The sequence below is a fragment of the Stegodyphus dumicola genome, chromosome 9 (genome assembly GCF_044657685.1).
Source record: "Stegodyphus dumicola isolate Sdum_Otavi_A_Nest chromosome 9, ASM4465768v1".
Classification (NCBI taxonomy): Eukaryota; Metazoa; Arthropoda; class Arachnida; order Araneae; family Eresidae; genus Stegodyphus; species Stegodyphus dumicola.
Genome location: NC_140776.1, coordinates 43,205,791 through 43,349,969, shown reverse-complemented (window position 1 = coordinate 43,349,969; position 144,179 = coordinate 43,205,791). Strand labels below are relative to the sequence as shown.

Sequence of the window (144,179 nt, the reverse complement as noted above, 5' to 3'; positions counted from 1 at the left end):
ATATGAGTGAGTAAAGCTGTAGAATCATTAGGGTTTTTTAAAAATGAGCAATGCCCTCGCCGGCACACGAATCTGTACCTCTCGAATACTCACCGAGTGTGCTACCGTTACACCACAAAGGCATGCTAGAAGGAGGGAGAAAATATCTTATGAAGCTAAATCCCACAGCCAGTCTTCACTCTTGAGTAGCAAGTTCTCACTGGGCAGTTAATTGTTTTCTGCCAGATGTTTTATATAACACTTCCTCAAATTCCAGAACCTCGCGAGTACATTTCCTTTGGAATCCAAAGTGCGCTAACTACAATAAAGGAGTAGCTCGTCATCCTTTTCAGTTTCTTCCGGAAAAAAAACTCATCGTCGATTTAGTGCTCGAGCTCGTATTTTATTAATATAGAGTCCTACAGGTTAAATAACAGAACACAGGTTTAAATCCTTGGCATAAAGAACTACTTGACGATACAATAATACTTAAAACTTTTCTTCCCAAATAATTTTGGAGAAATGTAACAGACCATTTTATCCAGCTGCCCATGCAAGGCGCTCCATCTGCACAAATACTACCTAATTTTGTCCATAACTTCAATTACATTTTAAAGTTCTTTAAAAATATCCTCACCTGTTGTTGAAACTAGTTGGCGAAAATCAAGTTCTTTCACAATATCCCAATTATCGTTCGTGTAACGCACAAAAATGCTTAACTGCGCACTGCCTGCGATATCATAGCTTTCATCCAAAGTTAATGAAAGTGTTTGCAATATTCTATTCCAGAGGCAACTTGTTTGCCAACATCCTGGCCCATGTCATCTATACGACATAAGATAGTATTTCTAAACAAAGCTATTTTATGAACATATTTTTGTTGTTAATATCACCGACATTTTGGGCTTATATTCAAAGGCTATTTTTTATAATCTCCTCTTCGTCAAAATAGGGTTTTTTTCTTGCGGGCTAACAAGAAGGAAAGTTCATAAGAAACTTTCACCACAGTTTTCACTTCGTCATTTCTTTTTGGGAACAAGAATTATTGGCCGGCTAAAGATTTCTTCTCTTTTTTTATTTTTATTGATAAATTATATTCGCAAATGCGACCCGACAGAATATTTGCTGTTGAAATCCCTATGCAGTTTTTTGAAATGTCGGTTCAAGTTAAATAGTTTACGCACTGGAACACAAATTTCCCATACCAAACAAAAGGGCTTGGAAGCATTTTGATGAGTAAACAAAAGTTTTTCTTCCCAAACAGTTTTAAAATCACGAATTGCAATATCCTCTTCATACTTTCTTTCTTTCCGATGTCGAAGGTTTACTCATGAACAAAATGAAAACAACGGCTCAAACAACGAAGTCAAAATTTAAAAGCAGTTTAAAAGAAGCTTACATCTTGCTCTACAGTTAAAAATTAATTGAGGAAGATAGCCAAAGTGTCGCACTCACTCTCACTCGAAAACAGACAACCATAGCAAGATAAAACGGCGCCAAAGAAAGCAACTCAAACCATTGTACTCGTCGCATGACCACGGTGTCTTAGCGCATCGTTGTAATGGTGTCATGCAGTGCCGCTTTCCAGGACTGCTGTATTCAGTAGCCTATGAGCAGGGTTTTTACGGATTTTGACAAAGTTCCTGAAAACGACATTATTATTTTTTCAAGATTTTTAATTTTTCAGTATGTCTTCGCATGCTTCTGTTTAAACTTCTCTGTACCACACTGTGGCATATGTATTGCGGGTCTGCCATCCATGATCTAACATTTTCGTTACATTACATCATTTGATGAGAGTGCCCTTCAGCATTTTTCTCCCATTGATACAACGGATTGCATTTTCATGTTACCTTCGTTGAAGTAATGGAACAGAAATTGAAAATTCACCTTATCACTCGATAATAAAAGGATAAGTGGTGTATTCAACGTGGTTAGAGGATCATTCCGATATAACAATTTCTATTTTTTTTTTTTTTTTTTTTTTTTTTTTTTTACTAATGACGGGCACTTACCTATAACGGCATTTGGCCACTACTAAGGCCAGAAACGGTGACCATTTTATTATGGAGGCCCCTAATAGGCGGCCACTGTTACGTCTTATGAAGGGAAAGACAATTTTACATCTATGCTTCTCCGATATTCGAACCCGGGCCCTTTTTGGTATCGCAGTCAGGCTTCCCTAACCAGTATACCGACTGGGCGGCTACAATTCTTCTTGTTGAACAGAAGACACAAGTTTCGTTGTTGTTTTCACGAGTACACTCGACCTGTCATCGGGTAAATAATTTATCTAATATGTTTCCATTTCCTGCTGTTGTTTTACGGGGTAAATCGGTCGTATACCAGTGGTGTTGTTATTGTATGGCTCACTTTTGTAGGTTGAAGATCGGTATATTTTCATCGGAAAGAATATTCATTGTCATCAACATCATCATCATAATAATATTTATCATTACAATACTGATATGAATAGAATTAGAATCCATCAAAGGATTTTCTACAGGGTAAGCCTGATCAAGTTTTATGGCACGTGGTGGTCCAGTCATTGTTTTTAATATAGTCGTTGTGGTGAAAGATGCATTCACATGATTTTTTTTCTACTTAACATGAAACGTTTTTCTTGCCGCAATGATTGATGAATAAAAGATTTATTGATATTGAGGAAGGTTCATCTGATACTTTAACCGTCGTCATCGTTGTTGTTGTTGGTGGTGGTGGTGGCTGAATGATGTGTAAGCTCTATCTTTTTTCTTTTCCAATTTTATAGTTTACTTCTTCAATTTCATCTTTATTCCTTACTTTACTAGGTGGGCATTGTCATCGTTTAAAAATATAAGAATTGTTGCTTATTGTGCTCATTCAACAACTTTCATATTTTGGTTTTAGATGAATTCTCCTATTCATGACTTTTCTTTTTCATGCTTTTTGTAAAAGATGACAAGAATTTACGGGTAGAAACCCACCATATCACCATATCGTCTAACAACATATCTTTACAGATAGATTGTACGGATCCTCTCTCTCTATATATTTTACGATAACCCTTCTTACATTCCATCACTGAATACATTGCATTTACAATCATTTCGTTTTAAATTTTAGCAGGCATGTAAATTAATTTAAATTTTCTTCCTGAGTTTGATCTTTATAAAATAACTACTTTGTTTAGTTTGAAAATGAGAGTGTCGGGGATACATCTTCTTAAGTAAGCATTCCGTTTAGTTGTGTTCTGAGTGAACAGCGTCACGTGCAAAGCAAGTAAAATGAGCATTTATATTATAAAAAGAATGCGTCAAAACGTTTTCGTTTTTCTCTTTGTCGGTATTGTCTTTATCTAGTTTTAGATACATAGTCTAAAAATATTTGGTAATTGTAAAATTATTATAATAAGTTAAAATATCAAAAATGCTAAAATTTCTGGAGATCCCCTGCTGCAGGTCCCTCGACCCCCATGCAGGTCGCAATCCGGAGTTTAAGAAACTCTTGCCTAGATAATACTAATTTAAATTACTAATAAAATGTTTTAATAATTCATGGTTTTAATTGAATTTTTGTTCCTTGGAGATGGTATATAAAAGTTTCTTATTTATAAATTATACATATATACCTGCAGAGAGGATATACATATATATATATATATATATATATATATATACACCTGCAGAGAGCATATTTATATATATATATATATAAATGATATAAATGTAAGATATAAGAAAATACGGTGACCTCATAATTGGTGATCTCAAAATTAACGATTCCAGATTTGGTGCTCTTGCCCTAAATTCATCTGTTCTCCCAAACTCGAGATCCTTCTATGATTAAATAACAAACTAAAATGAACCAATTATAGCTTAGAGTATTTTCTGTCTGTACTTAGTATACGAGTAAATACCACTCGCAAATAAACTACGTTATTCCTTTTCCTAGCTTCCGCCTTGGAAACATCGCTATGTTGCTATGCCCTCCTTTATTCTTATTCTAAGATAAAAAATATTGTTTGTTCTTTTGTTCTTATTCTAAGATAAAAAAAATACTGCAATTGGTTATGCTCTAGAAATATCTAATAAGAAATGATATGATATGCTTGAAAATAAAGATTAGTGATTTGTCGGAATCCAGTTTCGTCATCTTCGTCTCGTCTTGCCACTCTGCCATCACGACTACACATCAAAATTATTGCATACAAAGCTCTGCCAGGATCACAGTGTAGACCAAGGATGTCAAACTCGCGGCCCGCGGGCCGCATGCGGCTCACAACAAATATTTTTTCGGCCCGGCCAATATATCGGCAAATAATAATATATAATAATAAAATAACATATCGACGAAGAAAAAAATGAAATGTTTACTGCTAAGTAATTAACGATAATTTATTCAGTGTTGTTAGATTACTCACAGCGAGCTGACACACACACTACTTAAATTACAAATGCGTGTGAGTAGCTTGCGTTCAGCTACCTTCTGCTTTTGGGGGACACGTGCACTCAGAACTTGTACGCATCCCCCGATAGCCGAATGTGGCCGAACTCATGGTTTCAGTTTTCCAATCATAGTTTTGTACGATATATTGGTGCATGCATGTGCATGCACTTTGCTTTATTATTAATTATTACTTAATTCATATTGTTACGGATTTCATAGTTATTTATATAGTTAGTTTTTTTTTTATTTAGAATTGTAATTAGGTTTGCTTCATGTTGCCTTAGCAACGCAGACGATTTTTGAAAAGACAGCTGCGTTGGAAGGTTAAAAATAGAACAGCGCGTACATTTAATACCTAATAAATAAATATCTCGTAATTGCTTTTGCCATCCACAAAAATCCAGATATTTATAGATGTTTCCAGTATATTCGAGAAATTAATTATAAGACTTATAAAAGCCGAGAACAAACAACTCATCTCGGTAGTAGCTGTAGCTCTAGCGAACTGTTTGTTTACTTAATGCTGTGATTGATTTGTAGCGATTTCGTTGTGAGATAGAATTAGTTTCTCTGTTTTGAATTGATTTTTGCTAAACGTTTGACATTTTGTGATATTGTTAGAATATTTTTGAAGGAATATTTCAGCATTTTGATTTATCTCTTGTGGAAAGAATAAATTTTTGTTAACTTTTTAACGTTAACCGTGTTTATTCCAGCCCTTTGTATTCAGTATGTCTATATCAAAACCAAGTGGTAGTAAAATTAAACGAAAAATTGCTGACGAACATAGAATATTCCAAGTAAAATGGGAATTAGAATATTTTTGCTGTAATAAAAAGATAAAATAATCTGCTTGGTATGTAATAATACTATTAATGTATCAAAGTTATATAATATTAAGCGTCATTACGAACAACACAAATCGAAATATAACAATTACGAAGGATTAATGAGAGAAGAAAAGTTAAAAGAGCTCAAGTTAGGAGTGAAAAAGCAACAGTCCATGTTTAGTAAAGTATTGCAAGAAAGTGAAGCGGCGGTACATGCAAGCTACGTCTTGTCCGAGTTGATAGCTAAACATTCGAAGCCTTTTACTGACGGTGATTTCATCAAAGAATGCCTAATGAAAGCTGGAGAAATTGTTTGTCCTGGAAATGTGAAGGCTTTTCAATCAATTTCATTGTCTCGAAATACAGTTGCGGAAAGAGTTACTGATTTAGCCGCGAATTTAAGTGATCAGATCAAAGCAAAATCATCTAGTTTTGAAAGTTTCTCCATTGCCTGTGACGAGAGCACGGACATTAGTGGCAAAGCTCAATTAGCAGTGTTTCTTCGTTCTTGTGACAAGAATTAATTTCATTTTTGAGGAATTACTGGAACTAATACCGATGCCTGGTACTACCACAGGAGAAGATATATTTACTTGTGTTTTTGGACTTCTGCAGAAATACAATCTACCTTTGGAAAAATTAAATTCTGTAGCTACAGATGGCGCTCCATCAATGACCAGGAAAAACAAGGGCTTCGTAGCATTATTAAGAAAAAAACTTAGTGAAATTAACAGTTCAAACATTCATCATATGCATTGCATTATAGTACATCAAGAAGTTCTATGCACGAAAGTAATAAATATGGAGAATGTTTTGTCATATATAAAAAAAGTTATAAATTTTATAAGATCTCGAGGTTTAAATCAGCGTCAAATCTCTGCTTTCTTAAGTGAGTTAGATAGTGAATATTCGGGTTTGTCCTACTATACCGAGGTACGTTGGTTATCTTGCTCCAAGATTCTCAAACAATTCTGGGATTTGAAAGAAGAAATATGTCAGTTTTTAAAAATGAAAAATCAAGACGTAAGTTTGTTTTACGATACAATATGGATTTAATCGTTTTATCGTAAATTTATCGTTACAAGGAAAAGACCATATCATTACGAACGTGTTTGACATAATTAAAGCATTCAAATGTCAACTAGTTCTTTGGGAAAAACAACTTAAAAATGAAGATTTGACGCACTTCCCGACGTGCAGCATGAACAAATCAAGTTTAGATGATACTTGTTCGTATCAAAAATACGCAGAAAAAATTGCAAATTTAACAACTGAATTTGAAACGAGGTTTAATGATTTTAGTTCCCTCGAAGACAATTTTTTTTGTTTTCTTCGATTTTCTCAATAAGTATTGACTCAGTACCCAGCCATATGCAAATGGAGGTGATCGAAATTCAATGCAACTCAAATTTGAAAGCAAAATTCATTGAAGTGGGCGTGCCTGAATTTTACAAATATTTACCAACCAGGTTTGAAAATACTCGAAAACTCGCATATGAAATTATTTCCATGTTTGGTAGCACTTATCGGTGCGAGCAGTTATTTTCAGTCATGAAAGGTAATAAGTCTCCTATTAGAAACCGTATTAATGATGCTCACCTTGGGTCAGCGTTGAAAGTTATCACTGCAAACAAAATTTCTCCCGAAATAGGAAAGATAATAGCAGAGAAGAGATGTCAAGTATCAGGACGTAAACATTAAATTTTTCTTGTTCTTTTCTATATAAATATATATATATATATATGTAATGTTTTCAGTTATTCCAACACATCGTGGGCGAATGGTGAGGCTATTCCATTACACGTTCTGGCAGATGGTAAACGAAGCTGGGGTGATTGAAACACGGAGTAAAATGACGAACTCAGGACTTTTCACTTTTAACAGCAAGCATATCTTTATTTTAATTTATAGCAGATGACTTTTTCCAGATGAAGTTAATCAAATAACTTATTCAGTAATTGAACTATTAGATACGACTGACTTTAAACTTTAATACATCATAACGTTCTAACAAAGAAAGAGGAGCATAGCGGAAGCGTTAGCAGAACGAAGGCGAGAAGGCATCTATCTGTCTAGGAGAACTTATGACTCAGCATTTATATGAATGGTTATGTAACAGAGTAGCTTCTAGAAAAATGTAGAAAACTTATGACGCAGCATTTATATGAGGAGGTTATGTAATAGGCGTGAATGTTCTAGCAGGTACTGGGTTAGGGGACGATCCTGAATTGCAGAAAAGTAATTAAAGGTTGCTGGTTCGCAAAAAGCAAAGCCATCGTATTTTTTTTATATTTTACATCTTCCCCCCCGTCAAAAAGAGAGGCCGGGGTGAGAAAAGCATTAGTACAGGAGTGAAGCAAAAGTATGAGAAAAGACATGAAAACATCCAGAACATAGCGTACAAGCTTTAACTATGGCCTATCATAGTTCATGACTTTCTCATATACAATTTTGACTTTATAGCACATGAAATTTTGAACATTAAAACAATAAGTTATAAATAAATATATAGTATATGACTAATTTTAAGACTATAACATAATAAATATGGAATACTGATAAATAAATAAGTTATAATTACAAAAGTCCTCAATTTTGTTAAAAATGTCCATTTCATAAAAAGAGTTCGAATAGAATGAAACTATCTGGTAAAATCTCTAAATGCTAGATAGTCCACAAATATGATGCATGTTGATAGTTCACAAATATGATGCATTTTTTCCTCTCATCGTAAACATTGACATGTTTTACACTTCAATACAAAATATTATACTTATTCAAAAAACAATTCAATATAAATAATACAATTATACACTAGAAAATGAACACTTTGACTTTAAAACTATGGCATGTCCTCGCCAACAGATCAGCGTGATTACTTGCTGATGGTTGGGGGGTGCTAGGTACAAATATCGAAAAACCTCCGTTGCCTAATAGAAGGTAAGTGGTTTTTGGCATTGTGCATTACCTCAAAGTGGTGTTAGAAAAATAAAAGATCATATAAAACAAAATTATAAGACGGATAACTTGTATAATCAAGTTAAAGTCTTTTTTTATAATGTTGTAAATTAGAAACAAATATTATCCTACAATAAGAAGAAAATTTTTGCTACAAAATAATTCAAATTATGTGAAAGATATAAAAGGTCAAGATCGGGAGAATAATTTGTCATAGTCGGGAAAATAACTTGTCATAGTTAGGGTTTAAGTCTAAATCAGGTATTAAAGGTCATAATCAGGAAAATGTTTAAAAGAGAATTTAAAAAAAAATTAATTTTAATTTTGAACAGAGATAGGAATTCTACTATTTCGGACAGTTAACTTAAACTCACTTGCTGGATTAAAAGGTCTTAATCTAGTTGAATGAACAATTTCTGATTTCTTTTTAGTTAAAGGATTAGGTTTATCTATTTCATAAGTAACTTCAGAATATTGTTTTAAAATTTTATAAGGTCCTGAGAATGGAGGAGATAATTTACGTGTATTAGGGTATTGAAATTCTTCATACATTACTAAATCACCAATTTTAAAATTACTAGGTTTAAAATGAATATCATATCTTTCTTTATTTACATTATGATAATCATCAGATCTCTTTTGAGCTATTTTTCTGGCTTCTTCTACTGAGGGATACAATTCTTGATTTTGAATTAAGGAATCATAAGGTAATTTTTCCATACATTAAATATGATGGAGGGAATTTTGTTACAGAATGAGGGGTATTATTATACTCTTCAGTTACTTGGGGTAATAATTTTGTCCATGCTATATTACCGTGATAAGAATTTAGTTTGCATTTTAATCTAGTTATAATAGTTTGATTAACACGTTCAATTTTACCATTAGTTTGGGGTCTATTTGCAGTAGTTAGCAATTGTTTTACATTATGATTCCTTAAAAAGTGCTTAAATTTTGAAGATGTAAAAGCAGCGTTCCTATCACTTAAAATCTTTTTAGGGACCTGAATTTGGAAAATTTGTTTTAAGCAATTTATATAAGTATCTGTAGTTACACTTTTGGAAGCAAAAGTCCAGATATATCTAGTTGCATGATCAATAATTATGTGAATATACTTTTTGGTAGAATTATAATAATTTAAACCACCTACAGTATCAATAGATAATATTTCAAAAGGTTCACTAACTGATGGTAAATTTTGCATTAAACCAAATTTCTTTTGTTTACTTTTCTTATTAAACTGACATACTTCACAATGTTTACAATAATTTCTAACATCTTGAACAATTCCTGGCCAATAATATTGTGGAGATAACAAATTTAGCATAGATGATACACCAATATGACCAAATTGTATATGGGCCTTTTCAAGTAATTTCATACGTAGAGACATGGGTATCACAATTTTGTACAATCCCTGTTTTTTAATAGTTAAGACATCATTCATTTTCCTATACTTATTATTACAAACATTATCTAAATTTTGATAGTCTTTTATTTCTTCTAATGATAATAATTTAACTTGCAATCTTAAATGTTGACACATAGGATTTCTAGAGAGCATATCAGCTTCAACATTAGTAGATCCTTTTTTATATTTTATATCAAAATCATACATAGACAATTTTAAAGACCACCTAAATAGACGACCAGTAGGGTGTTTTATATTTTTAAGCCAAACTAAAGCAGCATGATCAGTATGTACAGTAAAATGGTTACCATGTAAATAATAATAAAATTTATCAATTGCATCAATAATAGATAAACATTCCAGTTCAGTAATGGCATAATTTTGTTCATAAGATCTTAATTTTCTAGAATGAAAAGCAATTGGATGTAAACTACCATCAGGATGTTCTTGTTTTAAAACAGCACCAACAGCTTCTTTGGACGCATCAACAAATACATGACAGGGATATTTAGGATTAAACAAAGTTAAAATAGGTCTAGAAATCAATGCATCTTTTAATTTTTGAAAAGCTTTTTGACATTCATCAGTCCAATTATAAGGAGTATCTTTCTTAAGTAAATTTGTTAATGGGGTTCTAATTTTAGCATAATTTTGAATAAATTTATGATAAACATTAATACTTCCTAATTACTGGGCTGGTATTTACCCGCTTGAATTTCATATCCTAGAAAATTTATTTTTTCTTTAGCAAAATTACATTTAGATTGTTTTAATTTGATATTCTCTTTCTCACATATATCAAATATTATTTTAAGATGATTTAAATGTTCATCAAAATTTGGAGAGAATACTATATCCTCATCAAAATAATTTAAAGCAAATTGAATCTGATATTTGTTTAAAATTTGTCTAAGAGCTCGTTGGAAAACAGCTGGGGAATTTTTCCAACCAAAAGGAAATCTAGTAAACTCATACAGTCCAAAATTTGTAGTGAATGCCAATTTTTCAGTATCCTTTTCATTTAATTTTATATGCCAATAGCCTGATGCCAAATCCAATGTAGAAAAGATTTTTGCATTTGTTAATTGATCTAATACAGCATCAATTCTAGGAATAGGTTCAGAATCACTTTTAGTAATTTGGTTAAGCTTCCTGAAATCAATACACAATCTGCTTCTGGATTGCTCGTCTCGCTTATAAGCTAAAGTTACAGGAGCAGCATAAGGACTATAAGAAGGTTTAATAATTCCAGCTTTTAACAATTCATCTATTTGTTTTTTAATTTCACTATTATCTTTAGGAGATGCTCTATATGGTCTATAGGCTATTGGTAATTCAGAAGTTAATATAACTCTGGGAGGTTCAACCCTTATACAACCAACATCATATTTACTTTTTGCAAATATATGGTTATAATCATTCAACAATTTCTGTAATTTACTATCAGAATTTTTACTATTTTCAAAATAATTACCACAATTTTTAGAACTAAGATCATTTTTACATACAAAATTTTCGTTATCAAAATATTTACTAGATTGTTCAGCACTGATATCATTTTTACATACATAATTATTTTGGAAAAACTTGTCTACTTTAACATTTTTACTTACCTGTTTTCCAAGCTGATACACTTCATAATTATGAAAATTCAATTGTAATTTAAATAATGAAACACATGGTGATGAAAGCAATAAATAATTCAAATTTGAATCTACTACATAAAATATCACATTATTTTCTATTTTACCTACTTTACACTTTACTTTGATTATTTTCTCTATATGAACTTGACTAGATATTGAAAATATTTTATCATGAGATTTCAATAAAATTTCTCTAAATTTATCACCAATTTTGTTAAAATATTTTAACGGTAAAACGTTAATTTGCGATCCCGTATCAATGATACTGGGAATTTTTTCCTGTCCAATTTGGACATTCACTTTAAAGTAATATCATTTTTTAACTTCTCTTTTAGGAACCGTGTTATAATTAATAGCAGGTAATTGTGGATATCGAATTGGCCGATACGCATACTGTAGAGGTCGGTATTGCACTTGTTGATAATTAAAAGGTCTCACACTACGAAAACTTTGATAAGGAGTGGCTTGCACTGGTCTGGGATAATAGCACTTCGGAACAGTTTGCCTTGGAGAAACAAATTGGTAATTACTATTTTCTAGACCATCTAACGGCATCTTAACTGGAAACAGTTTCCTAGCAAGAGTAATCCAGTCTTTCGGTGTGTCTATTTTTTGCACTGTTAACAGCATTCTTTGAGGCTCAGGAAGTCCTTCCGTAAGTGCTTCCACCATTGTGGAATCTGTTAGTTTCAAGCTGGCTCCTAATTTCAACTTATTACGAAAATAAACATCAATATTATTAAATTTCTCGTATTTTAAAGACACAAAATCACTAAAAGTAACAGATTCCGATGTTGTGAAGTATGTCTCGAAAATAACCTTTATGTTGTCCCAGTCTTTATTTAAACAATCACGTAAATAGAGGGCTAAAGCCTCTCCTCTAATACACTCTGAGAAAACAAATTTCTTTTCCTTTTCTGGAATGTTCGTTGCGGCACATTTCTCTTCAAACAATAGAAGATATTTGTCTATTGGAAAATTTGTACTTGTGCCATCAAAAATAGGAAATTGGAATTTTATTGTATCCACAATAGCTACGGATTCTTTCTTATCAGTTGACATTTTTGCCGTTTTTGAGCGTGTTAACATTCCAATCACAAAATCTTGAATTTAAGAGTTCGCATACACATCAATTTGAACACTAAAATCAATAACTTTAGAAGCACTTGATAAAACGCATAACTTTGGAGACGAGAGAAAGTACTTAAGAATCGCCGGAAAAGAAGCACAAGCATCAGACGATCACACACTGTCCTTGACCCACTGTTGAATTTAGAAGCGCGTTGTAAATAAATCCAGGAGCTTTTTTCCCAAGTAGAGGATAAATCCTGCCGGCTAATTAATAACTGTAATGTTTTCAGTTATTCCTACACATCGTGGGCGAATGGTGAGGCTATTCCATTACACGTTCTGGCAGATGGTAAACGAAGCTGGGGTGATTGAAGCACGGAGTAAAATGACGAACTCAGGACTTTTCACTTTTAACAGCAAGCATATCTTTATTTTAATTTATAGCAGATGACTTTTTCCAGATGAAGTTAATCAAATGACTTATTCAGTAATTGAACTATTAGATACGACTGACTTTAAACTTTAATACATCATAACGTTCTAACAAAGAAAGAGGAGCATAGCGGAAGCGTTAGCAGGACGAAGGCGAGAAGGCATCTGTCTAGGAGAACTTATGACTCAGCATTTATATGAATGGTTATGTAACAGAGTAGCTTCTAGAAAAATGTAGAAAACTTATGACGCAGCATTTATATGAGGAGGTTATGTAATAGGCGTGAATGTTCTAGCAGGTACTGGGTTAGGGGACGATCCTGAATTGCAGAAAAGTAATTAAAGGTTGCTGGTTCGCAAAAAGCAAAGCCATCGTATTTTTTTTATATTTTACATATATATGTTTATTATTGTATTATTCGAAATAAATCTACGTTTCTATAAATATTGATTTTTTTTTTTTTTTTTTCGGCCCGCCTAAAGTTAAACCTTGTTTGTTTGGCCCAAGTGTACCTATGAGTTTGACATCCCTGGTGTAGACATTTCTCCAATTGGATTTCAACAATTTCCAGTGACTGCGGAAGAAAAATTAGAAAAGTGATTTAATACCGTGTGAAGGTTGTTTTATGGGTGCCCCTTTAAGACCATAAGATCACTTCGTTATCAGGTGGGTGGGGAGCACTCCAGCAACCTTACTGTGTGAAGGTTATTGATGTCTGTTAGAGTCTTCTAGTGCTGTGTTTACGCTTTCGTCGGTTACGCGACGTGATGTTTGCAATGAAAATTTTAAGTGGTTAATTCTGCTGTATATCAACAGATTGGTGTTTTTCTTTTTCTGAAGGAGGTGTCTTCGCTAAAGTGTGCACTTCTTCTGAAAGATTCTAACGGTGTTTATAGTAAAAAAAGTCTCATCGAGTGTTAAAATATCAGTGCTTCCAAGAAATTTGCTATTCGATAGTGATTAATTTGCAAATTTTTCACTGTTTTCAATCTTCAAAATTGATGCTTCAAATTTGAGTTTTCCGTGTATCAAGTGCAAAATGACTATTCCGTGCTTCAAAATTTTTCCAAAGTGTTTTGTGTAATGTGAAATGCAAACACGATAGCAAACGAAAATGTCTACAGAGAAAAGTGATATCGCGACTGTTACTGTTTGAAATTAATCCATTTCTTAACTTATTTTAATAACTTCGGACAAATGGAAATATGTTTCGCAGAGAAAACCTTTTTAATCAAAAACGAACCTCTTTATTTAGCATTCTAAACATATCAAAAAAGGAACATTCCGTGCGTTATCACGCTCAACGCATATGTAAACAAAACATCACAGTTGCCACAAAAAATATATATTACCGACCCTAGTGATTATGGGTCTGCCTATTGTAGGGGACTCAGTCAGAGGCGAGGCTCAACTATTCTTGATGTATCAATCTGACCATCCAGAACTGTTGGTAGTGGGGACGATCTTCTATGATCTGCATCTTGATCTGTATTTAACGAGACTTGGCTCAAAGTGTTGAGGTAGCTATGAGGGACAAGCCACTTCTAAAGGATACAGGTTTTGGAAGGGTCTTATCACAAGTCTTCTTGAAATTTTACAGTAATTCAAGAACTGCAGTATTTTGAACCAAGCCTGAAATTCTCTTTCTATATCTTGTGCAAGATTTTTCATCCCAGGAAAATTTCATCTTCCCTGTTTTTTGCAGAATTAGTTTTGGAAAAAACGTAGTTGGACAAGTAAATCCGATGGGGGTTGAATATCCTTTGTGCAACTGTCAGCAGAGATCTTTTCGTGCGGACACTCTCAGAAAATGTCAAAGGGGTTAAATTGGAATAAATTTCATCATTCTCGATGTCCCATGAGAGTCCCAGAATTTGAATGATCTTCTGATAGGAAGTCATGCTTTTATCTTTGAATGGTGCAGCTGTCCACCCTCTAAGGTGAAAACCTCCTGAAAACATTAGAGTTTGGGACTCTTCTTTGAACTTGACTACTTCCTCGTCGGTTTCTAAACTAGCTATACAATTGTCGACATAAATGGATTTCTTCAATCCAAGTGCCGTTGCTCTTAAATCTTGTGGAGCATTATCCAAATGGTAGGAAATCGTTGCTCCCAACAGAACTGGATTCGAAGAAATGCCGAACATGACATGACAGTGTCTGTAGGTAACAATTTCGGTTTGATTTTAATCTTTACACCACAGGAATTTCAAAAAGTCTCTGTCTCTAGCATACAAATTGATTTGTAAGAAAGCTTTCTTTGTATCGGCAGTAACACCAATTGCATGCTGCCGGAATTGCATCAAAAGTTTTGGAAGCATTTCTATTAAACTCAGTCCCTTTTCGAGGCAAGCGTTCAAAGAATTCCCATTTTCATCCTTCAAGTATGCATCAAATACGAGTCGCACTTTCGTAGTCAGAATGGAATCCTTGATTTCTGTTTGATGAGATAAATAGTGACCAGTATCACTATTATTCGGGACTATTTCAATTATACCTTCCTCGTGCCAGCGTTTAATAATACGATCATACTCTTCGAAATATCCCCTCTTCTGCAGTCTTCGTGTATTGGCGAAAAGTCTTTTTTCAGCTTTATCTTTATTATCTTGAAGAAATCCATTTATCTTTATTATCTCCAAGATTCCGATGACTATCCTTCCAAGGCAAACAGACTTCATACCTATTGCCTTCGATTACTTTAATGTTTTCTAGGAAAAATTTGATCATTTCAGTGTCTAAATTCTCCTTGGTCTTCATTTCTGCTGGATCTTTTATGCCATTTGTCTCTAAATTCTACAGTTCTGTGAGATCCAAATAGCAAAGTCCGACAGTATGAAGCAAGGTATTATGATTTTGCATCGGGCCTTATAGGGTCTAACCCAATTTTGTCTCAATGCAATATGGTTTTTGTCAATTGGAATTATATTATTCGTCAGCAACTGTCCGGAATAGTCGGCTCCTATTAACAATCCGATATCTGGCGCATCTCTACCAGAATCACTGATTTTGATTTTATGTTCTCGAAGTGAGGAACATATATGTTTGAGTTTCATTCTAAGATTGTAACCACAAATTTTGCCTTTTTCTAAAACCGATAATTCGTATTTGAATTTATTTTCTATACCTTGTATTTCGATATCAAAAATAGCATGGACCTGAGATTCAGTTTCAACTCCAACAAACAGATTGTGGTTCAAAGTCTCTTGATATAATGGGACTAAATCTAGTCTCTTTAATATGTCTTTTCATAAGTAAGATCTTTGTGATTCACTCACGTCGTTCTCAAAATCGTTCTCACAAGTTCTGTTTTCATATTATGGACAATCTTCACCATAACAGTTTGGAGAAGAGTTGTTTGCAGGTTTTGGCTAGACAATAAAGTCTCACTCGTTTCGTTTGCTATTTTAGGTGCTTCCTTTTAGAAACTTCTAGAACCTTTTAGTTATCTGCACATCACCGTTACATGATGTTTGTTGAAAAATAGGCATTTCGCAGAACTTTTACACTTTTCGGCAGCAGGCCCAACTTTTAGGCAGTTAAAAACAAGCCATTTTCTTCCTTAGTAAATTTTTCTTATCTTCCAATGAAGGCCTGTGCAGCTTAAAGCACTCATAGAAATTATGTGTTTCTTTGTCACACCAAACACAAAAATTAAACTGTTTATTCCTTGAATCTCATGCATAAATACAAGCTGCTGTGGCTGGAACAGAGTCAACTTTGTCTGGAGCAGAAAAACTTGTAAGGGCCAAATGAAGACGCTCTTCACTTTCAACTTCAACTCGAAAAAAAAATGCAATAAATTTTCCAAATTTTCAGTGTGTGCAACACTTTTCCTAAGCTGGCGAGATCGCTCCCATGCCCTCAGAATTTCTTCAGATAGTGAAGTCTCTACAAGGATGCTGTATCTCTACAGGGATACAGCATAGCTGCATAAATCTTCCTTTTTGCTCCCAACGTTTTCAAAGCTCTGAGTTGCGTCCCTAACTTATCATATAAGTTGGGATAGAGTCATATTTCCTTTTTTGCCAGCTTGAGCCAAAACCAACTTTAATAATTCGTGAACATAAAGATTTCTACCAGTAATTTTTAGCGTGAAAAATTGAGATTTCAGCTGCTTGATAGCTTCTTTATAATTCGCATCTGAGGGAGGATAACTATCTATGAGCTCTCTCGCTGGGGATCCAACGACAGTTGCCTGCAATAGGTACTGAAATTTATCATCGTCATCTATATTTACATCTTAGTCGTGTAAGGATCTTAAGTTTTACTAACGTTTATTTTATTTTAAATCTTTACTATCACTTCTTATTTTCTACTTCCGGCCAGAATTATAAGCGTGAAGGAGTTTATGCAAAGTTGTCTGGCGAACGCCAAGTATTTAAGTGTGGCCTTTTTGCCAAGCAGAAGAGAGGAAGCCGTGAGTTCGAAGCAGGCCGCTTACCTTAGAAGTTACGCAGTTGCTACTTTGCCTTCCAGGCCAGAGGTTTTAATCCTCTTGATAAATTAAACGTATTGTAGTGTTCACAGTCTCTGTGCTACATACGCTTCCTGTTATTATAAGGCCAATCTTATTCTAAAGTTAAATTAGAGTTTAGTTTTATTTTGATATCTTTTAAGTTAGACCCCGAGTGGAGGGTCATTGTATTCCGAAGTACGGAAGTCATTGTATATAAAGAAAAAATAAAGGGTTTTGTATACCCTTCGTCTGTATCCTGTCTACTTACTACAATTAGTGAACATAGCTTTAGTAAGCTCTCTGTTCTAGTCAGGTCATTGTATGTTTCCGAAGAAGGTTAGAAGAAACATTGAACCTGATAGTGGCGCCCGACGAAGAATAACCATGGCCGAGTTTCAAGAAGAACCTGTGCTGCCTGCAGAAACGGCTCAGAATCCAGAAATGCCAGCTGCCGCCCTGGAAGGATTTGGGTACATCGTCCAGACCATGCGCGCTTCGATGAAACCAGAAGCAACGTTTAATGGAAACTCACAGGTAACCAGTTTTTTGGAAAAATTGGAGGACCACTTCATGCTCTACCCCGTGCACGAGTTTCAAAAAGTTACCTTAGCTACCAGCGCTTTGAGGGGCCAAGCGCTTAACTGGTTCAAATGTATCGGCAGAAGTCTCTTGGGTCAAGCAAGCAGTCCCACCTATACTTACGAAAATTTCAAGACTGCCCTACTAAAAGCCTTCCCTGTTGTAAGGGATTGTGCGAAATTAGAAACAGAACTTTTCAGTATATATCAACAAAGAATGGAACACCTCTCGAGCTTTATTTTAAGAAAAATTCACGTTTTCAAGCTCTTGTATGGAAACCGTCCGGATCCTGAAATAATTCAAGTGATTTTGCCGAGGTTACTACCCCAAGTGCAAGACTTTATTGAACTACGAAATCCGACTACACTGGAAAAGTTATTTGAGCTAGCAATCCAGTTTGAAAGTAGAAGAACGGCGGACGTCGAAAGAAGACGCCAATATCAACAGCGAAACCAATTTGGTACGCCAAGACTACAGCAAACTCAAGCACATGGCTACGGAGAAAAAGCGAATCAGTGGGCAAGGAAACCCGAGCATTCAAAAACAGCCGGCGAACGTCGACAGTTCAATAGCAACCCAGGAAAAAAGTCTCAAGGCCAGTGGAGAAAGAAGGAAAGCACCGAAAGGAAAAATAATTTAAACTAAAACGGATTTCTGCTGACGAGAGGGTGCGGAAATCCGAAGGCCACGAAAACCCCTCTTCCTACAAGTTAAATACAGTAATGGTGAAAAATTTAACTCTTCCGAAGATTGAAGTCTTGGTAAATAATATCCCGGCCACCGCACTCCTGGATACCGGCGCGCAGTGTTCCTGTGTGGCAGAAGTCTTTTTTAGAAAGTATTTTCGCAAATACCGCATATATAATGCGGATAATACAACAGTATTAGCGGCGCAAGGAGAAAAATGTAAGTGCGTAGGTAAAGTACCTTTGTACATCCGTATCAAGGACGAACAAGTAAAGGTGATGTTTTTTATAGTAAAGAATTTGCAAGCACACTTAATCCTAGGAATAGACTTTCTTTCAGACGCACAAGCTCCACTGGATTTTAATGAAGCGTCTCTTAAGCTGACGATGAAACCAGTGCGTGTAGAAAAGGTTGAACCGCCAAGGTTAAATCTTGACCACCTGCCTAATGACGAGCAAGATAGAATCCGACAAGTGGTAAGTGAATTTGCTTCCTTATTTAGTGATATTCCAGGATTTACCCAGGTTACTAACCATAGTATTGACACCGGAGATGCATTGCCGGTTCGTCAAAAACCATACCGGTATGATAAGAATAAGGAAAAAATTATAGAATGGCATATTACCGATATGCTACGTAAAAAGATCATAACGCCTATCTCAAGTAGTTATGCTAGTCCGGTGGTTTTATGTAAGAAAAATAATGATTATCCTTTGGAGCATCCAAAAAGGTGGAGATTCGCTATTGATTACCGTAAATTAAATTCCATAACGAAATATCCGGTATATCCGTTACCAATTATAGAAGAAATTTTAAGGAACATAAAATCAACCAAATTTATGACGACTTTAGACTTAACGAATGGTTATTTTCAAATAGGGATCAGGCCTGAGGACGTGCCTAAGACTGCTTTTATAACCAAGTCTGGCACTTATGCATTTTTGCGAATGCCGTTTGGCCTTTCAGGCGCCCCAGCAACATTTCAGCGATGCATGGACATTGTGTTAAGACCTGTTCTCGGAAAGTCCACATTTATCTATTTAGACGATATCATTATTACTAGTGATAATCTAGACCAACATGTACAGGATTTAAGACAGGTGTTTTCTTTATTAAATGAGGCCGGTCTAAAAGTTAATGTCGAAAAATGCAAATTTGCAGCCCCTGAATTAAAATATTTAGGCTACAAAATATCGCAAAAAGGGATCGAGACAGATGAATCAAAAATAATCGCTGTACAAAAGTATCCGACTCCAAACACGGCAAAGAAGCTCTCTTCTTTTCTAGGACTTTGTTCATATTATAGGTCCTTTATAAAAGACTTTGCGGCTATCGCTGAGCCATTGTTAAAATTAAAAAGGAAAAAGGCAAGATTCTCGTGGACGGCCGAAGCCAATAGTGCTTTCGAAAAATTAAAACAAGCATTAACGCAAGCCCCTGTGTTGAAATTTCCTGAAAAGGATGAAAATTTAGAAATTTCAGCGGATGCTTCGGATTATGCGGTAGGAGCGGTACTTTCGCAAAATCAGCAGCCAGTGGCATTTTTTAGCCGAACTTTAAATCAAACACAAAGAAACTATTCCGTGACCGAGAGAGAGGCACTTGCAGTTCTGTTAGCAGTGCAAAAGTTCCGAGTCTATTTTGGAAAGGCGCCGATAACAGTATATTCTGATCATGCGGCGGTAACTAGATTGTACTCTGGGAAAAATTTATCCCCAAGGTTAATAAGATGGGCACTCAAGCTGCAAGAATATAATCTGGTAATCAAGCATACCCCCGGAAAGGAAAATATCGTAGCAGATGCCCTGTCACGAATTAAATTAGACGAACAGGGTAATACCGTAAAAGTTGCAATGCTGACAGCGTGTACAATAAATTCCCGAGAAACTGTAATAACCGAACTGGGTAAGGATCCTGAGTTTGGAAGTATTTATGAGTATTTGAAGGATCCTGAAAATTTTAGCCACCAAGATATTGTGGCGATAAGAAATAGGGCGGCCCATTACGAACTAATAGATGGTCTATTATTTTATACAAAAACTACGAATTCCAACAACGAATTTCGACCTGTTATCCCAGCTAGTCTTAGATTAAATATCCTGCAAGAGCTCCATGACAGCCCTTTAGCTTCTCATGCTGGTATTCGAAAAACTACTCAACGCGTACGCGAGGCAGTCTACTTTCCTGAACTGCAAAAGTTAACAAGGGCGTATGTCCAGTCCTGCCCAACATGTCAAGCCGTTAATTATATTAATTTCCGCCCGGCCGGGTTTCTAAATAGTATTAAATCCGAATTTCCAAATGAAATAATCGGCATCGATTTATTGGGCCCTTTCCCAAAAAGTCAGTTAAACAAAAGTCGCTATCTCCTTGTTATAGTTGATCATTTTAGTAAATGGACCGAAATTGTTCCCTTAAAACGAGCCTCCGCGAAATTAGTTACCGATTCTATTTTAAATAAATATATTTTAAAATACGGGGCGCCCCTAAAAGTTATATCGGATAATGGTCCTCAATGTGTAAGTAATATATTTGAAGACATGTGCCAAAAACTGGGCATACGTCATTTAAAAATGGTCCCGTATCGGCCGCAATCAAATATAGCGGAGCGGGTCAACAGACATATAGTGAAAATTATCCGTAGTTATGTTAAAAATTTTCATAAAAGCTGGGATAACTATGTCAATGAATTTGCTTTCGCCCTTAGGACCGCAAAACATGATACAAAGGGCAAAACTCCTGCTGAGTTATTTCTAGGCAGAAAGGTTATAACACCGTTAGATAAACTATTTTATGTGCAACAAAGAGCCCCAGAATTTAAAATGGGTGATTTAGAAAAACTAATAAAAGAAGCAAAAAAGAATACGGAAGTAGCACAAAGAAAACAAAAATTGTATTATGACTTGAAACGACGGGGAGTAACTTATAAAGTAGGGGATGAAGTACTAAAAATTAAGCATTCACTTTCTTCAGCACCAGAAGATAAAACTGCCAAATTTTTTCCACGCTTTGAAGGACCATATGTTATAGAAAAAATAACTCACGCTGTTGTAGTGTTAAAGGCAAGAAATGGTGAAACCTGTTCCGCAAACATTGATCAAATCAAGCCCTACTTCGATCGTAATAAAATGCAAATCTTTTCAGATCTTTTGCAGGATCCGGTACGGCAGACACCGCAGGTACAAGTTCCAGAGGTGGGAAAACGACAAGTACAAGGGCAAGCCAATGAGAGACAGAAGCAAGTGAAAAGAAAATTGCCCCGCGGAAAAATTGAAGGTACAAAGAAAAAGAAGCCGTTCCACCGTCCAGAAAACAGAGTTCACGAACACCCCCAGAATGAAGAAGGGAGAAGGACGACGTATGTGGAAAAGACCGGGAGAAAGGACGGCAACTATAACCCGGCTGTGAAACGGAAGATTGACTCATCCGACAGAACTCTCCGCAGCAAAAGTCGCCGAACTGCGGAAGGGCCATCAGCGGCGGAGGAAAAAGTACAAGAAAAATTTGAACGGCCAACAACGAGGTCCAAGCAGGATCACGACAGAAGTTTCCCGGTTCCACCAAGACCAGCTGCCTTCAAACGGCCAAGACCACAAGCAGAGCACAAAAGGAAGATGTTCAAGGGTGGCCGTAATGGTGAAAAACGGAAGCTTCCAGAGGAAAGCACTGAAGGGCGAGCCCGTACAAGAAGGAGGATCAACCAAGCTACGGTCTGCAGCACCTTTAAAGACTGGGCCCAGAAAAGGATGTCTGAATATTACAAAGATAAGTAAAATTTTATGTTACTTTACAAACTTAAGTTAATCTTTCATTCTTACTGCAAGTGGCAGATTTCAAGAAGTTTTACCTCATGCGAGGTCTACCTTTATCGCCAAAAGGGCGAGAAATGAGTTGTGACCGATTTTCTTATTATGTTTTTCAATTACTCGCGCGTAAAACTAAAGTTGATGTATAATAGCGTTGTATAAAGACTTAAATATTGTAAAAAGTTATTGTATAAATTTTATTTAAAACATTCTAACAAGAAAGAAGTTTTAGTCTGAAAGACTTTTTGAAATGTAGTATTATTTCAATGTAGAAAGAATTGGCACTTGCTTTGAAAAGAATAGAAGTTAACAATGTACTACTAATGTATGTTTTCAAATGTGTAAAATTAACGGCATGTTGATATGTTCTTGTATACATGTGAACTGTTATTTTGAATGTTAAGAAATACCGTGATATGGTAAAAGTGAAAGTGATATGTTTTGATAGTAGGAGGAAGTGTGGCACACGTAGACAGAAACACATTCGTGGTTGGTGTTCTTTTACAACACATGTCAGAGAGCACGGGGAGAGATAATTAAAATAATAATTAATATGGTAAAAGTGAAAGTAATGTTAAAAATTTGTTATTCGTGTGACTGTAAAGATTAAATCATGGTGAATATGTGTTAAAGGTTGAATGATGTAGTTAGGCAGAATAGTACCTCAGGGTCTTGAGTTGAAATTAGGGTGTGTTAAGAGGTCTCGTATGTTGAATTTTAACACGTTAGTGTTTTGATTGTAGGAGGAAGTGTGGCACACGTAGACAGAAACACATTCGTGGTTGGTGTTCTTTTACAACACATGTCAGAGAGCACGGGGAGAGATAATTAAAATAATAATTAATATGGTAAAAGTGAAAGTAATGTTAAAAATTTGTTATTCGTGTGACTGTAAAGATTAAATCATGGTGAATATGTGTTAAAGGTTGAATGATGTAGTTAGGCTCTCTGACGCTACACTTTAGAGTTAGCCACTTTCAGAATAGTACCTCAGGGTCTAGAGTTGAAATTAGGGTGTGTTAAGAGGTCTCGTATGTTGAATTTTAACACGTTAGTGTTTTGATTGTAGGAGGAAGTGTGGCACACGTAGACAGAAACACATTCGTGGTTGGTGTTCTTTTACAACACATGTCAGAGAGCACGGGGAGAGATAATTAAAATAGTCATGAATGAAATAAGAATGTTAAGAAAAGTATATTCTATATGTTATTTGCAATGTCATTCTGTAACATTTCATTAAACTAGTTTTCCTTCCAGATCTCTGGAAGGAACCAGAATTGAATAAAGCTCCTGTTTAGATGCAGTACAGATGAAAAAGAAAAAAGATTGTTGTATATTCCGGGAGCTGCTATTGTAACAAATTTCTTTCTTTTAAAATTTTCTAGTTTCTAGCTAAGTTATGATTGTAAAAGGTTGGCCTCGCGTTAGTTTCTAGAGCTAAAAGTTTTCAACAAGGTCGTTTTAGACCTCAGTTTCAAACTAATTAACTCTGGCGGGAAGTATGTAAGGATCTTAAGTTTTACTAACGTTTATTTTATTTTAAATCTTTACTATCACTTCTTATTTTCTACTTCCGGCCAGAATTATAAGCGTGAAGGAGTTTATGCAAAGTTGTCTGGCGAACGCCAAGTATTTAAGTGTGGCCTTTTTGCCAAGCAGAAGAGAGGAAGCCGTGAGTTCGAAGCAGGCCGCTTACCTTAGAAGTTACTCAGTTGCTACTTTGCCTTCCAGGCCAGAGGTTTTAATCCTCTTGATAAATTAAACGTATTGTAGTGTTCACAGTCTCTGTGCTACATACGCTTCCTGTTATTATAAGGCCAATCTTATTCTAAAGTTAAATTAGAGTTTAGTTTTATTTTGATATCTTTTAAGTTAGACCCCGAGTGGAGGGTCATTGTATTCCGAAGTACGGAAGTCATTGTATATAAAGAAAAAATAAAGGGTTTTGTATACCCTTCGTCTGTATCCTGTCTACTTACTACAATTAGTGAACATAGCTTTAGTAAGCTCTCTGTTCTAGTCAGGTCATTGTATGTTTCCGAAGAAGGTTAGAAGAAACATTGAACCTGATAGTCGATCTTCTTAAACTGTTCCCCGAATCCTAACCAATTTCGGGTCTCCCCATTGAATTTTTGAAGCTCCAACTTTGATAATTTAAAGTTCCTCTTTGTGGAATTTTCTGAAGTTCCAGGTGTAATTACAGGAGTGAAATTCACCATTTTATTTTCTACTTTTGTTCTTAAACTGATATATTTATCACGATATGTTTCTTCGTGTCAAAATCAGCCAAATATTCACTTTCGTTTTCACTTTCCAACAAAAGTTCGGAAATTTGTGATTCAACTTCATCTAATCTGTTGAATTTACCTTCCAGTTACGAACTCAATACTTGGAGTTGATTAATCTTCATGTCAGGCTTTAGAATTTCAGCATCTAAAGCAGTGGCAGTAATCATAAACGATTGCCTTAGAACTTACGCTTTCGTAATAAAATTTCCATGATTTTAAATTCGATATGTCCAAGGACACAATCAGATAAATCATAAACTCACTTGATAAATTCCAATACGAACTCGTTGTTTCGTTTACAAACCATTGTTTCGTTTTCTTCAAATAGCCATTCTGTTCTGTCATCGGACGCCAGTTGTTTGAAATTAATGAATTTCTTAACATATTTTAATAACTTCGGCAGAATGGAAATACATTTCGCAGGAAAAACCTTTTTAATTAACAACGAACGTCTTTATTTAGCACTCTAAACATATAAAAAAAGGAACATTCCGTGCGTTATCATGCTTAAGGCATTTGTAAACAAAACATCACTGTTGCCACATAAAATATACATTATAATGAACATATTAAATTATTGTGTATTAATTGAGTTCGGGAAAGTTCCTTAACAGTTACCATTGATAAATTTCAGTGTGCAATATTTGATGGACAAAATTTGGATATACCAATCGCTCAATACATCTCATTATTTGAGAAAAAGTGCCAAATCAAAATTATTGGTCACAAGAACAGGTCACTAGTATTTTCCGAATGCCTTTATGGCGAAGCTTTGGCATTTTTTCTTTGCGAATGTATCAAACTAGACTGGCAAACCGTTAAAGATAAATTCCTCCACGCAGAAACCGTCATTTTTTGACGAACCTTTGGTAGATAATATATTATACATAGAAAGTGACTATGATGAGCATTGCTTGGGCGTTTTTAGTGGTTTTCCTCATGTTTAACATGTACACAAGCCAGTTTCTCTTAGAAAGGCCTTCACGAAAGCATCCCTCCCATTAGGCAGATAGCCCTCGAGTGCTGTGCCCTAATCAAATAAACCCAACGAAGCAAAACGTTTCGACTAAAGAAGAAAATCATATTACAAATTTAAAAAAATTTCTTCTCGTTAATTTATAAATGATTTGGTTTTGTTGTCGTTGTTGGGCACAGAAGATACGTAGATTATTATTGATTCTATTTGGATATAAATGCGTCGGTCTATGTCAAAAATCCATCATTGCCTTTATATTATTAAAAGGTAAAAATGCCTTAAAGTAAAAAATGAAGTCGAGTTTCATTGAGCTGACCAATAGGGTTTTCAGATATCATTTTGAAATCTTTTTCAGAAAAAGTACAATAATAATAATAATAATAATAATAAAATCTGAAAGACTTTAGATTTTAAATTGCGTCCAAAGGAGCGTTTTTTTAACGTTTTGTGGGTTACCTTTATTCTATATCATATTCTTCACATATTCTATATCATATTCATATATCATATTCATATTCTTCACACACTTTATTCTATATCATATTCTTTATTCTATATCATAATGAAACCATAAAATTCAGTTCAACAGCAATATCGCAAAATAATTTTAAAATGAGGGTATCTTTAGAATTTCCGATACACATTCTCGCGCGTTGGAGATAAAATGTTTTTACTGTACAACGTTGCCATTGCTCGCTTTGAAATTTTTGAACTTGTTAACAAAAAATTCGTTAAAGTTTTACAAAATAGGAAATCGACAATAAAACAAAATCCAAATTCCAAATTAGGGCTACCAGATGCCCATATTCGGTGAAAGATCACGTTATTCAAAATTTGATGGCTCTAGGTACCGTTGTTTTATCACAGTGCGAGAAACATACATACATTTATGCAGATTCTTCATTATTTAATTTCTTTAAATATAATACAGGGCGATAATATTTGGTGGCAACAATTTGAAAAGTGAAACAACGCTTGTAGTGAATCAACGAAAAATGCAAAACGAAATTAATAGCCCGTCTGGGCAAACTCCCCCTTTAAGACTAAAAAAAAAAAAAAAATATCTATGCAATATCAGATTCTTGTTAGCTTTGTTAAAATATAAAATACTATCTATTTTTTATGATCCGTTGTTCCGACTCCCCCCCCCATTTCTTGCCGATATATAGATATATCCTTTAACGGCTTATGGGCTGTAATACCGCTTTTTCTTCTTCAATAACTTCGATGATAACCAACCAATTCATTTTCTAATTGCCTGATGTAGGGAACCATTTTTCCGGAATGAGTGCGATTTATTTCTTACTCTCATTTTTACGTGGTCATTCATATTTAAAATAATTATATATTTTTCTTGTAGTTTCAGGTTTGATACTAACAACTATTTCGTAATATATAAACCATAAAAGAAAGCCCATGTAACCAGAAAATTTCGTCCTTAAGTGAGTTGTTCATTGGTTTTCAAAAAGTAGCAAATTTCATCTCTCGAGAACAGTGAAGCAGGATAATCAACACACTTCTATTTAATAGGGAAGTCAAGAATATTCACTTGCTAAATCTTCCAAGAAAGCAGTAAATTGTAGCTGGTTTAAGTCATGAGATCTTATTAAGCTTTTTTTTTTTTTTTTTTTAAATGTTTAAAATAGTCGTTTTTAAACAGAACATTCGCTGGTGTATAATGCAGTGGAGAAGGTCTTTCTCCTTCGCCGTTTCGCCGTAGCCGTTCGGCAGCCGCCGTTTTGCCGACAGGACAGTCCGCGGACAGCTGATTCGCCGTGGGTCATTTCGCCGTCAAGTAGAAATGAAATACGTAATAACGGTTGCTTATAATGTATATAATTGTTAAACAATTACACATATTTAGAAAATTATGTCACTATGAAATACAACAAAATTATGATATCTTATAATTATCGGCTAAATTCTTCTATATAAACTCTTTACCTGAAAAAAGTCATTAATTCTATGTAACATTTTAATTATTCTAGAAGATGTATTTAATTGTAAAAGCTTTTTCCTCTTAAAATTTAAAACAGCCAGTTGTGTACAATAGGTAAAAAAATATTAAACTAAACAAGCTTAATAATATAACATGGCAAGATATAATATACGCATGCAAAAGACTATATCTCTACCACAAATTCGGTAAAAAATTACTAAAATAAATAAACTTAATATGATACGGTAGATATAATATAAGCATTTAAAGAAAAATGTGTCTTGACCACGAATCGGTCCGACGGCGAAATAGCTTGACGGCGAAGTGGAATGATGTTGAAACGGTGGAGGCGAATAGTCCGATTTCGCATTGGACGTAAGGAGAATTAGGTCTTTTGCAATATTTACTTATCTTTCTGTATAGGTGTGCTATGAAGCCATTAATTTTCAGAGTCATTAAAGGAACTCCGTCCAAAACAATACAGGGTAGTTTGGATAGTAGCTTTCAGAAGTTTGCAAACAGCTCTGATGCTCTGAATGTATCTTCTTCTGTAGTAGTGTTATGTAACGGTATTATATTCAGTTAGTTCGTCAAAAGCATGGAATTTCGCACACCAAGCTCGAACAAGTATAGCTAACTGAGCTACGTTACCGATATTTGGATTCTTATATCACATCCATGGAATATGAAGTTGTAGAGACATTAGGACTTTTGGAAGCAGAAGAATAGACAAATGCACAATGCCTTCCCTGGGACTCGAACCTGGACCTCTCGAATACTCACCTAGTGTGCTAACCGTTAGACCACGAAGGCATGCTGGAAGGAGGAAGAAAATACTTTAAAGTAAAGTCTTGTCGAGCTATTAAGTTGTAATACAAGAATTCAGAAACGTGAGAAATCAGCTTGGCCGCTACCGGAATTTGAACTCGGGATTTTCCGATTGCTAGCCGGAAGTGCTTCAACTGTATCACAAGAATATGCAGTGAGGAAGGCGAAAACTCCATATGGGTTGATGCTTTTATTTTTGTTTGATGATTCAAGTTGGATAACAATTTAGTTGTCATTCCTTTCCTCACTTTCAACGACAGCGTTGTCGGACAGCGAGATGCTTTGAAATACACTCAGGACTAGCTAATTTTACTGCCACCCTAAATTTTCAACATTTTACCCCCTTTTAATTCTGTTGCCCTACTGCCTTTCCTAAATTCTAAAAGTTTTGTCATCCTTAAAAATTTTGTTACTCTTTGTTTCTCTGAATTCTGCACCGATTGCATCGACTTTGCCATTGGCTCTGGAAATGAGCATTTTTGTGCATTTTTATGAAAGGGGGGAAAAGGGTCATCGTCTTAGATTCGGGTTAAGGTGCACTGTTTACCAAACCAAGAGAAGATGGCTTACCCACTTTCAGGTTACAGTTTTTGTTTTGAGTTATCTAAAAGTAAACATAAAACGCACGCAAGTCTTCATTTAATGTCAACAAGAGGTTATAATTACTTACTGATTTTGATGTTTTAATAAGCTAAGGACTTCGAATAAAATAAGGTAAAATATTTTGTTTTAGTTTATCAGCTGAGCTTTAGGAACAGAAAAGGTAACTTGAATATAAGTTAAATTTAATGTACTGATTTAATGTACTGATTCGATGTACTGATTTAATCATTCAGCACTTATTTTAAAAACCGTGTTGCAATTTTCAAATAAGTGCTACATTTTGTACTGAGTATGATTATATTGATTGAAAAATTGCCCAGTTTCCGATGGCAAGCATTCCTCGCCATCTATAACTGGTTGTGAACAAGGCTTTGAACCCCTGCTGTTCTCTTCAACAATATAAAATCTACATTCTAAAATAATATAATCCAAACAACGTTAGTTATGGTTCCGAATATCACGTAAGCTTTAAATTTAAATTTTATTAATTAAAATATCATGAACATTATATTTAATTTCAGTTAAACATTTTTCCGACTAATAATATTAATTCAATTCGTAGCTAAGCTCTGTGCTAAAATAAGAAAAAATTATCCATTCGTTATTTAAAAAATAAATTAATAAAATAAAATTTGAAAGCTTTCAGATTTTACATTACGCCCAAAGGGGTGTTTTTTACGTTTTGAGTGTTACCTTTATTTATTAAATATCATGTTCTTCACACTTTAACCATAAAATTCAGTTCAACAGCAATTTGTGTAATTGAAATCTTAGCGTTCAGCAAAGTGTTTTCCACCTGCGTTTTGATTGCCCACTGCTTGATAAAGCAAGAAATCTTTTGAAATGTAGATTGAAATTCATTGGAATTCATTGGCCGCCGAAATGTTATGATTTTGTATCCTCGACTTCGGCCTACCGAGCTTTCAATGATTTTGTTGACTTTTATTTTAAACACTGTTAATGATTTCTTTATACATTTTTATACTTTTGTATTTACTTGTGTTTTTTTTTCCCTTGTTATGATTCATTGTATTGTTGAAAACTGATGATATTACTTACTATTTTGCTTTTTTACTTACGATTTGTAAGTCTCGTGTGATACTTTGTGGTGCACGAGCATAAAAAATTTTTTTAATAATAATAATAAAAAAAAACAGCAATATTGCAAAATAAATTTAAATTGAGCACATCTTTAGAGTTTCTAGTAAACAGTCTTGCGGGCTGGAGATAAAAAAAGTTTTTTTTTTTTTTTTTTTTTGTTTTTTCCATAAAGTGCTGCCGTTGCTCGCTTTGAAATCGTTGAGTTTGTTGATCAAAAATTCGTTAAAGTGTTACAAAATATGAAACTGATAATAAAACAAATTTCAAATTCCAAATTCGGGCTTCCAGATGCCCATATTTGGGCCTAGACGTACGTGATTTAAAATTCGATAGCTCTAGGTACCGTTGTTTTATAACAATGCGAGAAACATATAGACATCTATGCAGATTCTTCATTATTTAATTTCTTTAAATATAATGCAGGGCTCGAATATTTGGTGGCAGCAATTTGAAAATTTAACCGACAGTGAACCTATGCAAAATGCCAAAACGAAATTAATAGCCCTTCTGAGCGAACGCCCTTTGGAATAAAAATAAAAGTAAAATAAAAAAAATAATTAATAAAATTTAAATTTTAAAACTTTTATTGGCTAAAATAAAATTTTTCTCGATATTTTTTTTTAACCAGGCTTTATTTGAAATATCTAAATTAGACGATAGTGGAAGTATTTCTACAAAAGTGTATTGTTCTTCCGCTTAAGAGTATTGTATTTCTCCTTATGCTAATTTTTCAGCTATTGTCATTTTCCTATTTATCTTGCCTAAATATGAAGAACAGAAAGTGCTACAGCTGTAGGGTTTTTTAAATGGTATAATTATCGAAAATATTACATAGTCGAGAAATATGTAGTGAAACTTCACAGTTGTAAATATTTTTTTTTTATTAAAAAGGTTCAGAATTTTTTTTTGGATATTTTGCAATAGAAATGTGCCTTTAATACAATATTTTGTTCTGTACTAGCCGCTACACGGCCAGCGTTCTTGTGGCTTTTAAATGTACCATAAAAAAACCTAAAGAGAACACCAAACATTACATTTAAAACCTGCACAGAATTTTTCTCTGCAGAATAACTTTAGGGGAAAAATCAATAAAAATTTATCACATATTAAAAAATCCAATGAAATAAGCAATATCCCTTAATACAAATATTAATTATCCTAATAAATAAATTAACCAACTTACGTTGCAAAATCGTAATTCAAATGGTATAAAGGAAAAACCTTGTTTCCTAAAAAAAGTCGTGCAAAACTTCTTATATGGTTAAAATTATATATAATTAAAACACAACATAAAAAATGTTATAATGAAATAAGCAATAAATCTCATATTTTCAAGAGAAAACTGTTAGCAGTCCAGTATCCAAAGCAACAAATGAAAAACTGTTGCCCCAACCCTATTTCTAAAAGAATGAAACTATCATCAGAAAGCAATATCCAATAAAAGTGGATGACATAATTCAAAATTTACAAACCTCTTTGCCATTAGCTAATAAAAAGAGAGAGAACGAAACTATTCAGAACGATGCGATGAAGCGATTTCATCAAAAAAGATGAAATAAAGGATAGAAATCGCTTCGAGGTTTATGGCTCTTGTCTAGATGCACCTATGTACCAAATTTCGTAGCCCTGGGTCTATTAGCTTACGCGCAGCACGAACGAAAGACACACAGACTCTTTCTTTTATTATATGTAGAGATAGTGAAAATAATAATATTATATTACACTACATACATGCTTATATACTTTACAGAATTTTGAAATAAATTTTAGAACATACGTAACATATTTTGCACGAATATGATAAATACTAAAATATTCTTATTTTTAATATAGGAAGTCCGATAACTTGAATCATAGCGAAGAATTTATCTAAATTTACATGCATCCGGAATAACCAAACATTGTTTTGGAACACCTGATAAAGGTTTCCTAGTATTGAAATGCCTTGTGTTATTGTATATGAAGTTAGAGAGCATAATTTATTAAAATCCATTTAGTCATCGTAGAGTCATTTAGTGAAGCACCGAATCATTTGTTTTACCTTCACTGATGCTATTCACAATGAACAAATACTTCGCTCATTTTGTGTAAGAGAAGTAATCAGGGACATTTTGCTTATTAAAAAATATTTTAGCTTAAGTTGTTGCTTTTTCACGTTCCATTCATACAGCGACAGTTCATTGTTAAAGGAAAAATTCCGTTTCCATTCTTGTAGTTTTAGCACGAACTTTCAGAAGGTCGAACTCCTTTTTAAAGGACAAAACGTTGTTTGTCACGAGACGAACTAAAATGGCCGCATTCGCATCAATGGGCCAATGGGGTAACCTTTATTTCTCATTCGACCTTCGAAATGATATATAGCCCTTTATTTTTCTTTTTTTCGGATTTCGCCTCATCTTCGATTTACGATGCTGTAAAACAGTATACAGACATAATCCGGGGGTTTGACTGTAATACCTCGCACAATGCAAGGTAACAAGTAGAAGCGTCTACCGTAATATGGAAAAGAATATTTTATGAGCAAATCGAACAGATCACTTTGTTTCGATGCATATGCGACTATTAAAAATTTAGAAACTTCATTTTTTTCCCAAAATATTGTATGGAACATAGCAATAGAATAAGAGGAAGACAAACAAATAATTGACGATTTTGTTTGTTTCCATGTTAGCAAACGAAAATATAATTCCCTTTTACCTTACGCATTTTAAGCTGCTATCATTATTTTTACAAATATGCACTCAAGCTGTGTAAGAAAGTTTCTTGTAGTTACTTGAAATTATGCTACTTTCAGAAGAATAGAATTCGATACCATGAGTTTGTAGAGACATTAGGTATGTTTTGATAAGCAGGAGAGATGAAAATGAGCAATGCCCTTGCAGGAACCACGGACCTCTCGAATACGCGTCGAGCATGCTGACCACTACACCACGAACGCATGCTAAGAAGGCGGGAGAAATATCTTATATACTCCCCCTTTTAAAGGGCGACTGGATATTAGGGGACCCAGCAGCCAAATCATGGTGGCGGAGAATCATCATCCATCACCTTTTTTTAGTTCGGGAGCCGCTGTAGAGACATTAGCTTATTTCGAAGCAGGAGACGTGAAAAATGAGCAAGCCCTCGCCGGGACTCGAACTACGGACCTCTAAAATACGCGTCGAGCGTGCTGACCACTACACCACGAAGGCATTCTAAGGAGGCGGAAGAAATACCTTAGAAAGACCTTAATACTAGAAGTTTTGTTAGTTCAACAAAAATTGATTTCTCAGAAAGATATTAGATAATATATATATTCTTTACTGGATAGTATGATATGTATATTTTTGCCAGTTTCTTCGACACTTTCATGATAACGCAGGAAACACATATAAAAACCAAGGGCCTTATAATCATAATTCAGAGAAGGGGATGAAGCATTGGAAATATTTAAACACTATTAAATTCAATTCAGCAACTTTCAAATATTAAAAAGCAGTTTCAGGTTTTTTCTTAATTAACACCAAATCAAGCATTGCCAGCACTGAAAAATTAAAATACTGGAATCTTCGAATTTTTAGTACACTGGAATTTATTTTTTTTATTAAATTAATGCATATGACTTTTTGAAAGAAATTTTCAGTCGAAGATAAATTAATAAAATCGAAGATAAATTGATGGATAAATTAATCTGCACTACTTAGAATGAAAATGAGATTTCATTATAAGAAATCGCTACAGCACAAATGCCTAATACACGCTTGTGAGAAAAGTCTGAAAGAATTTATTTTAATTGAAAGGCATATAATAAAAATAGCAATAAGATAGACTTGTAATAGTTATCTTAAGATTATTTATAGCATGCTTGTTCAAACTGGAAGAAAACATGATTAGCATTAATAAGATTTTGATGTAATATTTTTTTAACTTATTACGTGCTCCGCCCTTAGGCACTATACAGAAAGGGAGGGATGCCGCGTGGTGGTCTTTTTAAGGGAAACTGGCTCGTATCCACGTTACACATGGGGAAAACCATGAAGACGCCCATGCAGCCAGCCCGTTCGCCGGGACTCGCAGCGGCTTTTACCGCTCGGCCGCTGGTGGGAATGTAATATTTATAAGTTGTTTTATGTTAATTAAAACATTTTCATGATTTGGATTTACTGAAACTTCTCCGTTTTGTTTGTCCTCACTAGGATGAAAATGAGTTAAAAAGCATTCAAGGGGACGGTTTTGAATGTTTTAATATAGAAATTTCGGCAGCGACGTTTGTAGCTTACTTTCCATCGCCTGTCTCTGCCAGTTAATATTCCACCATTAGCCATTTGCTAGCCGACCTAAAATCGTGCCATTAAAATTGAGCCAGCTTGGCCAGACCAAATTTGTGTTGTCTCCGGGTATGATATTTTTGGTCTGTAAATTCAACTTTGTTATTTTATTACCTGCAAGTTGGGGATGTTCCGATGTATATTCAAGTAGTGCCTTCTATTTAAATCTTCACAAGACCTTTTCGTTTTGCGTAGGTGGAGAGGAAACTCGCTCTCCAGTTTAGTACAGTCTGAAGAACTTTGAGTTAATACTATTACACAATTAAGATCCTACACATATTGAAACATTTCACTTTTTCGAAATCAGTTACCTTTTTGTCAATCAGTTACCTTTTTTTCAGGTTCTAAAGAAAGTTTAATTATGATAGGCATTATTAAGTATTTATGATACTGAAACTTGTTCTGTTGTATAAATATTGATAATATTTAACATCTCCAACTCAGTTGTTAACAAATATTTGAGAGATATGTAGGGTGACCAGATAGTCCGAACTGTGCTTTGGAATGCCATATTTTGCTCGATGTCCCGCTTTAGTGTACTTCAGAACAGTTTCTGTAAAGTATCAGAATTTAAAATTGATGAAACAGACATGTGCAGAACTTTATAAAATTTTAAGATGAATTGATGAAATAATCATGTCTACAATTTTAACAAATGTAGTCTAGAATTTTGCAAATAAGCTATCTAAAATTTACTAATGCGAGAGTATATAAATATATTTTTGTAGGATTAGATTGGAAATAGCCAAGGTAGTAATACATTAATTTCTCTGTCTGTACATACATATATACATAATGCAAAATAAATTAAATTAAAAAGTTTAAAATCCATTACTTGTTCAATTCAGCATAAACCGTATGTACTAATAAAAACGAAAATCATAGTGAATAATTGCAAGAAAGGGGCAAAAATAGCTAAACAAAATGTGAAACAGCAATAGAAAAAAGTAATTTACATTTTCCGCCATATTGTCATCGGGAAGAGAGGTGCAATGAAAGAAGTAAATACATTAGCTTGTTTCTGAGCTGATAACGACACATATTATAAATTAGAGTTTATACTTAAATTACTAAAAATATTAATAATTATAATTCGTTTCTTTATCAGACCAACCCCTACCAGCCGATCTCTCTCTATAAAAATATATATTTAAGGAACTTACGGATCTGAAAGAAGAATGGTTTGCAAATGAATTTTTCGATCTATGTTTTGAATAGGTTTAATACTTTAAGAAAATGGGAAGCATTCTTCGGTCGACTGTACAATTTTTACATGAATCGCTTTGAAAATTACGACAGAATGGAAAGAAAGTATTTTGACCCTGAAATATCTTTGATTAGAAGTTTATTCGACAAAACAGAGTATTTAAAAAATTTCAAAAGCTGAAATAATTCAACAGGATTCTATAGAGGATAAAATTTAAAATGGAGCGAAATAGACTTCCTCTCATTTTGCGAGGAATAATATTTCCTTTAAATTTAAAAACTAAGAAATTGAATTATATTTGCATTTACTTTACACAATGCAATTTTGTTAAATCGTACTAGGAATAAATTTAGTCAAATCTGATGAAAGCAAAAGCACGAAGTATATTCGGTCGAAATAACAGAAACCTGTTATTTTATTTTGCATTTTAGAATATTAATAGAATAAAAATTGTTAAATTAATCGTATTAAATAAAATTAAAGAAAAGAATTTTAGATTTCTTCAGTGTATCGGAATGGCAACAGAAAAATACGATCACCTTAGATGTATTAGACCTTTACTAGAAAATTCACATGTTTTTCGACTGAAGTTAAGTTGAATTTTGATTTCCGAGCACAGGAGAAAAAATTTCTTTAGGATTTCCGCCATAGCGTTCGTTCCACGAGCAGGAACTCTGTTGATCCACTGACCCAGCCCAGAAATTCTGCGACTGTTTCAACTCACCGTTGTGTGAAAATTTAAACATTTGGGCGTCATTTACCTTTTGTTTAACATAGAAACGTTAATGGAATATTTCGAAAGATTCAGTTTCCTGTTGTTTCATTCAGTCCTCCATTCTGTTACAGGGTTGTTGAAAAACTAATAACCTGTGAAACGGTAAGCATTTTATGTATATATAAGCACAAAGTAAAATTTTTGATTGAAAACATCAAAGACCTTCAGCTTCCTAGCTTTGTTCAGAAAGACTCCTTTTTAGAATTCTAATGTGATATTTTCCCGAAAATTTACTGCATTTTATTCCAATAAACTTTGACTTACCTCTTCTTTTAGGTGAAGTTAGTTTTGCTCCTTTCAGAAAATGCTTAAATCTCAGATCTAGGAATACGCTATATGTTTTATTCTCTGATGTCTGAAACTTTAAAAATTTTCAAACAAAAAGGGAAATGAATTAGATTTTTATGTAAAAATCTGTTGTTAAAAATGATTAACCTATGTTTCAATTGAATTTTATATTAAGCCAGAAAGTATGCGAGAAGAGTCAGTTTGTTATTTCACTAACAGATTTACAAATAAGGTATTAAGTTTGAAAACGGTGTAGAGTCATTAGGTTATTCTGAAGCAGGAGGCAGGAAAAATGAGCAATGCCCTCGCCGGGGCTCAAGCTTGGACTCCTCGAATACACGCGAGCGTGCTAACCGTTATACCATGAAGGCGTGCTGTAAATAGGAATAAAATATCTTATATACTCCCCTTTAAAAGGCGACTGGAGATTAGGGGACCCAATCGCCAAATCCTGGTGGTGAAGAATCCTCATCCACCACCATTTTAGTTCGGACTGCTGTGTAGAATCATTTGGATTTGTGAAGCAGAAAGCGAAAATTTAGCAATGCCGTCGCCGGGACTCGAACTTGGACCTCTCGAACACGCGCCGAGTGTTTTAACCGTTACACCACGAAGGCATGCAGAAGGGAGGGAGGAAATTATATCATTTTTCTGGATATTAGCTCTGAACTTGTATTTAGGTTTAATCACGGCCACTGCTGAAAAGGTTCTTCACAATAAGGACGATGAGATGAGGAATCCAAGCTTTGAAAGATATTTGGGGAACAGAAACACTCATAAGCTCAGTTTCAGAATACTTTTGACATTTCCTCTCATCCCATTTTAATATATTCTTTTATTTCACTAGATCGCAGCTTGAAATTTAGAGGTTATGCTTCTGGAGGCTGCTGTATTATAATAAGTAACTGTAAATAGAGTAAAAAAGGTTATACAACTTTACATTTTAACGTGGAATCTCATGACATATCAACAGGGTATTCTTCTCTGCTGTTGTGAATGTTGATGGAGGCGCTGAACTAAAGAAGAAGAGTCTTTGATTCAGTTGTGCTACTGAGCATCTTCTGAGAATTACTTATTAAAATAAGCAATTGATGTTGTAGTTCTACATGAATTTAATGAAAGAATGGTTGCCATAGCCTCAAAGAGGTTGGACTTCTATTTCCACCCCAATTTTGATGAAGACCATCCCAGGGGTTGGTCCGAAGGTCTCCCATCCTTCTCCCCTACCACCAATTCACACGAGAGGACTTTTGCCTCACCATATATTTAGAGTGGCCCCATACCACAAAGACATTAAACAGTTACCAACATCTATGCCCTCTCTGGGATTCGAACCTGGACCCTTAGGTACCGCAGTAGGCTCGCCTAACAACTATACCGTCTGGGCTGCAAAATAAGCAATTAGCTATGATAAATGATTAAATACATATTAATGATATATTAATAATATATTAAAGGGATATATTAATAATATATTAATGATATATTAATAATATATTAAACTTCTGGCCGCAATTCATCCGGATGTTAATTTTATTTAAATATATTTTTAATCGAGAAAAAACAAAAAACGTCAGTTTTACCTTTAACGTAGTTCAGTTCTATCTCTTTTAGCTGTTCTGTTAGTTTGCTATTTCATGCAATTCGTTTTCACTGTTTGCTGCATATTTTCCCCATTGTTTTAAATATGCTACTAAAAACACTGTTTTTTAAATAAAATGAAAGATTTTCCCCGAGTAACCTCATTATCATTGACAAATTTTAGAAGTGTTAATGTACACTGCGGAGGGGGGGGAAGACAGTTCTATACCTCCCGTTTTACTGAGCCGTTTGACGAAATTCAACTTGCGTTTTTCATGTCTCGAAAGCGGAGCTTAGGATATGTATTAGATTTACATATAGCATTGCTCTAATATACAGGTATTTTGACACAAAATCGGACTTTTCTTGCAATGACATGCCGAATTTATTCAATATTTTGATTCTACGACTGAAATTATGCCAAACTGTCAAGTTTCGTAAAAATCGCAAGAGCAGTTTCTAAAAAATTAGCTCTGAAAATTTTAGCTCCTCAATGTGAACTGAATTTGGTACATATTTAATCTCTCTCTTTTTTTATTAAACTTATTTGATTCTTCCTTTCACATTTCGAAATTTAGGTTCATTCCCAATAAAATTGGCAAATTTTTTATGATTTATTTTCAAAATCTGTATTTTAAAATAATTTTTATAAATTTTTCGAAAACAATTTTGAACAAACCTAGACAATTTTTACCATCATCTTAAAGTAGATGTATTTCTAAGCATACCTGCAAAAATAGAGTTTTTTGTTCAAAATTTCCGAAGATATACGTGAATTTATATGTTGGCGCGTTTTGAAATTTGTCATATTTGTTGAATGCGGTAAAACATCAAATGTGTATTAGGCACTTGGTTAAAATTATTTGAAAGTAGGAACAACGGGACTCCCCTCCCCCTCGTGCACAATGTAGAAAGGGAAAGGAAAATAGATTGCCATGAATTAAGAAGTTAGCCAAGTGAATTATTCTTGGCACAAATTGAAAAAAAATGCGCCAAGATAAATTTTTGAATTTCTCCGGAAATTTCGCCCCAAATTTTACAAAATATAAAATTTAGGTGTAATTTGAGAGGTATAATCGAAATGTGGAAAAAAAATTGGCATGTCGTTCCAGAAAAAGTCCGATTTTGTGTCAAAATACCTATGTTAGAATAATGCTATATATAAATCTAATATATATACTAAGTTGCGCTTTCGAGACATGAAAAACACATGTTGAATTTCGTCAATTGGCCCAGTAGAACGGGAAATATAGACGTGTTCTTTTTTTTTTTTTTTTTTTTTTTCCCCAGTGTACATAAAATGTGCTATTACGCCTTTGTAGCAATGATGAGCATGGAGAACTGATTCAGAAGCCTTCTTATTATGTCTGTGTTAGTTAATTAAGGATGGATAACTAAGCACATAATAGTTGTATTAAAATTGTATCAAAATATGATTTTAATTTTATTTGTACACAAAAGTTACTTAATATGTAATAGTTAGCATAGTTTTATTAGATGTAGCTGAGTTGGTAGATAATAAATATAATTGACAGGAAGAAACCCCAGAAATGGGAAAATATAATATGTATTGTAGTTTATGGAGATTTCTTCTCGTTTATAAATAATTCAAATTAAAAAAAGGCAATTTTTATGTTGTTTTGCATTCAGGCTACTAGAAATAAATTCTTGTCTTAAATCCTTATCGAAATCCTTGGTCATGTTCTTACAACATAGCACGTACGGCAAAACTGCATTCCGCAAAATTAACTTTCCATTGAAAAAAATGTGTTAGAATTCAGATTAAGAAAGTATCTATAATATAAACAAAACTAAATATTGTTGTAATTAAAAGAAAAAAAATCTGAAAGCTTTCGGATTTTACATTACGCCCAAAGGGGCGTTTCTTTAACGTTTTGTGTATTATCTTTATTTATTAAATATCATGTTCTTTGCACTTAAGCCATTAAATTAATAAATTCCACAGAAATATCGCAAAATAATTTTAAAATAAGCATATCTTTAGATTTTCCGATACACAGTCTCGCGCACTGGAGATATTATTATTATTATTTTTCTTTCCCGTACATTGTTCGCTTTGAAATCATTGAGTTTGTTAATAAAAAATTCCTTCAAGTGTTACAAAATAAGAAATGGATAATAAAAAAAATTTCAGATTCCAAATTTGGGCTTCCAGAGACCATATTCGGAAGAAGATTACGTTATTCAAAATTTTATGGCTCTAGGTACCGTTGTTTTATCCCAATGCAAGAAACATATATACATTTATGGAGATTCTTCATTCTTTAATTTCTTTAAATATAACACAGGGCGATAATATTTGGTGACAGCAATTTGAAAAGTGAACGGACATTTAAACTAAACCAACGCAAAATGCCAAAATGGAATTATTAGTCCTCCATGGCAAATTGCCCCTTTGGACTAAAAATCTGAAAACTTTCAGATTTTATATTACGCCCAAAGGAGCTTTTCTTTAACGTTTTACCTTTATTTATTAAATATCATGTTCTTCGCATTTAAGCCACATAAAATTCAATTCAACAGCAATATCACAAAATATTTAAAAACAGCACATCTTTAGAATTTCCGATACACAGTCTCGCGAGTTGGAGAGAAATTCTCCCCCCCCGTACGGTGTTGTCGTTGCTCGCTTTGAAATCGTTGAGTTTGTTAATAAAAAATTCGTTAAAGTTTTACAAAATTTGAAATAGATGAAAAAACAAATTCAGTGTTCAAAATTAGGCCTTCCAAGTGCCCATGTTTGGTTAAAGGAGTACGTTATTCAGAATCTGATGGCTCTAGGTACCTTTGTTTTTTCACAATGCGAGAAACTTCATGCATTCATGCAGATTCTTTATTATTTAGTCTCTTTAAATGTTACACATGGCGATAATATTTGGTGGCTACAGTTTCAGAAATGAACCAACGCAAAATGCCGTTTTGAGATTAATAGCCCTTTTGGTGTGACTCCCCTTTGGTCTAAAAAATTTTAATTGTAAAGATTTTATTATCGCATAATAAGTACGTAATACAATTATTATTTTAAAACGCTTGTAATTTGTTTCTCGGGATGTAACTTTTGAAAGTTTCGCTAAAAACAAGCGTCGAGTTTTTCAATGCCTCTCATAAAGTGTCCTCTTCTTTCTTCATCTGGGTTAATCTATATTGCAAAATCTGGCAGTTCCTGTGCTTTTTTGAAAAATGTATTTAGCTTCTGATAAGTTAAAACTGCTTTATATCTTTCTTCACTGTCACTACTTTCATTGTCTGCTGATTTATTGGATCGTCCAGTTATCCATTCATTATTCTTTGAGTATGTTTTTTAATTTCTGGTTCTTCCATGTTTGGAAAACCTTCACTGCCAGCTTCTTCTGCAATTTATATAATTTCTTCGGCTTCATTTTCAATCGACAGAAAACGTTTAATTGTTGATAACTTCTGACCAGAGTTGATGTCAGCAAATATTTAATGTTGATGAATGACTATTGAACCTCGTATGAGTAAAATTCTACAGCTGGACAGATTAAATGGAAACGATTAAGATAGAATGTATATGCGAAATTGCTTCCCTCAGATCCACGCTCGCCAAGCGTTTGCTGTATTTGAAATTGATTAATCTTTAAAGTAATGCATTGGATAAACACTTTTTTCATCTCCACATATCAGGACTACTATTCCTTCTTATTTGTTTTGGAAACATGTAAGTGTCCTGAGTAGAACAGTGAGTTTACCTAAACTATGTTCTTTTAAACTGTAGAAGAGATGTCAGGAAAAAAGGAGTGTTTAACTATCCTTTTATTTTTCACGATTCACAGGTGCTCAAGCACTTCGGGATACAAAGACAGCCACTTGTGGTATGAACGTAAGAAAATAAGAACTACAAGCTAACTAAAGTTAAATAAGAGCTAAACTCGAATACTTTACACATACTAGTTACACTAAGATTGGCCTTTTATATTTTTACATACGTAGTACGCAAAGTGCAGGAAAACTACAATACGTCTTCAATATCAAGAGGACTAAACCTCTGGCCTTAAAAGCGGATAACAACTGACTGAAAGCATGAATGAAAGTGGCGAGAAGGCTCACTCTCTCGGCTAAAAGCCACAACTTTTTTTTTTCCTATGGCAGATTGTGAACAGTTACAGTGTAACACAGTCCATTAATTTATACAAGGCCAGATGTGGTGCTCTCTTTATTATGGAGGATTCTAATAGGAGGGACACCATCGTCTTCTATGAAGGGACGGACAGTTACAACCATGCCTTCTCCGGGATTCGAACCCAGGCCCTTCGATATCGTAGTCAGGCCTCCTTAACCATTATACCGACTGGGCGGCTAAAAAGTCACAACTTAAATACTTGAGTTGCAAGCACAATTTGCTTGTAATTTGTTTCTCGGGAAGTCCTGAAGTGGAAAATAAGAGAGGACAGTAAAGGTTTAAAATAAATTAAACGTTAGTAAAACTTAAGATCCTTATGCACGTAGTTAAGGTTTTTCTGTAAGAATAGTTTCCGAATAAAATGTAAAATTAATACTTAATATTTAATGAAACAAAACGTAATCAATTAATTATATAAAACGTACCAACAAGTACTAACCTATTATTTATCATTAAATTAGCTATCCCTAACATAAGTTCGAATTTCAATAAATGTTCTTCTATAACAACTTCGGTTATCCATAAGTTCTCGCCTGTAACACAAAAAGGGGAATAAAAAAGTAATTACATTAGCTTAAAAATATGAAACAGATGTTTTCCTGTCAGTGAATACAAATTCTTCTCGTTTTAAGTATGAGAATTCCTACGTGAGAAATACACATCAGGAAACTTAAAAGCAAAATTCTACAGAAATAATAATTAAAAATATAGCTGCCGCACGGCAGTCTTTACATTTATTTCTAGATTCTAACGCAGATAACTATTTCGGAGGTCACATATCAGAAACAACTTCTTTTATTGCCTATTTTAGGAATGTGCATAGAAGTATAATGATAGATTTCTAAAGGAGCTTGATGGAACAGGGATTTAAGACCTTTCATAATTTAAAAAAGTAATTACACCTTTTACAAAATTTTGGTGCGCTATTCTTGAAACAAAGATGAGATCTTTTTAAATAAATTTAATTAAGAAACAAATTACATAGACTGATTTCATTCCTAACCTTGCTTTAATATAACCAAAACAAATAGTTTAATATATCCAAACAAATAGTATTAACAAATACAGTTCAAAAACTAAAAATACATCTTTTCTTTTAATTTAACAAAATATCACAGAAAAAAGGATCTAGGTTATAAGAATGTAGAAGTCTATTGAATTTCTAAATTCTTCAATTCAGAGAAAATTCTTATTTTAAATTGCATTAGTTTCATTGCTTCTAGTTCCATGCTGCACTTATAAAAAACTGTTTTCTATGTACGCAATTTTTGCTTAGCATAAAATTTAAATAATTTTCATTAGCTTAATAAATAAACAGAAAATAAAGTAAAAGTATTTAATTCATTTTTCTCTAACTTACAATTTTGAAAATGATTTTAAAAAGTATAAATGATTTTAAGAAATTATTAATAATTAAAAGTTACAAACCTACTTATGAAAAAACTGAAAAGAAAATCAGCTTTAAAATTCGATTACATGTATATCAAAACGTGTTTTATCAATACACTCGTATTTAAACGATCATCAACTAGTTATGGAAGCATTCGACAAAATTTACTTGATTTTGTTTCTGACCTTTTGTATGTTTAACAATGACTTTTGGTCAAACGACTCAAATTGTGGAAATCAAGTTTTTTATAACATGAAACGCCTCCTTCCTCAAAGGATATTATTTTATCTAATAACAGTTTAAAAAAATCTGTGGGCAAGAAAATATAAAAAATTTATCGTTATTCCGAACACAGGGTGGGCCCCGAGCAGGCAGCCATATAGGGGCGTCAATTTCAGAAGACACCCAAAACATTATTCTCACAAGTGGCCAGTCAGTAATATTATTTATTTATTTATTTATTGGATCTATTAATATCTTTAATTTATATAGGTAGCCAACTGTACTGAACATCTAGGGCGCCGAAAATTTGAAGCCGGGCTTATTCTATAAATTTTTTAATATCTGCTAATTATAATAAAAACAATACTTAATGTAAAAACGAGTAATAAGTTTTTAAAGCTGAGTAATTAAAACCACGTAAATTTCTATAACCAAATAACTATGTAGGACGATGTATTTGAGATACTTATAATATACTTAGAACTAGAGTTGTAAACATTGTACTTATTCGGAACTCTAGTAATTCGGATAATTTATTTCTACATTTCAAGTTATGTAAATTTCAGCTAGCTCTTAATTTGTCTCTTTTTTATCTTCTTTTTTAAATGTAAATGGTACGAGAAGTAAAACAGCACTGTACATAGTTGTATATAATTTTCAAGAAATATCAAATTAATTCAGATGAGCATTGCGGGAAAAAAAGGGGAGACAGTTCTATTTCTCCCATTCTACTGGTTCTATATCTCCCGTTCTACTGGTTCTATGTCTCCCGTTTTACAAGCTACACTTCTACAGCAAGCACAAAAAACATTCCTTATAAGTTTCTGAATGCATTATCCTCAACGGCTGAAATTTCCCAGTTTAGCTCTATAAGCTGATCATTATTACTTCTTTAAATTTTGACAAGAATAGATGTATTTAAAAATTGCCAATTTAATAAATTTAAATTTACATTTGGGAAACCTACGGCAGTTGATGGCTTTCATTATGGATTACATTCATAAAATTGAAGGAAGAAAACATTTACTGTTTTAATTTTTGAAATTTAAGCCATCAGAGTAACATATTTCGAAACACAATGGAACATTAATAATTACCATAAAAAAGAAATTGGATTATTGTCAAAGAATATACTTCGCAATAATTCTTTAAATTAGAAATAAAAAATGTGAACTCGCTTTGAGAAAAATAAACCGAATAATTTGTCTCAAGTTTACAAACTATGAAATAGTTTCGATCAACCATGAAGGTTTAGTTGATTAGACTAACAAAGAAGTCTAACAAAGATTTGATACAAAGAAATTAAAAATTACTGATGCATGTAGACGTTTTACACCATTCCAGAAGAATTCTAAAAATTTCGCAACGTCTTTTTGATTAGCTAAACAACGGCTATTTAAAACGTTTTGAAGTGCATTGAATTACAGACACATCAAGGCACAAATTTTATTGCTCCTTTCCCGTCCTTTCACCACATGTTAAAATGTCATTCCTGTCAGATATATTTTTTTAAATTTACTTTAATTATTGCATTTCAAGCAATACGTAATTAAAAACTGAACATTTTATTAGTATGCTGTGAAGATGGATACAAATTTAGGGTTTATTATCTTTAATTAATATGCATTAGTTACATGATTACTGCTACCTAAATTATTAGTATATTTAATATGCTTAATTATGGAAATGTTTTTGTTGCTTTCTCTTCAGTTATGTGATGTCGAAATTAAGCTTCTTTTCAGCCATTTTCTGTCACATAATTTCAACTTAATTAATTGTTCTTTGCAATGAACATTTTGTTACAATTTGTTTTTGTCGGGAAAACTGTAAGAACACGTCCATCTTTTCATACAGAATTTAAAATTGCATCGTAAGTGTTTCAAAACAACTGAATATGAATAAAGTTTTCCTTTTTCCTACTACAACAGCATGATTGTCTTAAAAAATACCCTACTAACTGAAGAGTGATTAAAATCTCTGAATACTGGTTTTTCGACCCGGTTCGAATTCAGATGAAAGAGACTAACTGCCTAGTTAGTTTCACTGATATGTAAAGTGAATGTGAACTAGTTTTACTTAGGAAGGCATTCTCCCCCTTTCTGGCATCCTTCCTGTTCTGTGTGTGTATGTGTGATTATGGCAAAGCCTCGAGGGCTATCTGCCTAAGGGAAGGGATGCCTTCTTGGAGGACTTTATAAAGGAAACTGGCTCGTATACACGTTACACATGGGGAAAACCAACTTCCTGTTCTGTGCCACACCCAATATCCTAACTTAACATAATGTTAGAAAATAAACTAAAACATTCAGATGTGACTAAAAAACACAGTAGTGAATTTACAAAAGGATTTTCGGATTTTAGAGCAACATAAAGCACTTTTGACTTTCACATTTGATATGAAGAGAGTTTTCGTGTAACATTATTTGTTAATGTTTTATAAAAAATTTGTTCTTTCATATTCTCATCCAGCTACAGGAAAACAACCCTTCAGTTTATTTCATTGTTTGGTAGGACATCTGGTAGCCGTCAAGTTGTATACGAAGTGAACTTTCTTAGAAAAAGACTAGACAATCTTGTTGCAGAAGATACTTTGAAACTGATGTTTCAAATTACACTAGAGTCTCAATTACATAACATAAATGAGATTAATCCGAAACTATCAATCTACATTAGCTTGGCTCAAGAAAAGACAAAATTTTATAACGCAAAAAGAGCTAGAATTGTACTTAGTTGTTTTTTTTTTTTTTTTTTTTTTTTTTTAAATCTAGGGTAAAAGGTAAATGTCGCTTCTATAAACAATTCAAATTAACTATTTGTGCGTTTTTATATTTAACAAAAGTAACTGCATTAAATCATAATACTATAACTTTCATAATAGTTTTTAACAACAGCTTTATGTTTTCAGAAAATAATGCAAATGATTACTAGTCCAAAGGGGCGGTAGCCCTTAAGTGTTTAAGTGATACGCTGAAAAATCCCTTTCCAAGACAAATAGCTCCTTTTGCCCTAATAAGATATTGTTTTTTAAATGTTTTGAAAAATGATACACAATATTGTATAGAGTAAGAGAGGATAAGTACGTAGTTTAGTATTTTTAAGATTTTAAAAAACTTTCTGTGGACTTTAAGGACTTTCTGGAAATTTCGAGAAAATACATTTTCAGAGCTCTAGAAGCAAAATTTTCGAAAGCTTTGAGAAAGCCTGGCAGTATCATATAAACACTGACAGCTAAACCATCAGTAAATTGCTAGTTAGTTATGAATAGTTTCATAACTAACTAAGAGAGTGGGTTCAAAGAAAGCTAGCTGATTTGCTTCTAGAGTTTATTCGTGGGCGGGAGAGATATCGGTAATTCATTATACTTCTCGTGCATTGAGAGTGATTTGCCTACTATCCGCGTTTTCCTCAAATTATTTACAGCTATTTATTTTGTTGTGCGTTATTATTATTAATTTCAATGAGCTGTTCATGTCTTTTTACTCATCTGGAGAGATTATTTAAAGATACATTCATAAATCCATAGTTTACAGTATTATTGTTCTTAGAATTATTGAATTGCTTAGCATTTTTGCATCAGAGCACTTGTTTTATAACAAACAAGGATCGTGAATCTCTGCAAATGTTTCGTTTTAGATAATTTTATTCTTTTGTATGCATATTTCCCTATCTTTTAAAATGAGTTCTGAGTGTATGTTGCCAGCGCACTTAAAGAATTTTAGTTCTGAATTTACGCTATTAGCATGCGTAAAGAATTTTAATTCTGAATTTACGTTGTTAGCATGCGTAAAGAATTTTAGTTCGGAATTTACGTTGTTAGCATGCATAAAGAATTTTAGATGTGAATTTACGTTGTTAAACGTGTGTAAAGAATTTATTTGCCCGCAGCCTTTCAGATGCTGAGTTCAAACTTATATACTCCATTATTACTTTATTTACATTTTGTGCGACGAGAAAGCCTGTTTCTTTCGACTTCGAATAAATATATTATTAAAAATTGAATTTGTCAAGATTTTTCTGTTACCTGGTAATAAATAATGAGCTATTAGCATTAATAAATGCAAACTTTCAACTATAGCCTTTTTGTTATCAGCTTGTAGTGTTAATAATCCAGCTGCACATTCAAGCGACGTAATGGCGGAATTAACGCAAGAGCGCAATTAAGAAGGAATATTAAGTAAAGAACAGAGAAACATTAATGCAGGGATTTTGGGGAACAGTGTATTTAATTACGAATTTCCTTACTTCTGTTTAATTACTTCGAAAATAATTTCGCTAGAAATTATGCCAATTTTTCCAAAGCCTAAAGGATTTAATAATTCGTTATCATTTATTTCCGTTTTCTCTGCTGTTTTGTCTTCTAATGTCATTATTTTGTTTGCACATTTGAATTTAAATATTAATAGTTACATATTCTATAAATTTTAAGTAACTTTATAAGGTATTTCTCCCGTCTTCCTAGCGTGCCTTCGTGGTGTAGTGGTTTTGCACTCTGGGCCGGTATTCCAGAGGTCCGTGGCTCGATTCCCGGCGAAGGCGATTGCTCATTTTTCATCTTGCCTGCTTCCAAAAAATATCTATTGCCTCTAAAACTTTTAAGTTACGAATGTGTTATGACAGTCATAAAAATTAGAAAGGGAGAAGTTAGCACTTATAATCCTCAAAATTCCATAATCTGCGCAATCTTTGATCCCTAGATGAGAAAATTGTTGGATTCCAATTATCATTATTTCATGTATCCTTTTGTACAGTTTTTAAGTATGTGTTAATTTACACTAGAGTTGTGAAAATGGCTTAAGGAGAACTAGAACTATGACATCGTGCCAAATCTGTGTTTTAGAGATCCTAACAAAGAGATTTTTCTAGAAGTGCTTTTAGTGGCTGCCCTCCTTGAACAGTCGTATACACAGGAGGCTGGTAGGAGTCTTTAGTCGATTAAAATTGAATGAAATAGTTTTAGTAATTATATGTAAAGAACTAAATCCAACGATAATATAAAAACATTTTCCTCCGATAACAACAAAGCTAGGATAAATTATGCTGGGCCACATCTTCTTCTACACTTCTGTGCTTATTCAGTAACACTAGTTCTAGAAGGCCAAAAAGCATCCACAAAACTCAGCTCTTTCTATTTGACACTGACATATGATATGGAAGAAGCCCTTATATGCTTACAGCATCCAAAAATCAGTGAGGGACATAGGGATATAGTTGGAGTAGATGGAAACGCAAAAGGAAGCCCGATTGAAGATGTTAGGTGCTCATAACTTCTCTAATTTGTGTCAATAGACTAGGTTTTACCAATTCAAGATACTCCTTGCCAACATTCGACACATCACGAGCAAACACTGCCCAGATGTAACGTTCATTTTTAGAGACTTGACAAATAATGGGGGCAGCTGAGAAGTCCTCGATGCAGATTCAGTGAGCGGTCATAAATGCGTTTCTTTCACAATCAATCGTAGCACAGTTAAATATTATAAAAGCAGAATTGGGAATAAATACAGAGAATATTTCAAGCTTCAGAAACACCTTAAAGAAGCAAAAGACAGTCTTACTCTATAGACATCTGCAAGTCATACTCTAGCTTCGCTTGATGAAGTTGAAGAAACTCATAGAAAGCATCACAGCATTCAGCTCACAAATTGAAAAAGGCTCCAGTTAAAAATCACCCTAGCTGGTGGACAGAGGAATTTCGCATCCACAAGAAAAAGCTTAATTCACTCAAGTTTCGCTATCAGGCCAGTTGTGATTAAGAACTACGAACTACGAGAGCACCGTTGCATACTTCTCAAAAGTGAAGAGGTATTAGTTTATGTCAGGTATAAGTTTTTGTGATAAATGTATGACGTATGTATTAGAAGAAAAAATTGTAAATCCAGACTATGTATTGAAACCTCTGTTGCACACTGGCCTTGTTTGCCCGTGTATATCTTTGTTTTAAGACTCAGTAATTGCCGTCTGACCTGCCACCCACCCCGGTTGTGGTGGAGCAGGTAGTAGATAGCTTCCGGAGGCAGAGGCTTTAATCCGTGTAAGGCAGTCTGCTAGACTGCAAGGCAACGGAGCCCCTGTTTTCTGGTGTATAATAATAGTGTATAATAACACTAGATGCAATGAAATAGGCCTAGCGGACCTTCTGCCCTAATGCAACAGCAAAATTTGGTGCAGCTTTTAAAATGACGAATAATGTAATCTACAGAAGCACCGCCTTTGATACAAGATATTACTCTTAAGCCCTTAGCACCACCGCAACAGTGAGAATTATTATTGAGAATCTATTATCAAGAGATATCATAGATATGGATACATCTCGTCATACAGTAATTAGGGAGCAAGCAAGAAACATTACACCCAGCTTAGGTAGATTCAAAAGCAAATCATTTTCTCTCTCGGCCATTCTCATAAAAACGTTGAATAGAAATAACGCTCCAGGACCAGATGGATTCGACAATAGCATAATGATAGAAATGTTAAGCTCGTAATCTCCTTCCTCAATCGCTGCTGTGAAGGGGATAATTTCAACTCACTTAAATAATCCTATTCCAAAAAACTTTCAGTTTGATTTTAAAGAAGGACTTTCAATGGATCATGCACGGTATAACCATAAAGCAATCACAGCAGCAATTTTACAAGGGGTAAGTACACAGCGGGGTTATCGCTTGACATTAATGGGACCTTTGATGTCCTTTGGCGGCTAAATATACTACTCTCATTGGACCACCTGGGAGTTACTGATGATGCTATTCGATTAATTTGCAGCTATCTGTCACACAGAACTTTAAGTTTCACAACAGAGGGTCACTTAGTCGAGATAAGTAACACGTTAAAATAGCTTGGAGTTATTTTAGATGATAAATTCAGTTGGATCCCGCATATAGAATACCTGAAAGATGAAACAACTCGGCAGTATAACAATCTGCTCCAGCCGACAAAAACAAATTTGCGGCATCTCCTCAACACTCCTGAAAATGTGGTAGCACACAGTGACAGTACCAACAGTCTGCTATGAAGCATCAGCTTGGTGTACTACATTAAATGCTCATAAAGTCAGAAAAAGTTTCAGCCTGCAAAAGTGGATATCTTTCATAATCACCAGAGTATACAGGACAGCGCCGACAAATGCGACATTCATTCTTGAGGGACGCAAATCACTATATCTATACAGTACATAGCGGCAAAAGTCTTAAGATTAAGAGTAGATATCATCAAACACTATGTCATCTACCTGAACATTGACTACAAGAAGATAGTACCATCGGCATAAAACCCATTCTTCACGATATAATTATGAAGCTTTTATAAGTGATATAGCAGAAAGGGCAGCAAAACGTGAAATGTGTACCGACGGCTGGGAAACTGAGAACGGTACAGTTAGTGCTTTCTACGCGAAGATGGGGGGGGGGGGATATATTTTGAAATGGTCAAGCAGATTGAGAAACCTTAATTCTGTCTTTTAGATAGAATTATTTGCAATTTTCAAAATGTGGTGGAAATAAAGTGGGCTCTCGGTAAAACTTTAGAACAATTGAACACACAGACAGCATGTCTAATATTGAAGCTAAAGTGGCAGCGTCACTAAAGGGGAATTGGTGTATGCTCAGAAAACTTGCCTTCAGTGGCAATGGTCTCATCTCCTTGTAGTGGATCAAAGTACACCTAGGATACGAGGGAAATAAGAAGGCAGACGTGTTGGCAAAAGTTGCAGCAACGCACACATTCCTCGTTATGGGACGTATTCCCAACCCGGAATCAATACTAAAGGAAAACAAAAAAAAAAAAAAAAAAATGCGAGTGACAACTGGCAAAGGTGATGGGGTGCAGACATAACAGGGCATATCAATCATGACTATTTTACACTAGTTTCGTCAGCTCTAAATTCAGAAAGCTATATGCTGACCCAACTGTACACCATTCTATCCAAACAGGTTTAGCCTTGGAGATTCGAACCAGTGCTCCCTTGGTAAAGAGGGCAATTTGATATATTACTCATACGAATGCTCCATAACACAGAATATCCATCTCTCAGAACCCTCTGGAAATAATCTTTAGACCTGGAGGATTTCACCACTGGAAAGAAAACTGAAAAACTGACCACTGAAAAAAGTCTAAACAAAGCTGTCAAGGTAGTTTCATAAATAATCGCTAGTTCTAATAATATTTAGCCGTTTTGCACAGCAGATTACTCCTAACTCAGAACTTTTTGTTGCGAAGTGCATTACTCAGTCTTCCATTAACATTTAATCTGTATCTCGCATGTTTTTCCTCCCGTTGTCCCGTTGTTATTTGTAAATAGTACGTAAATATTTCTGTGAATTATCATTTTGATACTCGCATATATTCTGTAAAAAGTTTCTATAAATCTTTCCCAGTATGTGATTCTATGAAACTGAAGTAATCCCATGATTCAGTGCAATTTTCAAGCTTGTGATATACTGTTCACTTGTAATAACACAGGGCTCAATGCATTTTCTTAAATAGACTTATATACCATGAAACATAACACCAATTGTTAAAATTACGTCGCTTGTCTACCCGAGGCTCTGACATAGTGCACAGATATTATATTTTCTCTTCTAGAGGGCACCCACTAACAGCCTAAGCATAATAACAGGCCTCGTTTCTTTGTGGTGGTGGAAAGACAGAGTTATTAACATAATTTTTTTATTTGAGAGGTGGAGTTCAGAAAAACGACAGATTGCTTGTGTATCCTTTCCCAGTAGAAAAATATTCAGTTAGTTTTTTGTAAGAGAAGTTCCTTAATTTTCAAACTTTAATTTTTAATTAGTAAGAAAGATTTTCTTATTTGAAAGTTACTATACTAGATGTAGAACTTATCTATCCTTCAAAACATAGCAAGGGGATTTATATAATGATATATTCAGTTTTGCTTCTTTGAAGCAGGATACTTGGTAATATTTAGCAACTTCCGTGCGAATTTATACACTTTTGTGGTAAACTTTTAGAATAATGCAATGAGTTATTTTCCAGGCCTTCTTATTTATAATAATCAAATAAAATCAGGAACTTTTATTCTCTGTTCTCACAGCTGTAGCTGTTGAATATCTCTTCGTTTGTAAACAAGGGATGGATGGATTTCTTTGTGCATTACGCGAACAGTGACTCCCTTGTTGATTGAATCTTCATCCCGCTGTTTCACTGTCACGTATAAACTCGAATTGAGTCCCTCAAAATCAGCAAAGCAAAACTTTCGTCCTTCTCTGGCGCTACTCATTTCCTCATCCGGAACGTGACACAACCAACACCGTTGCGTCACGTGGTACGCGGCCGCCACCGCTTCCCGCGTTTATGTTTGATTCTGTTTTTTATTATTTTTCTTTTTTTCAGATCGTTTTCACTTTTCTCTCGTGCTGCGTTCATCCGAGTCATCTCCACTCAACTCGGCCGCACGCACAACTTCATCTTTGAGGATTTATGACTTTTCTATTTTGCATACCGCATTCCTCCTCCTCGTGGTTTCTTGGAGAGAGATATTAGCCGGATGCAAGCATGCTGGAGGTACAATTGTGTACGGAGGGTGTACCGGTCCGTGGATTAAAACAAGTGGAACAGGTAAGAGATCTTTTAATCACTGTAAGAGTTATTAACAAGAAACCATTTAAAATTTTCAATATAAAACTCTTCGGGTTCAGCTTTTATTTACCATTTTTTGAGAAGATGTAATAATTTGTTTTAAAATAAAGTCAATGTAGAGTTATTTTTTAATGAATTTCTTCCGAGCAACGTCATTCTTTTGCAACATTAAAAAAGTTTAATATCTGATAGAGTCACAAATGATTTTCTATTTCTGAAAAGCGAACTAGATCCTAACGCTTGTAGAACCTTTCCGTTTTGAAGCCAAGTTTACTTACTTAAGTTTAATAGGATTATCAGCTCTTTCTTCCTACAGTTGGTATCTTTTTCTAGTGCCTTTTACCAAGAATTCTCTACTGCATGAACTCTCAGGAAATATTACATCACGGTACATATTACAAAATTTTTATTATTTATTAAAATTGGAGTTTTAAGAAACTTTTACTGTTCTCTTACAGATTTTTCGAAATACGATAATTTAAGTTTGCTGAAATATGTCGATCATATTTTTCAATAATGATCTAAATTCATTTATAGCATGCGATTCAAGAACTTTGAAAATTACTTTGAACATTTTGTTGCAATTTTCACTGCACAAATATTTCTTTTAATGTTTCTATAAGGCTATAAGTATCACTAAATATGGTTAAAATGATGCAGTTTCGAGAACTAATGTTTGCCCAATGCCTGCTTTTAGTCTCTTTGTTTTAAGCATCGTATTACACATTTGAATAACAATAACAAAATAGTTTTTATTTTTGATTATTCTGCTTTGTCTTTCATTTTTATCTTTCATATACAGCTTAAATTTATTTGTTTATTGCTTTCTTTCCTTTTCAAATTTCATAAAAACAAATTCATGGCTTTTATATTTTTTGTTATTCCCTTTTTTATTGCTATTTTCAATATTTTACGAGAATTAAGTGAAATGTTGCTGTAAAATGTTTTCTGCTTAATACTGAGTACTTTTTTTAAGAAAAAATTACTATTTATAAAAACTGAATAGTTAATATTTTTTACTTAGTAGTCAAAGTCAGGTGACTATGTTCTTCACGTCTTCCCAGAGCATACTAACATATTTTTTTTCCAATTAATAATACTTATCAAATAGGTTATAAATTTTTGTCTGGAAAATATGTGCGGAGTTTCAAATGCTTCTTAAATTACGAAAATGTAAATTGTAGGTTATTAATACGCACTGAATTCAAATAATTACTTCCTTTTCATTAATATTTTAGGTTTCTGACTATAGTGCTTTCTATATGTGTTGTACATTTAAATTTTTGCTCAAGATTTTAGATGGCATGAAGACAAATCGCACTTTAATTTTATTCAAATGTTAATTTTATTCATTCTTGATTTTGTAGTTATAAGTTATATTTACTAAAAGCATTTGTTCTTTGGTAACGCAGGCTATTTGGAAATATATTTTTGGTCATGCGCTTGTCTATAATAACGTAATTTAATGTAACGGTATTGCATAATAGACAAATCAAATTTGTCAACATTTTAATGCCAGTCTAAACCGTTCATTTAAGGAACTCATTTTAATGAACACTATTCTGTTTCTTAAACTGACATTACTTGTAGTTAATTTGAATGATAGAAAATGGTACTTTTTTTGTATTTTCAAAGTACGGTAGAACTTTTCAAGCAGAATTACTTTGTTGGAAAAACTAGTTTACGATTTTTCAACTACTACAAAAGGGTGAAATAGAGTTTTAGTAGACTGATTGTGAAATGTATAATGAAAACAATACAAAGCAGAGCATCGTTATTGATGAATCATTCATTAACGAAAGCGTTTCGTAGTTTGATTACAAATTCGGCATTTGTAAGAAAAGTACTAATGTAATATCGATCTATATCTATGCAGTACTAATCACATAGCAAATCTAGTCTAAGAAGATAAAAAATTTCCTGTAAATATCAGAACTACGTATCTGTTCAAAATTTATAATTACGCACTTCAGTATATCACACTGATTTATAGAATAATACCAAGTATATTCTAACAAAGATACTCATTGATTTCATTAAGTAAAATTTGAAAAACCATTCATATATTTAAATACCAAAATTTAGAAAATATATTTTAAAAAAAGAAACTTGTTACTATTTTGCATTGTCATCACCATTACAAAGTACTACATCACTACTAAGTGATTTTTGGGAACAATTACTCCAAAAGTGTTCCTTCCAAAGAACTATAAGAGCATAAGAAATTACTATATAATTGAGATTTAAATCATCTGCCATTTAGTAAAAGCAACAGTTTTTATGTTACTTAAGATACGAAATGTTAAAAATGTTTACTTGAAAACATTTGTGTGGGGGTAATCAATTAAGATTTCTACCAAACTAATAATGAGCTTTATGGAAGAAAATGAGCTAACATAAGTAATATAAATTATCCTCACGGTTTTATGGTTTAAGTGATTTGATATTCAATATCTAATAACATTTTTTATTATATATTAATAGCAAACTTTGGTATGCAAGTTAAATTAAATCGAAAGAAATAAATCTCTGATGTTTTATATGAAATTATATGAGATTGTTTACAAGGTAATTTTATTATTCCCATTGCCGGATGCTGTTTTTAGATATTTAACTGGTTATTAAAGTAGTCTAAAAAAAGAGGTTAATAATTTGATAATTATGCCATTAAATTTTAAATGCTAGTATTCAAAGCAAACATCGAAGAACAAGTGTTGAATAACATTATCGTGCTAAAAATATCTCTCTTGAGTTAAACTGACGTATATATTTCTTAAAACGTTGTTGAAGCAAATCATATTACTGCTAAATTCTTAAACTTTTAGATTCCTTGTAGTAATAATTTCAATTCTTTCTAAGTGTTTATTTTCATCTTGTTTCTTTCCTGATAGTCTTTATATCAAAAATGCTATTAGTTTGACAATTTTATTAAAGGAAAGATTAAAGAGTGGTTAAAAATGTACGAAAATACGTTTCGTTTAAATCTTCAAGATTGTAAGTTTATTGATAATTAGGTCTCGTGGATAAAAAAGTAACACTCTGAAAGTTTCTAGAATACAGCTTTTTGTAATATTAAGAACAGTTTCAAATGAAGTAATATATGAATGTTAAATATCTCAAAACCTACTTTAAATATTTTAGAAGCTATATTAATAAGTTATACTCGAAAATGAAAAACGTGGCAAACGAAATCAGATGATTTTATCAAACAAAGAACGATAGATAATAAGCAAATTCCTTTTGGGAAAAGTAATATAAAGCGTATTGAAAGTTAACTGAATTACACAGGAGATTTGAAAAACGTTTTTCGCTATTTTTTCAAAAGAAACTAATAGCTGAACTTTTAAGAGAACTTAAAAGTTCCCTTAAAACTTTAAGTTTACTTTTAAGGGAACCTTTAAGGCAAGGATGATTAGCGATCTTTTAGGTAAAAGAGACTTTACTTTCTTAAATAACTTTAAAAGTGCATTTTTAAGCTAATTTAAAAGCAAAACGTATTTATGAAGAAATTTATTGATTTATAAAAAATTAGGAACTAAATAAATAAATGAAATAATAAACAAAAAAGACTTTAAAGTAATAATAGATCTCGTTAAGACTCTGCTGTGACGAACTAACAAAAAAACCTAATTTGTTTTATTTTAAAATCAGAATTTAGGAACACCAGTATGTTTCTTTCATTACTACGTTGTTAAAATTCATGCTAATCGTAGCAAAACTTAGTTCTCAGATGATCTACGAAAACTATTCCAAGATGCTATTTGTTGTTATAGTTACTAGATTTCATATAGCATATAGTCATCTCTTTATAATCCAGTAAATGGATAATATATATAAAAAAAGGGGATTCGCCAAAGTAAAACACAAAATTAGCAAAGCAACAATCTTGTGTTTGGCTTAGATTTTAATCAAGACTGTATCGGTTTAGAGAGCTAACTACTACAGGTCTCTCTTCACCAAGAGCAAAGGAAAGCCAACGGTACCCAGAAGGAGAAAAGCGAACAAGAAGGTATCAACGTCTGTGAAAGTGAATACAAAGATTTATCTTGTTCAGTTAATGACCTTAATTCGAATTCACTCCTTCCTAACGCTTTAAAAATTCAGTTAACTTAATTTTTCAGTTTTCATTACTATATTTGGAGGCAGATGAAGATAGATACCTTCCCGTTTACTTTTTTTTTTTTTTTTTTTGGGTATAAATACAAACGTTGGCTTTCTTTTTGTTGCACATTTCTTTGCTTCAGAAGAGGGACCTGCACTTGTTTGCCTTCGAAATCTTGACTCCAATCTACATCAAACACGAGGTTGTTGCCTTATAGTAATGTATAAGATACTTATTTTCGTTACATCGTAAGAATAAAGGCAGCATTAATGATGGAAACATGTAATTTTTTCGGAATTTGAAAAGAATATAGAATATTTCAAATATATAAAATATTTGAATAATATTTTATCATACAAGCTATTCAAAATTATTTAACCGATTGGAAATGACTTTTTCTGAAGTCTGAATGAAAGTTTCTTTACAAAACCTTTTATGAGAAATAAAGTACTCAAAAAATGTCAAAACAATAATCTATCTACTTCTCGTTATCTTGTTGTATAGTCTCCACTGCACCACTCATTATTACAGTCTCCACAGCAATAACATCATTGCTGCTACTCAAGAGATAGTGACAGAATGTGCAAGTTTGTGACCAACGTAGACTCGAATGCTGTAACTTTAACGTACAGCAAAGAGAATAGTCGCATTGTTTAAGATACAATGGGAAACAGTTGTATAGTCATCGAGTTCATTGTGAAATGAATCCAACTCGAAGAAAGCATTTCCGTAAGGAAAAGATAAATTTACAGAAATTATCTGTACTACATACGTCTACATTTATTGAATAATAGATGAATTATTATGAAGCATCATTGAAACTTATAAAATATTTTCTCCCTCTTTTCTGCACGCCTTCATGATATAATTGGAAGCATACTCGACGCGTATTGGAGAGCTCTAGGATTCGAGTCCCTGCGAAGGCATTTCACATTTTTCACGTCTCCAACATCGATATAATCTAATGACTTTGCTGTGGCGCCCGACCTAAAAGATGGTGAGCAATAATTCGTCACCACTAGAATTTGGCGTTTGGGTCACTCAGTCGCCCTTTAAAAGAGAGAGTGTATGAGGTATATTCTCCCTCCTTCCAACATGCCTTCGTGGTGTAACGGTAGCACACTCGACGCGTATTCGAAAGGTTTAGGCTCGAATCCAGCGAGAGATCATGTTTCCTGCTTCAAAATAACCTAAGGACGCTACAAACTGACCGTGAATTATGATAACATTCAGCATTTACTCAAAAACTGTTGCACTTGAAGCTACAATGACAATAATGTCATATTTTTTGTGACATTTCAAAATTCGAAAAGTTCCTTCTTCAATTAACGCATTTATTCCAAATTAAGGTATAAGTTACAGAATGCATTAAGAAGATATCGAGTGAATCCTTTTGGATAATCCTATATCTGTTGATGATGATAAGGATCCCAAATGTGAGATCTGGTGTTCCTTAAAGTCTTAAAAAACTCTTTTTGTGAAATATATGACGCAGTGATAGGGTTTTCCAGAATTGCATAAATTGGAGAAGGATCATCAGTCGTCTTGCAAATCCAGTTACTTTCAAAGTTTTAAATAGCGCTGATATAAGCTCAAATTACGTCGGTTAGATGGAAAAAATAAAGTATGCACAGGTTTGAATGCTATGAAAGGTGCTACATACTGTCGATTGCTGACGGAAGATTATGGTACCCATCTGTTTGCGATATGTTAGTCGGTTTTGCTCCATGTTCACCACCATCGAGTGGGTAAGCACTCCGTAGGCAAGCAAAACTCAACTTCTTTAGTATTAGTTTGGTTTGGTTTAGTTTATTGTGGCAAAGCATTTGGCCTTCGTGGAGGACTTTCTAAGGGAAATTGAGTCGTATAGTACGCGATATGGAGAAAAGTATCAAAATGCCCATACAGCCAGCTCTTTCGCCTGGAATCGACGGGAGAATGTCATTGTTCAGCGGTTTTACCACTCGACTGCTTGGTAGGCTTGCTTTCGTATTATCTTAGGCACCATACGTCTGCAATTTGTTTTCCATTATTCATATGGCAGCAAACAAACATAGCCTGCAGATTACATATTGAATTGTACACTGTCATACTAAGGTTATACACAAAAGAAAACACTGATAAACAAGAGAGTTAACAAAGTTGTACAGTAATGCAAATAGACAATAAAGTACAACAGATTTTCCACAGCAGAGTGCGTTATATTAATTGCATTAAGTATGTACAGCTAATGCATAGATGTGTGAGTAAATTAATAAATTTGCTTCTTGTTTTGGCATAAAGTGCTAATTATGGGAGGAAACGAATACTATATGTAGGATGGTGCTAATAATAATGTTGATAAATTCCTAAGGATAAAAATATATAGAATTAATATGTACTAAATGTACAAAAGCTCATGTGCAACACATGAAATATTAGTTCTCATGCCCATGCATCAAATCGTATTACTTCATAAGTCCCTTACGGCGCCAGTGAGCGGTAAAGTCGCTGAACACTGGTAGTTCGGTCTAGGGTTCGAATTCTGGCGAACGGGCTGTCTACATGGAAGTTTTAGTGGTTTTCCTCATGTATAAATTATATACGAGCCAGATTCCCTTTGAATGTCCCCCCCGGAGGCATTACTCAAGGCAGATAGCCCTCGAGTGCTTTGCCGTAATCAAATAAACCAAACCACAAGTCCTCTACGCTAAAGAGATTCTAAGGTACTATATATTAAGTATTCATTAGCGTATTATTCAGTTGTTATTCTATTACGCAGCGTAACATTTTCTTCTCCACTTTGCATACTTTCTGTATCAAGTGTCATTCCTTAATCAGGTAGCAGCTGAATGCTTGTGGATTGTGGTTCCAGAAATTTATATTCAGCATTTCTGTTATTTAGCAGTTTTCTAAGAGTGCTTCGGTGTACCTTGCTTTCCGCATATAGAAAGGTCAGTGTTTGAAGTGCCAGTGTACTATTCAGTAGAATCTATGGCAGGAGAGAGCAATTATTTTTACATGAGAATTAACCTTCAGGTCCGTTTCTGACAGGCATTGATCTTCAGGGTATCTTAGAGATCTACACAATTACTTTCGGAACACTTTTCTAGGTTCTGCAAATATACTCGTATCATTTCTCAAATTCTGTTAAAACTGATGCAGGAACTGATATAGCATTTACTAGCAGTTATTAGAAGGAAACTCTGGAAAACTGCCTTGTAAAATGCGTTAAACAACACTTAATACCACTTTAGGAACTAAACGAAGTTATGGTAAACTCCGTTATTGTTTTAAGGGTCAAAATGCTCAAAGGTTTGTAGAGACATTAGGTATATTTTTGGAAGCAGAAAAGATGAAAAATTAACAACACCTTCGCCGGGAATACCGGCCCAGCGTGCAGAGCCACTACACCACGAAGGCACGCTAAGAAGGCGGAAGAAATACCTTATATACCCTTCTTTTTAAAGGGCGACTGGGGCTTTTAGGGAACCCAATCGCCAAATCCTGGGTGAGGAGAATCATCATTCAACACCCTTTCCGTTCGAGAGCCACTGTAGTGACATTAGGATTAATTGCAAAAGCCTTCGCCGGGAATCGAACCACGGACCTCTTGAATACCGGCCCAACGTGCAGAACCACTACACCACGAAGGCACGCTAGGAAAGCGGGAGAAATACCTTTAAAAGGTTTTAAAATAAATTGATTACATTACTTACTCTCATTACCAGATTATTCCTTTATAGGATAAATGGTGCCTTTGAGCAAAATAAATAATTTCTAAGTCTAGCTTATCATAAAATCTTTAACAATACAAGACCAAAAAATATTAAGTAATTGAAGAATATCCTCTAAATATTGTAATTTCACAGAAACTAAAATTAACAGTAATAATAGTAACAACAGCGACATAGCGAGTAGCACATTCGAACGATAAACCGTGCTGCAGTTGTAGAGACATTAGGTTATTTCGAAGCAGGAGACGTGAAACATGAGCAATGCCCTCGCCGAGACTCGAAACACGCACTTCTCGAATACGCGCCGAGTGTGCTAACCAATACACCACGAAGGTATCCTAAGAAGCTGGGAGAAATACCTTATACAGTAATCCATTATAAATATTGGTTTGAGTATGCGATATTAGCATTTGAATTTTTGACTTTCATAATTGAAAAAAAAAATGCGATGTAAGAAATACTATTTAAAGTTTAAATAACAATATGAATCAGGTATTGATATTGTTCTAAGGAATTTTTCTCACATTGTTTCCAAACGCAGACGATACAAAATTTGTTAAACTGATAATATGTCCTATTTGGAAAAAAATCACATCACTATACAATGCGTCTTAAAATGATGTATATATTCTTTACAACAATCAATTATCTCACACTTTTTACAGCATCTATAATGAAAGCATATAAGTAAACAATTTTTTATGGTGGTGTTTTGCGCGTCTTAAGGATGTAAATATTCAGAATGGCCTGCTTTCACCGCAACACATCTTCGACGACAACGTAGAGCAGAGTGACATATTAATTGCGTTGTTTCTAATGGTATAGCATCACAAGCTTGCTTAGTTTTTTTCTCTCAGAGTGTCCAATGCTTGAGGTATTGGAGTGGGCGCTATGTTCTTGTCAGGCCCCCAAAGGAAAAAAATCGAGAAGAGATTAAATATGAGGGTTAAGGAAAGTGCTGCTTAGACATTTCGCATCTTTCTATCTTTAGGATACTGTGTAACTGAGAAACTCCTTTAAATTGATATGAAAGTTAGGTATTGTTGAAAGTTAGTACCTGTGAACTCTCCAGCCTCACATTCTTCATTTTCCATTAACTAATCAACACAATTTATATTGTTCAAACGATAACTCAGTTTTCACCATACTGGTTAAGATCCAGAAGCAAAAAAACAATTTATTAGATGATGACTCTGAAACAAATGAAAACTTTATTAGATATATTGTCACTGTCTTTTTCCTTATTATCCATAAACACTGCGTACCTATATGCTTGAAAATTCAAATGCTCGCCACTTTTATGTGGAAAAAGTTGTTTTATTCCAAATTAGAAATACATAGATTCTTATTGTTATACATATCTTGTTTGATGTCATTTTGATGCACAAAAAATTTAAATTTTGTATTTTCCTTATAAAGCAAATGCGGCTGATAAGTGTATAATAAGAGATTTCTGTTTTCGTATTCATCACATTTTAACGCGAAACGTATTAATATATTAACTGCGTCAAGAATACAAATTCAAAATATAAAATCAAATAAACTAAAATTTAAGAACCATCAGTTGCAAAATAGGAAATGACCATTATTTGCAGTCTGTGCTTTGCAGAAAAATAAGTACAGTTACAATTTGGGATAATTATTTTTAGAACAGCATATTTTCTAACACTATAGAAGGATTTAATAAGTAAGCCTATCAGGTTCAATGTTCCGCCTTACTTGCTTTGGGAACATTCAAAAACCTGACTCGGAACAGGGAACTTACTAAAGCTATGTTCAATAAATGTGGGAAGTAGACAAGATACACAGGAAGGGTATACGAAACCATTTATTTTTCACTCTTTACAATAATTTCCGGACTTCGGAATACATAGACCAACCACTTGTGGTCTGAACGTAAGAATATAAAAATATTAACTAAACTCTAACTTAACTTTGGAATAATAAACAAGGGCCTACGTGGAAGATTGGCCGTATATTAACAGGAAGCCGTATGTAGTACAGAGAACTGTTAACACTACAATACGTTTAAAATGATCAAGAGGATTAAACCTCTGGCCTGGAAGGCAACCAGCAACCGAGTAAAACTGCTAAGGCAAGCGGCCTGCTTCTACTAACTCCTTCCTCTCTCTTGCTTGGCAAAAAGCCACAACTTAAGTACTTGGCGTTCGCCAGACAAATTTGCATAAATAAGTTAAAGCTTTTAATTCTGGCCGGAAGTAGAAAATAAGAAGTGATAGTAAAGATTTAAAATAAAATAAACGTTAGTAAAACTTAAGATCCTTACAAGCCTTTTTAAATTTATTCTTTTACTTCTTTTTACCTTCAAGTTCTTCTGAAAATGGATATATATGTACATGAAGTTATGCTATGGAATAGTTCAACTCACCGAATTTAGGACTAAGTAGTGAATTACTTTTTTAATGAGCTTCTACGCAGGTTCAGTAAAATTTACTACTGTTGTAATAGCTAGCAGCATAATGCTTCGTTTCAGAGCTTAACTGCTTAATGAAGCAATTATAACTTAGTCGAGCAACTAATCAAGCTATCATCCTAATAGTAGAAATTTCTCCGCAACTGGAAATTCTCCAAAACAGCTGAATTAAAGCAAATCATCCTGACATTATTCAACACATTAGTGAGTCATAAAATGATTTAGAGAGTTACTTGTCATATATTTCATTCGCATAAGTATGCGCTTCTTGAAGAATACGAAATTGAGAAAAATGAAAAGGGACATGAGATTTAAACAAAAAGGCTTTATTAAAAATATAAGTAATAAACCTTACATATTTTTGGATGCCATCTATTGATAAACTTACTGTTAAATTTCATTAAAATACACTGATAGGAAAAATAATGAAAGGAATGGAGAAATTAATGCAACAGCAGAACTTACAAGCAGATCCGATCGAAAGGCCAATCAGGAGATCGTTTAGTGTCTGGATACCATACGTGCATAATTTACGGTATGAAGTGCTATGAGTTGTGGGAAGGGCATAAAGCAGGAGGGCGGTGCTCACTCAACATTTCGAAGGAAACTATTTCAGAGTATTAATTTCAGAGTATAATCTGTTTATATATGTAGTTTTGAAGCAATGCGATGTGTCAACAGATATTCTGTAGACAGTAACTGGAGGCTTTTATTTGATGTCGAATCATTAGAAAGTTAGAAGAAGGTCGAAGTGAGATTAGTATGTTCAAGATGTCAGAGTGTGGACATTGTATCATGATCTTGGATTGCATTGCGAAAGATAGGAATAGTTGTCGATAGATATAGTAGTAGTAGCCCGCGAGTCCGCGGCATGAGCGATCGGTATTTTACCTTATAAAAAAGTCGATAAGAGATTGAAGGCAGACAATAGGTGAAATCACAAGACATATCTAACGCATAAGTCCCACATAACATTTTATCATTAAATTGCAAGAGGGTTTTTCGTTAGGCAACCAACATGGTATGTGCTAACGAAGCTTACCCATTGAAGAAAATGTTTTCTGTGGTGTCGGGAACACAAGAAATTGGAAGCGATGATTGCTAATATACATATGTTTTCCATTCTCATGCGAGTCTTTGCCAGAATGCTGTAGTCCCGAGGTTTTAATTTATAGGCGACAGATATGCATCTCATCGTACAGCAGCAGTACCTGAGCTGTTAGAGAATGGAGAATGTTCTTCGCATAGATTAGCATGCGTGGTATTTAAAAATAAATTCATTTAATCATGCGCAGAACGTTTTCTGGAGACGGCAGCCACCAACGATGAACGCTAATGCGATCGAAGCTAAAAAAGGAATGCGCAATAATTCCTTTAGAGCTCATTGACTACCTCACATTGAGCATGAAAAGTTGCTGCAAATCTTGCATTGCAATAAGATGTGATTAGAACCTCTCCAAGGACTAAATTTCCTTGCTTACTCATTTTCATATGGACTTTTCTACTTTCTGGCATGCTGACCTCTGCTGTCTTTAACTCATGGTTCCATTTAATAGATGTAAGTTAAAATGTTTCTGACACTTATGTCAGAAGGTGTTATCTTTTGGTTATTTATTTGTAGACCATAGTTCAAATTTTCACCGACTTTGTGATACTAAATGTCTTTTGTTGCCAAATTTTCGCTTTAGGAAATAGGAAATTTAAATAAACTGATGTTACCGAAGCACAAACAGACACGTAAAATTTAACTAAAATTTATTGGTAACCCAAATTTACTCTTAAGCAAGTTAAAAGAATTACAAACTGAACATTTTTGTAGACTCTTCAGAAGAATTTATATTATAGCAGTCTACGTCTTTAGTTTCGTCTGACTAACCAGAAAATGGTAATTAAAAGTAAAATTCGCTTTTCATTAAATATATACTTTTTGAAGTAAATAACTTATCAATTTTAGCATGAATATGTTAATCTGAAAGCAAACCAGAAAGGGAACACAGCAGTTTCGGAAAATATGTAATATAGCGTTAAACTGCAAGAAATCAATCAGAATAATCTTCAGGCGCTTCTTTATCTTATTTTAAACTGAGGCAATTTCTATTTTCTGGAGAAAATGGGCATGTACCAGAGATGAGAAAGTCAATAGGAAAACCCAATCAAAGCATCAAAGTTTTAGTTATAATAAAACAAAAATTTTCATAATGATTACAATATTTTTTATGAAAGATATTCTGAATATCTGAAAGTGACTTTTAATTTTACAGCAAAGGAAAAGAAATGCGTGTTTCATTTGCTATAAGGAAGGAAACGCGCAAATCTAAATTCTTTTTTGCTTATATAAACAAATTCTTGGTACTACTTTAATCAATTGTTAGTTTTGCATTTTGAAAAGAACAACTTTTTTTTCCTCAAAAAATGACTTTCGAGATATAATAAAATCAATTAGCTTTTTCATGCGTTTTACTGGAGATGAAATATTTTCTGACGAAAGAATAATTTCTTTTTATTTCACATAAAAAATATCAATGAATGGCATCATATATCCATTTGACTATAAATTTCATTCTAGCCATTGAAATGAGACACGTGAAGACAACACCACTGAGGTCGAGTTCCTATTGTCCACGGATAAAAATTTACTTATCCAGAGACTAACTCTTCATAAATACTTACGCAAAGCAGGATATCATGCAACCTTTCATTTATGTTTCGTAACTGATGATATTTTCTCTTTTATATTTCGTGCGTACAACTGAAGACGGCAGTGGACGCAAGGAAGGCATTTTGGTGAACATAGATTTTCGGTTTGATCTTCCTTAATTTATTCTAAGTATTTTGAAATTCAAGATAACTTTGCAAGAGAGCCTGAATATAAATATGATTAAATTTTAGCAAGTAAAATTAAATATGAACTATTAAAAAACCAATTAACCATGATATTTGCGTGATATTTTTAGGTTTTATATTTTGATATTACTAATCGATATCTAATATAATAATTTTCTTAATGTGTTTTCATTCTTAGTGCTGTTATTTTTATATGATACTCTTCTTCTTTGCCCACATATTTATTTATAGTTTCTATAATATAATTATTTTACTTTATACATGAGGGTTTTGGGTATTATTTTTACATTTATTCAGACAAGAAGAAGAATTTGAATTTATTGTTTCTACAAATTTGAACCGATTTGCCTGTAACATCCTTTTCTGTAACCGACTTGGCTTAATAATATTTTCCCTTAAATTAGCATTTCTGATTAGTTCTGAATATCTAACACATGGCTTGCATTACCATTCTTTTCCTACCCAAATATTCCGGAACTCAAACTTCCCCTTCAGTTTATTTAGTTTTAGCAGTTTCTCTTGCTTATTTTATATTACTCGACGAAATTTTTTATTTTTTGTTTGCAGTTAGATTAAAATTTTTATTTCCTCAAGACTTTCAAATGTTTCCCTTTTTACAGTTTTTAATTCTTACATACTTCTTAATTTCATTTCATTATTTTAAAATTTCATTTTATTACTTTACATTTTAATTTTATTTCACAATATCTTATTATAAATTGATTTGATATGCTGAAGTCCCTAATTTCATGTGGTTGATACTTAAAACTATACGAAAGTAAGGCAGCTCCGTAATAAAATTCCTATCAACATAACAATGATTCCTGAAGCGTCAAAATCTCTTTCTAAGAATAACGCGGCCTTGGAATAATCTGCTTACACTCCCAGTAGAACTGAAATTTAAAAGGTGCTTTTGTGTGTTATTTTAAAAACTGTACGTGGATGAAACCTTAATTTTACAAACAAATAGGAAGCTGATCATTAAAGTTACAATTTAAGAAATATATTTTAAAAATAATTTCATAAAACATATGTACAGTCGAGTCCCATTCAAGGGAACTTCAATGGAAGGGAAGTTTGGCTCTTTATCTCCAATTCGAACCGAAAAATGGATTCTCTGAAAAGATCGTGTAATCATTGTAACACAATTGAAAAAAAGGTTATTAGCATGGTCACTTGTACCAAAAAAATGAATAATAAATATAAGCTAAAGAAATTACATTAAGATTTAATTACAATTTCCATGTTAATAATGCATTAACTAATAATTTTACACTATAACTTCATAAAGAAGAATATATTAATTAATAATATTTCACCATAAAAAGAAATTATATTGAGATTTAATTACAATTGCTATGTTAATAATGCATTAATTAATAATTTTACACTATAAGTTTATAAAGAAGAATATATTAATTAATAATTTTTCACCATAAAAAGTAAACAAGTACATTGAAGATTAATAATCATTTTTTCTCGAGTTAATTCTGGAAAAGATTCCTCGAATTATACATTTATAACTATGAATAATCACTTTTATCCATAAAAACAGATTTTTTTAAGTATTTGCATGGAAATGAATGACAAAAAATATTGACGAATTTATCTTTTATTTAAGGTACGTGTGAGTGCAAATAAAGATTCATTAACTTTTGTAAAGAATTTGTTCTGTGTTTTGCAAAAGATCTAAACAGTGCAAAACTCCTATTCGAAAGTTAGAACTTGTATAGTGCTTATACTCAGCAGACAAAACAAACCGATAAGAATAAAAAAAAATTCTGTTCCCTGAAAGAGGAATTAAGTGTACAGTCCAGACTCTTAAGATTCACTACTTTTTCTTTAATCTGATTAGCGAAAATTTAAAATTTTTCATCATAGCATCAGCCTTGAATAGAGCTCTGTCTTAACTCAACCAAAGAATTTGAACGGAATCAGAGAGCCTAAAACCTATTGAGATTCTTTGGTTCAATAGTCATATATATACACCATATTTACGTAACACCATATTTACGTTTATATACACCATATTTACGTTTTACGTAAACTTTGTTTAGAACATAGAGAAAAGTGTGTTGAACTTAAATTAATATAAAGGTGCTTTCGTTTACAGATGGAATAGAGAATGTATCATAAACAGGGATACACTAACATCATAAACGTGGATATCTTTAAGAGTCAACCTCTGGAGGTTCTCTATAACAATATAAAATAATATCAAGGGTATGGGATATCGGACTGAACCGAAAGGTTAGTTTGTTATATCCGGGGGCTCGTTATAAGCCGGAGGCGTTATAGTGGGATTCAACTCTGTCTCTCTCTCTCTCTCTCTCTCTCTATATATATATATATATATATCACGCATATTAAATGAACATTTGTACAAAATATACTCGATTCAATTATGTTTTTATATTTACCTGCATTTGTTTTTTTATATATTTTTCTTTTTTCTTTTTAGATTTAGATTTTTGTCAAATGTCAGAAATAGATTTTTTAAATTTAATTATTAACTATGTAAGTGCGTCATTTTTCATATATTAAGTAAATACTTTTGACTTGTATTAGATATTTACTTTCGATATAACAAGTTTATGTTTATTCCCTTCCCCGCATTATAACAAGGAAACATTAATATATATTGCTGCACATCGAAAGCAGTATCATCTTTGATTTCCAATAGAATGTGCAAAATAAGGCATCACACTTAAAAAACTTAACCGGTGGGAGGACTGGGTATACTCTGTAAGAAAGATAGAAGCCAGTAGCTGGGAAATTAGTTGAACATTATAAAAAGGACATTAGTGTGTTTTACTTCTAAATTTGTGGATCCGTTATAAAAGACTCTCTACCTCAAAACAGGCTCAAGAAAAGTTAATCTTTTTTTATCAAATGAAGCCTAGACATTTTATACAAATATATGCATTATATTAAAAATTACAAATTTTTCAATTATTACTAAGTTTTAAATTTAATATGCTTTTTTAATGTTATGTAAGGCATATTCTTGAATTCATTTTATCTCTTGAATTCTTAATGTAATTTACAAGTAAGTTTTGCTTATTGTATGATTACGTTCTTTTTCAGTCCCAGCATTAAAATTACTTTTTTACCGTAACCAAATTCATATACATTTGAAATGATGACTGTTCTGTTAGCTGAATACAAGCATTTTACTAGTTATAAAGATATAGGTTTCTGGATCTGTGAAAGAGAGCGCAAGTGAAATTATATTAGTAATCATTGTTTGAGGTAATTAGGAAATTTTGCAGTGAAATTATATTAGGAATCATTGTCTGAAGTAATTAGGAAAATTTGCAGTGAAATTATATTAGGAATCACTGTCTGAGGTAATTAGGATATTTTGCTTTATGAGTAAATACTTAACTAACCTTCATAGTACCAGGCTCAGAAACGCGTATATTTTGAGGAGTTATCTCAACTCATGTAAAGTACAAAAACAATAGCCATGTAAAAACGAAAATGGCGTATTCAAAAAAGAAAAGAATGGTATAAAAACAATATAAGCTAAAAACAATGAACTGAAATAAATGAAAAAGACATAAAAGCAAATCCAAGGACAAATGTGCTGACTTCGAGGACTTTTAGTCGTTGGTCCATTAAACAGTAAAATTAGTCTATTGAGCTTTTTTAAATGTGCTTGAATTAAAGAAATTCACTTATGCAATTTTCAATAATTTAAGAAACCTAATGGAGCATAAAATTACCTCTTACGAATATAATAAAACTTTTCTCTAGTGTCTACATCATTTTGATCAACCTACCAAAACATCGAATTTTTTTTATTTACATTTAACAAGTATCAAAGTATAATGAGTCCTTTATGCATTAATTATTTTACACTCCAGCATTTTACTATCTTATTATATATTACGTATGGTGTTTGAGTCTTTGCGTACAAGATTTATATGTCATACGTACACCGTGGCATGCCACCTGTGTGCTTCTTTGTAGGTTTCCACATAAATGATTCGATTTTCATCCTACGGAGAATAACAAAAAGCATTGCCATTATACTTCTTGACTTCTTATCAACATAATGGCCTGCATTCTATTTTTTTATAGATGTTCTGTGGGATTAAGATCAGAAAGACCGAGAAGATTAGTCTACGAATTCCATTCGATGTAGTAAAACGCCCATCATTGCTTATAAAAAAGCATGTTTTTCGTTTTTCTATTTTTCTAAAGGAAACAATTATTTAAAAAATGCCTTTCATTGGCAAATTATATTTCCTAGAAGATTTTCATATCTATAAAATTCTTTTGGTCTTGGAAAAATTGGGATTTTAATGATCCCAGTTTTGGTTTGAATTCTAATATTTTACCATCAGCTTTTCAAGAAATTATTTCTTATTTGCCTATTGTTAACTTTTCAATCAAAAGCTAATTGAAGACGAAGCCCTTGTGCTATTTAGCTGAAATAGTTTTGAAATTTTTTTCTCGTTCTGAAGTATGCAAACCTTCGTTTTCTGTAATTATTTACTCCGACAGCTGTGGAGGTAAACCTACTGTTTATTTCACGTTCAAATTTACTTATGCTCCTACGATTTCTATTGCTCATACATTGCTGGAGGTTCGAGCCAATTCTCTTAAGGGAACTATCTCTAATTTTCTCAATGCATATCACTGATGCAAATTACATTTGATGCCAGTTATAAACATATGTACACTCTGCACATATACATAACATATATGTCCACTCTGCACAAAAAAACACAGAAAACAACAACAATAAAACGGAGTACAGTTCTATATCCCATTTTCTATTATGTCGATTGAAGAAATTTAACTTGCGTTTTCCTTGTCTTGAAAGCAAGAATTAGGTGTGTGTGTGTGTGATTATGGCAAAGCCTCAAGGGCTATCTGCCTAAAGGGAGGGATGCCTTTCGTGGAGGACTTTCTAAGGGAAACTGGCTCGTATACACGTTACACATGGGGAAAACCACGAAAACGCCCATGCAGCCAGCCCGTTCGCGGGATTCGAACCTCGGACCGAACTACCAGTGTTCAGCGACTTTACCGCTCGGCCGCTGGTGGGCAGCAAGAATTAGGATATATATATATAAGATTTATATACAGCTCTGTTCTAGCAAAGGTATTTAGACATAAAATCAGATATTCTTCCGAAATGACATAATTATTTTTTTCCATGTATGCCTAAATAATAAATTTTGTAAAATTTGGTGAGAAACTTATTGAAAAATTTGAAAACGTTTCTTGATGCACTTTTTTCGGTTTGCGCTATGAATAATTCACTTAATTGAAATTCTTAATTTATAGTAACCTACTTTCTTCCCCTTTTTTCACTGTGCACGAGCGAAAAAAAGGTGCATCGTTCATTCTTTTAAATAATTTTAACAAAGTGCGTAAACGACATTTGCGTTATTATCGCTTTTAACGAATATACCGAATTTCAAAACGCGTCAATATATAAATTCATGTATATCTTTGGAAATTTTGAATACAAAGCTCTACCTTTTTGCAGGTATGCCTAAAAATACATCTACTTTAAGGTGATGTTAAAAGCTTTATGGGTTAAAAATGATTAAAAAAATAAAATTTTAAAAATAAATAAGAAAATATCTGCAAATTTTATTAGATTAAATTTAAATTTCGAACTGTGAAAGCAGGAATCAAGTAAGTTTAATAAAAAAGAGATATTAATAAATATACATTAAGTTCAATTAACACTGAGGAGCTAAAATTTTGAGAGCTAAGCTTTTAAAAAGCACTCGTGTGATTATTGCGAAACTGGGCACGTTGGCATAATTTGAGTAGTAAATCAGAATACGGAAAAAAATTGGTATGCCATTTCAGTAAAAGTTCAATTTTGTGTCAAAATACCTATGTCAGAACAATGCTATATACAAATCTAATATATACACTCTTAGACAAAAAAAAAAAAAAAAAAAAAAAAAAAAAAAAAAACGACGCACCGAGAAGTTATAAAGCAATTTGGACACAAATTGATATGCATACAGGTTTCGACGGAAAATGCAAAATTTTACATTTTGGCTGCCAATGAATGAACGGTTGTCGCTACAGCGCGTCTGATCTGCGCAACTGGCAGGATATGTAAGAGAAATTACGAACCCAGGTCATAAATTCTTCACGAATTTCATTCCGTGTAGTCTGGTAGACAGTAAATATCAGGTGCGCGAACGATATGCCCAGAGGTCAGAATTTGAGAGAAGTCGTGTAGTTGGGCTCAAAGAAGCCGGATGGTCTTATCAGCGAATAGCTCGACATTTGAGCAGGAGCAATGCCACTATTAGACGATGCTGGAAGCAATGGGTGAACCATGGACGCACACAGTGTCAAGAAGAAAGCGGCTGGCCCAGAGAAACGACCGAACGTGAAGACCGATCAGTCGTCAGAGCGGCACTCACAGCCCCAGATGCATCATTATCATCGATTGTACGTGCAACTAGTGCTTCAGTGACAGCAAGGACCATTCATAGACGGCTCACAGAAAGGGGGCTGAGATCAAGGCGCCCCTTGCGCCAACTACCATTGACTTCTGTACAACGTCAAGCCCGTTTGCAGTGGTGTCGGGCTCATTCGCACTGGAATGTCATTGACTGGAGTAGAATAGTCTTCAGTGATGAGTCCCACTTTGAACTGAGCTCCGATGATCAGCGAAGGCGAGTCTGGAGACGCCCCGGACAGGATACCAACCTGACTGTCTTCCGACAGACAGGCCGACAACCAGGAGTGATGTTCTGGGATGCCATTTCATTTCATAGTAGAAGCCCTTTGGTTGTCATCCGTCGCAACCTTACAGCACAGCGGTACGTCGACGAAGTTCTAAGGTTCGTTGAGTTGTCCTTCATGTCACGCCACCATGGGCTTACATTTCAGCAAGATAATGCCCGCCCCCCCCACACTGCATATGTTTCTACTGGTTGCCTTAGTGCTTGCTGAACATTTCCTTGGCCAGTAAAGTCGCCGGATCTCTCTCCTACTGAGCACGTTTGGCGATTTATGGGCAGGGCCCTTTAAACAGCTCGGGATGTTGACAATCTAACGCGCCAGTTGGACAGAATTTGGCACGATATCCCTCAGGAGGACATACGCAACCTCTATCAATCGATGACAAGCCGAATAACTGCTTGCATAAGGGCCAGAGGTGGACAAACGCGTTACTGACTTTTTCACTTTGTGAAGCTTTATCACTTCAATAAATCATTAAATTTTTCTCAAACTGTAATGATTTCTTTTTCTGTACATGTACATCACTTTTACCGATTTTCGTTTCATTCGGATAACTCCTTCTTGGTGAGTTGCTTTTTTTGTGTGTAAGAGTGTATATTCTAAGTCGCGCTATCGAGACATTAAAAAAGCAAGTTAAATTTTGTCCATCGGCCCAGTAGAGCGGGAAATATAGAATTGTACCTTTTTTTCGTACAAGGTGTACTTCATGTCCAGAATACTAAGTGTTGCAAGAAATAGCCTTATAATTCCACATTTCATGGATTCAGTTTATTACGTGTTGTATAAAATATGAACATACATATTTTAAATCAGTTATCTTATTTTTCTGAAAGAAACTGAAGAAAAGGAAAGAGATTAAAATTTTTTTATTGATTTTACTATGAACGTTAATTAAGTTACAGAAATACGCGTAAATTAATGCAATTAAATTATTTATAAATTCATCAATAAATGAATAAAATATAGGATTAAAAAACCTAATGATGAAACTGAAAATGATTGTAGCTCTTTTTAATGCTTTAATTATCAGCAATTAAACAATAATTAATTAAAATAAAAATGCTTTAGTTAATTCAGTAGTCTAAAAGAAGATATTCATTCGTAAGAGGGAATTTAATGAAATTAAATTTTCCAGTGCTTCCTTGGAACAGTTTGTTTTTAATTTAAATTATATTCGGTATTGTAACACTTCAGGAAAATAAGGAGGATGCTACATTTCAGGAAATGCATAAGTATTATTTGCAACAGTTATTAGTGATTTGCTAACTTAGTAATAAGAAGTTCAGTAAAAATGAAAAAAATATAGCAATAGTGATGAAAGGTAAGAAAGTCTTAGTCTGTGACTTTTATCTGCTTTATAATGCCTTTCCAAAACAGAAGATTCGTTCATCAACATTCAGAATTTTCATCATATTTGACTTCCTTTCCCTACTTTCGAAATTCAGCGGATGACGGAACTTTTTTCCGACTATTGGTTTACAAAAGGATCACACATGTCGACCTTGCCCCTTCGGGAAAAAATGCATAAACAAATGTGGAAAAAACTGCGGAACCCACTGTCAAAATTCACCCAACCGCTCCATTTGGAAGTGTCGCGCTCTATTCACGGATGGTTGAACTCCGCTATCTGTTCATATGCTCTTCATTAAAATCAAATACCCAGAAAATTTGAAAGATAAAATGACTTTTCTCACCAAATCGGCAAAATCATTGTAATTTCGAGAATTTCATTTTATTTTCATTAATATATATACATCTAAAAGAAATACCAATCATATAAATATTTTATTAGGCTCTGTACAAATATTACATGGAATAATGGCGTGGTGTTGCATATTAATTATTGTTAAGTTTCAATAAGCATCTCCTGTGAAGATGTTTTAAAAAGTAGCCGCGATTTGAAAATTATGAAATGGATAAATCATTCATGAATTCCTTGGAGAATAATTCTTTGACAAATGGTACGTCATTTTTCTGAATAATGCTTCTTCTCCTTTTATACAGTCTTCGCCCTGTTACACCACTAGAGCAAAAGTTTTTGCTACACCTGTAGCCAGAGATATATAACATTGTAACGTAGCCTGAGAGAAAGATAGGATATAATTTCTGGATTAATTATGGATTTATTTCTTACAGAAATATTTACATTTTATTTTGCAACAGAAGAATTTAATGTACATATTTCTGTAGCAGACGAGACAGAATCCGATTTCTCTCCTTCGAACTCTAGACATAATTTCTTGTTTAACACCTATGGCTGAGAGCGCTTGACTTAGCCAGAGGATTTGAGAAGTCCCTGACCTGTTTGCAGCAGATGCAAATATGTCTGCAATAAGCGAATTTACGACTAATATATTGGCTCAAAATAAAATATCTTTCATGGCAGTCCACGCTGGGCTGCTTATTTTCAACAAATTTCTTAGAAAAAGATTCCTTATATCTTGTTTGATTTCGGTGATTAAAATTGTTGCTGTCTGAGAGAGACTTTAAAAGAATCTAGACACATGATATAGGAAGGAGTACAATATATGAGAAGGGTACTTCAGAATCTCAAATTGTATTTCTAAATGGTGGTAACTGTTACAGAGGCTTGTAAGAACGTACGCTTTATACCTGATAATATAATCTCTATGCCTCAGACTTTACTCCCTCTGGTTACTATGTGCTAGAACGTCTTATGAGCAATTTGACGCGATGCAATTTTGCAGTGAGGTCAAGGTTGAGGAAATAACACATTCCTGGCAGCAGACACAACTTAAAATAATTTTATTTTACGGACTCAGGAAACTGATGCGATGCTGTAAGAAGTGCTTTGACAGAAGATTGAATATGCCTATACCTAGTCTCTAAATTAACAAATATGCATTACTTTCTATTTTCACTTAATGCATTTCCTATGTTATTTTCAATAATTTCCTTCGTTTATATGCAGAAAAGGCAACATCTGTAAAAACTGTGTGTAACGACGAATGCGGATCATTTCGGCTAATGTCCTAAGAACTATCAAAAAGGCTAATGTCTAAAAGCTAATATGTCACAATATCATCAGAATGAAATGTTAAACGGCAAAATTACCTTAAATTCATCAATACTGATTTCAACTTAATTACTGGATTGAAAGAGAGACATGTATGTTTTACTATATAAATATGTGATAATCATTGGGTTCAAGTCATAATTCGATATTTTCTAAATGCTAAGCGCATGTAAGTATAAAATATCTCCCCCTTAAAACAGCGCGTTTGCAGATTTATGACTTAGGCGGAGCCGTAACGATGCAGAAATATAACATCATTTATCACTGAATTATTCATCTCATAATTAAAAAAAATTCGCTAACTTTTTAAACATCTTTTGCACTTAAGAGTATATACGGTTATTAAGTTTTACAACTAAAGATTATCCTATGCAGTAAAATAATCCGATATAATAAAAAAAAATAAGTTTGAGCTCAGTATACGTGAATTTCCTCGGTTTCATTCCGTAAACCATGATTCAAACACTTTAATCGTGCACCAAATTAAATTATTGCTGTGATATATGAAGGGGAGGGTTCTGAATTAAAGCATCATCTTAACAGAGACGTAAAACTCTCATTTAAATGCCGTACTGCAGCAAAGTGAATTTTTAGAGTAGAAAACACGACTACATAGAAGACAAAAGTCATTGCACCTGTATTGCTAAATAGAAAGAGTTGAGTATCTTCATAAGCTAATATGCAAGCAACATAATGTTTTCCTATGGGATTAACTAAATCATGAATTAAATCCTATAGATTTACTACCCATCCTTTTAGGAAGGTGCATCGGAGTCATGGAGAGCTCAGAACCGGAGCTACCGCGTTGAAACTTAACATTCTAAATACTTTATGTACATTTTCAGTTTGGCTCAAATCGAGCGAATACGTTAGCCGATCCAGCCGAAATTATGTGCACGACAGAAATTCGGTAAGCTAGGGATAAAAAGCACATGGAACTTTACTTTTAGTAAGCAAAGGTTCAACCAGTATTGATATTTAAGAATGACGTAAAAATGTAGAGACATTAGGATATCTTTTTTTCTATGGTGGCTGGAGAGATGAAAAATTAGCAACCACCTTCGCCGTGAATCGAACCACGGACCTCTGGAATATCGGCCCAGCGTGCAGAACCACTACACCACGAAGGCACGCTAGGGAAGAGGGAGAAATACCTTATATGCTCCTCTTTTTGAAGGGCGACTAGGGTTTTTAGGGAACCCAATCGCCAAACCCTGGGTGTGGAAAGTCATCATCCACAACCCTTTTAGCTCGGGCGCTACTGTAGAGACATTAGGATTCTTATTTTGAGGCCGGAGAGATGAGAAATTAGCAACTGCCTTTGCTGGGAATCGAACCGCGGACCTCTGGAATACCGGCTCAGCGTGCAGAATCACTACATCACGAAGACACGCTAGGAAAGAGGGAGAAATACCTTATAAAAGTACTGAATCATATTCTTTCAGTTTCACTTATAATTCAGTCCGTTATGAATGCTTTTTCATTTCAAATAAATTATCACGAAGCTTCCACTTTACAGCCTCCTTTCGCAACTACAGCTGATGTAAGAAGGGCTGTGAACCACAAACTGTTCACGACCACTATTGTTGGAGTCGTTCATGGAAAAGTTAAATATATCGTAAATATGAATGGACGCATAAAAATACTTCGACGAGAACAATTGCTGGATGAACAATAAAAGTAAGCGAAAAGCTAGACCTAGAATTTCTGGGATTCTTTCTAAAAGCGTCGGACTACTGCAACCTCTACCACCAACAGATGTATTTTCTAGTCTATACAATAGTTTTCCTTAAAATGTATCAATTTAACATAAAAATACTCATTTTAAAAATAGTAGGGATTTTTATTGCAATATTACTTTGGTTGAAGAACTAATTGGCCTATGTTTATATGATCTTTTCTAACAGACATATTTTCAACTCACTTTCTTAAAAATTTATGGATTTTTAATTACATTTTCTAACTACGATAATTTTTAAGGATCATAACTATGCTTAAATTTACAGAGTTTTATTAAAATTAATTGAAAGGAAATTTTTATACAACTATTGTACAAAATTAAAATAATAAACTAATCTAATATTGCAAAGCCTTGTATAAAATAACTCAAAAGATTTTAGAAATCAATTACTTAATGAATTCAAGTTAATTCTGCTCTCGGAACTCGATTCTTATATTTAGATACATCATTTTCTGAACGTTAGAGCTTATGTTTCTAGCTCATCTCGTCTTTCCATACAGTATTCTGAAGGTAGACAAGTTTCTGAAATGTTAGCATGCCTGTATGCAATATGCGAGAAAATAAATGGTATGCAAATTGTCACATGATAATCAGTAATGTGGATATCAGTACGTTTTTCACAATTAGGAACATTTTCTTACAAAAACACTTAACGAGCTTAAATAAAAGATTAAATGAGCTCCATACCTACTGTCAAAGTGCAATTTTCAGTAGCACAACTAAATCATACACGGAATAACAAAAGCAGATTTTTTTAAATTTATAGTTTTCACCTCCAGTTAAATAATGAGGGCATTTTCGATAAATAACATCAAATTTTAAATCTGTGAAAAGAAAGCTAAACTTTTGTAGCAAAAAACTGTAATAAAATTGCTACACCTATAAATTCTAATAATCTCAATATTTAGCAAAAATTTACCAAACGAATTTTTTATTTTACTATTGTGTTGTTTGAATTAATGATTAAAAATATCAAGAATGTGGTAATATGCTAATTAATTGAAGCTTATTAATTTTCAGCAGAAAACCTCCTTTACTTTTCTTCAACCTGCCAAATGTCTGGCTACAAAATTGTCACGTACTCCTTAAGATTTACTAACGCCGAAGGTATCTTGATTATAAAACGATTATTTACCAAAGCTGTTTTTGTATAGTGTAACAGCTTTAAATATTGTTGTTAAAATCTTGTGCAATTTAAATAGATGAACATTAATGTATATGTTAAAGGCAATGTTTGAAACGCATATGAGATTGATATGAATGTTTAAAACGTTCTTACATTTTCTGCGAAACAGCTAAAAGTTTGGACCGGTTACAAAAACGCTGCTGAATATTTTAAGAAATACTATAGGAAGGAAAATACTCGAAAACAAATATTCAGCAGTGACAATTTTTTTTAAAGAAGTATCAGTATCGTTGAGTAATAAAAGTGTAATAAGCTTTAAAAAGGTATTTATTAAATACAAATAATTGTTCCAGAGTAATCATTTTTCTTAAATTTTAATTTTTAAAATGGCAACTATCCAGATGAATATTTTTAGCCCAAAGGGCGTTAGCCTAGAAGGGCTATTAATTTCGTTTTGGCATTTTGCGTTGATTCACTTTTGAAACAGTTGCCACCAAATATTACAGCCTTGTATTATATTTAAAGAAATTATATAATGAAGAATCTGCATAAATGTATGTATGTTTCTCGCATTGTGATAAAACAACGGTACCTAGAACCATCAAATCTTGCATAACGTAATCCTCCACCAAATATGGGCATCTGGAAGCCCTAATTTGCAATCTGTTATATTATCTATTTCATGTTTCGTAAAGCATTTATGAGTTTTTGATTAAGAAACTCGACGATTTCAAAGCGATGAATGGCTATACTGTACGAAAAAAAAAAAAACATTTTTTTTTATCTCCAGCCCACGAGACTGTGTATCGGAAATTCTAAAGATATCTTCATTTTAAAATTATTTTGCGATATTGCTGTTGAATTGAATTTTATGGCTTAAGTTTTTTGTTTAATTATTTTAATTTTCAAATCTTTAGTATTTGGGAAAGGAAGGGTATTTGTATGGTTTCTTCATTATTTTAACCTGAAATTGTATTAAATTCTTTGACGAGATTTTGCTTGTCATTATATTAAATTAGTGCAATGAGTGTCAGGTAAAGGTAAATTAAGTTAAAAGATCTCTAATAAGAACATTTATATTTATATATAGCTTAACCTTTTAAAAGCACAAGTGCTTTTAAAAGTTTAAGCTTTGGTTTAAGAAATTTTGAAGATCATTTAAACTAAAATCTGCATTTATGAAAAGTATTGTCCTAAACTAACTGGAAGAGAAATATATCAATATAGAAATTAATGTAAAGCAAAAAAAAGCAACGTTAGATTGGCTCAGATTTTAAACAAATATTAAAAGATTTCGAGATCTTTCGCATGTCCGTCTTCTTCAGCGTCCCTCTTCTTTTTTGCTTCTGAGAAGAGGAACCTACGCCAGATCGCTCTTTAAATCAATAGACTTTCGTTCAACTTCTACTTCAGTCTAAAGATTTAAATGTTCATTTTTGTAATGTATTTTATTACTCCTCTCTTAGGTAGCAATTAAATCAGGGGTTCTCAACCAGTGGTACGTGTACCACTGGTGGTACGCAAGAGAAGAATAGGTGGTACGTAAAGAAGCAAAGTATTTTTACCTATTAAATTCAAAAATTAAAACTCCAACATCCTGATTGAGTTTTTTTCTCTAATACTCGTAAATTTATGCGATCTGAACTTTGTTCAAGAGTGGTGGTGGTAGTAGTACTTTGTAATGGTGGTACTAAAAGTTTTCAGTTTCTGTTTAGGTGGTACGCGTTAGTCAAAAGGTTGAAAACCGCTGAATTAAATCATAATAACAGAGTGAATATAAAACATAACAACGGGATTACCAATATTATTATCTCTTTAGTTATCATTAATTATCTGGATAAGATTAAGAAAATACCAGTAATTATACTCTCAAGAGGAAGACAAAGTGCAGAAAAGAAAGTGAAGAAAGAGAAATCGGAAAAATGAAGAAATAGGGCCACGCATATACCCGTATAAAATGAAACAATCAAATGAGTAAGCCCGGAGATTCATTTTCCATAATGTAGAATAATAAACAATATATTACTGTTACACCCATGTATGCGAATCACCTGTCGCATGGGAATTCCGCAATACTCACGTGAGAGAAACGTCATTTATTGATGTCATTTTTTAACCGCAAGCCATTTTCTACTAAAGAATCATGACTGTACATAAGCCACCTGCAAAATGAATTTGACGCGCTCTCTTACGATCACTGAAGTTTACGACATTTAAATTTACCTTTAGAACATAATAAAATATAAGAAAAGAAATATTAAGAAATCGTACATTTCTAATAAAACATAGGAAAAAAAATATTAAGAAATAGTATTATTTCTGTAGAGCATCGATATTTTGCTTCAACTTTAATAGTTCAAATTTTTAAATCAGATAATTTCTTGAACTTCGATTGACAATTCTTATAGTAATCTATTGTAAAAAATTATTCGTTAACTAAAATTATGATGCATTACTTTCCCATTCAAAATTACAGAAAGTTCCAGTTAATTGTAAATAAATGCAGAAAATAAAATCAGAAAAAAAGAAAATCTGAAAAGTTTCAGAAAAATTGCATCCAAAGGGGCGTTTTCTTAATATTTTGTGTGTTACCTTTGTTTATTAAATATCATCGCACTTAAACCATAAAATTCAGTTCAAGAGCAAAATCGCAAAATAATTTTAAATTGAGCATATCTTTAGAATTTCCGATACACGGACTCACGTCCTGGAGATAAAAATGTTTTTTCTTTACAGTGTTGCCATTGCTCGCTTTGAAATGCTTGAGTTTGTGAATCAAAAATTCGTTAAAGTTTTACAAAATATGAAATTGATAATAAAACAAATTCCAAATTTCAAATTTGGGCTTCCAGAGGCCCATATTCGCAGTAGGATTACGTCATTCAAAATTGGATAGCTGTAGGTACCGTTGTTTTATCACAATGCGAGAAACAACATACATTTTTGCAGATTACATTTATGCAGTTAATTTCTTCAAATATAATACAGGCGATAATATTTGATGTCGACAGTTTAAAAAGTGAAACGGACATTCAGAGTGATTCGACGTAAAATCACAAAACGAAAACAATAGCCCCTCAGGGACAAACCCCCTTTGGACTAAAAATATATAAATAAATAAATACCGAAAAAAATTCAAAAAATATAAACAAAAATATGTAAGTAAATAAATAAAAAATAAATACAGAAAAATTAAAATGCCTCCAAACGATAAAATTTAGAAAAGTCATACGGAAATATTATTAAATCTTAATCTGTTGCACGAATGTTTATCAAACCACAGACAAATCTATTACAGTGTGCTTCGAAATACATTGAAAGGATATGAAAAAAAAAGTAGAGCACTGTATTAACGTTTTAAAAATGCAATAAATGATCATCAAATGTAAAACTGTAACAACTGTGTAGGGCTGTTTTATTTTGTAGGGTTTATATTTATTTTAACTAACATTTATTTTAAGTTTAAACTATCTTTCCTGTCAAGCCTTACTTTCCCCTGGAACTGCCAATGCCAGAATATGTAAATTTGAGTAGAACGCGCAAGGATTCAAATTAGCAGCGGAAGTATTATGATTTAAATAGGAAGGAAACGAGTTCGGTGTGTGATATTCTTACTTCACGAGCGCGGAGGTAGTTAGCGAGAAATTGAAGAACCCCGCGTTTCGGCCTATGTGCTTGGCGGGAAGTAGTGTTAATCGTTCAAGTGAGCTTCAAGTCTGCTGAATTAGCAGCGGTATTGTAAAACGCGGTGAGTTAGTTATTTTTAGAGAGCCTCGTAGTGAGAGTCTTGTCTTTAGTTTCTTTTCAGGTTATTATTTTTATTTGACCGCCGAGTTGGCGCAGTCTGTGAGCGTCAAGAGCACGCAATTGTAATTTATTACGTTGAATAAAAAGGGACTTAAATCCTTCACAAGACTCTATCTTTTATACAGTTTTCACAGTCACCCCTTGGTTGCGTGCAAGTTGGAGGCGCGCAACGTTACATTGGCGCCCGAACACTTATCGAACTGAAATGGCCGAAAATTGGATGGAAGCCGCTGGACAACACCAAGAAATGACAACTCAGTTGGAAGGATTTGGATACCTGGTCCAGACTTTGAGAGCGAGTTAAATAAAAATCGTTTTCTTTTAGTAATAGTAGATCATTTTTCAAAATGGACAGAAATTGTTCCACTTAAACGCGCGTCAGCCAAAACAGTCGCAGATGCATTCTTACACAGATACATTTTAAAATACGGTGCACCGATAAAAGTCATTAGCGATAACGGAAAACAATTCATTAGTCAAATATTTGAAAACATATGCAATGGACTTGGCATACGCCATATCAAAATGGTTCCGTATAGACCACAGGCTAACATAGCAGAAAGAGTTAATAAAAATATAGTAAAAATAATTCGCAGTTACGTGAGCACACATCACAAGCGCTGGGATGGCTACATAAATGAATTAGCTTATGCTTTAAGAACGGCAAATCATGATACTACGGGAAAAACTCCAGCAGAATTATTCTTAGGCCGAAAATTAATTACACCTTTAGATAAATTATTCTTTGTGCAACAAAGAGAGCAGGAGTTTAAACAAAAAGATGTGCAAAAGTTGATTGATCAGGCGCTTAAAACCTCGGATACGGCAAGAAATAGGCAGAAAATATATTATGATAGAAAACGCCGTGAAGCAGATTTTAAAGTTGGGGATAAAGTATTGAAGCGGAAATTTTCTTTATCAAGTGCCCCAGACAATTTTACGGCAAAGCTAGCTCCAAAGTTTGAAGGCCCCTATGTAATTCAGGAAATCAAAGGAGTAGTATTATATCTTAAGAACGAGAGAGGGGAAATCTGTAAAGCAAGTCCCGACCAGGTGAAAAAATACTATAATCCAAATGATTTTGAAATCCTTAAAAGTTTCTTGCAGGACTCAAGTCTAAACGAAATAGAAGGTCCAGAGACAACAACTATTCCACCACCCAAGAAACAGAGAACTGAAGAGAGACCTAGCCCTTCTACAAACCGGACGTCGGTATCAAAAAGAAAAAAATAATTTTCAAACTCCAGCGTTTAAGAAAAACAAAAATACAGATGCACCGGGTAAAGAAACCGTGGTAAAGAGAAAAACACCACCTACAAAGGATTGCAGGAAAAATTATACATCAAGGAGAACGCGCACACGGCCACAGAGTCAGGTGCCAGCAAGGCCGCCGTTCCGGAAACTGAAACGGCAACAGGAGGCACAAAAATACGACGAACTGAAGAAATTCAAGAAGGACTCCAGACAGGAGGACGTCAAGACCAGCCGTCCCAGGGAATGCCAACAACCAGACGATTACTCCGCCAAGAGGGCAGCATGTAGAGGACGCAAAAGAAAAAGCAATGTGGACGACACTCGGAGATCAATAAGGAGAAGATTGACATCCATGAAACCTCTAACTTGGGAACAATATTGCCAAAAACGAATGACGGAGTTTCAAGCCTCGAAAACTCAAAGATAAGTTAAAACCTTCTATAATTTTTTTTTCTCTTTTGTTCCGAAATGTTATGCATAAGTACGAAGTTCTATGTTTTGACGAAAGTCAATATGTCTCGGTTGAGACTTAGTTTTGTTTTACTTTATTTAGCTAAGGCAAAAGTATTATTTTCTTTAAGTGTAAAAGCTAAAAACAAGCATTTTTTGTTGGTCGAAAGACTAATTCTGTTATGTTAAAGCCAAAATTTGGCTGAAGATAAAAATAACTTCGTATTCTTGTATTAATAAGAATTTTAGTTTCAGTGCCGCCAGCTTGGCGAAGAATGAGTAAAGTAAAAATTTATTTTCTCTTATTCATTTTATGGTAAATTGTAAAAATCATATGTATTAAAATTTTGTAAATGTACGTAAATACTTGAATGTTATGTAAAAGTAGAATTTAGTCTAGAAGCATAAAATTGTAGATGCTAAAAGTGAATGCTTAAAAGCAATGAAGTCAAAATTTAAGTATTAAATTGTAGATAAAGTCATGCTTTAGAGCGAAAGACTGCATGTTTAAAGATGAATGAGGGGGAAGTTAGAATGAATGTGTTTTGTAGGGTTCTCCACCTACATTTGAATTTTTAAGAATATTAAAGTAGCTCATTGAGTTGTAGAATGTCGAGTAAGGTGTGTCTATTTGGTCGTTGAATTCTAACAAATCATGGTGGTTAGGGGAAGTGTTGTAAGACTAAAACACGAATATTCCCGTTTGACACCACACATGGTGGAGAGCCAGGGTAAAGTTAAATTAATGCTTGAAAAATTGAATGAATGTGAAGTAAGCAATAACTAAGAAAAACGAATCGTTAAAAACAAAAATTTATTGTGTCAAGAAAGTGTAAATTATAATGTATGTAGAAAGATACTGATACTTATTCCTTCCAGATGCTGGAAGGAAAGACCAAGATTGATTGATGAAGTCCAGGAAAAGTTGCTGTAAGAAGAGAGCTTTATAACGATCAACAGAATTTTAGTATACAATTTGTTACATAAGATTTTTTTTGTGTAAACGAGGTTCTCGCCAGTTAGTTCAGAATTAGAGAAACTTACAACAGGTCGTTTGTAGGACCTGCTTCCATGTTTTCCAAATTCTGGCAGCGGCAAATGTAGGGTTTATATTTATTTTAACTAACATTTATTTTAAGTTTAAACTATCTTTCCTGTCAAGCCTTACTTTCCCCTGGAACTGCCAATGCCAGAATATGTAAATTTGAGTAGAACGCGCAAGGATTCAAATTAGCAGCGGAAGTATTATGATTTAAGTAGGAAGGAAACGAGTTCGGTGTGTGATATTCTTACTTCACGAGCGCGGAGGTAGTTAGCGAGAAATTGAAGAACCCCGCGTTTCGGCCTATGTGCTTGGCGGGAAGTAGTGTTAATCGTTCAAGTGAGCTTCAAGTCTGCTGAATTAGCAGCGGTATTGTAAAACGCGGTGAGTTAGTTATTTTTAGAGAGCCTCGTAGTGAGAGTCTTGTCTTTAGTTTCTTTTCAGGTTATTATTTTTATTTGACCGCCGAGTTGACGCAGTCTTTGAGCGTCAAGAGCACGCAATTGTAATTTATTACGTTGAATAAAAAGGGACTTAAATCCTTCACAAGACTCTATCTTTTATACAGTTTTCACAGTCACCCCTTGGTTGCGTGCAAGTTGGAGGCGCGCAACGTTACAATTTATTAACTACGTTAAATTCAGCTTTCTCCTCTCAACATAGGTCAGTTTTCACTGGTAATTTAACTAAATGGTGAAATCACGCAGATCTAACTTAAATTTATTCTACTTCACCATTTGTGAGGAATAAAATAACATACTACAAGACAAAATTACTATTCGCTTTGACTTGGCGATGAAGCAAAATGTTCTTTAACAGTCCTTGGACAGTTCTTCCTATGCGAGGTTACAAGTTATGTATCGACAACTAAAGCTAAATTTTCTTGAAATTCTAATTTTTTTTCTCGAGCAGCAGTTGTCGCTAAAGAGACAAGTGTGATAGGCTTCAGCCAAACATTGATCTAAACACTCGTACGATTACGAGTTATTTCCCTAACTTTCCACTTGAATTTGCAGAATTCTTTAGAATGAGCGAGACCCTGATGAAATGAGGTATATAGGAAGTACATAAATTAATTTAAATTTGATAATGAATCTTAAATAACCTAAACCACTGATTATTTTACTCATTCATAATGAAAGAATATACGAATATTAACGTGTACAAAATAGTCAGTGTTTTTTGTGGCATTATATTTGAGATTCACTAACAATTTTAATGTATATCTTTCCTGTTTTTGTTTCAGTTGCCTTTCTTTTAAAGCATATGGAAGTGTAGTATCCCATCAAATATTATCTGAGTATAAATTTGATTTTAAATTTTAAACTAAACTGTGAAGAAGCACATTTAATGCTTTATTCCTATAAAATATGATCAGATTCTGTTTCTTTAATCACCATGGCAAAGCATATGGGTATCGCGATCCATATCTGGTCGAATTAATTGTTGCGAATAATTTTAGATTCTCTAATTGTTGTTCTTATAAACAAAAAATTCGTATGCGTGTGGAGCATAATTTGAGTTTTCCTTGATAAAGTTATATGTAAACGGAACTTCAAAACAGGAAGTATGTAAATACGTATTTTGAAATATTGAATAGCCTTACTATAAGCTGACGACGCGCTGTGGGCACTGACCTTGCATCGGAAGCGATTTTTAGGGTGGGGAAAATCCCTTTCTTTTCCAGTTTCACGTTTATTGTTAATATATAACAGCAGGCAATGTAAGTAGGAAGTCATAATAAGCTTCACTAAAATGTGTTGACACTTGAAAGGTTTCGATCATAGTTAGTAAAAGTTTGATGCACGTCAATGGTGCAGCTTATAATGCCACTGATTGGCAGAGGGAGGAAAGTTTGACAATGTTGCTCTTATTGTAGGGAACTTATTGTAGGATTTCTACCCATGGAATATGAAGTTTGAAGGAAGTTCTGAATTGGTTAATACTCTCCTTGTGATTCTTTATTAGCTTCAATTACTCCAAAAATATGTATAAATATAACAACTTCGATAACTTCGGTTATGAAAATTTTGAATTCTGCAAACATAATGGAGTAATGAATCCGTTGTTCTGTTTTATATAAACAAAGAGAAGATTGTATTTTCACTTATTTCATACAATCAACCCAACATTAACTGTATTTTCTTGTCTTACTTGATTCAATGAGGATTAACGGAGTTCGTGCTTTGCTTTTTAAACTGCCAAATAGCCATTAAAATTTATATCACATCTTTTGGAAGCTGTTGAGTGTTTTCCGTTACATAGTATGTACAAAGGCTTCTTGTTAATTATAGCGTGTGCAGTACTGTAACAAGCTTATTCATCGATTTGGCAGCAGTGGTACTATAAAACTTATTTTACACTTACATATTTTCTGAAATCAAATGATACCCAATTTCTGTTAAATATTTTCCTTTCCAATGTTTTTTCTCAATGATTTTTATTAACGTTCACTTTCCAATAATATCCGATCTGCATCGGAAAAGGCTCTTTAAGGAGTCCGATTTACGGGAACTTTCCTATCAAAGTTAGAATCTTTTAATGCTTTATCGGAAAAATGGGCAAATGACGTTTCTCAGCTTAAAATATCTTTATCAAACATTCCATTAATAGATTATCATACAGGGTATTTTAGGGTAGGTACCGTCGTTTTTTCGCAATGTGGGAAACACATACATTCATGTAGATTCTTCATTATTTAATTTCTTTAAATATAATACAAGGCGATAATATTTGATGGCAAAAATTTAAAAAGTGATATCTCGTTTACAGTGAACTAACAGGCTTTAAGCTAATAAATAAATAAATAATTTAATCCATAAAACATTCAGAAAAATCGGAAAAGTTTCAGATTTTACATTAAGCTCAAAGGGGTGTTTTTTTCATTTACTCACACATACACGTTTCGAAAGCATTTGTTCTAAAAATATTTAAAAACAGAATAGCTTTAGAATTTTCAAGACAGTATCGCGAGCTGGAGATAAAAATATTTTATCCCCTACAGTATTGCCACTACTGGCTTTGTAATCATTGAGCTTTTTAATAAAAAATCGATTAAAGATTTACAGAATATGAAATAGATAATAAAACTAATCTGTAATTCGAAATTCGGGCTTTCGTGTGCTCATATTCGGGTGAAGGACAACGTTATTCAAAATTTATGGCTCTAGGTACAGTTGTTTTTTCACAATGCGAGAAACATACGTACATTTATGCAGATTCTTCATTATTTGATTTCTTTAAATATAACAAAGGAAGATAATTTTTGGTGGTAACAGTTTGAAAAGTGGTTCAATGCTTTTCGTGATTCAACGCAAAATGGTGTTTCGAGTCTAATATCCCTTCTGAGCTAACGCCCCTTTGAGCTAAAAATAAATAAATGAAATAAAAGATCTGAAAGCCTTCAGACTTTATATTGCACCCAAAGGAGCGTTTTTTTAACGTTTTGTGTGTTACCTTTATTTATTAAATATTCGCAATTAAACCATGAAACTCAATTCAACAGCAATGTCACAAACTATTTGAAAAGAGCATTACTTTAGAATTTCAGATGCATAATCTCGCTCGCTGGAGATGAAAATGTTTTTTTCCCCATACAGTGTCGCCATTGCAAGCTTTGAAATTGTTGAGTTTGTTGAGTAAAAATTTGTAAAAGTTTTACAAAATATGAAATAGATAATAAAACAAATTCCGAATTCCAAATTTAATATTTGAAAACTGAGTTGCCCATATTCGAGTGGAGGAATACGTTATTCAAAATTTGATGTCTCTAGGGACCGTTGTTTTATCAGAATGCGAGAAACATATCTACACTCATGCAGATTCTTTATGATTTAATTTTTTTAAATATAATGCAATGCGCTAATATTTGGCTGCAACAATTTAAAAAGTGAAACACCATTTATAGTGAACCAATGCAAAATGCTAAAGTGAAATTAATATCTTTTTCTGGGCTTAAAGCTTTGAAAAAAAAAAAAAACAAACAATGTGCCATTAATGTGATTCCTCTCTCCGTCTAGGGGCCCACCAGCGGCCGAGCGGTAAAGTCGCTGAACACTGGTAGTTCGGTCCGAGGTTCGAATCCCGCGAACGGGCTGGCTGCATGGGTGTTTTCGTGGTTTTCCCCATGTGTAACAAGTATACGAGCCAGTTTCCCTTAGAAAGCCCTCCACGAAGGCATCCCTCACCTTAGGCAGATAGCCCTAGTGTGCTTTGCCGTAATTAAATACACATACACACATACACACCTCTCCCCCTCTAACTGTATACTGTATATCCAGGGCTTAAACGAAAGCCCGGATTGAGTTATTTCTTAGTTTTTGAGTGATACTATTATTCTACTGGAGTTCTAAGTAAGATTATTATTTAGCTATTTACTATTAATTTAATTTTTTATTAAATTTTTGTTTTATTACCTGACATTTTATTTAATTTTAATTTTAATTATTAGTTGCATAAATTATTTCATTGTTTTAATTATTCATTAATTAATTTTTTAATTTTATAATTTTTTAATTTTATTTTTTTTTTTTTTTTTTTTTTTTTTTTTTTTGTTCTTCTCTCCTAACTGCCTTCGATGGGACTCCGGCACATTTAATTTTGAAAAGAAAGCACTGAGTCCAGCTCAATCGCCCATTTGATTAATTTATTTTAGCTGGCAGTTTACAAGTTTAGAATCTATGTGTTTGAAAAGAGTACTCCTGTCTGCGATTTCGTTTCCAGTAATGCCATTGTGAGCAGGCATCTTTTGCAGAATGCAGATCTTATCTAGGATGTCATTTCTTTCAGTTGATGCTAAATATCTTGGACAAGTGCTGACTAACTTTTATTTATTACCTCTATGGTAGCTCTGGAGACACAAGAGAGAACCAAACCATTAGCTCTTTGCGTATTCTCAAGTAGTTCTCAAGTCCGTATTCTAAGGTTCCATGTTCTCAAATCATTTTATTCACGGCTGTTAATGAAGTGACTAGTTGAAATAACTACTAACTACATTAACACATGGTAAATGAAATAGTATAAATGCTAATTCTGTCTTACTATATGTACTGCATCTAATAATTTTTCAAAATTTCTTGTTTCTTTAATCATTTATTATACCTTCTTCTTTTACCTGCATCTGTTTCAAATTTTGTTCTAAGTTACGCTTTCTTACATACATTACATGGGATTCAATAGCTTCGTAATGGATAATTTATTAAACTTGTTCAGATATGTGAAACTTCTACCAAAAAAGAATACTGTTTATTACTTATCAATAATATAGTTTTCTGCCTGTTTGGGATTCAGGATTCAGATTTATAGTCTTTCTATAAAACTCCAAAACGGATTTCTTTGCCTTTATATATATTATTCAAACCTGATTGCTTTTGAGGAAATTTTATACCGTTACTTTCCTTTTAGAAGAATTTTCCACTGAATAGTTTTCATTCATCTAGAATGAAATAAATTTTAACTGCAAGAGCACTAGATGGAGCCACTGCCACTATTGTATTAACATGAGAAGCAATTTACAGGCAGCACTGTAGGAAAATGCTTCGATTCACTTTGCGTTTTACAAAAACGTTTACAACTTTCATTATTCTTTTTATCTTAAAAGGTTTATTATTGCCAATTTAATTATTACAAAATGTCCCCTTCGTTCTATTGTTTTGGCTAAATTGCATACTGAACTGAAAAAGACTAGCTGCCCTTTACCTTACTACTTGAGAATTTTTCTCTTCTTCCTAATTTTGCTCAGCAGCGCTGATTACACTCTCAGACTGCAGGACATATCAGCCGTCAATGATTGTTTAATTAGCTACATCAAGTAAACTTATTTTTTGTATGCTAACTTGTTCAAAAAATAACTCTCAATTTACACTGGGATAGAGCAGCCAGAAACCCATTTTCTGGCCTTATTAGTTCAACCGACATGCTTTACTAAATAACAAAAATTTGGTTAATAGCTAGAATTAAAAAAATCTTATTTTACATTTTTAAACATGAAAAGCTTCCAGCCGAAACACTGGTTGACGTAATTACGGATTAGTCGAAAACCTATCTTTTAGGGCGCTTGTTTTACAACATCAAACACAGTTTAGCATAATGCAAATGCTAGGTAACTTTCTAGACTAGAACAACAACCACTGAGAAGTGAGTAGTCAAGGAATGGATTGTTTCGAAATAAGTGTTTGTATATTTTTAAACAGAAAAAGTTATGCAGTGCCATGACATTTGGTTTGGTAAAAACTCCGTGTCACATTACTGTCTCATTTCGCTTTATTTAATCTGCATTCTAGGTTTTCATCATTTGAATTTCTAGAAAAAATAAAGCGAAAAATATTTTAACAAAACATTTTAGAAAATTTCTTGCGTAAAGTTTTAACTTAAAAAGGCATACGTCCAAAATTTTTGTCTTGATAATGAAGACACTGATATCATTGCTCAGGGACTGAATATTGTTATAATACAATATACTTCTTCAAACCTTGACTTGATGATCATTTTACGAAGATTTACTTCCATCTGAAGCACGTTTGATCCATTGATCGAGAAAATTGTTTCTTACGCTATAAGGTATATCTCCTGCTTTCATAGTGCGCCTTCGTGGTGTAGTGGTTCTGCACGCTGGTTCGGTATTCCAGAGGTCCGTGGTTCGATTTCCGGCGAAGGCGTTGCATGTTTTTATCTTGCCTGCTTCCAAAAAAAAAAAAAAAATGTCTCTACAACGCCTTGGTGAAAATTCTTACAAACCGATAAAATATTATTAAATTTCAGTTCTAATTTTATCTTATTTATTGTTATACAAAATACATTCTGCAAATCTGAAATATAAGCAACTGAAATTAGTCGTATCATTTGCAAGAGCCTTACTTACGAGCGCCCTATTTCTTGTACAATGGAACCTCGAAATACGAGGTTAATTCGTTCCAGCATTACCTCGTATAGCGAATTTCTCGTATCTAGAAACAAACTTCCCCATTAAAAGTAATGGAAATCTAGGTAATCCGTTCTGCATTCCCCAAAATCTCATTACCATCTCATCTTCCGTCGACGTACCTGGTACTTTTCGGAGAAGGTCCAAGTAGAGATTCTTAGCCGTAGCGCAAATGATAGCTTCCTACACCGAATCGCCTTTTAACTGCTTTCTCGTTAATCCACACCAAAAACAGCCTCTCAACAACTTCTAGAAGTTTTGGACGTTGCTTGGAAATAATTATAACTCCTTTGGCCTTATCAAGTTTCTTAATTTCTTCCTTCTTATTCAGAATAGTGCAGATCGTCGATATCGAACGGCCGTAAGTCTTTACCAATTCCATCACTCTTACACCACGCTTACGTTTATCTATGATTTCTTTCTTAATTTCAACTGCCATGGCTTCCTTTTTTTTTTTTTTTTTTTTCTGCAGCACTATCTGAGGCAACAATCTTCTTGGGAGGCATTGTGAAATAATTATTTTCACTTTAAATGTAAAAACAATTAATTCACAAGCTCACAAACACGTAGATACAAAGAAAACTGAGTGACCTAGCGAGGGTATTCACCAAGTCGCGCCGGATCGAGAAATGCGCCACGTATACCAACAGCTTGGCTCCTTGCTCGTTACTTGAGTCAATGCTCGTATTTAGAGACGAATATTTTGCTCATACTTTCCTCGTATCTCGTATTTCTCGTATGTAGAGGTGCTCGTATCTCGAGGTTCCACTGTAGTTATGTTCATAGCCAGATCCTCATAATTCTCCAAAAAGTTCAAAATCTGAAATTCAGCGACTCTTAGTTGACTAAGGTTTGAAGTGATGCATTGTATAGTTAATTATTTTACTTGAATTTTTATACGAATATAAAGCAGATAAATTCAAGCACAAGGGAAGACCAATGGTACTACCATAACAAAAATAATCGAAAAGCGTTATGCTACAAATCCTGAACCATTTCTCAATCTGCTGTTACTTTGATCTTAACCTACATTCTATCGTTAAAATTCGATTCAGAAAAAGAAACAGACGCTCACGACATCATTGGCAGATTGAATCATAAATACCGTAACTAGCAAAGATGGTGGCGATATTCTCTTACCGCTAATGAGTAATAGTTCGTTTGTTTTTCAAAGAAAAAAGACGGTGTTCAGCCGCCCGCATCCCTTTTGATGTGCGGCAATAATAATAATAAAAAAAGTCTGTCTCGTGGAAAAATAGATTTCCGGGTCAGGAGGTTGAAGACTGAGTCCCATTTTAGTTTCGCGCTGTCTCAAGTGGAAAATCTGTCGATTCATGTTCTTTTTAACTGTAGGAGATGGCAACGCTCTCGTGATTTTAAATAGAGTTTCTTAATTTGCGTCAGAAATGTGACGTCATTAAGGATTAAACATGAATGAATGAATGAATTTTCCTTTTTTTTTATATAAATTATTCTATTTTACTTACCTTATGAAAATGACATAACAATTTTGGTCTCACACATGGGGTTCCTCGTATTTCTTCAGAGGTGCAGAGGAGAAAATGTATGTATCCATTGTTGTTTATCTTAATTAATAATTGAAAGTTGAACGACTTGTTTTTTCATTTACTGCCGTAGAGTGTTTTTACATTCAAGCATCAATAAATGCTTTTCTTTTCGATGATAAAAATGCCGTTTTTGAAACTTAAAAGAGCCCAGTGCGACATTAAAACTGTGTATTTAGGAGTCAATGACGAAAGTATTTATTAACTTTCTAAAGCTACTGAAGTTAAAGATTATTTAAAGTAATGGAAATAGCATAGTTCATATCCTTCATTCATAAAGCGTAGAATCATTAAATTTTAATATTAAGACTGAGAATCAAATAACATTATATTAATAGATGTATATAAATAGTAAAAGAACAAATTAAATTTATGCACTTTATTTATACAAATTAAGTTGACAGATACTGAACAAAGTTTTACTGATATAAATAATAATTTCAAATTTCAAGAATTTTATAAATTAAAAGTAAGTCTGTAATGAAGTATCGTATTATATGTGATGAAGCAAGTGGCTTAGAATGTTCGCTAAAATACAGAAATATTTTATTATAATATATTATATAGGAAAATTATTAAAGATCAGGTTCTAAATATGTAACGCCCTTAGAAAATAATATTTATGAAAAAATTTGCAAAATTTAGTTGTTTCTACTTTATCTAGTCATTTAGAATAATTTTCGCCCTGCAGTGTCAGTAACACATATAATAACATTCTTAGAACTTTTACCATTCCACGTGGAAAACAACAGAAAATTCAGTCTTAGTGTAAAATTCATCTTAGCTCTCAGCTGAAAAGACGAAGAGACATAAATAACAATGAATTATTTAGTTCTAAAATCCGTCTTTTTTTCCTCTCATTTATTTTTTTAAATCATTATCATAGAACAGGAAATTTTGCAGTGAAAATAAGTAACCTCTGTATATTGTATACAAGAAAAGTAAACTGTGAAACTGTTATTCAGTAAATCAATTTCATGTTTACTGAGTATCAAACTGTAGCGTTAGTTGCCGTTAAGCTTCGCGAATTCTCAAAGAATAAATTATTGTTTTAAATAATATAAATATATAACGGTTATAATACAGATGTCTATTTAAAAAATTATTCGTATTCAATTCTATCTTTAATTGTAGAAAATATTTTTAGTGCATTGTCCTATATTTCTCCTATCCATTAACTAGGATGATCGGGTTTTACTTCATCAGGAAATGTTTAAGAACGTTTAACAGTGAAAACAGTGAAAATTTCTTTTAATTACTGATTTATAAACATTTTTCTACGAACTGGAACTAAAACTACAGCTGGCAAATAATTGATAAAGCAATAAACAGATTTAATGATTAGAGAAAACAGTATATAAAGGTTAACTAGATTAAATAATTTAAGATAATGCTTATGATATTTGCACATAATTAATTTAAAAATGTGTAGCAATAATAAAGCTGAAAACATCTACAAAACAGAAAATTTAAACAAGCGTTTTAATTTAAAACTCTGAACTTAACAAGTGCACGTCTTATGCTCACAATCTGATCTGCACAGACTGCAAGATTTCATATAGCATAAAATGTGAATTACAATTTAAGAATATTTCAGCGTTAGAGATTTATACGTACAAAGCCTATTAAGAGTTGAGCCGTTAGCCGTTAGCTCAACTTTAATTGTGCGAGTTATTCGGCTACGAAATATAACTGATAACGTAATTCTCAAAGTTGGGCGAAGTAATAGCACAATGGTCAGAGTCACAGCCAAAGCTGTTCGTAATTTTAAAAAAAACTATATTCATATATACACGTTCTCTTAAGAGTTGATGAAAACTGGAAATGATAGCATAATTCGAAAAATAAGAAAAATAATTAATTAGCCTAAAGCCTACAACTGTAGCTATTAGGAGTAGCCCAATAATTATAAAAAATTGTAATTTAATTTTGTAAACATTTTTCTATTGTTTTGTCAAAATAATGCCTTCCATTATTTTATTAAAATAATATCTTTCTTTAATAGTAAGAAGAATTCTTTTGAAATCATAAATACTTAGACTTGATTTCGATGACTGCATAAAACAATAGCAACATAAAATGAAACAACCAACACAAACAAAAGTTATTGTACCATTAGCACACAAACTTTTCTGAAAGGACTGTACTTAAAAGAAAGGAATAAAGATTCTTTAACATTAAAATAGCAAAGACTAGTTTTTTCTTAACTTAAAAACCATTGTATTAGAGGAATATATTGTAATATTATATAATTTTTCTTTACAGTGAATTTTTTATATTAACTTCTGAAAATAAATTCATATACTCAAACTGCTTACTACTCTCTAGCATAAATAAAACTGAACTTTCAGATTTTAAGAAATGAATCTGCATCCAACTTCTGATTGTAAATCTGCTTAATTTTGGCCAGTTTCCCTAATTATATCTTAAATGTACAATATACCGAGTTTTTGAAAAATGACTCACTTTCCATTTCGTACATAAAAACAGACCGATGAATGCTCTTAAACTAAGTACGTGCAACTAAAATATACCAATAAAATAGTGCTTCGAAAGATAGTTACTCATAGATACTTACTGTGAAGAAAACGTTGGAATGCTAATCAGATCATCGAATTCCTTGACTAAATTTCATCTTCTCACCAAGAAACAATGAGTGGTTACCCATTTTCTAACCGATTGACAGCTGCTCCCGATTCACTTTTTCACAATGAAGATTCCTAGCGCGCAGGGAAATAGTACCTCTATGATGAGAAGATTCCTTCGCAACGCGATGAAGCATTGTTCTTCTGCAGCTACGCCAAATGAGTAAGCACTTTCAGGGCCGAGGATTTCCCGTTATGTTTAATATAGGCACACTTTTTAAAAGCCGAATGTTTAGTTTATGTCGGAAATTTCCTTTGGATGTATATCGGACTAAAATAACAAGTTTCTTAACAAGTAAGTTTGAATCTTTGTACTGCTTTTAAGGAACCTTTCTTCAGTGTTTTTTATCTACCAAGCGCAAGAAATAATCTTGAGTCTGTTTCTCTTATATTGTCATTTACGAAGATTAAAAAAATTAGAATTAATGTAAGTAAACTGTTTTCATGTTTTCAGATTAATATGAATTTTCGACAGTAGGAATGATTAAATTATTATGTGACAAAAAATTGTATTATGAAAATAAAGGAAAAGTGCCGATTACAAATAGCTCCCTTTTATTTGCTTTCAGTGTTATTCATAAGAAATTATTTCTTCTGTATTTCTCATGCACCTATTAAAAGATAAATTATATTTATTTCAGCACTATTGTATCGCATGTACTGTATATTACAATAGAAAAATGAGCTTGTAAATCATAACAGTTGGAAGAGTATTTATGCATTAGATTGAAATACTATTTGCCTGCAAGTTTATAAGGTATTTTTCCAGCCTTCTTAGCAGGCCTTCGTGGAGTAGTAGTCAGCACACTCGACGCGTATTCGAGAAGTCCGTGGTTCGAGGCCCGGCGAGGGCATTGCTCATTTTTCAGCCTCCAAAAAATCCTAATGACTCTACAGTGGCGCTCGAACTAAAAAAGATGGTGGATGATGATTCTCCACCCCCAGGATTTGGCGACTAGGTCCCCTAATCCCCAGTCGTCCTTTAAAAGGGGGAGTATATAAGGTATTTCTCCCGCCTTCTTAGCATGTCTTCGTGCTGTAGTGTTCAGCCCACTCGACGCGTATTCGAGAGATCCATTGGTTCGAGTCCCGGCGAGGGCATTGCTCATTTTTCATCTTTCCTGTTTCGAAATAACCTAATGTCTCTACAATTTTACTATAGATCGCAAAAAATTTCAAGTTCCTTGCAATATTTAGATCATTTGACTTCTTTCTGTGCCTAGTGCTTATGTTTTAAATAATTTACATTAGCGTAATTATGCTTTTTCTTAAGTTCTTGCATTTTATATGTAAACTAAATTTCAGTTTATACTAGTGTTTCCAGTTCTAAATTAAAGGAGGGGTTTTATGGGTGGCCCATTGGGCTACTAGTTTTCATAGGATCATATTTTTATGTAAATATCAATTAATGTAAACAATCGGGCTCGATTAGCTGATGCAGCGCATTGGTGGCCACTTAGACTGTGTATTTGTTATGAAAGCCTACTGCAATGCCAGGGGCACGGGTTCGGAGAAGGCATGGATGTTTGTAAATGTATGGTGTCTTTCCGGCATGGAGGCTATCTAAATATATAGTGAGCCGAATGTCCATTCGGAAGGCTGGTGTTACAGGAAGAGGGGTGGAAGACTCTCGGACCCGTCCCCCGGGGTGTTCTCCATCAAAATTGGGGGCGGAACGGAGTGAAATCGTATTACACCTATATGGTGCTCAAGGATCTTGCTCTCCTTGCCATGATGAATTTCTTGGGATTGTTCTGATATTACGGTCAGACAAGTGAGATAAATCACAACACAACACAATAGAGCATTGGCTTATCATATCTAAGTTAGCGTGTTTAACATTATTATTAGAAAAACAAACTAAGACAAATTTTCTTAGTTAATTGCCGAAATCTATACTATTTTAAAACGATACTTGATATGATATACCTGCACAAAAATATTTAAATATGTTAAATAATTTTGTCTTAAATTTACTTGACAATTTGCTTAAAGGTTATTTAATGTTTTAATTCAGTCGATTTCACTAAATTACAGGCTATAATGGTTTTAAAAGCTCAATTATATTCTTGTATACAGTGTTTAAATTTTAACACGAAATTCCTGAATTTAATCTTTCTGATAGTTAAGAAGAGGTCAAAATCTTCAGTCTTCAGGGAGTCACAAGCATTTCCGTTATAAAGTGTATAAGAAATGTAAATGTCTAAAACGAGAATGAGAGGATTTTCAGTATATTAACAAGATGTACAGAGACGGAAAAGATTTATTGTTTGCAAATGTTTCATCAATAATTGTGGTTCATAAAAATTAGTGTTCGATTTTGACTCAATACTACTTTAATTAAAAAAGTATTATAATGAACTCTTATCACATGGTATAAGAATTTTTTTATTTAAATCCTAATATTGGCATCTTTATATTTTTAGGATGGATGACATCAGATCTGGTGTAAAGTGGGTAGTACCTTGGTATTCTTACATTCTTTTTGGAATCTGGTGGGCCATACTTCAGCTATGTCAGTGTAAGTAAATTTTATCAAAATCTGCTTCTCGAAATTCGATTTCATAACACATTCATATAGATTTTATTGAAATATGAAATTAAATTTGAAATTAACGTGACGGTAGCATGTGCATATACTTTTATATGAGATCACATGTACATGTGATAAGTACAAAGACGAATGCTTATATATTATAAAAATAAACTAAAATAACCAATAAATTATGAATAATAAAAGTGTTAAAATTCTTAAAATGTTTTTAATTACGCGATTTTTCAGTTTCGAATTTTGAAGTAGAACATGTTTAATGGTCAGATTTCTGCAATGCGTCCTTCCTACATTAACCGTTTCCATATGATTTTGTTGGATACTCAGTTTCTTTTTAACTGACTGACGGAGAAACTCTCATTTTAAACTTATATTTATTGTAAGAATATAAACTTTATAAAATATTGTTTCACAGTTTGGTTTTAAAGTCATGTTGAACTTCGAGTACTCTAAAACCGATATTCTTTAGGCCAACGTTTCCGATATTATTGAACCATTTTTTAGATATGTAGCCATCTAGTATTGTGGGAAATACTGGTTTTGACACAATACTAGATGGCTACATATCTAAAAAATGGTTCAGTAATATCGGAAACGTTTGCAAATGCTTATATATTTGTCAATGGTCTACCAATAAAAGTGTCAAGTATTAAGGATGATAAGTCTTTTGGGATATTAGACCAAAGGACATTAGATGTTAAAGGTTGTGATTTAAGACAAGACAAGCTTCTACTTGTGTGATAAATGTTTCAGAATCTTCATATGTTAATTTCGTTTCATAAACAACGCGTTTTAAGTAATATTCTTTCAATTTTATACCTGCTTCCCTGGCTATCACAGATGAATATTAATTTATCCAATATGTTATACGGAACGATCTAAATTGCTGCTGCATACGCCTTTTCTGAAGCATCGCTTAAGCAGTTGAAATTGGTAATCGAAATAAACCAACAGGAACCGTGAAATTTTGTTGCCTTTTAAAAAACGGTATATATTTTGCAATTTGCTCCCAGTTCCATTCACTATCTGGAGGAATTATTCCACTGAAACTGATGCTTCCGTAGTCTTTGCATGATTAATTTATATTGAACTTAAATCGGTGAAAATCATTTTAGAGGATCAAAGGTCTTTACGATTGTTGAAAATAATGTTGGTTAAGACTTCAAGAGACGAAGAAAGAACATATTTGAGGAACATAACTAATGTTTTTACTGTATTGTCACTATGCTCAAAGAAGCATTTGATAAACGCAAATCTCAGATAATTGAGTTAGAGAGTTCATTGCTGTTAGAAGCCCATTTTCTTAAAACATATTTTTCGCGTGATAACATCTGATTCAAATCCACACGTCCTGTGATTCAAATGCACTTGGAATTCTAGAGCTTTGGAGATTAAATTAGCCTCAGACATCAAACTATCAACGTAGAAGTCCACGAGGCATGCTTTAGAAGTCAGAGGAAAATTATCTGCTTCTTCTGTTGCTAACTGCAGCAAGCATTTTATTGTAAGGTACGCTGCTGATACGGTCTCGTAAGCATTTCTTGTCAGTCGAAAATATTGGTAGGTTTGAAGGATGAGTTACGCCAAATTATTCTCTGAAAGTCGGAGACTTATAGTAGTATGGTTTGCCAGTACATATTTGTGTATCCAAGGTTACGGTTATTTTGTGCGTCCTGAAACTAGTAAGTAATATTATCAAGTTAATCTGTAACTGTGGACCAATCGTCAATTTTATACCTGGTCAATTTCGAGAGACACGCCGCCAGAAGATTGAGCAGATCCATGGAACACTACGCGAAATTTGTCCCCAATTTTATTTGGAATTGAGAAGTGTGGAAATTAAATCTAGAAACAGCTGGGATATCAATATCATTCCCTGGAATTAATCCATGTTGCTTAGTCTTGATAGACCTAAGCCATCATTCAATAATTTCGACTTAGGCTGTTCGTTTTATTCCATGCAAATTCACCTGAGCTTCATATTTGTCGTAGGATCACCATTTTGCATCCCTTGTGACGATGAAAGTATAGTTGCCATTATTTAATTGAAAGTATTTCTTGTTGCTCATAAAAGGAAGTGTTAGATTATCATTTTTTCTTAGTTTTAAATTACATTTGTATAGTTTACTTTGCAAAGAATAAATAAAAGCGTTACTGAAATGTATTCTTGTGACGTAAATGTAGCAGCCAGAAAATGAAAGATCTACGGTCCCACTTCTTGCAAGAGTGTGACTGATTTCTTCAAAGCTACTGCTAAAAAGGATTTCGAAATCTAGTATTTTGAAATGCATTCAGCTGAATCAGTTTTAGTCAGTTAAAATATGCAAACATAAAAGAGTAGTTTTTGATTCTTAATACAGTTAACATTTCCTGTATTAGGAATATAGTATCTGTATTAGGATTCATATGTAGTCATTATTGGAATAATTGGTTGTTATGAGGAATTTTATATCATATACGATCCTTGCATTGATTAAATCATTCTGCAATACGTTGTTTTAATATTAAACGTTTTACAATAAATTAAATGGTATAAACGTGTCACTTAAAGGAATGTCATTAATTCAAAATATCTACATTAAAACCTTATTCTGCAAAGTTTGTTTATAGTTACGCTATTTTTACGTTAGTTCTTTTCCATACCTTCATATTTTCTGTCATCAGACATCTCCAGAATGCAAATTAGGCTGAAGTTAACTTAGAATTTAAGAAAATACTGTGATAATCAGCCAATATAGCCGTTTATACTGAGCCTCTCGTTTAACCAGCGCGCGAGTTTTTGTAGTTTTAGCATGTAGTGTTAAAATTCCCAATTTTATAGATTACGTTTGATTTTATGGTTTACTGTTTTAAATACTTGAGGTCCTGAACAGAGCTTAAATTGCGTCGGAGCCCATTAGTGCCCGGGTCCGGTACTTCTCAGTTTTTGATATAAATCATAATTTTAGCTGGAGCGCATCGGAGCCTTTAATAAAAAGGGCTCCGGCACTTTTTTATGTAAGTGATACACTATTTTAGCTATCAAATTTTATTTTAATAATAAATATACACCTTAAAAATCGATTCTAACTTCTGAATGCTGGCCTGTCTTTTCCTCGGACTCAAACCTTGGACAAAAGTTGAGACTTTTAAGGAAAGAAAAGCCCACATCTCAAAGGCTTATTCTCCAGGATGTGCAATAAATTTATGAGGGCACGTGAAGTTCTCGTTCCTGAAAGTACTAAAGTGACCACATTGGTCATACACGTAACACTCTAATGATTTCTACTGCGGAGCTCCTATAGGCTTTTTGAAGGATGTAACCAAACGTGAGGACCATTGTTGTCACTTGTACCAGATTAGTCTTACGTTTATTCTCACGTTGTTATCGAATCGCATTCTGGGAAAATTCTTGCTTGACGGTTAGAATAATATTGAGAGAGCATCATGTTCAGAAAGTCTTGGATTCTTCCCTCTTTATTTTCAAAGCTACACTTTTCCATTAAAATTCCTTCCATATCCTCATATTTTTCTTGAATAGTGAGAACACTATTTTCCGTAGTGACGCTTTAATCGTTTTATCAATTTTCATTGGCTGGAAAGAAAAAGAATGGTTTTGTATCTGTCATTCCTTGAAATAGTACATTAATCATATAATCAGGGTTTAAATTCTGACGGAGATCAGCTGAGCTGCATCTTAGGTTTGAAATGGAATTTTAATTCCAGCTGTTATCTGACGTTATTATCTTACGCAGCCCTATATAAGACAAGATCCAATTTTTTGTTTAACTATTTAAAATGATTTTAATGATTCATTATAATATTTCTGTTTATCTTTTTACATTTTTAAAATTAAAATTTGATTATTTAAATTTTTGGTTATTTCATTTATTTATTTTTCCTTCGTTCCTCGCAGTCTTCCATAGGGCTCTCTTTTCAGAATTTAAGCCCTGGTCCTGAAAACCTTGCAAACAACAATAGTTAATTTTATTTGTATTATAAGATGTAATTTTAACAATGCTTTCAGTTAAATGCTACCTCTTGCTTGTATTATAGAAGTACAGATTTCTGTTATTGTCAGCGACAGGGAGTGCTTGCATTCATCCAAATCATGATGAGATTTTAAATTGTTTTTTGGCATTCAGATCAGTGCTTCACATAGTATTCATCAGTGGCCAAAGTTTGCTTATGTGAAAGAATATTATTACTTGTCTAAAACGCCGCTTAAACTATATATTACCTTACTATTTTGAACATTGCTTTAATCTCTGGTTTGAACAATGTTATGCATTTTATTACTTTTTATATACATAACTTTATACAGAGGACAACATTCATGTTTATTAAATGCTGATTTTGCCACACTTTTATAAAGAATACTGGCCATTTTCTGTCTTGAAAAATAAATACTTTTTGGTCTTGAAATTTATCTTTTTTTTTTTTTTTTTTCCTGAAATACGTGAAATAATAAACGAACTGTGTACTCTAATGCGTCACCAATAACGTCAATTGTTCAACAGAAAGCCTTGTCAACTTCTTGGCATTCAATTAAAGCGCCTTATGCATGACTGTTTATGATTTCGACTTTGTTTAGTCCACGCAAGCCCAGTTAAACTGCCCTTTATGGGCAATTTTCTTCGGTGGGTTGTCTCCTGAACTTTATATTTATCGTAATATTTTATATACTAACATAATGTGCTTTTTCACCAGGGAAAAAAGTCAAAGAAATCTGAGATCATGCTTATAATAGATGGTTCTGTTTTTATTTCATTTCTTTAAACATACCACTTTTTCAGAAATACACTAAAGTGTATTTCTGCACAACAGCACCTCAAACTGCGCGTCGCTTTTATGTAGGCGGAAATAAGAACAAGGCTTTGCGATGCACATGTTTCGTATTTATACTCATTACGTTATAGTTATTATGTATTATCCTGCTATGTGCTGTTAAGCATTGTACTACAACCAAAACCATTTCTGTTTTTTGTAAAGACATAAATGTAGAAACATTCATATAGAATTGCACTCATAATCTTTGTTCGATATATCAAATAAATATTTTCACAAATGCAACTTCAAAATGCGAAAAGATAGACTTTGGAACCTCGCAATGTAAACTAAAAAAACTTGAAACTTTGAGCAAACGCTTTTGACTTCATCATTAACCTAATCAGAGCATAATGCGATGTCGAATGGGAATTACCATTTCTCTGTAATCTAAAAATTTTTGTGTTCTACATACAGAATTAGAAATTATATCAGAAATGGCAAATATTAATAGGGAACACAGCCGGGACAAGAGTGAGGCAAGTGAGGCACTTGCCTCAGGTGAATCACTAAAAGGGGCGCCAAATTGGCCATGCGAATTCGAAAATTACTTTAATTATGTTTTTAAATTTTTCAATTATTATTAGGGAAAATTAGCTTCCGCAAACTTAAAGTAATAAAGCAATAGGAAGAACTGCAAGAAAACCTGGAAATTAATGCAATGTGCATTTCGATGTTATTTCTTATTTATCAAAAAAGCATTTTTTAGCATTTTCATTTGAAAGTTATAAATAATTGGCTATATTATTTTTCTGAATTTATAAAGCTACGATTAAAAATACTTTAAGAATTATATAATTATATTATAAGAATTTTTGTATTTTGATTTAATACATTTACTTTTGTTTAATACAAATATAGCTATTTTGATATGTACGAGTATATATATATATAGCGGCGCTCATTTACCTTTTTGCCTCAGGTGAAAATTATCTTGGCACGGCTCTGATAGGGAATGGATATGACAACCACTTACATACTTTGATGTAACCCTGTACACACTTTGTGTACTTCAAATGATGATAAGAACTTTATTTAATGGAAATTTCAGTAATATAAAAAGGAAGCAACAGAAACGTATCTAAGAAAGGAAATATTTGAAGACAAACCCGATGTAAACATTATAAGGTATTTCCCCCCGCCTTCTTAGCGTGCCTTCGTGGTGTGGTGGTTTGCACGCTGGGCGCGTATCCAGAGGTCCGTGGTTCGATTCACGGCGAAGGCGTTGCTCATTTTTCATCACTCCAGCTTCCAAAATACCTAATGTAAATATAACATAAGGAATAAATTAGAAAATCAAACTATAGAAAGCAGAAAATTTAAATAATTCAGTACATTTATTACTGAATGTTCTTAAATATAGCAGTTTATTAAAAAATAAAAAGTTGTACTTGGAATAAATGATATGTTACTGAAGATTTCTTATCATTTAAATAACCTTTCGAATAAATGCACATTTCTACTCCAGGGAAAAATTCATGTCTAAGTTTGATTACTTCCTCTAGAAATATCAATTGCTTGTCATCAAGAATAGTGTAGAAATATAAATAATTATCGAAAAATATAAATTGTTTTTCAAAAGATTACGCCATCTCTGGCATAATATACTTATGTATGTATGAATATATGTATACACATACACACACACACACATATATATATATGAGTAAAAGACGAAACACCTTCGCATTTATTAATTATTGTTTATTGAACGGGAGTTGTTTTGTTCCCCTTGAAAAGACAACTAATTTCTGATAAATAGCGATAATTACTTGCTTTTTACTTTTTTGAAGTTTGAAATTTTGTTATTCATGATCTAAATTCAATTCCCCTTAAAAAGGTTTTTTTTTTCATGATTTACATTCAAGTTAATTTAAAACACAATTTTCGGAATTAAATTTCCTACATGTGGGTTCCCTCTTTTTGATACATTTTACTAAATTTATCAGGAGATAATATAATCAATATTTCTTTAGTATATATATATATATATATATATATATGAAAGTGTTTGTGATATATATATATCTATATATCACAAACATTTTCATTTCTCAGTTTTACAAGTTGCATCTGTATATAATTCATTCCAGTTCTTACTTATTATTTACATTTTCTCAAACTTCTATAAAGTCACATGCCAGTGGCCCTTATTTCCCAATTGCCGAATGGAATACGTCCGATATAGAAGCCTTGTGTTAACATTGCGACTCTGAGGAAGTGAGGATTGTACGAATGAGATGTCCATCTCCAACTAAGATGTTGTTTTTGTTAACCCTCTGGTGTTTTGTTAAACATTTTGGTTGAAAAGTTTGTATTTTATAAAAGTTATCTGATATTTCATTTCAGAAAGTTCAAGATATTTGGACTTTATAACTTATGTTCTTGAAAATCGAGTAATATATATATATATAAAGTCAATTCCTATTTAGGTCAACAAAGAAACATCTAAAAATACAAAATAAATAAATAAAAATAAAAATAAAATAAAATAAAAAAATTAAATTAAAAATTGAAAAAAAATTTAATATGTGAAAAAATGTATCAACATCAAGTGTCATCCACTACAAGTTTAAAAAAATGTATTTGAACTTCAGTAGATGAATAAAAGTTATTTTATTAACTATTGAAAATTTGAACAAGATATATAGAGACTGTGAGCTAGTAGTAGGAATTTTAAAAAAGAGGATCTTCTTTATTTAAGGCAAAAGCGAATTTTCTGGGTGTTTCTAAATTGAAAAAAGTGTCTATTTATTTCTATAAAATAAAGTGTCGAATGTCTTTTTTTCCCTAAGAATCGAAAAAAAAAAAAAAAGGCCTTTTTTTTTTTTTTTTTAAACAGAATATTAGTATTAGCAACTTGAAAGGTCCTCCAACGAAATGTTTAATCAGAGTATATACAATTTTGGAAAATACAAGGCATTTACATTAATTTATTTGTTTATGGAAACTTAGCACGTATCTCTTTTACATTTAGGCCAATGTCCCTTGGGATCAACATCTTTCGAGAAAGTTGCTGGAGCATCCTTGAGAGGTGTTCGTCTAAATCCTCTTTACAAGGGAACTCAAGGAGAACCCTCAGTTACCAAAGAATGTTTGGCTCGTTGTCGTGCTTTAGGAGACTGCAACTCTTTGTTACTCAGTTATACAGCACAGAACTGTATGAAGACCACAGTAACATCCGAAGGAAGGCGGAGTGACATCGCTACTTCCTCACCACCCTCATCGACCAGTTACTTCGAAAAAATCTGTTTATCAGGTGAGCTAATAGCCGTATGCAGTGATAGAGTAGTGTATAAAAGTGCCTTGAATCAGATTTATCTGGAAAAGGAAAACGGAAGATGAATTGTTTATTAAATTAATTATCAGAAGTGTATTCGAAAAATGTGGCTGTAGACTTTATTTCTCTAAATATTGATCCTAAACACTCCATTCTGTAAATATTAATTCTAAATATTCCACAATTTCTTTTAAGTGTGTATTAGGATATTTATTACTGTATTAATGCGTATTGTATTGATTATTGCATTGAAAAATGTATTCATTAAATATTATTTGTTAGGTTAAGAGTAAAATAATTTTATTAAAGCAGTTTTTAACATTGTGATGACGAAAAGTTGTATAAAAATTAATTTATCATATGGGCCTTGTACAGTAAGATTTCTAGTCAGCAAAAGTTTCAGTATCCTTTAGTTAATTAAAAACCAAGAACCAAACCTTTACTTGCTACATTCTTCGTGATGTTCGAGATAAATATGCTGACTTGAATAAATTCTCAATGCTTATTACCGACACATTGCAAGACATTTGAGAACAAATTTAAGAAAAGCTGTAAGAAATGTTGCTCATTTTAATATTTAATGGTTCAGTTTGTGTAAAATTGTATTCATTATTAATTTTGTAGCTGTTCCTTAAAACGTTTATTTACATTGTAAGGTATCATTTAGTTTTTAACCAGTTATTTTATTTTAATCAACTTTCCTAGCCTCCTTATTCTCATTTTCCTGCTAGAATGCAAATTTCTAGTTGGCGCGATATTCAAATGAGATATAAAGAAGAGAGTGTGAGTAGAAATAGACGGTTTTCTTCCTTCAGAAAGCCACTTTGCTAATTTCAGTTCTTCTGAAAATCGTATTCTGCGGCGTTGCATTATTCTAGCTATTAGGCTCTTCACACCGACCTTTATGTCAGAATCAACTTGCGCGTTACTTGAACTGTACAGCCGTTAGGCTAATTTATTTTTACCTAGTTAAGTCAATTCTTTATCTTTGATCTAAGCAATAATTGCTGCCATTTAAGTTTTAAATATAAGAATATAAAGTTTCTTCGAACTCATGTAAGTTTCTTGAAATGCAAGTTTAAATTATTTGCTATTCATTCAGGCAATCTAGTCATGAACATTTTTGACTTCTTTTATTGTCTATCTTTGAAGCTTCCTGAAAATTTTTACATTGATCTAGTCGACAGTGACTTAACTTTTGTAGTAAAGCTAGTATTCGTACGCAATATATATACTTGCTTTCATGCTGTTGATATTGAGATCACCTACAGATTGCAGTGATAAGAACATATTAGAAGTTTTTACATATGCCATAGCGTAAATGTCTCGTATCCCCTTAGCCTAGAAGCGTACCACTTAAGAGTTCGCTCGAGGGCGGGAGAGACGATGCTAAAAAAAAGAGGATGGTAAAGATAGCCGTAATTTCGGAAATGAAGTAAAGTGAAATATATACATGCCATAGCGAAAACCAAATGCGATTTTTCAGGCGTACAGTTTTGCAGATGGCAAGTGTTATTTGTAAGACGAAATCGGTAATTAAACTTCTTTATTTCAGAAATAAAATTTAAATGAAAACTTATAAAATTTAAAGATAAGTTATTTTAAAATTTCATTAACCACTGGCAAATTACTTCTTGAATCTAAACATTGGAACAATTATCAATGGCAAACTTTCAGAAACAATTTTGAAAGGCAAATTAAATTTGTGAATGAGACACAATAGATCGTAATACTATTTAAGGAATACATACATCATATTAAACAATTATATTCAGTCGCATTCAGTTCATTCTTAGGACATGATTCGTTAACTTTAAATCCGGAACTTCAAGTTTCTCACGTCATTACCTACTCAGGTTATCATCAGCCTCGCACTCCCGAAGTTTATGCTCCATTACCATATATATCCCTTAGCAAAAGAAAAACCATTTTTATCAAAATAAATTCTTTACTTTCCAAACACTTTTAAGGATTTAATTTCTTGCAGGTGATAAACTATTCAAAAACCAAACTGTGTCAAGTTTGAATATATTTATTCCTTTTTTAGCTCCTCGTTGCAACCGTTTGTGGACTTTCGAAAGAGTAATCAACTACGAAATCTCTGGATTTGATGATCGAACAATACCGGGTGTAGGTACCCGCTTGCAATGTGAAGAACTCTGTCTGAGAGAGAAAGGATTCATTTGTCGATCTGGAGAATATGACTATGCCTTCCAACAATGTCGGCTCAGCAGCGAGGACAGACGATCCCAGCCTTCATCTTTTCGACCAGCTTTTGGTGATGTTGATTATTTTGAGAATCAGTGCGTTCCAGGTAATTTCGATTTTTTTCCCTGATGTTCAAATACAGGTTGAGTTAACCGCAGTAAAAATATCTAATTAATTTACTAAAGCTGTCATCGTTGTACATTTCACAAAACCTGGCAAATTTCGTATGCAAAAAACGGTATTTTGGATTTTGGACCTTTTAAGCTAATTTTATTAACTGTAACTCTTTGGAAATATAATTTCTTTAAAGAAGTTACTCACTGATAGAATATAAGGGTCTACAGAATATGATACAACAAGTTTCTTTAGAATACGTTTTCATAATGAGTATTTACAAAAAAAAAGTATTAAGTAAGAGCACTAGTTTAAGAGATAATGGATTTGTAGACAAATAATTAATAACAGAAAGAAGATTAAAGCTAATATTTGACATTAAAAATAAAATAAGTAAAAAGGAAATTGAAGTATTATTGCTAAACGTACCTTAGGTTAAAAATAAATGTTTAAGTATTGATGTTTATAATAGCTTTTCTTAATCAAAATTTTTTATGAATGTGTTCTACAGATGGCAGCAGTGGATGTGATTACGAAGAAAAACTAGACACTGATATCGAGCGTGTGGATGCAGCCTTAACTGCTTCAAGCCAAGCTGAATGCCAACAGTTGTGTGATTCTACTCAAAACTTTTTATGCCATTCCTACAGCTTTAGACAAGGAAGCTCTACGTGCAAATTAAGCAGCGATGATACATATAACATGGGTTCTAGTGCTGCAAGGAGGAGAATGGGAACATCCTATTATCAAAGGTCAAATTGTTTGGATCGTGAGTAGATGGTGGGAATTTTTTTTCTTCTCTAAACAAGAAGGAACGATTTAAATCTTCTGAAATTAAATTTCGTAAAATATTTATACATATTATGAGAAATAGGTGCAATTAAATTAAATCAAGCTGATATGCTCGTCGAATTGCTATTGATGGTAAAAATATCTGCTGCACTTATTTTAAAACTATGAAGTCTTCATTATTCCTGAGTTTATTTTTCCCTTAAGTGTTTCTTCTTTGAAATATAAATTATCATTTTTTGCCCATTTCACACCGCATTTCAAATTTAAATGCAAAAGGCTTAGCCATTTTTTCAGAGTACTGGAATTGGTATTTGTTATTACTTTAATGGACAAGTGGAAAATCCTAAATTTTTATGACAGTTTTATAAAGGTCAATCATACGAATCCTCAGAATTTGCGAATAGTGAAAGAGATTGCAGAATTAAAAATTAGAATCATCAAGTTTGTACCATTTGAACCTTCTGAATCTTAGCCTAAAAAATCTGGTAAGCATTTTCAGCAAAGAAACGTAAGCTTTATTGATGTGCATTTAAAAATGCTCATTATAAAAACAACGAAAACTTTGAGAAACTTTCTAAAATTATCTTATCCACGCCATTATCTATAAAAATGTCATAAAACTACCGAACGCATCAAGCATCACGTTTAATAAAAAAAAAAAAAAAAAGAAGTCTGCTGGTCTCAGAATGAGCTGGAAGTTTAGGTTTCTTAAACAAATATTTTTAAAGGTTTTTTTGTTTGGGCACTATTTAATGCTTTCATCAACTCTTAAAGTAACACATTGTTGATTGTTTCGAAAGAGATTCTGGAAAGAAGTATGAAATATAAACTACTACTGAAACATGTTTTGAAAAATCATGTTGAGAAAATGAACTTCAGGATTTAAAAGTTTTAATCATGTACTTCCTTTCTAGAGTTTTAATTATGCACCTAATAAAAATTTAGTTACATCTTAATAATTACAGCTGCATCAAAACTACATTCGTCAATTTGGTCTTCATTTCAGGTAACTTCCGAATTTTGCTTTAATTAGAAGGTAAAAGTTTTTTTTCATTTTCATTTTAATTTCATATGAAGGATTCGATAGATTCAAAAATTAGAGAACCTTCACAAATTCCGATTCAAATTAGAAAAAATTTGCATTTTTTCTGCCTAAACTATTTTACCAGATACCTTCGACATAAGACAGTGAGTTAGCTTTGCATTAAAATATTTGTTGCAAAATTATGTATCGCTCAAAGCATTACAGATTCAGTATGTTATAAAAATGTAAGAAACAATTATGGCCTTCTATGTTGATCTAACATTTTTTTTACTAAAACATAACAAGTACCCGTTGGGATGACTTCAAATCCGGTTGGTTTACAAGACCTTAGGTCGAAAGTCATCCCGATGAGGTAGAGATCTTTATTAATAGGAGAAAAAAATAAATATTTTTTTTTAAATAAAAATTTGATGTTTTTAAGTTTAATTAATTTATATATATCAGTTTGCTTTAATCGAGGGTTAAAATTATTTCTCAAAAATTAATTCATGATCATATCTACTTTTATAAAATAAGCAAATTCTGGGATAAAATAAGCACGTCCGGGATTTAAATCCAAGAAGAAAGATAATTACCTCAACTATGCCGAAGCTTATTTACATTTCTTCAATTATTATGTTCATTTATTCAATTATTATTTTCATTTCTTCAATTATAAATAATTGAAGAAAGACTTTATTTAAGCTTTCATAATTGAAGAAAGACTTTATTTAAGCTTTCACTAGATGAGGGTTATTGCCAAGAGAATATGCTGACTATTAGTGCTTTCGCCAAAATTAGCGTTTCATTAACTAACTTTTGAAATTCTTCTGTACATTTAATTTTCATTACCCTTTTTAAGATAATTATGTAAGCAGAATTAGAGTGATATCTACAACTTTACGTACGAATAAACAATTATATTACTGAATGCTTAAAAGTTAGTTTACGTTATTTATTTGAAATTAATTTTTTTTTTACTCCGTGTACGAAGTAAACCAAGCATTGTAATTGCGAATAATTTCGGGTATCATATTTCAACGAAATATCTCTTTTGACCGCTCTCGAATCCATTTGAACAATATTTTTGCATAACATGTGTATGTACGGACAGAATAAAGGACTCTTTTCCGAAAGCGGATTGTAAAATGGATTTAAAATGGACTCAGAAGAGAATTTTTGGTGACGTCTGTACGTAAGTTCGTACGTTTATATGTATCTCACATAACCCAAAAGCCTTAAAACGGTGAAATCTTGTATATGGGACTGCTATATATATATATATATGTGTGTGTGTGTGTGTGTGTGTGGGATGGCATCGTTCATTATAATCAGATGACGCGACAAGCTGTGAAAATAAACTTTTACTTTTCCGATGATAGAAGTCAGACGATTCCGCCATTAAGACGATGACGCGATTCAAAGATGTTTGCTTATAAAATACGATTCCTTCTCTTCATTTGTAAATAATCTTATCTATTTCCTTCTACGTATGTAATTACTTTGTAGTTTGTAGCAACTATTCATGTTTCATTAAATATTCAAGTTTTACATAAATCGGATTAGTTTATTAGCCCCTACACAGCCACCTAAGAAGTAAGTTTACGAACATCATATTCCTAGACAGTAAGTACCGATTCTACAGATTTGGGCACTCAGGCCGCGATGAGCCTAGGAAGAAGCATTATGAATATTACAAAATAAGAGAAGTAAGTTTTGTTTCGATTATTTCCACATTGTTTCTTCTAAGAATAGTGTTCTATGATACTGTGAATTAAGATGACTGCCTTAAATTCTATTCCTACAATTTCAAATTCTTTAAAGACTGGACCTACTAAGTCAATTAAACTTTTACATCAAATTGTGCTTGGAACTTTGGATAATAATAATAAATTGGATGATCGAAAAAAATAGAGCTAGATTGCGTAACTTTTGTGGTTTTCCATCTGATTTTAATATTGAAGAAACAAAACAAAAATTACTTAAAACTCTTACTGCAAATGATTCTATTTCTGTGTGTAATTTGTTACATCTTAATTATGATTCAAATCCTGATAAAAACTGTGATTTAATATTGAATAGTCTTTGTGATTTTAAGCTTTTAAAATCCGAAAGTGATGACGATGATGAGTTATCTGAAAACGAAAGTGTTTATGATTCTGATAAAAATGATATTAATTCTGTTCGGTCAGAATCACCTCCCATAAATAACTCAGTGAATGAAAACATTATAATGTCTAGCAATATTTCCCTACATTTTCGTGATATCTTAGAAAATGTTTCTGAATTTAATGGCACTGATACATAAAGTTATCGCAATTACAGAAAATTGTGTTTGCTAAAAAATTGCTTACTGGTTCTGCTAAAGTATTTATTAGGTCTTTGAAGGGTATAATATCATGGGACAAATTAAAGGAAAATCATTTATCTGAATTTGGTTCTAAAATAAACAGTGCACAACTTCATAATTTGTTACAGAAACGACACTTAAAACCTGGTGAATCACTTTCCGAATATTTAATTGCCATGCGTGAAATAGCCAGTCGCGGTTCTGTTGATGATTCATCAATTCTTGATTATGTAATCAATGGGATACCAGATCAGTGTAGTGACAAAATTATTTTGTATGGGTGTAAAACTATTTCTGAATTCAAAGAGAAATTAAAAATATATGAGAAAATTCGCGTTCCAGATACGAAGAATAAGGGTTATTCAAGTACTAACATACAAAATAAAGCACACACTATACCTAAGAGTAAGGAACCAAGGTGTTATAACTGTGGAAGTATTGGTCATAAATCTAACTCATGTAACAATAAGAGTAAAGCATTTAAGTGTTTTAAATGTAATTTGTTTGGACACAAAGCCTTAGATTGTTCGAAAACATCATCTAAAAATATCCAAGGTGCCAAAGCTGTTACTCCAAAAACTCAGACTTGTCAGAAAGAAATGCATAAAACTGTTAATTTGGGTAATTTGCAGATTGATGCTTTAATAGATACTGGTAGTCAGGTAACGTTAATCCGAGAAGATATATATAAGAAGATAGGTTCTCCTGAACTTAAGTCGGCAGAGCTACAGTTAACGGAATTTGGCAACAAACCTATAGAGAGATTTGAAGGTGAATTCCAAATTGATGGTTCTTCATTTAGATCAAATATTTGTGTTATCGCAGAAAACAAGAAATCTGAGAATGATTCTGAAGAGCAAAAAAATGCTTATTGCAATGGAAATGGTTCTGAAGAAGGTTTTGAAAAAGTTGTTAATTATGGCTTTTTACTTCCAAAACCAGAAACTGATCCTGTTAGTATAGTTCCTGTTACAGCACAGAATGTGATCAAACTGGACATTTCCTCTACAATCAAAGCAAGTGGCAATGATTTCCTGATTGTGAATTCTGACGACGTCTCGGGTGATGCAGATTCTGATATAAGTGAAAATGATGCTATTAAAGATGAATTTGAATTACAGCAAAAAGGAAACTCAAGCACAGTACAATTAGCTTCGAAGCCAACGAGGAGAAAGACACTGCAGAAGGAGATTCTGAAGAGAATCATTTTTCCGAACAAGAGTCATTTGCTAAAGATGATGAAACAAATGCGAATTCTACTACTAGAACAATTTCAGTCAAATACCTTGCAATAGAGAAACAAAAGAAGCCACTGGAGACGAAGAAACTACAGAGACCACCGAAGAAGAAGAGAAGATTGAAAAGCAGAAGTCAGTCAGAAAACCTGATCACAACGACGCTGATACGGAAAGCAAAGACGGAACAAAAGAAATGAAAGAAGATGAGAAAAAAGAAGCGAAAAAGCAGATTCAGAAGACCCAGGAAAAAAATCGAAAATCTTTGATAATGAAATAACGATTTTGATGATTCCTGATTTAGACTTTTTCTCGACTAGACGAATTTCTCCCGATTTGACTAATGGACTATTATTTTAAAGACGTGAACTAATTTAAGAAGACTGAAGATGATGTCTAAGGATGAAATGTATAAAGGAAGAGGGCTTAAAGAAGATGATTTTGAGAAGACGCATTCGAATGACGGATCTTGAAGATATCTAAGACGCATTCAGAAGACGTATCCAGACGGTATCTAAAAAGACGCATTCAGAAGACGTATTCAGACGATGTTTAAGAAGACGTAAATACGAAGACGAATCTAGACGAATTGTTCCAGACAACATGAAAGTAAGACGTGTTTGGGAATTACATGTATTCAGATAGACTGTTCAAGATGAACGAACACTGAAAGAGCATTTAAGAAGAGCTAACGCCGTTATTTCTGTAGATGTTAAGATGATGAGAAAAGATGGCAATAAACCTTTTAAGACGACTTTTCCCTCAATAGTAACTAAAAACTTTTTTTTTTTTTTTATTTTTTTAAATTTTATTTTTCAGATCCCTAGATGTAGATGGTGGTGCTACGAGAATGCGAGGCCGCATTCCATCAGGATGGACGAGCATTTGTGGGATGGCATCGTTCATTATAATCAGATGACGCGACAAGCTGTGAAAATAAATCTTTTACTTTTCCGATGATAGAAGTCAGACGATTCCGCCATTAAGACGATGACGCGATTCAAAGATGTTTGCTTATAAAATACGATTCCTTCTCTTCATTTGTAAATAATCTCATCTATTTCCTTCTATGTATGTAATTACTTTGTAGTTTGTAGCAACTATTCATGTTTCATTAAATATTCAAGTTTTACATAAATCGGATTAGTTTATTAGCCCCTAGACAGCCACCTAAGAAGTAAGTTTGCGAACATCATATTCCTAGACAGTAAGTACCGATTCTGCATATATATATATGTTTGTGTGTGTGTGTGTAAGAATAAAATATGCAAATCAAAATTATAATTTAAAACCTTCTAAATTGCTCATTTTTAATTTGGGTGCTTCCTCTCTAGTAATAACTTTCTGGAGACTGTGCCATATTTGAAAACTAATTCCGAATTATGTCATCTTAAACTTCTGCATAGCCTATAAGTTTTAACCAATCAAATAAATATAAATAATTTTTTTACCATAAATACCGTTGCAATCCTAGTACCCACTCTCTTTCTCTGTCTAGGCTTGGTAGCTAAAGGGCGTCTCTTGCTTGGTTGCTTCTATTAAAAATGCAATGCGTCCTTATACAAAATTGTGGAGTGCAGATTGGCCCCATTGTGATGTGCCATGCCATAGAGCAATCAAAAACTAGTGACTTGAACTTTTTGCTTTAAAAGTGATTGAATTATGTTGTTCAAATGTTTCGGTTAAGGGGTTTATACCTTAAGTTATTCTGCACGCAATAGTTGCAGAATTCTTAACAGTTTAAAAGTTTAAGTGGTTTTAAGCCTAACGAGGCCGCCATTTATTTACATTTGAAACTCTTAGTAGAATAGTGAATTTAGTCAGATCGTGCGCCAACTTCATTGTCTTTTTGCCGAACAGGACCAAAAGTAAATTTTCATCTTTGTGTACTGAAAAATCTGTCTTTCTTCCCGCTGGCTGAATTGTTAGTTTTTGCGTAGAAACTATAATTTTAATTAGAATTTTTTTAACTGTTTTAATTGTATTTGGCGTTTTAGGTTTCTCTGTATTTTATAATTTCTAAAGAAAATGTTTTGAGTTTTTATGTATTTTTGCCTTGTCTTGAAGTGAATTAATTGAATGAGAATTATATCTCTAAATGAAATTCGAGAAAATGAGTTTAAATGAAATGCAACAAAAGATGTGCATAATTTAATAGGCTGTACAAGGAAGTCATGTAATATTCACATCATCACATATTATTAAATTTTAAATTGCCAAAACATGAATATTTTCGTCATTTGAAACACTTCTGGAAATGTTTGCCTAGAACAACAGTTGCAGAAATACAGATCGGGTAAGACTTTCAAGCAGGGTAAGAGAATGAGTATCTCTCTCTCTCTCTCTCTCTATATATATATATATATAGATATATATATATATCTATATATACACACCCATCCCATTACTCCTTTCCCATCCCCTTATATAAGGGAGGTGTACAAGCGTTTGTTATAGCATTCCCATATACAAAACTTCATTGTTTTACGGCTAATCGTTGCGTTATACGAGATAAATACGTAAGTACGTATTTCATGAAATAATCCATGTCAAATCCAATTTAAATACGTTTTGGAATAATGAGTCTGTCCATATGTACAGACGTCACTCAAAATATAGTCAAAATGGATATTTCCACTGAAATCTGAAACCCAAAATTTTTCGCAATCGTACGCTTCCTTCTTCTTACAATAAAGTAAAAATAGATGTGAATTTTGTCTTTTATTCGATAAAGGATTTCAATTCCAATGCTAATTTTTCATCACAGCTGCAATCAAATTAATTCTTATCTTTTCACTATCATAGTGAAATTAACGTGCACAGACACTACAATGCAGCTAGTACTCAAAACGAGGGAACCATTTGACGGCCGGATCTATTCACAGAAGAAACCTTACTCTTGTCAAGTTTACGGCGATAAGCAAACTGTCACCCGATTCGTCATGGATGTCAAAGGACAATGTGGAGTGGAACTAGAAGTATATCTCATTCTTATTCCTAGTTCATTTAGCTTTATCTTAAACTTTCATTCAAAATAAAACTAAATAATTAGTAAGTAATTAATTAGACTATAAACTACATTAATTAATTAGTTAGTAAATAAATGATTAATTAATTAGTTAGTAGTGTATCCATGGAAGAGTCAGACTGATTCTGAGTTCGAGTGATTCTAATAAGATAACTCTAGTGATTTAAAATACCAAAGTAATCAACCGCAAAGGATTTAAGTCAGGTACTTTCAAATGCATTATTATAGCTTATTAAAACTAATTTCTATTTATAGCAAATATCAACAAGTTCTTAAATAGTAGCTCTATAATATGACACAAAAATGTTCCCTATGGAAATACATGATGATTTCATGCGTCTAGAAGACATGTATTTATGTATTTTGGATTGTTGTCACTGAACTAAACATTCAGAGATCCATATAATGTTTTACATTCTTGCTCTATCAGCTTCACATGCACATAAAAAAACATCATAACGAAATCGCAGGAGGGAAGCATTGCTGTTCAAACGAACCTGAAAAAAATTAATTAAAAATTAATAAGTATTCTCTAAATTAACGTTCGCAATATGTATCAGATTTATGTAAAGCTTGATAAATACTAAATATACGGTATCATTTCGATCTGTACAACAGAAAGGAAACTAACTGAATTTTGCAAGCAGCATTAAAAATTCATAGGCAGTTTCAATTATGTAATTATACAGGTAAATAGAAAAATCACGTTTAGACTATAATTACCTAGATTTTTTAGATGCCATTTATGCTGTGAAGTAGCCATAACTGAACAACATCCTATGAAATAATGCAAAGTCAACATAAAAATTCTCATTTGTTCAGATATAATGAGTTCTAAATATATTTCAAAAGGTTTTCATTTTTACTTTTAAAGTTTGCAGTTTGAAGTAATGCTGATGGAAAATTTTACTACAGTCAATGCAATGGAAAAAATTTATAGCATGTATTGAATGCCGTTTGCATCAAGTTCTGTTTCTCTATGATCCCATTCTTAATTTAGTTATAGTTTAAGTGATGTCTCTATAGGCATTAATCTCACAAAACAGAGTTTGTTTTCAAATGAATTTCGTCTGAGTTTTAACCTTATTTCAGCAAACTAATAAAATTGTTATGATATAATAGTTCCAAAAATAATGAACTCGATTATATAACGAAGAATTTCATTCCAGTTATTGAAAAGAAGATGGAATGCATAGATTAGTTAGAGACATTATGTAGTGAATATAGGTATCTTGCACATGTGATGTGTTTTAAACTGATGTTATTGAAAGCAAAATTGCGTAGAGAAGAGATTGTTTTGGTTTAGCTCTTTTTGATTGAGGAAATAAAGAAGCGAAATTGAGTAAATTTTTCCGGTATTTAATATTTAAAAAATCTGAAAAAGTATTTGAGGAAATAAGGTTTTTGAATCAAAACAATAAACTTAAAATTATATGAGAAATAAATTTTATTTATAAATATCTTCGAATAATAAACATCTTTGGCACAAGGCTGATTGACGATATGAACTCTTGGTGCAAAGATTCAGGTAATAATCATTATTAGTGATTTGAAAAGATCGAATTTCATGAAAATGCTTGGCTTACTTTACATTCGCTTTGATGTGCAAGTGCAGAAATATTTATTACACATCAATCAGAAACGTCTGGGTGACATCAAAATAATATCAGTCTATTGGATCTTGATGTCAAAATGAGAATTGCAATAGCATAATTAGATTTTGTCGTAAATTAACAGAAACATTACACCATAGAACACATTACTGACAAAAGTAATAAAATTCTGCATTAAAACATTTATGCTGCATTTATGACATGACTTGGCTGTTAACATACTTCTAAAATATTACTTTGCGGAAAACGTACAGAAAAATTTCCTATTTGATCTATTTTTCATACTTATATAAATGATGAAACGTATTGTTAATATAAAATACAAATATGAATATAAAATTACAAAAAAAAAGGAGGCAGGTTAATAGTTTCGCAAGATATTATATTTAATATAATGCTGAAAAGGATAAATTACCGCGAAAGGAGCTTCGTAAAGTATTTCAAACAGCATTAATCTTCCCACAAATCAAAAATCGTTTTTACAGTCAATTGGTAGATGAGCTCATATTTTGACAAATTTAACAGGAAAACTTATTTCAATTTGAAATTCTTTTTAAGATCGAAAAAAAGGTAAAGCAACTTTACTATTCAAGCTAAGGAATCAAGTTATTTTCCTTAAATTGTCACACAGGATCATATTTTCACACTTATTTCACATACACGTGTTTATTTTCATTTCATAAAAAGACGCAGAAACTATTGATGTTTTTACCCATCCAAAAGATGCATTTAAAATTCTATTTAACTTGAAAGATATTTGAAAATAATATTTTTAATCGATAATTTGAAAATAATAAAGTTATTTGAAAATAATTCAAGTCTATTTCAACAGCAATTTTATAAGATAAACTTGTCTTCTTATCTGAACATAAATAAATCGTGGCCTTTCTAAAATTTTCAAAACCACATTTTGGTAGTTAATATAATAACAATATTAATGATATTATAAGAACTCTGTAAGGATGTATCTCAAAATCGAATTATTTATTCAATACAGAGTAAGAAGAGAAACATTTTATATTAATTTATATTAATTATTTTTGTTGGTGTCGAATTTGAAACTGATACATAGGTAAAGAATAATTATTATAATTTTCTGTTATATGGCTACAGGGCAGGGCTCTTGGCCCAAATTATGGTAGTGTGCTTTTCTTTAATTTTAGAATCGAATTCAATGCGCTGTTTTGCAGTAGTATCTATAAAACCTTACAAGAATAAAAAGCAGATGTATTGTAGTACATGTACGATGACATCAAGTTAAAAGCTTTCTTTTATATTTTGCATTATTCGCATTTACAAAACTACCGTCAAAATACAATTTCTTTTACGAGGAGTAATTTTGCAGAAGTCCGAGATTCTTACTGCAAATGCAGCTGCTCAGCTTTCCATTCTTTTATCGACTTTCAAATAGAAAGTTTGTATGCAATTATTCGTTATCTTTTGTATTTTTATATACAAACTCCTTCCCTATTTCAAATTAGAATCGTGTATAAGGACTTTTTAAGTTCACTAATGAATATTTCTGTGTAAACGGTGGTGAACACTTTCGTTTCTAGCCATACTTAATAAATGAATAATTAAATATTTCTTCTTTATTAACGTCAAATTATAATGATCATGTTAAAAGTCTATTACATCTTTGAATAACTAGTAGTGTAAAAACTGTAGGAATTCTATTGCAGGAACTGAAATTATAAAATTTGGTAACGTGTACATATTTTACAAACTTTTCATTTTTGAAAAACAATTTGAAATTAGGCGTGTAACTACGCTTCTCTTTTCTTTTCATTTCAGAGTGAAGATCATTTGACAAACACTGTTGTCATCCAGTATCACCCTCTTATTCAACAAAAAGGAGACAGAATTATCAAGTTGTATTGCTCACTTTTCGAAGAGACAAATAGGACAGTGACCAAAACGTTCAGAGTAGCTCAAGGGTAAGGAACCCAAGTTTCTTTTGAAAGTTACCTATTGCGTCTTCATTAGAAAACTGCATAATATTTCTAGCAGTTTGAACATTTACTAAATATAGTATATTACATATATATAAAAATACAGTACACATTTACATAGGGTAAGGTTGAACAAGTCGTACCATTTAAATATTAAGCTTAATCTCCCGCCAACTGCACCTCTTCCGGGAAAATGATTTATTTCCTAGTCAACCATATTGTTTCACATCGTGTTTGGTTTGTAGATTCTATGTCTTTTCGTTAACATTCACAGAAAACCCTACGTGAAAGACTGCGTAGCGAGTTCTCGCTATGTCTTGAAGAATAGATACTACAGAAGAAGATTTAAATAACCTTTTTATTTGAACTAACGTAACAACTCGGTGCTCACAATTCACCACCACTTGTGGCTAAATTAAATTGAATAGAAAATAAAATGTAAAAAGCATAATAAATTAGGATGGCTAAACGTCTGCCTTCTTAGTTATCCAAACCGCTAAATCGGCTGCACACAGCAAAGCCGAGCATAGAATATCAATATAATCTGAAAGATGCCTAACCCAACTAAAGAGCTATTTTAAACACGCAGCATAAACTCGGAGCTAACTCCGCTACTACTCAACTCTTGCAGCTTAAATACTGCTTCTGAACATACTTAGATTTTGCATACTACGTCATTAAAATTTACACTCCGGCAGGAAACTGAAATCAGGAGAGAAAGGAAAGTCAGATTAAAAATAATCGGTTAGAATAAAATAAAGTCTTTATAGTCTTCCTATCGTATTTGTGAGGAAGACCGCGATTCGATTGAGTGCCTAAAATGCAAGGAATGGGTACACGACTTATATGCTGGAGTTGACTAGAAAATAAAAAATTATCTGCGCGCTAATTGTTGTAATTAATTGTATAAATAAATAAATTGTCAAAAAGAAAGTCTTACTATATTTGTCCAATTTTAAACGTAGTACGACTTAAGGTGGTACGACTTAGATTACAGGTTGTTTAAGTCGTATTGAGCTGATGCTTATAAGTTTTATTGATTTTATATAATTTTATCCAAGAGAATAGACCGTATGAAATTTTATTGTAATAAATATCAGCGACGATACCGAAAGATATTATCCCCACGTGTAATTTTGTTTCATAGATACTACGATTTATACCTATTTTTTTCTTGTATAATACATAGACAGAAAGTAAAAGAAATAGCTTCGAGCATCATTAATGTAAACTATAGAAATATTACTATTTTCTGTCATATAAGTTTTAAATAGACTTAGCATTTTTCCTGCGCACATTTTTGTGGTGAAGTGGCGCATTCACCTAGTTAACTGGAAGATCAAACCCCCAAAACGATGCCCCCAATTCTTACTTGTTCTCTTTCTTAAAAGTATATTAATTCCTAATTTAAACTGATTATGAATTATCCATTCAGGGTATCGGAATTTAGGATGCTTTAAATATTAGACTTTGGTGATGTCTGAAAGATCAACTTCTTCCCTTGCTAAATACCTTCTTCAGTACATTAAATTAATTACTTAAGGCTCACGTTAATGTAGCGGTTAGGATCTAAGCGTTAGCAAGGTAGACATGGGAGTTTGTACAGCACACTTGCCTATGAGGAAACTATAGGTAGTTGTTTGCACATCCTAATAGTTCTCAAGGCTACTGAAAGTATATATGCGTAGTATAATAGTTATAATAGTTATGATTAACAAAGAAGTTTAAGTAAATCCTCATTAATAAGTTGATATATACATGCAAAAATAGTGATTCTAGCATCTTACTGTAGAAGCAAATAATTCAGTGGAACTCTTACTTGGATGTAACAATGGATTACATATTCACAGTCATTGAAACATTCATGCTGTAATTACCGCTATATTAATCAGCAGAAAATAAAAATTTTCATTTGAAAAGAAGAATACTGTGTATATGTTAAAATCAAACTTATTATTACTTACGAAGTATTACTTTAGAAGGCTAAAACTGAAGTACAGGGATGAAAAATGCAAAGTTGTGGCAGAAACTTTTAAACAATGGCAATGAGAATTCTACAGTTTTCAAGAGTAATCTTATATTAATGCGCATTCTTTGAACCTTAATGAGGGCATACTCGTCAGGGCTCAAGCTTCGTTAAGCGCATTAAAGTCTGTCAGGGTTCTAATAAAAAAGCATTTTCTAAGGAATATATACAAACTTTTCAAGTAAAGGTTATTGTATTAAATTTGAATTATTATCTTGCGATGTTACAGTAAATGGTTTTTAATGCTCCTATAGCTTTTTCAAATTGCATGTTGAAGTCCTCAGTATATATTTCTTGTATAATTTTTAAAATGATTTAGAGAAATTAAGTTGCTCTTAAAGTTCTGTTATTTCAAATTTTAAAAAATATATCTGCTCTACAAATTTGATATCTTTCAGTTTGCTCAATTATATCCTGTTTGTGTAGTTATTTTTTCTGCATAGATTGTTTAGACAATGGTACATTGTTAGAATATTTGTAAGCATTTCTGTTTGGGTTAAAAATTAATGATCTGTGGAAAAGTAAAAAATGCTAGGTATATTTTAGAAGTTTTGAAAATGCAAGTCATTCTTATTATTTTCAGTATGTCGCAGTTTCCTTAAGTCTTACTTTTTTTTTGCAGACTGGAGCCTGTGGCGACAGCAGTTGTCAATGCCACAGCCCCAACTCCAAATATCCGGCTTAGGATAACAGATGCTAATGGCACAGATATTACAGGAACTAGAATTGGCGAGCCCTTATATTTCCGCATTGAAATCGACGAAGACAGTAAGTCTGACATTCTAAGTAATAATACAAAGTTATTATTATTAAATTTACACTCATTATATTGACTTCCACTTCTAATGAAACTGTACTTAACCCCATCTAAAAGGCAGAGAAAAGTAGCTTTCAATCACTGAGTTCGAAAATCAATTATCTGCAGTTTCTTTAAACTAATGGTATCTTATTAAAAGAAGAAAATACAAAATTTACAACGAAACAAGTGTTCAAAAAATATAGTATGAAGAAAAAATACTGATCTTAGAAAACTGAAATATCTCTTATTGTTTTAAATAATACAGTTTTATAATGCAAAATTATTAAATCCTATGTACTTTACTCGTAACTGCTGAAAATGTTTGCCATGTGTTATGCGTTATCCTCTGAAATGGTGCCAGCTTTTGATAAAAAGAGAGTCTACTGTAAAAATTAAAAAGCAATCTGCTGATAAATCGTTTTTAGGTATAATTTTTATATTGATCTCTTTATACCATAGAACATAAATATGAAATTTCGTATTATTCGTTCCCGGAGAAAAAAAAACAGAAAGATCGAATTAAAGCTTACGGAGATCTTTTAACCACATAAGAAAGAAAAGGGACACGAGAACACAGTACGAGCACAAAAAAACTTTCATTCGAAATAAAAGAAAGAAAGATGGACTTCTGACTTTTAGATTTATTAGATTGACGTCGCTTAAGAATGCAAATTTTTATTACCTATTTACTATAAGCACACATTTTTGAAATAAGAGTGCAATGAATATATTCATTTTACAGAAAAAATCATTATGTTAATTTCATTTAATGTTAGTAAGGTAGAGTGTTCCGAGATTTATAATTGTGATCACTATTAGAATTTCATGAATAATCATTGCAAAAGTTATATCAATTTAGAAATTTGCTAATCATATTCCTCCATATTTTGTCATAATTTGTCAGCCAATCCATCAGTTTAATGACACTAGCCACTTGAATGAATAACTAGCAATATAAGAAAACTCAAAATTCTGTAAAATGTAGATCAATAAACTGAACTAAATTAGTAGAATAGCAAAAGATTAACAATTCTTTGCGGTCTTTTGACAATCTTGTATATTCGCTATTCATTTTCTGACAAGCCGTCGTTCTGAAAAAATGTGATGATTTGATACTTCACATTTTGGTCAAAATAAAATTTAAAACGGTTAATAATGCTACATTAAGATTCTGCCTAAATTAAAAGAAAAGAAATGCATACATAATTACGAGTTAGAATGGACGCTTGCGAAAATCGCGGACTAAGGAAAGTGTTACGTTTGCATTGCTATTATTTCAAGGGTAAATATGTAATTGCCTAACTAGAATACTTTCAGATGAAAGCTTAATTTTAATTGTCTCGGGTGTAATTCGGCGCCTCTCTGTACGTTTTCTTTTATTTTAACAACGAAAGTGTAAAGAATTTCCTGAGGAGGGAGAGAAGGAGGAATTTTTTTATTCATTATCTTTTTCATATCTTTTCATTACAGCATGCCATATTAAATGAAACTGCATAATACAAACACAATGTTTATGGATATCCTCCTTTCTTTACAACAACAATATCCAAAACATGTTATTTTAGAAATATCCTTTAGCTTGCTAAATTAATTCTTCGTTAATACATACAAAAATTTAATGAGCGGAAAATAATTTAAGTCAAAGTAAAATTACATAACAAAAAAGGGGGGGAGAGAAAACTAAAAAGTTATAATAATAATCTCTCTTCTAATTCTAATAACTGCAGCGAGTAGCATTAAAAATATGGTACGCAGCTTGCATGTCAGTTCTAAAATTTTATACAGATCACATTCTGTCTCCTTGATCTTGGGCATCTCTAGAAGAAATGAGTGCTAGTAATCAAGAGTAAAACTTTTTGACATTTTATTACTGAAACATGATATAGCAACATATGGAATTATATCAATAAAACATTTCATTTTACATAACTTTTCTATCCATTGAAAGGTTCATAATAAGCATAAAATGGCTGTTAATTTCATTAGCAAAGTAATGTTTAAAACACAGATTTTGTGTGTACTTATTGTGAAAATACTGACTTTCCTTTCAAACTTTTCAGGTGTTTTTGGAATTTTTGCCAGAGATATGACAGCTCGAAATGGAAGAGGTGACCTTCAAATTACCCTTATCGATTCTAATGGGTAAGTTTATGCAGTAATTAGAACTGGACTTTTGTACTTTGATTTGCATTAACTTTTTAATTTTTTGAATTAGTAATATTATTACATCTTGCAACAAAATATTTCTTTATTATTAATTTTAAAATGCATACCGCGAAGTCGAAAGAGTCTAAGTGTCTCAGACTTATTAATAATTATTCATCAAAATACAAATTATTGTATTTTTGCATTTCACAAATATAAATATTTACGACTAATTAATGTAAATAGTTAGCATCTCAAACGACAGAAAACTGTCCACATATTTTTCTGGCTTTGTAAGTTCTCTGTATGGCTTCTCACAGCCATGCGAACGAGGTAGAGGAAATATCCAAGTCGTTCCAATTTTTTTATCTTTAGCATGTTCTTTGTCATGAACTCCGCATTAAAAACATCTTTTATGTGCTCGTCCAGTGCCTAAAATAGTATTCAGGTGTGCGCATGTACTCATTTCCAATAAACTTAGATGAGTTCAATAATTGATTTGTACTCCTGCGGAGTCTGGAAGAAGACACCCTAAAGCAACAACAGAAGGAAACAATAATCGTCCCTAAATACCTATGTTAAATGATACAGAGAATTTTTAGGTGAAAAGAAAAATAATTTTTTTTCCTTTCAGTTGATATGTGAATAATTTCTTTGCATTTGTAAACTATAAAAGTTTAGTTACTTGACATTCAATGAATCCGTTTGAATCATAGCCACATTATATGTAAAGTTTCAACCAACTGAACCAGAAATTATGAATAATTTTGAAAATTTATCACGGAAAATAGCTGGGAAAATTTCCATGTGAAACATTTTTAGATAGGAAAATTCCGTGGGACAAAATTTCATTACATTTCATGAATTTTATTTCACTTTACATTATCAGTGTTCATTAGAAACATTAAATTTTGAAATTTAAAAGCATTCTAAATTTATTCATAATTAAAATTGAAAAGAATTCCAACTTTTATGAAAGATTTTAAATTTAAACATCCTAACAATAAGAACCATGTTTTGCATAGTTTCATTTTATTATCTTTTGCAGGTCTAATAAAATTAAGAAATAATTCATCAACAACGAAGTTTATTAGACTCTAAAAAACCGCGGTAGGAAATGCTTACGTTTCCGCAGAGCAAAATTCGCAAGGTAGGAATAAAAGCGTTACAGGGATATCGCTTGCTAAAACCATAATTTTCGTACAGCTAAAAAGTTTCAAAGATTAATATAATTAAAATAAATCCGTTTTCTAAAGGCGAAATTAAAGTTTAAATGTGGGTTGAAATAACGTTTAAAGAAAGAAATGTGTTTAAAACAACTCAATTTTCAGAAGTAGCTTTAAGTAAATTCCTATTTATATCTTAGAGCAATAAACAATTATTGATCATTGTTTGAAAAACTGATAAGGTGATTAATATCACCGTATCTTTCTTAAACACCTTGGATACTCAGTGATTTAAGTCGCTCAGTCGCTGTTGTATACAGTACAAAGAAGGCAATGCTTCGACGTTTCTTACCCGGATACAGTGATGAGGAAGGGGCCATTTTTTTTAAAGTCATTTAGTCACCGGTGACGAAACTCGGGTTCGTCGCCTAACCCCAGAATCAAAACAGCAGTCGATGATCTGGAGACATTCAAGATCTTTGAAAAGGCAAACATTTCAAACATCAGTGTTAAACCAAAAATCATGTACACCGTGTTTTAGGATATGAAAGGGAAAGTTTCTTCCTAGAGGTGAAACTGTGAATGCTGCTCTACACTGTGAGACTATAAATAAACTCTGACGTACAACGCATGAAAAAAGGACAATAATACTTTGTAAAAAACTATTCTGCTCACAAACTGTGCTCAGCCACATGTTGCTGGTGTTACGTAAAGGCAAACTAAAGAATTAAGTTGGCAGCAGTTTGATGATCCCTCCTACAGTCCATGTGCAGGAGCAAATGGTATAATCTGACTACCATTTGCTCCTGCACATGAAGCGTCACCTTTTCTAAAATCAGGAAGACACAAACGCACGCGTGAAGATACGGTTGTAATCATTCGCGGGAGCTTTCCTTAAAGAAAAGTATAGATAAGTTAGTAAATAGCTATAACAAAATTTACACATCGGGAAACAGTATGTAGAAAAAATAAAACTCGCTTGAAATACATTTGTGGCATACATCCCGGAAAAGCCTGGTATAAAATTCAGAAACTTGAATTATTTTTCTAAATAATTATATCGACTAATGGGAATAGTTTAATCTATATTATGATGTGGTCCACTAATGCAAATAGTTTAATCTTATGTATTATTGATGTTATCATTAAGCTACCTTTTGTGGCTTTTTTCAATGTTCTTAGAGAAAGATTCGCCAAGTTTTGTTTGAGAGGGCGAGAGAGAAAAAAAGAAAAAAGTAACATACATTATTAATGATTGTTGCTGAAAGGTTATTGAATCTATTACCATTGAAAAGTTCAGTTCAGGGAAAAAAGTTGTTTTGTTTATTTGAATCCAGCAAAGAGCAAGAGGACTCTCTGCCTTGGAAGATAATGCCTTCTATTTAATTTATTCACTTTGTGAATTGTTCAAAATGCTGCTAGCTAAAACCACCAAAGGAAACGGAAAAATGCTATCCAAAATCACACACACACACACACACAAAAAAAAAAAAATGATATCAGATAAACTTTAAACTAGTTAATGCTGTTTTGCTAATGAGATAGCAACCCGCAAAATAAACATACTACTGTCCACTGTAATGTAATACCCAACTTCGTGGAAAATTTTCTAAAGGAAACTCACTTTGATTTATGTTACACATGGAGAAACCATGAAAACTCTACGCATCCAGCACTTTCGCCAGAATTCTGACTTTGATTTAAGTATCAAAGTTCAGCGGTTCAGCGACAACATAAGGATATTTAGGGTTTAAGCTAAATTAAAAATTGCAATCAACTCAGCTTTAATTCACTGTTATCTGGTATCTTACGTGTCATAATAATTGCAAGAAGCAATGTGCCAGTTGCATTAATGACTACAGACAGCATGAATTTAGATTCATATTATATGTAAATGTCCAATTTCCATAACGATTTTGCGTTGCTTAGGTGCGCAACAGACCCTAGGATCTTCCCGCCCTTCGATAAAATCCCTGGAACCAAATCTCTACAATCTAGATTCCAGGCTTTCAAGTTCTCAGAGGATCCAGTGGTTCGTTTCCAGGTTAATGTCCATTTCTGTCTGGAAGAATGCAATCCTGTAATATGCCCTGGTGGAACACAGTCATGGGGAAAGAGAAGGAAGAGGGAAGATACGGAAGAAATTCCTATTGTGCCAGATTATCCTCTGGATGCAGTTATTGTAGTGGAAGGAGCACTTTTCGGAAACAACAGTGGACCGACTGGTTCGCAATACGTTGGTAAGTATTTTCGCAATTTTTTGGACGTTCTATTAAAAACGGCAGTCAACAGAAGCAGGCAATAAAATATCAATATGAAATTTTAAAGTTTAAAAATTCTGAAAGTGGTACGAAATTTTTCCTTAAGCCTCTCTTATATTTTAACTCATCATCGCCTTTTCATTAATGTCCTTTGAAGATCACCATATAATCCCGATATTCATTTCTTGCTAATAGTTTTGCTAATATATTCGTATCTCACAGGTTAATTTAGTTAATATAAAGGCAAAACTAAATACAATTAAAAGGTGATCTTTTGCTGCTGTTAGTAGAATATTTTCCAGTATTTTATTGCTGAAGAGTGTTCGACAGCTATTAGCGCAAGGGGTTTGATATTAGCCCAAGGGGTTTGATGCCTTCCTCGAATAATTCTTACGGAAATATGCTTGTTCGCATGGAAAAAAGTACAAAAACTTGCGTGCAACCGTCTCATTTCACCGCTAGGAATGAAGTCTTGGATGCAACTGCGAGAACTTGCAACCTTAAAAACGAGATCACCAGTGGGACCCAAACTGGAATTTTAATATATAACATTTTTCATAAGGAAGCTAATAAGCTGACTTAATTTTATTAAAGAAACGTTAAATGTTATCCCTAATAAGTATTCTCTTTCTATACTATTTGAATCAACTATTAGCATTATTTTTACTGCCGTAAAACTAGCTCGTATTTCACATTTAAAAGTTTTTCAAAGCTAAGTATAATCTCTTTATAATTTATGAAACGCTGTTTTTGAAATAATGCATGATAATTTGTATTAAATTTAACAAAACTAATTTCATTAAAAAATTATGTTTTCTTGGTATCGATATTAATCTGCAGCCATTTTTAAAAATGCTAATAAAAGTTATAAGAAGGGCAATTATCAGTGAAGCTGAAAAATCCGAGATCATTCTTAGACATTTTATAAATAATTTGGAATAATTTGGTTTTTCCCGTCTGGCTCTACGTATAATATTACTTCTATATGAGTCTTACGGAGTTTATGCATTGTAAAATAATTCGAGACTTTTCGTTAATTTTTTTAAAAATAATTAATTACTCTTTTTTTGTATGCACTTTCTTCGTTTTTTAAAAATAGTTTTATTCTGAAAGTTAATTTTAAAATTTATTTTGTTTATCTATGCACATAATGTAAATAGATACGTTACAACCTTTAAAATTTGCATGTTTAATGTGATATTATGATTTTAAGAACTGATTTAAATTTTAAAAACATTTATAGTTCAAGAAACGAATTAAAAGAAATTGAAAAAAACAAATTATTAAAAACTTCTTAATCAATGAACTAACAAAAAAATATCTTTTGTTATTTACTTAATATTAAAAATGAAGGTTTTACTTTCTTGTGCGAAGTAAAGTATAAGCATTGTAATTGCGAAATGTTTTCGGTATCATATTTCAAAGAAAATATACATTTCAACCTCTCTGGAAACCATTTAAAAGATGCTTTTGCATGACACTTGTACGTACGTACAGAATAAAGGACTGCTTTGCCAAAAAAGATTGCAATTTGGATTTAAAATGGATTCAAAATAAATTTTTTCCTTGACGTCTGTACGTACGTACGTATATATCTCACATAACTCAATAATTCCCCCCGGGGGTCGACGCAGAGAACTCTGCGAAGCTACTGTACCTAGGCAGTCTCGGCCACGGGGGTATAAAATCACGAGCCTGGCGGTTCCAGAGCCCGAGGTTGGGTCATTTATATGGCTGGACCTCGGGGGAAATGCGTAAGACGTATACCAGATGGTTCTGTAGCTGGGTGTGGGACGGCACCACGGTGTTGGACGGCACCGAGTTGGCTAGGTAATGTCCTGATGGGACGCGCTGCCCGCGTAGTACTGGCGGGAGCATTTAAACGACCGGTCAAGTCCATCAGGTTTTCAGGTCACGCCTCCGTCGAAAAGCCGAGAACAGGGAGTGTTGACCCGGCCCAGTAAGCGGAGGATTTTTGGAGTGCTTCTGTCTGAGGCTCAGAGCCGGTGTGGAACCCGGTTCTCCAAACAATAAGGAATTAGTTTTAAAACTTAAGTAGAATTTGCAATTTTGGGCTGAGGCTAAGTTTTGGATTTGTGCCCTACGACTCCAGTCCACAAAGTCGAACTCGTTTTTGTGGCCTACCTGCCTCGACCTTCCCCTGCCTGATATGGGGGTTCACAGTAGGTCGATTCTCTCAGTTGCGTAACTGTTCGCAGGAGAGGTGTAAAAATTTTGATTGATTGATTGATAACTCAATAATTAGTAGCCATAGAACGTTGAAATTTTGTATATGAGGCTGCTGTAGTTGTGCATCTCCCTTTTTCGTTGTAATCGGCTGCACCCGTCGTATATATATACACACACACACACACACATATATATATATATATATTCCCACTCTGTTGCCTGACTCGGCGGGTTTAGTTTTCTTTTTTCACATGTTGATAAATTCTGCATATTTTGCTTTAAAAGTGATTGAATTATGCGATTTTTATGTTCCGGTTAAGGTCTTTATATAACTAATGTGCATGCAATATAACTAATATGCATGTAATATAAGTAATATGCATGCAATATAGTTGCAGAATTATCAACAATTTAAAAGTTAACTCTATCGAATCGCCATTTATTTACATTTGAAACTCAGTAGAATAGTGAATTAAGTCACTTTCTGCACTTTCAGTGTCTTTTTGCCGACTGCGATAATCTTGTGCACCAAACATCTGCCTTCTTCCCGCTGGCCTAATTGCTTGTTTTCGCGTAGAAACTCTAATTTTAACTGTAATTTTTTTTTCAACTTCTTAAGTGTATTTGGTATTATATGTTTTTCTGTACTTACAATTTTTAAGTTGCAAATTACTGTTCTCTCTGACTTTTTCATTATTAAATCATCCAATAGTTAGTTGAAAAGTCTGTGTCCCATAAAAATAGGGTCATAAAATTAGTTCTTTTAAAGCATGACACTGAACCATAATAGCATTGAATTGTTTATGCAAGCCTTTCTTCCCACGTTTCCGTTTCATTTTGTTAGATGGCACGTACGCACGAGAACGTGCCTCTGATGTTAGGTCATAGCATTATATTATGCAAATTTGCATCATAGAGGCGAATGCCAGCTCTATTTAGTCTTCCACAAAAGGGCGGTCATTGAAATATTCTGAAAGGCTGAAACTGAGATTTTATTGCGTTTCTTATAATTATTTAAAATGATGATAAAATAAATTGCGAAAAATAATTCTTATATACTTATGAAAATATTAAATTTTCTTCCAAACCTTTACAAATTTCTTCCATTGTAAATATAAGGAAATAAAATCAAAAATTTACTTTTTGGCATATATTTTTATAAATTTAATTTGGAAATAAAAACTCAATATTTCTATACGAATTCTGCTTATTATGAAATTTTATCAATACGCTAATTTTTTACATATTCATTTCTGAAATTAGAGCATAATTTGCAATTTAAATGACATGTTAAAATGTTTTTGAATAAAATTTATGTCAGAATTTAATCAAGAGGAATGTATAATTCATACCAAAATTTAAAAGAGCTAAATTTACATGGATTTCGTTATTTCAAGGCAGAAAACAAACACTTTCTTTAATGTTATTGCTATTAATTGACTTGTGTAACTACGGATAATTCTCTAAACCCCAAATTAAATTTTTCTTTGCTGAAGAAAATTATTAAGGTATAAAATTTACTTTATTAAAAAAGTATATACGTTTTAGGTTTTAAACTATGAAAGCATATAACTCACAGCCTATTATCATCAATTCCCATGCTAATTATGTGAAAAATATAATTAGATATTTACTTAGAAGTATATAGAAGAAGTAGGCAATAATAAATAACGTGTTTCTATTTCATATGCTGTTATTGCGATTAGTAGGCAATCTTGAGAATTTCGTTTTATTCCTGTCTAGTGCTCCAAATTCCATTTTCTACTGATATTTTCGTGATATTTGTTTTTCCAGTTTTCTTTACTTTTTTATATTGCTATTAAGCAATATTTTGAGATTTTTAGTAGTGTTTCTCTGTATCTTAAATTACTAGTTTCTTGCATCTTTTGTATTCTATTCCGTTACTTCTTTTTGATTACCTTATGTTCTGATCAATTTACAAATTTTGAGTTTAGATTTTCATTAATTACATTCACATTGTATCGTTGACTGAAAAGAAAAATATTTTTATTTCTTGAAGAAAAGGAACCTAGTGCCATTATACCTGGAAATGAGCAGAAGTTTCTATAAAAACAAACGCAAACTAAGTATTTAATTTTTTTTGAACTTGGAATTTTTTTAACTGTGGATATGATAGATTTCAACATTAATTGCATTCCGATTAAATTTAAAGTGTGTAAAGTTTAATAAAATTCTTACAATATGCATAAAATTTGCTCTTTTCTTTATATATTTATTTAATGTTCTTGGAAATTTTATTTTTGCATCCATATAAAATGTTCTAACATATTCTTGATAGTTTCACTTATTAATGAAATGGTTCTCGAAATTATACTTGTCGAAATAGGTTTTAAGTTAAATACAGTTTAAAGTCCCAAATCCCGACCTCCGTGCCGCCAATCCAGCTAGTAAATAAATTGTAGAGATATTAAGATTTTTGGAAGGAGGCAAGATGAAAAGTTAACAACCGCCTTCGCCGGGGATCGAACCACGGTCCTCTGAAATACGGGCTCAGTGTGCTGACCACTACAACACGAAAGCACACTAGGAAAGCTGGAGATATACCTTATATACTCCCCTTTTTAAAGGCCGACTGGGGTTTTTAGGGGATCCAATCGCCAAATACTGGGTATGGAGAATCCTCATCCAACACCCTTTTAGTTCGGGCGCCATTGTAGAGACATTAGGTTATTTTGAGGCCGGAGAGATGAAAAATTAGCAACGCCTTCGCCGGGAATCGAACCACAGACCTCTGGAATACCGGCCCAGCGGGCAGAACCACTACACCACGAAGGCACGCTAGGGAAGCGGGAGATATACCTTATCAAATAATGTAAATAAACTTAAAATAACCAAAAAATTACTCTCTGGTAACAAAGTTTAGAAATGGAGATTATAATCCTTTGTAGGCAAAGTGCCATTATTATATGCTCATTTCTATTCATGCTAGATAAAGCTGTGCTGTTGCATCTTGTCAGAGAAATAAAGTGCAGGTTAAATCAAATGTAATTAATGCTTGAATTAAAAGGACTTTAAAACAATAATTCACTAAATTTTGCTATACTCAATTAATTTCGGGATATTATTTCATTTTTATTTTAGCTGCTCCGCCATATAGAAGATTTTATGAAATTATCACTTCTATTCTTGCCATCACTAAATAGAACACATTTGCTGCTTTTCATATAAACAAATTATTGTAATTCTGAGTAAATTTATTTTCAATAATATGGATTACATTTTAAATAATTGCGTCTTTGATTTATTGATATTTTAAATCTTTTGTATAACTTTATTAATGAACTAAGTAAAAAGAACAGTAATTTAACTGTCAAGTTTGAAATCGTAGCATGAAAGAATAAAATTACTAAATTTGAATGAATAACGAGATTAGTTTCCTGTGTTGTGTAACTGTAAATGTTTTAGTTATTGTTAGATAGTCATAGAATAGTTAAAGCTCTCTTGAATTGAAAACTTACTACGCTAATCATTCTAAAACTGTACTTTCTATTAATTTTATATTTCAGACGAACGAGGCATAGACATGTCTGACGAGTTAGTTTGTACAACAAAGACTGTCGTAGTTGTGTCTTCTTTGGGAGCATTGTTCCTCCAGATTGGACTTTTGGCTGCTTGCGCTACATGCTTGCTGCTGACCAGAAAGGAAAAGCGGCCTCGGTATTCTGAAGATGCAGCTTCTACCATCGCAGAGACATTACCTCCTTTTGGATCAGACTCACATTCTCGGCTTCGATGATAGATCGCTAATATTCCTGAAGAAAATTCAACAGTTTTAAAACAAATAACTACCTTTGGGTCTGCGTTTTTGAGACGGCCTTTAGACAAGTTCCTTCTCCTCCTCAAAGAGTGAAGTGTGCAAAGAAGACTGCCAACTGAAACTGTCATCCATAAACTTAGTTCCATAACTGGGTATGACTGTCAAATTATAGTTATTGGAATAGACATCAGTATTAGGTAGGCGTGAGTGAAACGACCATTCTTCATATAAGGAATGTGCTCGCATTTTGGAGTTAAAATACTTTAAACAAATTCAAATCTACTTAGCAATAATTGCAAAATATTAGGCTTAAATATTAGGCAAAATATTAGGCTTAAAGATATTAAGTATGAATGATATGCGCATCAAAACAATGCATCAGTAAGTGTAAAAATTTTACCAATGTATTAATAATATAATGTGTATAAGGAATTTTTATGTATTTAAATGTTTATCTGCATATGTCACACAGAACGCTTTATTTACCAGTTGACAATTGAAAGTTTAGATTTTTACATGCTGAAAATTTATTTTTTAATTTTTAAATTACAAAATTATCTTTAAATCATTGACACTACATTTTCCGAGCTTGCAGAATTATATTATAATATTCAGATTTACATATTTTAATATCCAAAGTTTCTTAAAATATGAGAAACAATATTTGTAGTATTAATTTGGTTCTACTTTAATATTCTAACAGTATATTAATATAATACATGTGTGAAAAATTGCAAAATAAATTTCTGGAGCGGAATTGTAGCTTTTTAAGTATACTTTATTTCAAATGCTCTGGTAGAGTTTTGTCTAGTCATTAAGTTGAAAAGAAGTGAAAATATATAGCCATTCGGAAATTTAGAAGAGTTTAAAAAACCAGTAATTTAATAAAATGTAGCCCCATAAGACTAGATCTAGTCATAAATTTAAGAATTGAGATATTTGACTAGTAAAAACATTCGTATCTGAAACGAAAACATTATTCTAGACAAGATGTATTTTTTGCTAATTTCGCATGGATACGTTTGTTTATCTTAGACTATGGTCCACAAAAATATGCAAATTCAAACATTAAATTGGGACTAAACAATTTTTTGAATTTTGCTAAGACTTTAAATTATAAATAGTTTAAAATGGTAGCATATAGACGAATTCAGCTTTGAGAATTCTAGAAAGGATTTCCATCAGCTTATGTTCAAAATGCTGTTAAAAATTAACCTGATCTTAAAAGTAATTTAAAAAATCATTAAGTTATTTTTAGAAGTTATTATGAACCTTAAACTAATGATGCCAGTTTGAAGTGACCACAAGAAACGCTTTCATTCTTCTTTATGAAAAAAGTGTCTTTTAACGAAGCAAAACAAAACAAAAGGATACATAGTTCTCAATTTTTTATTGAAAATTTATGCAGACTGCGAAAATCATTGTTAATTCCTTCAATCATGTGAGCGAAATACATCTTCTATTTTACATAACTTTGGATTTAGACTGATATGTGCTGCGTGAACTAATTAAGAATAATTGTATCAGATCGATCTCGTGATGTGCACCACAGATTTCGTAAAAATCAGTCTGAGCTTAAACTTTTTTTGTAAATCGTTCCAAGCTGATCTTATATGAAATCTGTTGCCGATCTATGAAAACAGTTCTGATGGATGACTAATTTTGATAAATTATTTTCAGATTTGTTGATATGTATTCAGAAATTTTATTATTAATAAATATTTTATAGCTATGCAGAGTTATTATTTTGCATTACACAAACACTAGCAACATCATTGTTAAAAAATTCATTCATCGTAGTTAATATTTACAATTAAAAATTATAAAAATCTTAATGCTTGTATTTCTTAATGTACCACATATAAAATTCTCAGGAATTCAAGAAGAATATCAGTACACAGAATATTTTTATTTTGTTCTGTGTGAAATGTATCTTTTTGTGAACTTCCGCAATCATTTTAAATTTAAAGTAGAGATATTGTAAACTATTGTAATGAAGTGAAATCTAGAAAATGATAGTATCTATCTATATATATATATGCATTTTTATTCTAATACACAAGCCAAAATAAAAATAGCCGCAGAAGATATTTTCGGAAATATTTAGTTAGTTTTTAAAATAGCATCTACCTATATTCATAAAAAATATTGAAATTTAATCCTGCTGGTACTTACGCATTATCGCAACTACCTAAGTTTGAGAATGCAGAATGTGCTAAATTTTGGCAACCATGCGCATAACCATTCTTCAAACAACCATGCTCATAACAGCTCTTCAGTCAATCAACGCTGCCCTTTTTATATGCGTTCTTCTTGTTGTATTCCAAATTCCAAAAGATTTTGTAGACGAATCGTGATATCTTTTGCCTTAGAATCAATTTTAAAATATTTTCCACTAATGGAAGAAGTGGGGGCAAAAGTTCTTCAAGGATACAATAATTTGCAGCAAAATTGATATAGGGAAAAACGATGAGATCTTTTGGTGAATAGCTGGTGCACAGTGCAGATTTTGTGCAATTCTCTGATATTTGTCTTAAGCAAAATCGCTCTATACATGAGGAAAGAAACAGTATCAAAATTACAGCATAATTTCACGAAAAAAGTTCTTCTTATTTTATAATGAATCATATAATCTTTAATAATTAAAATTTATATTTTAAATTCTTAAAATTTGTTTCATTTTGAAATATTGATAATGTTTTCCGACTTAGTGACACATAGCGATAGTTTGGGAATCTCTTAAAACGAAATTATGAAAAGTCGTCAGTTTGCACCCGATAAGTACCTTTTACCTTTTATTTGTAAAAAAATTCGCCAATTTGCGCCAGTGATTGCGTTAAATTAAATGAAGCATTTCTTCTCTGAGTATGATAAAATGTGCTTTCATAACAGAGCCCAGACTTACCCAGATTTCAAAAGTTATAATTACAAATATTACGAGTTGAATACGGGTTAATATTACTGATTCCAGATTACACAAGTTAAAATTACTAATTGAAAGATTACAAAAGGCAGTTAGAACTTGGCAGTTGAAATTATTAGAGGAGCAACTGAGATTATTAGAGAGGCAACTGAAAGATTACAAGAGGCAAATTAATAATGAGTTTCAGGAAGTTGAAGTTTTAGAAAGCTGTCACAGCTACACAATGGCTTAAGGATACCTTCGTTAAGAGCATTGTAAGCTAAATTGATTCATATTTGCATTACACTTGAGGAAAGGCCTTTAAAACACCATGTGGACATCATTTTCAGGCTTATTTATTTATTCTGTTTTATTAAACATTTCTTTAAATGCAAGTTGTTTTCAGTTCCACCGTTTTTTGTGCTAATACTTTCTTTCTAATTATACAGCGATACATTCGATAATTTCTTGCTCAGTTACAAAGTTCAATTTTTCAAATCCTATAATTTTCGAATCAAGAATTCCCACTAAACTGTCAACTGAAATATTTCGTTCTCTGGAACCTTTCTGTACCACGCTGACGAAATTTAGTCCTGAATTATATTAGTTTAGTTATTTATAATACTTACGCCTACTTTCCAGACGTGCCCTAAATGATTCCCAAATAAATAAATTCTGACATATACTAAAGTCTTAGCTCCTTGTAGCTGAGACAGAAAATAAAGCTGCCTTTTCCCAGACGACGGTATAAAGGGCATAAGTGGTTTAAGGTGAGCTGCGCTGCCAAGCAACCAGTCTGCCCTACGTCACAAAATCTCGTTTAGGGCTCTTGGCATAAAAGTTCAAAGTTTCCAACTTTATGTCGACTTGGCATAAGCGTCGATCTATCAGAGCTAACGCGCGAAACCTAATGAGAAAACAGAGCGGGAAACCTGTAGACACATCCATGCATGCGCAAATGTTAGCTTCTCTAAGTGGGTGCGGCTTAGATCTTGTGGCAGGTGTGAACGGATTCCCGCATTTTATTAATTGTGACTATGCTTCTGTGACATTTACGTCGCTGTCTGAACGCAGTCTAAAGATCCAAGATCCTAGATCTTTTAAGTCTTATCTAGAGCCAGAGCTAGACATTTTGCGGTCTGGTAGTAATCTCTGCGCATCCTAAATTCTGCTTCCAAGAGACTCCCTATCTTCTAGAAATTTTACCAATTATACAATCCAAATGCCTTCCTTAGATTCTAAAAATTTTGTTATCACTTAATTTTGTCCCTTGGTGTTTTTCTAAATTCTCAAAATATTGCCTCTCATAAATTCTACTGCCAGATACCGCCGTTCCTGGGCTTATTTGAATAACAAATCGGTTATTATAAATTCATAGAGCATTAAATGTAATCTTTTAGCCTATGAGTATCATTTACAAAATCTATAGTTTTCTGCGCATGGAAAGAAATTTCTATTAAGTTTCTTCTCTTCTGTTAACTCAACACATCGCAGCGCAGTTAGCTGAAGCCTATAATTATTTCCAAGTGTAATGTCAACATAAAAAGTTACCATGCTCTTTGGTATTCAATTATTATATACTAACATCTATATATACTAACAACTATATATACTAACATCCTTTCATTAAATGAAGGCTTTGTTAAGCCATTTACAATGCTCACATTGTACATGATTAGCAAAAAGTGAAATGAGAAAATTGAGTATAGACATAGAAAATAATAACCTAAAAATCTTTAGTTATTTATCGTTGTCTGCAAAGCGTCTTGAAAGGCTGGAGGTATTTCATTTAGTTCTAAAAACTGATTTTCCTGAGATTCTCAGTCATTTGTCTGCTAGGTACTTTTCTTAGTACCCATGCATCGAAAGAGTTTTTATTCATGGGAATTCCAAAGAAGTTGCACAGATTATCGAAATATATTTATTGTTCTCGCAATATTTAATGTCGATATTGAGCTTAGCTGTTGAAAAACTAGAGAAGACGAAAACTTCTGGGGCACATGTTTTGAATGATTTGACCAACTTAAGAAATAAGCTTCGATGTGATGAGGAATTGTTTAATTTTAAAGTTCAAAACTTTAGAAAAATTAGATAATGCAGAATCTCAAAGAATTATTGATAATTTTAAACTATTCTTTTTTTTTAAACGAGTAACGTATTTGGAAGAACACTTAATGAATGATTGAAATGAGAATTCTACATTTGGTAAATTGTCGATTCTAAAACTCTTAAATAAATCATTATCCATTGTACCAGAGATTTATCGAAGCTACTGACGATTCAAATTTATTGGAAAGCTAGATTTGAATATGGATAATATTTTTGATAAAGTAACACTAATTCAAGAAAACTCTATCCCTTTTATGAGCATTTTATAAGATAAAAAAAGTTAAGTAGCAAAAGGTACGCGATTTTTAAAAGTGCTGATTATAAATATATGAATATGTTTAAAAATCGCGTATGTGTTTTCAATAACTGAAACTTGAACTAACTGTGAAAGGATTTTTAATGTAAATTCAATTAAGCTGAGAAATGAACGAAATTTCGGCTGAGTTTATAAAAAATGAATTATTTATTAAATCTAATTTGAAAGAAAAATGTTCAGAATTTTCCGAAGAAATAAAAAGTGATGCACGTTTTCTAAAGTCTGCCAAAAAATTAGAGGAAACATAATTTTAAACATTAAACATATTTTTAGTTTAAAAAAGTTCAAGTTTTGGAAGTTTTCGATAGTTTTGAATTAATTTTTGAAACTGATTTCTAATAATGCTTCTCTTATGTTTAATAAATTTATATATTCTTACATTAAGACATGTTTCGATTGCTTTTCAATTTTAAGAAACTGTTCGTTCACATGAACATTAACTCTAAAACAGTATTCCAATAATTTTCAATGATAATTATAAAGGATAATTATAAATGTATTTTGTAGTGTCTTTTATTGCGACTCCGCAGAGTTAGCAAACTCAGTTACAGCTCAAGTAATGAAGAAACAAAAATGACCGACTGAATCGTACATACAACATTACAAGATAAGGCTGTTTAATCTGCTCATTTTAAGATTCAAATTATTTATAACACGATTTTAAATTCAAAGCCAAATATTTCATTAGCTACATATTTTCTAAACTTATAAAATGCTTATCCTAATTTTGTCACATGCACAGCGATTAACTAACCTTAAGCATTCCTTAATCTATCAGGAAATAATGTTCAGATAAACTTGACTTGGCGAAAGTTGTGGAAGTCTCACGATTAAGATTAACATTTTACTTTTAAACTATGCCGCATGCCTCTAAGTTTGCATACATTTTTTGGTGTAGAGAATATTTAGCCATAAGCCAAGAAGGATAAGATAGAGTTTAACTGAAACCTAACTGTTAGTAAAACTTGGGTCACAAGCTTATATAAAAATATCACCGCCACATAAGCAATTCGAAAAAATCTGATGTGTACATGAAACTAGCATCCTCAAATAGTAATCTATCATTAATAATTAATGAGTCGAACACTCATTAATGAGACTGAATAAGACTCATTAAAGAGTCTCAAGAAGAACCATTAATAATTAATCAGCCTTCTTGTTACTTAAAAGCATCATTCGATCAAGTATGAAAAAGACAAAGGAGGTCTTGTAGTCATTACATAATTTGTGCTAATTAGAAAACAGAGAGCTACTACTTGCAGAAAATTTCAGTCAAAATCCTCTCAAACAAACATAAAATTATATTCTTTAAAGATTTATATAACTTAATTACTTAATAGTGAAAACTGCAATAAGAGATATAAAAATATAAAAAATTTCAATTATGTTATTCATAAGATTGCCTTTTTTTTTAGTGAATCTACTCTAAAGACAAAAATAATCTTCAAAACACTTGGAATTGAGGCAACTATTCTGCCGCTGCGAATTTTAAAATGCATGCAAAATTATTTTTTCAAAATATATGTGATGCATAAAATAACTCTTAAAATTCATATGATGTAACGTAGGAATACTGTATCAATCAATTAGTATTTGGCTAGTATAGAATTAATACTTTACCAACTCCTTTACCAATCGCTTTCTAAATGTTGGATATTATTTCGAATCATATACCTTTAATTTTGGTTTAGATTTACGAGAATTTGTATGCTAATTTATGTTAGAAAGAGTTAAAAACCTCAAAGTTTTAAAAGCTGTTACGGAAAAGAAAATACGAACCAAGTTCTAGAGAAAGGTTTAGCAGTTTCTTCCAATTAATGGCCATCTTGTTTTGTTCGCTCTTTAAAAATAAATTGAAGTAAGAGATAGAGAAAAGTTCATAAAATCTAATACGTATTTGCATTTTACTTACATCGCCAAGAATGTTGATGGACTAAGACGTAAAGATCTGATGATGCCTTTTCTTCTTTTCCCACTAATTAACTAATTAAAGTTATATAGTAATATCACTTCATTAATACTGATCAGTAAATATACATTAATTGCTCGTAGGGAATCAATAGAATGCTCGCATGAGAAAATCCAAGTAATGTACTTTCTCCTTTAAAGCTTACTGCATGTTTACCACCATTCTGCTGCTCTGAAATTTAATGCTCATGGTCTTTATCACAGTGATCGTCATCTAGTAATCTTATCTTTTAATCTAGCTAGAGTTTCTGATCTCTGCATCAGCATAAATTTAGTGCTCCATATGGAGAAATCCTATGTATCTACTAATAAGGTAAATAAAAATATTTATCATCACTTCAGACTAATGTTGTATGATGTGTAGTAATTTGATTAAAGCGGGATTAATAGTTGTTTATTTGTCATAAATATATGACTGCAAAAATTAAAATAAAAAAGAAAATCTGAAAGGTTTCAGATTTTAAGTTACGTCCAAAGGGGCGTTTTTTTAACATTTTGTGTATTACCTTTATTTATTAAATATTATGTTCTTCGTACGTAAATGATAAAATTGAGTTCAAGATCAATATCGCAAAATAATTTTAAATTGAGCATATCTTTAGAATTT

The 144,179-nt window shown here is 32.7% G+C and overlaps 1 protein-coding gene and 1 long non-coding RNA gene across 4 annotated transcripts; one reads left to right on the top strand and one right to left on the bottom strand.

Moving 5' to 3' along the window:
• Window positions 1-53,283: 53,283 nt before the first annotated feature.
• On the top strand, window positions 53,284-138,009 carry LOC118182780 (uncharacterized). 3 transcript variants are annotated; one of them, XM_035352166.2, is made up of 11 exons: window positions 53,284-53,521; window positions 99,386-99,480; window positions 107,294-107,575; window positions 109,644-109,910; window positions 110,430-110,687; window positions 118,125-118,297; window positions 121,755-121,897; window positions 124,561-124,706; window positions 126,798-126,879; window positions 129,978-130,288; window positions 136,027-138,009. In XM_035352166.2, the coding sequence occupies exons 2-11, from the start codon at window positions 99,387-99,389 to the stop codon at window positions 136,254-136,256; spliced, it is 1,986 nt and encodes a 661-aa protein (XP_035208057.1). In that variant the 5' UTR covers window positions 53,284-53,521; window position 99,386; the 3' UTR covers window positions 136,257-138,009. The 3 variants fall into 3 exon arrangements, with proteins under 3 accessions (XP_035208057.1, XP_035208056.1, XP_035208058.1); XM_035352165.2 differs by lacking the exon at window positions 53,284-53,521 and adding an exon at window positions 94,108-94,313; XM_035352167.2 differs by lacking the exon at window positions 53,284-53,521 and adding an exon at window positions 97,106-97,254.
• Window positions 102,531-143,737, bottom strand: LOC146995333 (uncharacterized). Its single transcript, XR_015042964.1, has 3 exons — window positions 143,517-143,737; window positions 105,426-105,576; window positions 102,531-103,084 (listed from the first exon to the last, which is right to left on the bottom strand). It is a non-coding gene; the product is annotated as an uncharacterized LOC146995333 (long non-coding RNA).
• Window positions 143,738-144,179: the final 442 nt, after the last annotated feature.

Coding starts and splice junctions, on each gene's coding strand:
- LOC118182780 (XM_035352165.2), top strand. Junction 118,298..121,754: donor AATGTGGAGTGGAACTAGAA/GTATATCTCATT, acceptor TTTTCATTTCAG/AGTGAAGATCATTTGACAAA. Junction 124,707..126,797: donor CATTGAAATCGACGAAGACA/GTAAGTCTGACA, acceptor CAAACTTTTCAG/GTGTTTTTGGAATTTTTGCC.